This window comes from Carassius gibelio, chromosome B21, assembly GCF_023724105.1.
Source record: "Carassius gibelio isolate Cgi1373 ecotype wild population from Czech Republic chromosome B21, carGib1.2-hapl.c, whole genome shotgun sequence".
Taxonomy (NCBI): domain Eukaryota; kingdom Metazoa; phylum Chordata; class Actinopteri; order Cypriniformes; family Cyprinidae; genus Carassius; species Carassius gibelio.
Window position 1 is genome coordinate 26,479,206 of NC_068416.1, and position 144,179 is coordinate 26,623,384.

The window sequence follows — 144,179 nt, forward strand, 5'->3', positions numbered from 1 at the left end:
ACACCCCTGCTTTGGATCCTGATGTGTGTCAGATAAATGGATTTATTTCACTTCAGAAGATGAATACAGATGCTGACATTGTTTCAGCTTGGATTTATTGATAGTTTTTAAAAACAAAACTTTTTTTTGGTTCACAGCACAGTTAAGCAGGTAAGCAGAATGATTCATTTCTTTGTGAAGTTGAATATGTTGTGCTTGATGTTATGGTTGGATAATTGAATGTTCTGCCAGTCAAGGCCTTTTTTCTGACCTCCCTTATGAAACAAAAATATATTGCAATATATTGGAATATATTACATAAAATATGTAATATATTAGGCATATATTCTTATATATATTTATATTTTTGCAATATATTGCAATATATTAAAAGCGGCAATCATTTGTATATTTTGCAAAATATTATATAATATTTGTATCATCAATATATTATTAAATGTATTCAAATATATTAAATATTAGAAAATTAAAAGGGAAAATAATATATTACCATATATCACAATATATTTTAAGAAATATATTGGTAAATATATTTTCCTTTCGTAAGGGCTGTGCACACATCTGACGCATGCTCACAAAAAGCTGCCTCTCATACACAGAATTATGCCAAAATACTTTGTCTTAAATGAATAATAACATTTGAGATAGAGATGTGTTTTAGCCTTAAGGTAACAGCAGCCTAATAATCCTGCTGCTGTCTGTGTCAGTAATATTAGGCAAAGGAACTAAAGGGAAATATTATTTTGGAATTTTAACATTTGATTAGAACTTTGTTCAGTTTATTTGAGTTATTGGTTGAATGTTTATTTGTTAACTTAATGACTGACTGTTTACTTGTCTCATAAAATAAAATGTTTCAAATGTATATTAGGTTGCTTGTATTTTTATTAAAACCACGTTACACAAAAGTTCCTTGTTTAGGTATAGGCTGCTGATTTATGTTCACTGTATTCAGCTTCAAAGAAATATTTAGCAAAATGTCACCGACTAAATACATTTGACATTTTATAAACCTTAATGCAATCAAAATGTTAGAAATTTGAATGAAGAAGTAGAATTGGAAATGGAATTGCTATTTACTATTCAACCGTACAACCATATCGTTTATATATTTATAACACAACTGATAATCTTCAAAAGCCCTGGTTTCCTCTGTTGTTCTTCTTGTTCTTCTAGTAATATGATATTACCAGTTATGTGAAAACAATGGAAAAGAGGGTTTCACAAAACAATGAAGGACTTATATTAAGATTCTCGAAAGTTCACACGTACATGCTTTCTTCACATGCGTTTTTCAGCTACCCTTCAGTGTTGTGCATTTACAGATTGAGCCAAAAAACGTCCAGAAGAAAATGGGGGCAGGAAGTGTAAGTCATATATATCTTTTTATACGTAAACATTTGGAACAGCTAATGCAGCTTACAAAAGTAAAAAGTAATTCGCATTCATTCAGTTTTTGTTTAAATATTAATTTACATTTGTTCATACATAAACTGATACAATCATAGTGCATAAAGGTTCAACTTTTTTTTTTGTTGAGTGTTTAGGAATCTTAAGCATCTGATGAATGAGATGCCAAAATCTGAATTTGAAGATAAAAAAAGTGAAGATATGGAAAAGAAAAAAAACACCCTGATGACTTTTTGTTAGTCGTAGCTGCCTGTTGGTGTGTGATCATAGGTTTTAAACATTATAGCCATAAGAAAATAAAGTCTTTTTATATTTTAGTTATCCTTGAGTGCAAATGAAGATGTATGATTCAAAAGCTAGAGAGATGAGATAAAAAGATCCACATCCAGTGGATAGAAGCATGATTTTCTTAATCAATTAATTAATGCAAATGTAATAGATTCCATGAGAAACAAAGTTTAATGTAATCTCTCATCATACAGTCCAGACAGAGAGAAATTGAGCTGCAAAGAAGAGCAAAGGAACTGGATGAAAGAGCGAGGGAACTGGATAGAAGAGCGACGGAAGGGAAGACAAAAGCTCCTAAGTGTAAGAATTATGTTACTGATTCACATTTTGATTGATGGATATTGTGGCAGAGGGTCATAAAATAATTATACTTTCATAAGATACACTAGCAAGTTCAAGCAAATAATGTATTGCATGTATATGTATATGCATAAATAATGCACGTATTTCCATATAAAACACTTTATTATCAATTATTTCTCTTAAAAATGAAGAAAAGTAAAGGACAAAACAAATCGCAAAATGTTAAATATATAGCATGTACAGCACACAACACAGAGTTGTACAAAAATAGTACAAAACCTAATATTTGCAGAGAGAGAAAAAACATTCATTTATAGCAAAATGTGAATTAAAATAATCAAATTAATTACATTAAAATAAATTACATATCTCAAAATAAAAAGGAAAAATTATAAGCAGAAATAGCTTTGCCTAAAAAATTTGGAAATTGTAAAATTAGGCAATTACTGAAATTAAGCACTGTAATTGCCCAGTGGTAAAATGTGAAAAATATACTTAAATGAAAATATATATAGAACACATGTCTTGAACACAAACATTGAAAATAAAATAGTTTTTAACTGTAAAATAAAGTTTCTCTTTTAGAAGAAATGCATTCTACCTATACCTCTGCTTAAAATTAATAAATATCCATGAACACACTATAGGAGTGTGTGAGGTTATCATGGAGTTCAAACTGTGTTGTTTTAATGCTCTTTAATGTTTGTGTGACAGGTTGTGGTTGCTGCTTCATTCAAATATCATCACAGAAGACAGATCAATCAACTAACATGATCAATTCACAAGTCAGTAATGATAAAAATTCACATATTGAAGGTAGGTTAGGTTTTAGTCTCAGTCCAAGAGTTGTGTAACTCATCAGACCCTCACACTCACCAGACTACTGATCACAGAATACATTTCCCATCATCTATTTTGTATTATCTTACTTAAAATATTATGCATGACTATGAAATTAATTAATATACTGATCAATATGCTGAATTATCCCTAAATAATGACTGGATGTATAAAGGCCCTCCCATTGGGCAACACTGCTTTTTCCATTGAACTGCATCTGTTAACTGAAGCGTTCCTATGAACTTTGGATGATTTCCAGAAGTTGACAGATTCAATGAATGTCTACTGGGATCACCGCCAACCAATACTAGGCAGAAAGTTGATATGGCCAAGTTTCATCATTAAGAAATACCAGATGGGCAAGTAATAAATTGTGGAAAACCAGACAAGGATAGCCAATAAAAATAATCCGGAACTACCAATTATGATAAGAAAGAAGGGTATGAATAAGTGTGTAGTGCCTAAGAGGAGCCTAAAATCCATGTTTTCCCTATTTAAAGACAGTTACATGAGTAGTTATATGAGTAACTATAATGACACAAAATAAAACGTGGCGATTTTATAAGCGGATAAAAAAAGATTACTATAATGTATGGCGGAAGAGCACTTTGCAGCACTTCGACCTCGGCGTAGTAATATCAACTCCTCACGTTGGTTGTATTGAAGGAAGTTAGAGGGAGACGGAAAGTTTTCAGGAGAAAATAAAAGGCCAAATGACATAGAAGGAAATGTGGTACTTGTAGTGAATGTTACAGACATAATTCACCATTGTTAAGTGTAGTTCTGTACACTGTGTTCTGCATAACTGTTCAGGGATCGTGGTCCCTTTAATTGATCGGAATGCGTGATGACGTAACACGCCGGTCAGCGCCATTATTCTTTTATTCTGTTTTTGCTTAGAAATAAACGACACACGCATTCGTGTGCTCAAAGTGAGAAGTTGTCTCTTGCAAATTACTGCAATTTCCACATACTATTGATTCAAAGAACAAAATAATAGGGCCACAGGGTGATGCAAAGAGAAGTTGAGAAGGGTAGTTTAATTGAAAAACGTTGTATACAAAGGAAGCTGGTCATAGGCTTACGATCAATGATGAAACAAGCAGGAAATTCATAAGCCATTTACAGAGTCCTCTCATTTCCCAATAAAACAAATTGTGTGTGCTGCCATTATGACAGGCATCCAGTGGATGGTGATGTTTTTTAAATAATGGATTCAAAGACAGTTTAATTACTAAAAGAAATAAAAGAACAGATGATAATTAGAATGTGGTTTCAACACGATACTCGTATAAGGTTTAGTGAAATGTATTATTCTAGTTAGAATGGAAATTATAAAAGGAGCGTAGTAACCAAGAAAACAACATCTGTTAAGACAAGAGACTGTGTATATTATATAGATATGAATCTAGATATATATAGGGGGATGAAATATATAGAGAGACACGCCAGATGACTATGACTATTATACAGTGACCTGTTATTTGATCCTTTGCAGAGTTTCTGATATTTCTGGAAATCACTATATTTCCACCAAAATGTGGATGATAAAGCTATGCTGGTCACTCCTTCTTGGTTAGTCGTTCATTTTAAAGCTAGAAATCAAGAAATAAATAAAAAATTCTGAACCCAAGCTATTGCAAATGCTGTCATTACCAAGGATTGCGTGATGCTAATAATGTTGGCCATGGATCAAAGACTATGCAGAGATCTCCAATCATTTCATACAGTATATATACGAGTTTGGAAAAATGTTTTATGACTGCAGTGATTAATACAACCCCATGACATTTACATTTAGTCATTTTTAGCATACGCTTTTATCCAGCTGTAAACATTCTGGGCCTGTCGCACAGTGAATGTCACATTGCCTATGTCCAGTAGCTTTGGATCAGAGTTATGTCATTAATTTAGAAGTGGTGGTATTCCCACCTTGAAATTTAGGAAGGATAACTAAACATAAAACTAAGAGCAGAGTAAATTAGAAGGCATAAGCAAAGTCCATCAATTGCACACTGTTGGATTTTTGATTTAGCAACATTTCTTGTTAATTCAGTTTCCAATGTGCATGGTTTTGACCATTGCACAAGGAGGGAAGTGATTAAAAAAAAAAAACTTAGGCTGAAATTTTTATCCAAAACAATGTCAGAAAAGTTATGTGCTATTAATATTGTATGTATGTAATATTTGGATTATGGATGAATGGCTTACTGAAGTGGGAATAATTACATTAGGTTGTTATTTTGGTGCTTGTTTTGTTCTATTGTGTTGTGCCTTTCCTCAGATGAATGATGGCCAATGCAGTAGCTAAACAATTTGTGTAAAACTTTCCTGAAAGAAAATGGATTGGTAGGGAAGGGGTGCCTTTTATTTTCCTTTCTTTATTTTGTATCTTTTTTGTAACTTTTGATAGAGAGGGAGTTAGTTTCTTCATTGTACTTTATTTTCCATATTATGTAGTAGTATTAGAATACTTGGATAGAGTAGGCAGGAAGTTAGAGGGTTTTATGTATTTTATTTTGGCACATGCCCCTTCCTGAAGTCATTTACTCCTTAAGTCATTTATTTTTCAAGTAATTTATCTTTGAATCATTTTTTTTTAAATTGTTATGTAAAATGTGATTATTTTTTAAAAGAAAGGGGACATTGAAGGTCTTAAGCAGTTGTGAGGGATGAACCAGTGTATCATCTATTGCATTACATTAACTTTTTTTATTTTTTTACTAATTTTAATCATTTGAATAATCGTTTGTATCCTCTACATAACCATGACAGCAATTGGCAATGCTGCCATCTCATGCACATGCTTTAATAATCATTGCTGATTTCTTTTGACTCATTGTTTATTGACCCCCAAGAATGTATAGATAGGGGAGCAGATTCTTTTACTCTTCTCTAGCCAACTGTGGGGAGAGATGTTTGGATCCGACTTCCTCTGGAGTGCAGCATCATAAAGAAACCTTTTGTTAAGAGGTGATGGAGGACCATTATTGGCTCATAGACAGATACCCAGCCAGCAATGACATGTGGGGCCCAGATGGGTTAAGTACGGGTTTCATGGTTACTGTGTGGGCATGGGCTTTGGCTGGGTGAAATCAGCGTGTCCCATGTAGGTTTTGGAGTCCCACATAGGAAGCCCATATGAGCTGATTACATGGGCCCATAAGGGACAGGCATAGGCCAATTGGGCATTGGTTTGAACTGGGAACACATATATGGGTCCTACATGGTGCATTTATGGTCCAATTGGGCATTGGTTTGAACTGGGAACACATATATGGGTCCTGCATGGTGCATTTATGGTCCAATTGGTCATGGGTTTGATATGGGAACACATATATGGGTCCTGCATGGCATATTTATGTGCTAAGTTGGGTTTGAACTGGGAACACCTGGGTCCTGCATGGCAGAGGGGCAAAGCGTAGGCCTATTGAGTTATGTAATTACTTACTGTACAATTTTTAGTAACTTGTACTCTCCATGTAGGCTAATCAAGCATGTTGAGATTGAGTGATTGTAACTCAATACATTTGAAGTCACGCTAGTCACCAAAGAACCAACATTGCATACATGTAGATCTTTTGCCAAAACAATCCATCAGTCATTTTTGTTAGTCGTGCAGAAAATGAAATATATAACTTCCCAAAAATGTAAATGGGGCCTACATTTACCGCCCATGAAGCCCTCATCTGGGCCCCACATGTCATTGCTGGCTGGATAGAGGATAGGTGGATTTATGGTGTTGCACTCTAGGCAAAGGGCTTACTGGTGAGACTAAGTCTAAGAGGGTCCCATATTATGTTATTTATTCAATATGGTCTTATCTTACTTAAAATATTATGTATGACTGTAATCAGTATGCTGAATTATTCGCAAATACTGATTGGATGAATAAAAGCCCACCCATTGGGAAGTACTGCAAGTTTTCCATTGAGCTGCACCTGTTAATTAACCCTATATGAACCTATGAAGTCTTAGTTTTTGCATCTGGAACTCCATTTCTTGAGTTTTATTTCATGACTTTGAGAAGACCATTGGCACTAACAACGCTCACCTGAAGCTGATCAACCTTCATCGCCAGCACTAAAGTCATTGCCTGATTTAATACGACAGACCTCTTACATTGTGTTGACCACAATTGCTACTCCAGTTACCTCGTTCAAAGTTTCTCTCAGTTATCTTAAAGCCTCCAAGCTGTCTTCCAAGAGTCCTCTGTCTCAACTTGTTTCTCTTGTTTGTGTGCTCAACCAGATCTAGAAGACAAAGACTCAAATTGAATCATAAATGTTTCATCACCATCTATCTCAACATGTGTCATTTACCTGTTTGTCAATTGTGTTCCTGCTAAAACATCTAATAAACCAGTCTGTTTAAGTTGACCTTATTTCTAGTCATTTCGGTCTGTGTCTGTACGTGACAGTATGCAATGTTTTTCTTAAACACTTTTTGTTACAGTCCGCTGGTTTAAACATTCTTTATCTGATTAGATAAACTAAGAGTGAAAAAGTATTTAGTTCAGCATCAAAGTTCTGGAAATAAAATGTTTTGACTGCCAACTTGCCAACGGTTCAGACTTGTTTGGGTAGCAGAGAATTAAGATAAGTGTAAGGCTGAGATACTGGTTCAAACAAGTGTTTGATTAGATCATTTATGTATTAATATAGCTTTAAAAAAGTTGCTGTTTGTAGCTTGCATGCAATGACTGGGCTGAACATTTTGTGACATCTTAATTAAACTTGTGAACTGATTACATGAACTGACCCGGTGATGTCAGGCTGCATCTGCATTTGTCACTAACATGAACTAACATCTGCATTAAAGAATTGTCACTAACATGAAACCACAAACTGCTAGTGAAAACGTGAATTCTGTTAATCTGTCAAAGTTATGATATTTATTTTTATGCATGACATTGTTCTTTAGATTAAAGGGTTAGTTCACCCAAATAGCAAAATTATGTCATTAATAACTTACCCTCATATTGTTCCAAACCCGTAAAACCTCCGTTTATATTCGGAACACAGTTTAAGATATTTTAGATTTAGTCTGAGAGCTCTCAGTCCCTCCATTGAAACTGTTAATATTGACCAAAATGTATTTTCGATGCTTCAAAATATTCTAACTGACCCTCTGATGTCACATGGACTACTTTGATGATGTTTTTCTTACCTTTCTGGACATGTATACCGTACACACAGCTTCAATGGAGGGACTGAGAGCTCTCGGACTAAATCTAAAATATCTTAAACTGTGTTCCGAAGATGAACGGAGGTCTTACGGGTTTGGAATGACATGAGGGTAAGTTATTAATGACATTATTTACATTTTTGGGTGAACCAACCCTTTAAAGTTTAAGCATATTGTTTGCAAACTGCAATTGATTAATTAAAAACAAAGTAGTTGATATGCTGTGTTGTTTTTGTTTTCTAGTAGCAGTAATATGCAGTTATTAGCCGTGTCCACTGTATTTTTGTTGGTTTTCATGAGACCCCCATTGAATGACCAGGACCCTCCACTGCCCCCCCAATCAAAATTGTCTGGAGCTGCCACTGACTGTAGATGATGATAACTTTAAACTTTTTGCAATTTTTCTCTGAGAAACTCCTTTCTGATATTGCTCCACTATTTTTCGCCGCAGCATTGGGGAAATTGGTGATCCTCTGCCCATCTTGACTTCTGATAGACACTGCCACTCTGAGAGGCTCTTTTTATATCCAATCATGTTGCCAATTGACCTAATAAGTTGCAAATTGGTCCTCCAGCTGTTCCTTATATGTACATTTAACTTTTCCGGCCTCTTATTGCTACCTGTCCCAACTTTTTTGGAATGTGTAGATCTCATGAAATCCAAAATGAGCCAATATTTGGCACGACATTTCAAAATGTCTCACTTTTAACATTTTATGTTATCTATATTCTATTGTGAATGAAATATGAGATTTGTAAATTATTCCATTCATTTTTTACTCACAATTTTTACAGTGTCTCAACTTTTTTGGAATCAGGTTTGTAAATTTCTAAATGCAATAGGTCACTTTCAAACAGAGCTAATAGAACCATCAATGGGTTTAAAATTCTCAAGAAGATCTGCTGTTCAAAGAATGTAGTGACACATGTTTTTATCCATCACTTTGAAAAAACAGCTGGCGGCTTGTAAAAACACGGAGAGTACCTTGAAGGACACGTATTCCACCACGGTTGATGATTATATTAACCAATCTGAATGTGGAACACCTCACTGACATCAAAAACATGGAACGACAACATAACAGTTTAAAGTTATTCTGGTTTCTGGGCAGCTGAACGGGAAGTGAAGCATGCTTTAAAAATAACAATGTCAACTGAATTGAATTGTTGAAAAGTTTTTAAAAGGAGGAGTATTTGAATATAAAACCGAGATCAATAGATTCCATCAAAATTTGGCAATAGTGCTTATTAGACATAAGGATGCTTTTATGAATCATGCATTTAGCATTGCTACAAACAGTCATGCTTGTTATGAATTCTTTTATAGGACTGGTAAATATTTGAACAAGCATCAACCTGCCCACAGTTCTTTCAACTGAATGCTTCCATGAGATTTTGTCCATCTGAAACAAGTTTTGTTTTTGCCTGAAACATGGCACAAAGACCCCCAAGGAAAAGTAGGACAGACTTTCTGATTTAAATATATGGTGTAAAATACATATTGTTGAAAATGTATGAATAAAGTCCACTGATTAGGGGCCTTTGAAATCCATAAAATTCCAATTTATTTATTTATTTTTATTTAATTAAAAAAAATAATTCAACCTATTATGGGTACTGCCATACAATTATTATGGATAGTCCTATTATAGAAGTATCTTATATAAAACTGTCGAGTAGCCACGCATATTAAAAAACTCGGGTGGGGGGGGGCACACATATGTGACTTACTGTACTCATAGGATGTTCTCCTCCCACGTTGATCAGTCTGTAGAAATTATTTCGGCGAGATGTAAATCATTTAAAAGGTGACAGCCGCTGTACTCTTCTGAAACCGTTACGTTACCTACTTTTTTTTTTTTTTTTTTTGTCTCACACTTTTCAACAGTACAAACAATCACAAATGCAGAGTATCAACACAGTGTTGAATTAGATACAGATACTGTAACCACAAATCACAAATTATGACACAAGGCCAGGTATGTAATAAATCCACTCGACTACATAGTCTTCTCAATGCGTCATACATACACTATCAGTGAATAAGCATGAAATAAACTCATAACAGAAGGAATAAGGAATAACATAAACATACATAATGAATAAAGCATAACATGAAACGCATACAACAGTACATACGCTTTACTTCATGTCCGAATAACCAGCGTGCGAGCTAATCACGGCACATTTATGCTAATCATGTGCTCGGAATTGATGGATAACATTAAACAGAGTTTATGGACATATCAATCATATGCATCTCGAAAAACAATTAATATAGAGAACAGTCTTTCTTATAAAGCGATTACAGCAACGATGGTGTCCCTTGTGTACATTTTATACCTGTAAAGGATGATAATGATATTAAATGAATGAGCGTTCAAGCGATGTTTCTTCACCTATGCTTTAACATGAATAGTGATGTGTCGTTCTTGAACGATTCGTTCATTTTGAACGAATCTTTAATGTGACTCGGGAAGAACGAGTCGTCTCGGGGAGTGATTCGTTCAGTCGCGCATGCGCATTATTCTATGGGTTCTGTTCTAGTAGTAGTAATTCACCTGTCATTCAATGCAGTCTTGAGCCGGAAAGAGAATTGATTAGTTCATAGTTCGAGTCTATCGGGTTTTTGACTCGTTCCTCAATCACGTGACAGCCCAATACGTTAAACCCAATGCAGCATGAGCCGGAAAGAGAATTGATTAGTTCATAGTTCGAGTCTATCGGGTTTTTGACTCGTTCCTCAATCACGTGACAGCCCAATACGTTAAACCCAATGCAGCATGAGCCGGAAAGAGAATTGATTAGTTCATAGTTCGAGTCTATCGGGTTTTTGACTCGTTCCTCAATCACGTGACAGCCCAATACGTTAAACCCAATGCAATATGAGCCGGAAAGAGAATTGATTAGTTCATCTCATGAGTCTTCAGGTCGAGTCGTTCCTTAATCACGTGACAGACCCATACGCTAAAACCATAGACACTGACAGTAAAAGAATGCAGATAATTGAATAGTTCATCTTTCGGTTCTTCGGGTTTTTCGTTCTTTTGTACTGTGTGACGACATTGGCTAGAGTAATTAGTTCATTTACAACTTTCCTTACAAAATGGGTGCGTAGTACTTATTTATTATTAGTATTATTTACTCTTACAGTAACATGATGCATTTCTGGTTTCAAATTGTTGTTTTTAATTTCTGTCATGGTGGTACTTTTCCATAACACTGAATGTGGAAATAAAGAGTTGGTTATGTTTAAAATGTTGATCTTTTTTTCTGTCTGTTTGTTTGTTTTGGTTTAGTTGTGCAGTTATTAAATCAGATTGTCTGTGTAAACCATACTTTTGTGACATATGACACATTATAAACATTAAAAACACTGTACATACTTTTGAATAGTTGTTTATTGTTTATTACAGAAAAGCTTTGTAACAAAGAGGACAACTATTCCAAAATAAATTAAAATAATAAAAATGTAAATAATTAAAAATGAAATTAAAATTAAAAGATAATAAAGCCACAGGGTCTAATAAGCTTAACAAATGAACTTTAAAAGTACAATATAAAAAAAAGAAAAACTAAATATTGCACAACAAGCTATTCCCAAAATAATTTTAAACCATTTGAATAAAAAATAAATGAAAATTAAGAGATACTAAAGCTATGGAGCCTTATAACAATAACAAATTACCTTTTAAAATCACAACAACAAAAATATTGCACAACAAGCTAGTCTTTTTCTAAATAAATAAAAATAAATAAGCTTTAAAATAAATAACACACTGTGGCTATATTTTTAGGACTTGCTTTAAGGCATGTTTACATTATTAAAAAAACAACAAGCTCCCTGACCTTGGATGGGCTGAGTCTGTGAGTTCTTCTATCTGAGATTATCTGCCCAGTTTTAGAAAAAAAAAAATTCAGATGGCACGGATGTGGCCACAATGCAAAGTCTTGTCTTTGTGACTTCAGAAAGGCTTTTGTATACTGGTGAACATCTCCTCCACCAGGCAGAGTGGCTCTGCAAGGTTGGCCCGCATCTCCATCATAGCATCTGAGGTCTTAGAAGAGGTAGCAGAAGGTCTCAAACTTGCTAACCTCTCGTCTTCCCAAAACATGGCCCCTGCATTGGCAGTCGCACCAGGATCTGAAACTCCTCACTCTGAGCTGGGTTAAAACTGTTAAAGCTGAAGTTATCATAACCTTAATGTCTTTAACATTTGTCTTTAACATTAATAATTCAAATTCAAAATGTTATTTGCTTTTAATGTATGTCATTATGTCCTTTTTTGAGCAATCTTCTTATACATATATTACACCAATATGTCAAGTCTGCCTAGGAAAAGCAATTATTATACCAGCAAACTCAAAATTGGAGTAAAAATGAACAAACTAGTCTATAAATACTTTTTATTGTAAGCTTGGATTATTATATTATTATATAGCCTAGTGTTTATTTACCGATAGACAGTCAAGAAGACAAATTAATCAAAATTTTATTTATAACAGGGTTTTATTTATTTATAAAATAATAACAAACCACAGATCCTCAACAAACAGTAACAAAAACACAGTGACAGAAATGTCAGAAATAGCGCATGGGGCTGTCACGTTATTAAGGAACGAGTCAAACTCGACCCGAAAGACTCATGAGATGAACTAATCAATTCTCTTTCCGGCTCGAGACTGCGTTAGTTTTGCGTATGGGGCTGTCACGTGATTAAGGAACGATTCAAACTCAACCCGAGACCCGAAAGACTCATGAGATGAACTAATCAATTCTCTTTCCGGCTCAAGACCGCGTTAGTTTCGCGTATGGGGCTGTCACGTGATTAAGGAACGAGTCAAACTCGACCCGAAAGACTCATGAGATGAACTAATCAATTCTCTTTCCGGCTCAAGACCGCGTTAGTTTCGCGTATGGGTCTGTCACATGATTAAGGAACGAGTCAAACTCGACCCGAAAGACTCATGAGATGAACTAATCAATTCTCTTTCCGGCTCAAGACCGCGTTAGTTTCGCGTATGGGTCTGTCACATGATTAAGGAACGAGTCAAACTCGACCCGAAAGACTCATGAGATGAACTAATCAATTCTCTTTCCGGCTCAAGACCGCGTTAGTTTTGCGTATGGGGCTGTCACGTGATTAAGGAATGACTTAAACCCGAAGACTTCTTGTCAGATAAGAGGTGAGATGAGCTAATCACAGACTGAAGACCCAGGTAAAGAATGAATATTTTTTTCTGTATCTTATAGCATTTTATTTTTGTATTGTTTGTAGTGTGATCAACGTTTGCGTAAGTACTAGATGTGTTGGGGAGGTAGCACTTAATATTTTAATAACATTTTGCTAAAATGAACGAAATGAACGAAATGACTCGAAAAATGATTCGTTCATTTTGCTGAACGAGACTCAAAAGTCCGAGTCGGTAAAATGATCCGAACTTCCCATCACTAAACATGAATGAAGCATAATATCGCGAGAATTCCCTCAACAAATGCACGCAGTGGCGCGCACCTTTTCATTCAACCAATCACACACATCCATCTCCAGCTATGATAATATACATATTAAATCGAAACTTTAACTCTTATGAAAAAAAACCCAAAATAGTTTTAACATGTATTTTGATTAACACAGCATTTATAATATGATAGAAATGATAGACATAAAATATAAATCAAATCAAGGAAAATGGATATTGATAATTGTAGCTGGAGGACGTTCAGTCTCAGTCTTTTTACCTATATCCAGGGGCGGATCTAGAAAAATATTGATGGGGTGGCGACTGGCGAGAAGGGGGCAGGAATTTTTGAGGGGTGGCAACATATGGCAGACGTATATATACTGAATTTAGTCACAGTTATCACAGTTTGATGATAAATATGTGTGCACACTACAAAAGGACAAAGGCTATCATTTACAATCTTAATCTCATGGAATTTATGTCTTGCATTTGAAACAGTTATAACAAACATTAGAAACATATAAGCAATAAGTGACAATACCCCATAAGCACCACCACACTCACTGCAGTATGCATCAACATGTAATTAAGAGCATTATAAAAGGTTCAGTGTTATCAATATGTCAATTTATTATAAGAAACACAAGATTTTAACAGCCAATGACATTTCCATCTTGGGAGACTCAATCTAACTCAACCAGTCAAGAGCTACATTTAGCTTTAGTTGTTATATGAATATGGTCCCTGAAGCATAGGTTTTATTAGCTAACAATAATAATAAATAAATAAACATTATAGGCACAAATACAAATGTACTTTTAGAAATAGTTTTTGAAAAATATGGTGTTTTGGCAAGTTTAAATTAAAACTTCTATGAAAACTCCTTTAAAATAATGTTTTAGTATATATTTTTTAAGTATATTTTACTAAGCAATTTCTTACCATATTTTTGAGTTAGACCAAACTTTTATTTTGGTGGGTTGTAACCAGAGTTTCTGTGTTTTTTATTAACTATTATTATTAGCTAATAGGCCTACTTGAAGTATAGCATACTCTACTGTGTAATAGTACTATATTGAATTTCTTCAAGTTACATCTAAATTTTATTTTGACAGGTTGTCGTAAAGACATTGCCGTTTCTGTCAGTCTGTGTATACGATACGAATGAATGACGATAGTTTTATCAAATGAAATGGTGAAATCCTCTCATAGCGCTCTTGCGTGCACATGTGTAGCATACATCATGTGTCAATATAGTGAAGAGCTGAAAACACCACGCATGCTTCTCTCTGTGTGTGTGTGTGTGTGTGTGTAGTAGAGCACACATTCCCAGAGACGTGTATAACAACACCTTCAGGGCTGCTGCTGGCCAAAATTGTGCCCATAAGCAGGATTGTATTGTTGTGCCCCCCTTCCTCAAATATGATGATGGAAAAAAACCTACTATAGAAATAGAAACTTTAATCAAATAAAAAACTAAATGAATAAATTGTATTATTTACAAATCACAGTTGTAGCTCTCGACATTTACCTGTGGCTATAACTTTATTATTACTCTAATTTATTTTATAGTCTCAAGCATTCAGAAATCATGCAAAAGGAAATTAAGCAGTTGTACTATGATAAAACTATGGTTTATTTTTGTAAGGGTTGTGATATGCACGTTTTATGTTGAAGAAATTATAAAGCCTTGGTCATCTATAGCAAAAAGGTGGTCAAAAATGAAAGATTAAGTGAATATTTGAATGAAATGTTTAGTCAGTAGCCTAAACAAGGATTTGATTGTCCTTTAAGTGTAACACCACCAGCATCTGTTTTTATAGCAACAACAACAAAATATTACAGTATATTAATACTTTGTAAATTATTAGAGTTTGGGGATCACAAATCATTTGAATCAGTTCGGGAGTTCGGAGCGGGTTCGCGAATCACTTGAGTCAGTTCGGGAGTTCAAAGCGGATTCGCGAATCATTTGATTCAGTTTGGGCATTGCGAATCATTTGAATCAGTTCGGGAGTTCGTAGCGGGATCGCGAATCATTTGAGTCAGTTTGGGAGTTCAAAGCGGGTTCGCGAATCATTTGAGTCAGTTTGGGCATCGCAAACCATTTGAATCAGTTCGGGAGTTTGGAGCGGGTTCGCGAATCATTTGAATCAGTTCGGGAGTTCGTAGCAGGATCGTGAATCATTTGAGTCAGTTATGGGGATCGCGAATCATTTGAGTCAGTTTGGGAGTTTGGAGCGGGATCGCGAATCATTTGAGTCAGTTTGGGAGTTTGGAGCAGGTTCGCGTATCATTTGAATCAGTTCGAGAGTTCTGAGCGGCTTCGCGGATCATTTGAATCAATTCGAGAGTTCGGAGCGGGTTCGCGAATCATTTGAATCAGTTCGAGAGTTCGGAGCGGCTTCGCGGATCATTTGAATCAATTCGAGAGTTCGGAGCGGGTTCGCGAATCATTTGAGTCAGTTTGGGGATCGCAAATAATTTGAATCAGTTCGGGAGTTCGGAGCGGGATCACGAATCACGAAAGATTCGCGCTTGTAAATTTTCTAATTGGCCATAACCTTTAATTCATTGCTGCCAACTGGGGCTTTCTTTTAGGGTGGCATTTGCCCCGGTAGATCCGCCCCTGCAGCAATATATCCAAGGTAGTAGCCTAATGCTCATATTTTGCTTTTATGTTATACAAATAAAAACCATTAGTTAATTTATTGTTAATTTAATTCAGTATATGACACAGTCTTTATAGAGATCAGTATTATACTGCATTATTAGAAAAAGCTTTTGTCTGCATTAAGAACAAGCTTTTCATTCAAAATGCTCTCATAAATGATGGTCCTGGACTGTGTAATGTAGTGTCGCCATCTAGTGAACAAGACGCCATATTAGATCAACACAACTTAAAACAAAACTATACAACAAAAATAATAATAAGAAGAAGAATTAAGTAATGTCTAACAACACCATCTAGTTAAAAAATAGTTTTACATGAACACACTGCATATTTAAAGGGTTACTTCACTAAAAAATTAAAGTTCTTTCATGTTACAAACTTTGAGTTGCTTTTCTTCTGCAGATCACAAAAATATATTTTGAGAAATATTATTTGGACCTCAGTATTGTTTACAACATATATTTAGTTTCACAGAAGAAATGTTTGTAATGGCATAAAGGTGTGTGACAATTTATTTATTTTTATTTTTGAAGCTTGTTAATGTAATTAAAAATTTCACTAGATGGTGAAAATGAGTTGTATTACACAAAATACAGTATTTTTTTTTTTTTACAACATATATACTTAAAAAGCATACACTTTCTAATTTTTTTCATCTATTCTGCAAGTTTCACTTCTCTTTTCTGGCTTATTCTTCAAATTCTAGCACTGTTAATATTGTTAAAATACTTCTGTTTTTCCTCATTTGAAAGACTGGTACTTTTGGTAAACTGTTAAATGTCAAATGTAATGTTCTTGTTTTTGGTTTTCCACTTGCTCTGTATCATTCATTGCCTGCTGAATTGTACTTATGAAATGACTTGATTCTTTCTCAGAATCTGCCAAGAAAGATCTTTTACATTCACAACGCTCCATCTAGTGGACAACACTGTGTAAAGACTCTGGTGAAAACTGATGAAAGAATGAGCCAAATAAAGTCTGAGTTGACTGAAAACACAGAAAGAGAAATGATTATCAGTTAGGCTCCCATGAAAACTAAAGCGCTTCATCAACAGGATCAAATGACCGAGTCAAACAAACATCTCCACCTTGACTAAGATAACACACGCAGCAGTCATTCAGTTCATGGATGCACTGTGTGTCTTTTTAAGAGGGAGAAACTCTTCATTCTTAACAGTAAATCTTAGTCACCACCGCATCAGTGTAATATATAGAACTTCCTTTTTATTCTCATCACATCTCTAAGAATCAAACACCAAAACCTCTCGATTACTTTCTCAAACCGACTGGCTTTACTGGACGTGTACAACATATCCGTAGATCTGGAAATTACTTCATGCAATTAAATTTTTTTTTTAAAACAATTCAGGTCAATTGTGTGATATATACTTATATATATATTAACAAATATATAACAAAGTATATAACAAAAAATTTAATAACTTCTAAATGCCCATTGCTTGTATTTCTTGTGTTTTGTTCAAATGTGTGTTAAAATCCCATGGGTTTTTCTCATATCCCTCAACCTGTAATCTACAGGTAAGATACATGGTCCCACCAAACAGTCTTACCTAAAAAAACAACAACAACAAAAATTCATCATATCAGGTGTCTTTCCATGAAGAAAAAGAGAAAATCCAAAAAAAATTAAAGCTTCATATCAGGTGTCTTTCCGTGAAGAAAAAAAAAAACCCCTTAAAAATAACATCTCAAATGGTGCTCCAGTTCCAGTCCCCCGGATAAAGAAGGGAAACCCAGACATCTCATTCATACTGCAGTGATGCCATTTAATTGCTCTGATACCAGCAGGAAGATGTTCACAACCAAAATTTTCCAACAAAACAAGATCCAGAATGTCCTGGGGGTTACATGAGCACCATTCAGTGCTATTGAAATCACATGCTTTGTTAGTTTTTTTTTTACCTTGAGTCTTATGAACTAATCCCCAGATATTATTTACTGTCATAAGATGCTTTATCCAAGTCAAAAAAGCATTGCACTATAGATCATGAGTGGCTATTGAACTTTAAATGAATTCAAATGCAATAATAACTAACAGATCTGTCTGTTCCTCACACAAAGGAAATCTTGCAATCTTGAGCACGAGTCTCATAGACTGTTATGACATTCTATAGACATTGTTTGGTCATTCTAAAGGAATGAAGTTCACTTTCATTACATGCAAAGAAAGGAAGGAAAAGATGTGAGTAAACACGTGATGACACGTTTTCATTGCAATCCAAGAGCATGAAGTGTTTTCAGATGTTTTATCTGGAGAGAACTGTTGGAAACTGATACTAAATTCCTATAACTCCCTCTCGGATCTTCTCTTCTCAAAATGAAACTGTTAAACGTCTTCTGAAACACCCAAAAGAAGTCAAATTGGGACAGAAGACTCGTATAGTGTTCAGGAGAAGCAGACCAGACTGAGAACTCTGGACAAAGTAAGAATATTGCTATCTATCTATCTATCTGTCTGTCTGTCTGTCTGTCTGTCTATCTGTCTGTATATCTATCTATCTGTCTGTCTGTCTGTCTGTCTGTATATATATCTATCTGTCTGTATATCTATCTATCTATCTATCTGTCTGTATATCTATCTATCTATCTATCTATCTATCTGTCTGTCTGTCTATCTGTCTGTATATCTATCTATCTGTCTGTCTGTCTGCCTGTCTGTCTGTCTGTATATATATCTATCTGTCTGTATATCTATCTATCTATCTGTCTGTATATCTATCTATCTATCTATCTATCTATCTGTCTGTCTGTCTGTCTGTCTGTCTGTCTGTCTGTCTGTCTGTATATCTATCTATCTATCTATCTATCTATCTATCTATCTATCTATCTATCTATCTATCTATCTATCTATCTATCTATCTATCTATCTATCTATCTATCTATCATTTAACTTTTATATCATCTCCTACGCTGTCGCGTCGCTAAAAGCGCTTCTTTCTCGCCTCGGTTCAGTTTATAGATAAATTCGCCGGTTTATTATTAAATTCCGTTCATTAGATTTGATTCACACCGGAAACGAGACTTTCGGGTGTCATCTGATTGTCGATTCCAGTGGTGGTTTACCGGACGGAGTGATGATTTAACGGTGCTGTCATTCAATTCTCGGTATTCGTGGCTGCGAAGGGAAGCTGAACTAGAAGCTTTTTCTCGCGTGAGACTTTTCTCGAGCGCTTCTCGGATTCGTCTTTAGGAGGCAGCCAATCAGCAGCGAGCTCTGAAGCGCACGCACGCTCTTGAAAAGCGTTTACAGCTGATCCACTCCCGCAGAATCAAAACAAACCTCCACCGCTCACAGACGCCTGCTCATGTGCGACTCTCAGCGTTAAGTAAGTTCATATTACTATTGATATAGAGCTAATTAATCAGTCATGATTTGGGAAATAGAGTTTCACTATTTGTTTTTGTAATTTTAAAGTTGTAGCTATATTTTCAGCCTTGCTGCTGTTGACTATGTGTGATAACACCCAGGTTTAACATCCTGTGTTTCCTGCACTTTGATGTATTTTTGCAATATGGTGCACTTAAAAAAAATGTAGTGTTTGTGCATAGATACTGTATGTTGGTCTCTGATGTGTGAAAGTGTGAACGTTAAGTGTGAAATGTCATAGATGTCAACAGCAATAGAAACATTCTAGTGAAGAATTTATTTTATTGAGTTATGCTGTATCTGGAGGTTCAGTCATATTTTCTGTCCTTTTATACATATGTGCTGATTTCTTTGTTGTCAGATAGCGAGATTCCACTACATTGTTAGATGTGTCATGGCATTAGATGTTGTACCACAATTACAATTTATTTAGCTAGTGAGATAATATTTCAGATTTAATCAATTAATTCATTCGTTATTTCAATATTATTTTAAAATTTCAATGGACCATGGTAAAACCATGTCTTTGCCTTGGAGTACCAAAAATATTTTGTAATGGACAGTGCCATATTCTATTCATATTTCACTATGTAGACCCTTAATAATGCTGTTCAGCTATACTGACATACTGTACAGTAATCTACAGAGTATTAGTTGGGTGTTTTATACTTCTAGTTCAGATCTACACTCTCAGAAAAAAAGTTACAAAACTGTTACTGGGGCAGTACCTTTTCAAAAGGTAATATGATGTACTTTTAAAGTATGTACCTTTAAGGAAACATTATAAAGGGTTAATAATGCACCTTAAGGGTAATGCCTCAGTGACAGCTTTGTAAGTGTATGAGTATGAATTTCTTCATTTAGGCTAAAGTTGATCATCTTTAGAAAACCCATCTGTGTAACTGTAGTGTTCTTAACTGGATATTACATATTTGTGGTAGATTAGGGCTGATATCGAAGAGGTTGTTGACTGAAACCAAAAAAAGAAAAAAAATGAAAGGGCAGTGAGTGAGGTTTGCTTTCCAGCCACTTAACCCCGGGTTGCCCAAAGCTGTGCCATTTTCTGTAAGTGGGTTAAGGTGAGAATGTGATGGGTTTTTTTTATCACACCAATAACTCCCTCGATATTTTTCCTGTCATTTGAACCATAGTAACCTGGGGAAATCAGCTTCAGAGTCCCTAGTTTCCTGCTTCTTTGTGTTGAAATTCAAGTGAAGCGTTTCTGATTATATCATCCCTCCCAGTCTCAAAGTGTTCACTCAGTCACTGGTCAAGTAATAAGAGGAAAAGTCATTACATTATTGTGTGTGTGTGTGTTAATGTATTGTGACAAGTTTGTATGTACTTGTAAGGCACTTATACATGTGTTGTATACACACAATTAATTTCCTCTCTGAAGACTAAATAAATGATCTATCTAATTAGTCCGTTTATGTTTCTCTACTAAAATCATGCATTTCATACAGAAGCATTTAAATGAATAAAGTTAAAGATGGAAACTTCTGACTGACAGTTACTATTGGACAACATTTATGAATTGTGTGTGAGTTATCACTCATTATGATACACATTACATTATGAACATTTCCTGTACTGAACATATACGTCAGAGCTTTAATGTCGTAATATGTAAATCTCTGAAAGAGATGGACCTTCCTGAGGAAGAACCGTTGCTTTATTTCTCTGCCTGTGTGAGATTTTTTTTTACCTGGGGCTCTTTAGGTTTTCTCCCACGTGTGAATCAGTTCATGAATCATCTACAACAATGCCTCAGATCTGACTCGTATACAGTTATTAAAAGCAGCATATTCGTGACTTATTGTTGTTATTTCTGGTCTAGCGGCATTCGTTAATCAAGAAGTTCTTCACTGCTGAATCATTGTGGTCATGAGTGACCAGACACACATGCAAACACTTCACAACCGGCTCAGTTTGGGCTTGAGTTCAGCAGTTTTTCTGTGATATCAGGTTGATGTGTTGTGTTTACCTGCAGGGGTCAATGAGGGGGACGCTGGTCGTCGTATTTCAGGCTCTGCTGTGGCCTGTCGTCTCAGCATCAGGTGGGACTGATATATACATCACACTTACCTGTTTTCTGTTTTAGATGATGGACGATCAATCTGGAAACAGCCAAACAATGGTTTATCCTAGATATGAATTAGATTAAACAAAACAAATGATCTTTCAACTGCTTCATAATTTCATAGTGTCGTCTCAGACTGTGCTCATATTTGAAGAGATCTCAGAATGAGCTTGAACATTTCCCATCAAATGCTCTGACCTGCTCTCTAAAATCATTTTATAACTTTAGATTATTACTAATTAATGACTAGTGACTCATTTGAGACAAATTTTGATACATAAATCATAACTGAGAATTCCTCTCAAGTCTCGTCCTCAAATGAAAAAGCAACATTTGAGCAATAAAAAAATTCCTTTGATCATTTCACTTCCAGTTTTGAATAAATAATTCAAACAGTGACCTTTAGAAAGTGTACCATGGCTATCATGGTTTCAGCCAAAATGTAGTACACTTTTAAGTATAATAATATTAAATAATGAATTTCCAATACTGTTTTAGTACAATTATTTGTTAGGTTTTACAATAAAATGCTATTTTAGTCTTTCTACTGCCATTTTCACCTTTAATTAATTATTTAATTCTCTGTAAAAAAATCCATGTTTCAAGGAAGATCCTAGACCAGACTTTTTTTTTCAGTGTAAAACCCAGACTAAATTATTGTTCAATTATTAAATATGAAGTTTTGTTAGAAGCCATATTTTTAAGTTAATAGAACTACTTTAGTAAATGTACCTAACTTGGAGGTTATAGTAAATGGTAAACTTTAAGTCCAGCTATTTTCGAAGTGATCATTGTAGTTTTTGAATGATAACACCAAAGTTTGATCAAAATAAAGTGTATGTCTCTAAAATGATGATGATGATTGTCATCTGTCTTCCTCCAGCCCTGTTTACAGTCAGTTTAGAGAAGAGCGATTACGAGGCAGAGCTTCATGGAGATGTCAAACTAGTGTGCTTGTTCTCCAAGGTTAAACGTTTGTCTGACCTCACTGTCATATGGAGCCGAGTCGAGCCGAAGCCGGCCGTGGATGTGTATCGGCTGGAGAGAGGCACAGAAAACCACAATTACACTAGTGCTGCGTTCATAAAACGTGCACAGCTCATCCACGAGCAGCTGGATCTAAACAGAGCGGTGCTGCACTTGAAGAAGCTCCAGATAAAAGATTCAGGCATGTACCGGTGCATCGTGAAAGAGGGAGATGATGGAGACTACAAGCAAGTCACGCTCAAAGTTACAGGTGCGTTTGCCTTTCAAAACACTCAGCGTCACAAACAAACTCATAAAGGGAACAGGATCGCTGGAAACATTTTTAACATGTCATTTGGTTGGTTTGCATAGTTTAATTTAGGGGCCTTAATGAGAGTCATTATGCAGAATGTATAAATAAATATTATGTATTATAAATAGTGCTGTCAAACGATTAATCGCAATTAATCGCATTGCAAATACATTTTTTTGTTTACATAATATGTGTGTGTGTACTGTGTATATTTATTATTTATATATAAACACACACACATTCATGCACGTGTATATATTTCAGAAAAATATTTAGTTTGTATTTAATATTTATGTATTTAAATATATTTATGTATAATAAAAACTATATGAATATGAATATATACATGCACATTTTTCAAACTATATACTGTTTGTATGTGTATTCATATGTACATTATAAATAATCAGCATACGCACATATATTATGTAAACAAAGACTTATTTTGGTTGCGATTAATCGCGATTAATCGTTTGTTAGCACTAATTATACGCTAGTATAATATAATATAGTAATATGCACAATAGTACACAATACAGTGTAATGCATTGAGTTGCAACTTACAAATATAAACACCATTGTGCATTTTAATCACATTTTGTGTAGAAATGTCTAAACTATTATTAATCAAATAATTTGCCAAGAAGCAAAAGATAAAAAATCATGGATACAGTGGTATGTCATTGTAGGTCATCCAGGTTGGGTTTGAGTTCAATGCATAAAGGAAATTTGCATATTGCATACTACAAAAATAATACTGAAAATGCTATTCCAAATATATCTACTTTTTCACCAGATTGTTTTGGGTGTGAGTTCATCTATATATCTTGTTTATGGTCTCCAGCTCCTTATACTCCCGTAAAGAAAAGCACCATGAAGACGGATCAGGATGAGGTCGAGCTCTCCTGTGAGTCTCAGGGGTTCCCGTCCGCTCAGGTTATCTGGAGCGATGGCCAGAACACAAACCTCACAGAGAGGTCCGACAGCACCACACGCTCAACAGATGAAGATCTCTTCCACATCATCAGCAAGCTGACGGTGAAACGAGACCTCGTCAATAACTACACCTGCTCTTTCCTCGTGAAGGGCGAGATCCGGGAGACGGTCACCTTCAGCATCCCAGGTGAGATTTGTTGACTAGCATCCGAACAGACTTGGAGAAATATAGCTTTCCATCATTTGCAAACCAAAGGATGCTTTGCAGTGAATGGGTGCCGTCAGAATGAGAGTCCAAACAGCACTCCAGTTCGTCACTTAACATCTTGAAAAGACAAAAGCTTTGTGTTTGTAAGAAACAAATCCATCATGAAAATGTTTTTATCTTCAAACCATTGCTTCTGGGTAAAATTCAAGTTCTCTATCCATAAAATTGATTTTCCAGTGATTTTTTTTCCCAGTGTCTCATCTGAATCAGTAGTGAAAACTGCATAGATCAAGCACCGTTTATAAGCCAAAACAGCTCTAAACAAATATGTGTGTAGATTTTTATGTAAGAGACAACAGAAGATCACTAGAGGAAGTTTTATTATGTATTATAGACTCGTATGTTAAGATGCAACTGTTTGGAATTAAAACATCTTAAAGAATTTACAAACGCACAGCTTTTCTGTTCTCCGGATGTTAACTGACGAATTGGCTTGATGTGGATTTATTGTGATGTTTTTATCAGCTGTTTGGACTCTCTTTCTGACGGCACCCATTCACTGCAGAGGATTGTAGTCTCAAACCTAGGCCTAAATGTGTGTTTGTTTCTGAATGTATGTAGCACTTCTAAAGTCTGTCAGTTCATCTCTGTAGGAGCGAGTATCAGCCTACAGATTTGAAAGTTGCCCTTGTTTCCATTGCTTATAGTTTCTGTGAGACAGATTTTTCTTGATGTGGGAGTATGTGATATGAAATGCGTTGGCAAAGACGTGCACAAAAGGAAAACATCAGTTTCAAATAAATGCGGAGGAGTGCTTTTGTTGCAGTTTTTCCAGCAGCCATTAGTCTCATAATGATGCAGATTTTATTCATATGTTTAAACCCTAAATCAAGTTAGCATCTTTCAGTGTTTAAGGAAATGTTTGCACAATATGTTGCACAATATATATATATTATAATAACTTTCTTTTGACAACTTCTGAAAAGACATTATGTGCATGTTGTTAAGCTTTTTATTTAAGGGCAGCATTTGTCTCTCTTCACAGACGACCTCCTTCCTCACTCTTCTGCTCAGCACGTGTGGATTGTCGCCGTGGTCCTTGTGCTGTTAGCCATTGTCTTCATCTGTGTAATTCTGCATTGGAGAAAAAATGGTAATTTACATTGCACATTTGTGACTCTGGAGCACAGTCTGAAGTCTCTGGGGTATATTTGTAGCAATAGCCAAAAAAACATTGTATGGGTCAAAATTATAGATTTTGCTTTTATGCCAAAAATCATTAAGATATTGATTAGAGATCATGTTCAATTAAAATATTTTGTAAATTTCCTACCATAAATATATAAAAGTTTTTGATGTAATATTTTTAATTTTTGATTAGTAATATGCATTGCTAAGAACTTCATTTGTACAACTTTAAAGGTGATTTTCTCAGTGTTTTAATTTTTTTGCACGCTCAGATTCCAGACTTTCAAATAATTGCATCTCGTCCAAAAAAATGTCTGATCCTTACAAAACTAATATTATTTATTTAACTTTCAAATTATGTAGAAATCTCAATTATAAAAAATTGACCCTTATGACTGGTTTTGTGGTCCAGGGTCACAAATATTTCCCTTTCTTCAATGTACCATTATACATTTAGTTTGTTTTTTTATATATATATATATACTATGGTAATACCATTTTTTTAAAGCATTGTATTATTTGAAGTACCTTGGAGTACCCTGCACATGTGTCAATCCCCTGGTTTTTAACACAGTAGCATGACATCACATCTGTAATATTCCAGATGATTCTGTGACTTGTTTACTGTTTTCATGTCGATTCGTACCGCGTCTCAATCAGATATGGTCAGCTGATTTGAGGAGTACCCAGTGTAGATGTGCTTGATTGATCTGTTGTTTATTTTCGAGAGTAGTCATGTGAGTCAGCACCGTATGATATCGAACAGCGTGTAAAGAAGGAATCCCCAGTTTATTCAGCATCTGCAAGAGCACAGATCTGAACTTCTGTCTCTGTGGCATTATGAAACTAGAACGTGCAGAAACAGGAATGACCCAGAGAAATACCCTTATTACCCTGACACTGACCTACCCGAATATAGTGACTGTCGCTGTATGCCATACTAACAGACAGGATTTCGGGCTATGTTCATATATAACACACTAACACGCTACTCTAGCTATTTCTATATGTGGTCATGTGACAACAGTGTAGCATAGCACTATTTTAAAACCTTTCATCAAATATATAATGCCTACTCTTTCACGTATAACAAGATTTTTTACTCGTTTCAGAAGTTTAATAGTGAGAAATCTGAATTGTGAGATATGAAATCACAATTGTGAGAAAAGTAGAGAACCGCAAAACATATAAACAGTGAGAACTATCAGAAAGATTGTCAGGAAAAAGTCTGAACGGCAAAATAAGCGTACAATCACGAGATATAAACTCATACTTCTGAGAGAAAACGTCAGAATTGCAAGATATAAATTGGCTATAGTAAGAGTAAAGTCAAATTGAGTTGTGAAATATAAACTCGCAAAAGTGAGAAAAAGGTGCAAGAATTGCAAGGTGTAAAATTATAATTGTGAGTAAAAAATCCACATCGGAAAAATCTGAAAAAAAATGTCCGATTTGTGAGATGTAACGTTGGAATTTTCAGAAATAAATCCAAATTGTGAGTTTATAATTTGCAGTTGTGAGACATAAACTTTCAATAGTGAGGAAAAAATGTTTGAATTAAGATTTAAACTTAGACAAATGTATGAGTTACGCGAAATAAACTCGCAATGGTGAGGAAAAAAAATCCAAATTGTGAGAAGTAATCTCGCAATTGTACAGGAAAAGTAAGAATTGCAAATGTAAAGACATAAACTCATAATCCTGAGAGAAAAAGTCAGAATTGCAAATATAAATTAGCAATAGTTAGAGTAAAGTCAGAATTTTGATTATATAAACTCGCAAAAGTGAGAAAAAGTGCTGAGTTTCTGCCAATGTGAGACATAACCTCGCAATAGTGAGGAGAACGGCCTTACGAATGTGAGAATAAAGTCTGAATTGTGAGATTCAAACTCACAATAGTGAGGAAGAACTGTCTGAATTAAGATTTAAACTTGTACTTGTGACAGAAATGTATGAATTATGTGAAATAAATACCAAATGGTGAGGAAAATCCAAACTGTGAGACTTCAACTCACAATTGTCAGGAAAAAGTATGAATTGCGAAACTCCTAATTCTGATAAATAAGCTTCCAGATCAGGCCATGATTGATTAGACAGGTTTAGTGGTTCAGCAGCGGCACGTGACGATACAAAGCGCATGCAAACACTGATTCCCGTTTGTTAATCTTCAGTATCTGCAAAAAAAAAAAGCACCAGGTTTTGTCACGGGTAAATACTGCAAACATTCATTGAAAAGGCTTTAGGTTTTAAAATCTGCTCAGACACTGGCATCATGTGAAGGGAAACGTGCTGGTTTAATAATACGATTTATACCTTATCTGACCTTCAAGATGAAGCACTTTTTTAGGTTTCCTGACTAAACATTTTACTGAAATACTCCTGGCAATGGAAAAATCATTTGTCTATTACACGAATCCTTGCGCTGAATGCTTAGAAGAAGCTTTTTAGTGTCTGTCAACAGCTGATGATACGATCATAAAACCATTACTATGCAAAAACGCTGTTTCATGTCCTCTTTTTATGTGCAACCATGGGTGAATTCTAATAAATTATGATAACAAATGTGTACGTGACCTCTATCTTGATCTATTCCCAGGTCAGAAAAACAGACGTAATGAATCATCTCAATGTGCTTTCCTGTTTCCACACTCATCCTCTGCCACCACTGACTGTGAGTTTCTTTACAAACTGACATCATTTCCAGAACGGGAACTGTTTATGCTTTTTATACGATATGACAACAAAACGTTACTGTAAAGGCACTGTAAATATAGACTGTGTGTATATATATATATATACATGTAGTGTTATAATCAGATTACTTTTTTCAAGTAACTATAAGTTAACACATTACTTTTTAATTTACAAGAAAAAGTCTGAGTTACTTTTTCAAAACAGTGACACCAGATTAAATTTGCATATGCATTAATTCATCCTAATCACAAAAAACATCAAAATGAATTAAAACAATGAAATGCAAACTCCGAATAAGACACCAAACTGCAATAATTAAACATGTTGAATAACGCAAATTTATCTAATCCCATTTTATTAACTAATGTCTTTGCTGCTGTAGTTCAACTGTACTAAGAATCTAAAATGGCTTTAGATAAACTAATAATCGTGTTTTATTGTTGTTTTATTGCTAAAGAGTGTTGTATCTTCTTCTCTTGTGTTCTACTGTACAGACGTGAATTTACTTTTCCTTCAGACTGAGGTTTATTCATTACACTTTTGGTGTCGAAGGGCTTTTATATTTGCTATAAATAGAACTTCTTGTTCTTATATTTAAAAAAATCAAGCCCTGCTCATATTTAAAAAGTTACGCGAAAGTAACGCAAAAGTAATGTAACACATTACTTTCCATAAAAAGTAACTAAGTAGCGTAATTAGTTATTTTTTAGGAAGTAACACAATATTGTAATGCATCACTTTTAAAAGTAACTTTCCCCAACACTGTATATATATATATATATATATATATATATATATATATATATATATATATATATATATATATATATATATATATATATATATATATATATATATATGTGTGTGTGTTTGTGTGTGTGTGTGTGTGTGTGTGTGTGTGTGTTGAAAGCATGCACCGAGAATATGACATTGACTTAAATATTTTCGCATAAATATATCAATGATAGGATTTAGAGACTTATTTTGATATATACTGTATATATGTTTTTATTTATATGTATTTATTAATTGGTTCAAACAGTTAACAACATATATTTAGCATGATATACACATTTATTTATTTATTTATTTTTTTTACTTCAACAAGTGTTATTTTACTATTACAGCTACATTTTTTGAATATATTTTTATTTTATGTTTTCTGTTTTCATTTCAATCTGAAAGCTTAAGTAATTTTTTTTTTTTTTTTTTTGCTTTTTTGTCACTTTTATGAGTTATTTATTTATTTGGTCTTAGTTTTTATTCATTTTTATTTCAGTTTTAGATAGTTCTGCACAGCAAGTTATACTAAATAAAAAGTTTATGTTTTTATATATGTTGTTGTTAAGGTTTATTCTAATCCAAGTAATTAAAACATTTGTTTTTATGGTTATGCTTTAGTTTTATTTAACGATAACCCTGCCCTTAACACAATAAACTTATATCCATTACTATCCATTTATTGATAATTTTTCTTTTTCATTCAGCTTTACTGACCGTGAACGAGAACAGGTCGCAAGCATGTGACATAAGCTCAGAAGGTAAAGCATTTCCTGTAATAATAATAATAATAATAATAATGCAGAGTTAATGATTAAATGACTTCTGTTGAGTTCAGTAGAATCTGTAAGTACTGTATGACCATTTCCCTTGAGGCCTTTATCCCAGAATGCAACAACACTGTAATGTACTGTAATCTATCTCGTTTCCTGAACAGCAAATAATAAAAGTGTCTACTGCACATTCTGAAGCACATCTGGAGGTTTCATGTGATTGTGAATCACTGAAGCCTGTTATAAATGTGTTAACGTGAGCATTAGTCAAATGGAAAAAGTCCTGCATGTTGCTGCTCTTGTGACTCTGATTGTCTTTCATTTGTGCAGAAACAGCAGAAAAATCTTTGAGGAGCGCGCTTATTCAACAGTATTCAGAGCTGGACACAAGCGCTGAGATGAACAGCAGACTTGCTTCATATGCTCTCCTCAGCAAGTAAGTGAGTGATTGATATGAGGGAATGATGAATTCGGCATAAATAATGAGAAGAGTCACTCATGTGTTCAATCACACACTAACACATGACAGGAAACCTCCTAAAAATATAAAAAACAAACTGATTACTGTCTGTAAGAACAAAGTTCACACACTCGCCCTGACTGATGAGCTTGCAGTGAACCTTAAATGAACCTTAGGAATAAGTATTTTTGTCATTTTCCAGTGCAATTATCTTTTGGTCAAATCAAGATTTGAGACTTGAGCCTTGCTTTCTGATCAGAATTAAACAAGAAAAATATCTCTCGGTTGGGAAAGAAGAATGAATTCAAGGGGAAAACAATGATTATTTTTCTCACCCCTTAAGTCACGTTCTTTCTTAAGTAAATTTATATTCATTTAATGTTTTTTCTTAATTAATAGACATTTAATGGAATGATAATATTATAACAAAAAAAGACAAAATAAATATTATTATTATTTTTATTTTTTTGCATTGTGAACTATCAGTTTTAGTGTTATCATGAGATGTCCATTAAGAAAAAAAAGGACATTTCTAAATAAGAATAAAAAAAATAATTCTGAACTGTTAATTGGATGCCAAACCAGTGTATTCTGTATTTTCTTTTCTTTATTCATTTACTTATTTTATTATTTTATCGGTATTTTACAATGTAGTGTTATTTAATTTTATGTAATTAATTATTAGTTTGTTTAATCTTTTTATTTATAATTTTTTTATATTATTTTATATATTTAAAACAGTTAGTATTTCTATTTATTTGTTTTAAGTATTTAACACTTTTTTATTTTTAAATTTTAAAGTATTTAAATGTGTACATTTATTTATTTATTTATTTATTTTTATTTTTAATGCATATATTTATACATTTTAATTGTTTTAATATATGTGCAATAAAGCGAGGGAGAGAGAGAGAGAGAGAGAGAGAGAGAGAGAGCATATTTCCTTTATGTGTGTGTGTGTGTTGGCCCCCTTCCTGATTTATTATTTTTTTGCATGTTTGTCACACTTTAATGTTTCACAAATTTAAATATTAGTCAAAGATAACACAAGTAAACACAACATGCAGTTTGTAAATGAAGGTTTTTACTATTAAGGGAAAACAAAATCCCAAACTACAAGGACCTCTGTGAAGTAGTGTTAAAACTGTGGTTTATCACACCTGAGTTCAGTTTCTCTAGCCCCACCAGGCCTGATTACTGCCACACATGTTCCCAATCAACAAATCTCTTAAATAGGACTTGCCTGACAAAGTGAAGTAGACTTTTTTTATTTTATTTTAATATAGTATATATATTAGGCACTCTGGTCCACACTCCAGTATAGTAGGTAGCGGTAATGCACCTTAACGTTGGATGCCAGCTGCCATAAAACAATAAAACACTTGTACCTGAGTTGAATCCTATTGAGCAAAGGCGGTTCATGCTCGAAAACCCTCCAATGTGACTCAAGTTATCTATTGCAATATCTATTTTATATTGCAAGTTATCGCTTGATTGCAGTTGTTGCTTTATGGGGCAAACACTTTCCCTTAATAATAAAAACCTTCATTTAAAAACTGCATCTCGAGTTCTCTTTTACTAATATTTAAATTTGTTTGATCTGAAACATTCAAGTGTGACAAACATGCAAAAAAATTTAAAAAACACTTTTTCACACCACTTTGAAATATATATACATAGGAGTTTGAGTAAGTCATAAGTGTTTCCAGTGAACTGTTGAAAAACACAGCTCTGGCTGATTAACAGACCACAATAACACGCATTGCTCATTGATTTCCTTGTTAAACCACATGATCTCTCCCTCTCGATTCCAGAGAAGGCCGATCTCTAAACATCAGCTCAATCCTGCCCGATAAGAAAGAAATGATCCTTCTGCTTGGAGAACCAGGCTGCGGGAAAACCAGCGTAGCCCAAATCCTGTCGTCCTGCTGGGCAGAGAGGACCGCGACAGACCCCTTCAACATCCGCCGGCTCCAGCTGGTTTTCCAGGTGGACTGTAGCCGAGCGAAAGGAGACTTTTTCCAGGCGATAAAATCCAGCGTTTCTTATGAAAAACCACTAGACGTGTCAGAGCTCAGAGAGACTCTTCTGGGCTCGAGAGACTGTTTGCTCATACTGGACGGATATGAAGAGGGAAACAAGGACCTGGATGAAACACTCGAATGCTTTCTAACAGAGCGGCAGACGTGCCGGGTGTTAATCACATCACATCCTGGAAAATGTCCAGCTCTGGAGAAAAACGTCAGGACAGTATTACAGCTCATTCAGAAACCGGAAAATTCTGGATCATGAAATCCTATACATTTTATATTCGCACAGACTGTGGTTTTGCTCTTTTGTGTTGCAAATTCAACAAAGCCGGATGATGGAGCTGCCTTTCGTTTCTTGGGAATTTGTTATAATCAGACTTTTGGTAAAGCAGACTCATCTGGCAGGAGATCAAACCATTTCACAATACTTGAATTCAGTTGTATATTTCAAAGACCAAGTACAGGAAAAGAGAAATGAGATCACGGTTACTTAGCCTTATCACTGTAGACACAAACAAATCATATAGAAACTATTTGCACTTATGATAATAACGAAGAAACTGCAAGCAACACATCGTCTTAAACGTGAAAGCTTGGAGTAGAAAATCTGAAATGACTTTTTCTTGTGAAATGTTTTATTTACACAATCTTGTGCACTTCTTATCAGTCAATAATGCATATGGTTTAACTGTTACAGGAATAAGCACAGATCTGATTTGCATGCTTTCAGCGAAATATAGTTACAAACTAACCATAACTACCCTTTCTTCTGTCCGATCATTAACTCTGATCGTGCAAAACGCAACTTCTCGTTTAGATTTACTTCAAACTTTCTGTAACAACAACACACTTTCTTTTTGTTTATCGATGTAAAATGTGCTGCTTTTGTTTGAAGAACAAAAAACTGAAAGTGAAAACGTTAGTTGTGGTCATTATTGACTCTTTTAGAATCGTTTGGGTTTTTTGTTTTGTTGCATTTAAGCAGCTCGGATTGACATGTTTGATGAATGCACAAGCATTGCACAAGTCTTTTCATGAAGAGAGCGAGCTCTTTGTTTCACTTTTATTTTGCTTCGAGTCTGAACAGGATTAACTCGCATTTCTGAGAAAACACTCTGCTTTAACTGGCAGTGAGTAAAAAAAAAAAGGGAAGTACATGTTTCCCGAAAAGGGAGGCCAAAATAAAATGTCTGAGTGTTATTTGGATGAACTTTTTCAGCTATTGCACTTGCGCAGGATGCCTTTTTAACTTAAGCATTAAAGAAGAAACTAATTCTGGAGCTCAAACGGATGAAATAATTTCAAGCTTTGACAGATAACGGTCTTTGAGAGGAAATTACACATTACAAAAATTAAACATTAAACATATTGAAAGTGAAAGTCACTGACATACAGTGCATGCATTACTTTAATCCTTTGGTGCATGTAATGTTATATTACAAAGTAATACCATTTTTTGCATGAATATTATGTTTTCTTCCTAAATTATGAGTTAATCTCTGTGCAATGAAATAGCAGATTAAAAAACAAAACAAATGTTGTTAAATTGATTATAATAAAGGGTCAAAGGTCACTGCCCATGATGTTACATCATATCCAAAATAATTCAAATATTTTTTAAAGATAGATGACACCTGCATCAGAGTTAAAGTGTAATTTCTGCCTGATTTGACTCTTAAAAATAACTTTTTTTGTGTGTTTTCCAACCCAATGCAACACCAATAAACGTCATTTTTACATGTATTATTTAACATTTCCATATGATTTTTGTGTTCCTGTAGTGGTGCTCATCCAGATCAGAGTCAATTTCCTTATTATGAGCTGATCGCTCAAGGTAATTAGATTTATTTAGTCAAATAAAATAATATTTTGTCTCTAATGAAACTCTTGAAAGACATTTCAGATTACTCGACACACAGCCAAACTTGTTTTAGCAGGACAGAAGTGTGTGGGCACGGAGGGATTCCCCATGTCTCCGAACCACTGATATTTCCTAATTCCTAGTTCAACAAGACTTAAAAAAACAAAGCAACCAAAAAAGGAACAATGGCACTTTTGTTGTTCTTTCTGGTTTAAACTATGGTACCGAAACCGCATGTATGCAAAGTTTGGGAGGGATAAACCCCCTCAAACTCCCGGTATTATTTTGTAAACTGAATAAAAATTTCAGGAGTACATTTGTCAATTGCATAAAAAATCACCCACAGGGTGACACACCCACCCAAGATGTAGTTGAGTTTGTTTCTTCATCAAATTTGGAGAAATGTAGCAGTCACCAAAAGATCCTCTGCAGTGAATGGGTGCCGTCAGAATGAGAGTCGATAAAAACATCACAATAATCCACAAGTAATCCACACCCCTCCAGTCCATCAGTTCACATCTTGTGAAACCAAAAGCTGCACATTTATAAACAAATGCATCATTACCATGATTTTATCTTTAAACCATCCAATCATTCTTCCTCCAGTGAAAAAGTCCACCTCCGATTGTCTCTCCCATTAAAACCCAGCCATTTGTTTACCTTGTATTTGCAGCTTTTATTTATTTAAAACTGTTTAAGCTTGTAAACGGTGCTTGATCGGTGCAGATTTCTCTCCTGATTCAGATGAGACGACTTAAAAGCAATATTATGGACAGAAAACTTGTATTTTGGCTAGAAGCATTTAAAAATGTCTTGATGATGGATTTGTTTCTCACAAACACAGCTGTTTGCCTTATGAGATGTTACTTACTGGATTGGTGTGGATTATTGTGATGTTTTCATCAGCTGTTTGGACTCTCGTTCTGACGGCACCCATTCACTGCAGAGCATCCATTGATGAGTAAGTTCCAAATCTGCTCTTATGAAGAAATATACTTATGTACTTCTTAGATAGCCTGAGGTTGAGGACATATTAAGCCAGTTTTATTTTCCAGTGAATAATCTTTTTTTGGTTGAAACTTTTGCTTTCCTATTCAATGTTACTTTGTAAAATGATTCATTGTTGTTTATATATTTGCTGATAAGAATGTGCAATGATGCTATTTTTTGCAGAATTTCCTTCTTATCGCTTCACATCCACCAGCGTGTTACTAAAATCAGATTTATCTAGAAGTTTGTTCCTCCTTTTAAGTGCTTGTCTTAGTCACAACATATTAAATATTAGTCATTTTGTAGTTCAGTGTTGTTCATAAATAAAATGAGATTGAATTCCCCATTTGAAATAATGCATCAGATTCAGCCAGCTGATTGTGTTGGCTAACTTCCGGGTTTGTGTGTAAAAAGTGTACAACACATGTGACCTCGGGCCTGTTTACGGTCAGATGGGACTCAACGGTGTTTTCCACCTGATTCCTTTCTGACCTCTCTTAACCTCTGGTGGACATGATAAAGGCAGGCACTTTCAGCAGGGGGAATATAAACATATATTTATAATTGCACATTTTTTAAATAAGAGCACTTTTTGGGCTTGCAATTTCACACTGAATCTCCAAATTAACGTAGAAACAACAAAAAGATGGTATATTTTACAGGGGTCATATGACATTGCTAAAAAATAACATTATTTGGTTTAATGCAATGAGTTTATGCAGTTTAAGTGTAAAAAAACATTATTTTCAACATACTGTACATTATTGTTTCTCCTCTATGCCCCGCCTTTCTGAAACATGTCGATTTTTACAAAGCTCAGTGTTCTGAAAAGTGAGGTGTGCTCTGATTGGCCTGCTTTATGGTGCGTTGTGATTGGCTGAATACCTCAAGCGTGTAACAGAAAGGTTACGCCCCTTGTCATACTGTGATGCTATGTCCAAGTCAACACTTGCGCGACAAGACAAAAACAATAAAACCCATTACAAATGAGGCATTTGTTCCATCCAGTGGGGACATAATTACTGATTATAATGAATTATACTGTCTTTTTACGTCTAAACATAAAACCATGTCTGCCTTTTTGATCGGAGAAACGATAAACAACATGTGCTACTCTACACTGCTCAAAACTTTATTTATGGCGCTGAGAGGAGAACAATCACATGAGCTCTACAGTCTTCTTTCCTATTGGCTGTCGCTCCCAAAGTTTGCTCTTCATTTGCATGAAGTTGAAGGATTCTGAACTTTGTCATGTTTCTGGACACACCCCATCCGGTCGTCAACAGGATTGTGTCACTTTGCTGTTGCGTGTCACTTGAAGTGTGAACGGTGTTTTAGAATGAGCCATTTTAGCTAGGCGTGGTTAAATCCGAACTTTTATAAAGAATATCTCTTTGGATTTGAGACTTTAGTCCTTGCAACTTTACCAATCTTCTTTATGCACCAAGAGCTTGTAACACTTGACTCTAAAGAAAAAATAAATATTTTAATCGCATCTTATGAACCCTTTAAAGCTGCAGTCTGTAAGCTTTGCCTCTTTGTCGCCATCTGTGTTTAAAAACCTGCAATTGCAGCTGTTTGCAGAATGAACTTCCTTGCGTGGATTGGTTGTACTCTGGCATGGCTAGAAATTTTGAACCAGTGGGTTGTGTACAGCAAAGTGTACATTGCTGATGTTTTTTGAGGACGTGGTACATGTATATGTGGCTTACGTTTGGATTTATGCTAAGAGTTAAAGACTTTAGAAGAACGCTTTATTGGTGAGGACACCACATCATGGTCCAGTTTGAATACAGATTTAAAGTTATTTTCGACATGAGACCATAGTCTGGATTATTTTTGATTTTTGAGTTTTGTGAATGTTGTGAATGCTTTAATGACAAATATTTATCGGGAGCGTTAAGGCTGGGATTTCATGTAAATTTAATGGATGTAGTCAGATTAAAAGTAATGTAGCAAGTAATGTAACTAATTACTTTTGAAATAAAGTATTCAGAACATTAACGTGAATGCTTTTTTGAAAGATGTTATAAGTAATCAGTAATTTACAGTATTTTTCAGATTATAAGTCGCACCTAAGTCGCATCAGTCCAAAAATACGTCAGATGAGGAAAAAACATATATAAATCGCACTGGACTATAAGTCCCATTTATTTAGAACCAAGAACCAAGAGAAAACATTACCGTCTACAGCCGCGAGAGGGCACTCTTCAGTGCAGGAGCATTGAGCAGCATAGAGCGCCCTCTGGCGGCTGGAGACAGTAATGCTTTAACTTCTCATTTCTCAGTTCATTTCTCTGGGTTCATGTGAAATTCATTTTGATAAATAAGTAGCACCTGACTACAAGTCGCAGGACCAGCCAAACTATGAAAAAAAGTGCGACTTATAGTCCGGAAAATACGGTAATTATATTTATATCTTGTCCAACACTGTTTAACATTTAATAGGCTTTGATAACAATCTTGCTTTAAAAAAGCACACATGCAAAATCACAAATAATAATAAAATAAAAAAAGTCCAAAATAAGCTAACTGTACATGCATCAACTATAAATAAAAAAAATAGATTTTTATTCACATCAGCGAAGAGCAGCGAGTAATTTCTATCTTGCTTTTGTTTTTTAATTCACAGCAGTGACAGACTGAAGCAGGTTTCACTGTTTTCTTTTTAAAAGCTGATGCACACGATGCGGATCTGATACACACTTACTCCCAACTCTTATTTAGGACTTTTAACTCAGACTGTGACTGTGTTTATGAGGTCACTTGCTAAAAATGGGCATTTGACATAACTGTGTGTTAAAAAAAAACAATAATAAACACATTACTGTGTGTTTTTGTCCTGCTAAAGAGAACTACTATGTTACTGAGCGGCTTTCTGTGCGCATGCACGTGTCAGATGCTGCTTCAGACTGATTTAACTTCTCTCTTGCATCTTATCGTGCTTGATCGTGTGTTCATATAGCCTTTCGGTAAGGTCAGCCAAAGGATTACAGGAAAAAAGGATGCTGCGTTCACTGCGTTAACTCTTTTTAAAGGGTAAACTGAAAAAGACGCAAAATCACAAATATATATAAATAGGACAAGCAAAAATAAAAAAAAGGCTAAAAGTATATTTAGCTTTCAATAGTGCACATTTTAACAAGATTTGAAATAAAAATAACTTAGCAACTTGTAAAGTAAGTTAGTATGGATTAGTCTTTGCTTTGTCTTCTTTAAAAGTTTAAACCGTGGATGTTTGCTTCAAGGCAGCTTTTTACAGGAAGAAAAGTCATTGTTGTTCCACTAAGAGTTAATGGTTTCAAACAGCTCATGGGTAGGAAAATGTCTCCCAGATGCAGTTTAATGTGAGACCAAATATTCTTTTATAGGGTTCAAATCTGGACTCTGACCAGACCAAAACATCTGAGCCTGATGGACCTGTTCTAAATACATTTCTTAGATTGAAAAATGAGATATGATCTTTCTTTCTTTAGATATATTTTTAGTTGAGGGAAGCAAGCCAATTTATATTTACACATACTTACAAATACAAAGCTGTCTAGTCATGCTTTGGTAATGAGAGAAAATGTTTCACAGCAGAGTCTTTATGAGGAAGATTAATGTACTGTTCATGAGAAGGGCATCCAACCCAACCCTTCTCATTTAGTCAAATATGGCCTTAAGAGTAAAACAGCTGCTGAAGGGCTTCTGAATCAATAAATAAGGAACAAGGAAACTGAAAACAAATGTAACATGAAGGTGATTTCTCGTAAAGTGCTGGAAACCTCTTCCTGATGGTTTTCACTGGTGTCTCCCTCCTGCTTGCTTTTAGCTTCCTGGTGACCTTTGAGTCATGCAACTGTGTTTATTGTACTTTAGTTCTATTCTGTTATTTTGGGTCCTAAAGTGCTAAGTTTTCTTTTGCATGCCGTCTCAAGTGCTGCAAAGGGTTAAAAGATGACATGCAAAACTATCAAGATTTTTTCACCCCACTATATGTCGTTTCAATTAAAATGATTGATACCATGATGCTGGACTGGTTCCTCCTCATACTCTATAATCATTAACAGGTTTGCAAAGCAGGAGAGTCAGAGAAGGAAGTGAGATGCACAAAAACAATGCAAAGAATATATGTCAATTCATAAATGCAATTCATACACACAGTCATTTTCAATATAAGCGTTAAACAAAAATACAGCATACATGTCGCTGTAATAAAATAATGAGGCTCGCTGGCTCCATCTCGTGGTTAAAAGTGGCACTTGCATCAGATAAAGATCACGTGCTCTTTTAGCAGGCACAACACAACGTGTCAGTTCAAATTATTCGAGCATTTAAAATTATATGCATTTCTAAAGATTTTTTTTTTTATCAGTCTTTGTCTTATTAAACGTCCCTGTATTTTCCATGTTTACCACACGATGGCGCCTACATTCAGGTACTGTGACAATATATTTATACACAAATCTACGTCTATTTTGAACATGCATGGCTCAGTCACGTGATTTATTTTATAAAATAAACCTAAAATAAAAACGTGTGCACTTCTTCCCTAATGAGCTTGAGTTTCCAGTAGTGAAATAGGCCTAATAAAAACGATTCCCAAACGTTATTAACTATTCAGCATGTTACATGTCAAACCTAACTAAATATCAGGGGTGGTTCTAGGGTGAGTGGAGATCTGGGGCTTAATTGAGTTCCAATGGGGTCGCTGTGTCCATTTCTTTTACTGTCTCGCAGCTCACTGATCCAGGTCCTGTCATGATGAGCAGACACTTTCGAGTGGATCGTTTATTTTTATTCAGTGGCATTAAAACATTCATGTTTTCGTTTTATTTACTTTATTAACAAAAGTATATGTATTAGCAGCGTTTGCTCAAGTTAAAGAAGTTGTTAACATGAACATCTACTGTTTATTTCTCTGGATGTGCACACTTTTATAGCATGTGTATTGGGATCGCAAATCATTTGAGTCAGTTCGGGAGTTCGTAGCGGGTTCGCGAATCATTTGAGTCAGTTCGGGAGTTCGGAGCGGGATCGCGAATCATTTGAGTCAGTTCGGGAGTTCGTAGCGGGTTCGCGAATCATTTGAGTCAGTTCGGGAGTTCGGAGCGGGATCGCGAATCATTTGAGTCAATTTGGGGATCGCAAATAATTTGAATCAGTTCGGGAGTTCGTAGCGGTATCGCGAATCATTTGAGTCAGTTCGGGAGTTAGTAGCGGGATCGCGAATCATTTGAGTAATCTGATTCCAGTTTGGGAGTTGGAGCGGGATCGCGAATCACTTGAGTCAGTTTGGGGAACGCAAAACATTTGAAGCAGTTCGGGAGTTCGTAGCTGGATCGCGAATCATTTGAGTCATCTGATTCCATTTTGGGAGTTGGAGCGGGATCGCGAATCATTTGAGTCAGTTTGGGGATCGTAAATCATTTGAATCAGTTTGAGGATCATGAATCATTTGAAGCAGTTCGGGAGTTCGTATCGGGTTCGTGAATCATTTGAGTAATCTGATTCCAGTTTGGGAGTTGGAGCGGGATCGCGAATCATTTGAGTCAGTTTGGGGATCGTAAATCATTTGAATCAGTTTGAGGATCGTGAATCATTTGAAGCAGTTCGGGAGTTCTGAGCGGTGTGTGTGTGTGTGTGTGTGTGTGTGTGTCCTAAAGACTGTGCTGCACAACCGTTAACTGTTAGATGTTCAAAATGAAACGTTAAATGAGACACAATTTAAAACCGAAAAAGAAATATAATACTAAGATTAAAAGTTACAGATACATGAAGTTGTTGTATCTTGGCTTATAAGTGTTTTGGCTGGGGGGTTTTACTTCCTTTTTTGAAGAAGAAGAAGATGATTTTTTTTTAAATATACATTTTAATTTTCAAATAAATTGATCTAGTAAAATACTACACGCCAACAAACCGCCTGCCTCAAAAAGATCTCATTTCATTGGCTGGATCGTACAGACGCTCATCGATGGTTGGCCAGTTTACATGTCAGTCATAAGCACTAGAATCAGTGGGCGGTTTTCGTTGGGTGTGAATGACAACGCATAACTTACTTGGGTAAATTTACAGACACTTTGGACGTGAGAGTCGACAGATATTTATTTATGTATTTAAATTCTAATATAAATTACTTTATTGGGCATGAAAACTCATTGATGGCATGGTGGTAATAAAAACAGTCGGGGCTTTACTGAAAACATTCGGGGCTCCAGCCCCCTTAGCCCACCCCTAACGCCGCCCCTGCTAAATATAGACTAGTTGAAGAGAAATAACTGCAACTAAAGATAAATACAGAGATTTGCAATTTCAAAGGCCTTATTAGAATTAATGCTTTGCATGCAATATTGTCATATTGTCAGTAGGCAGTCAAAAATTATGTATTAAAATGGGCGAACTGCAATAAAACAAATATGAGGTGCCACTGCCAGAAATGTGAGTAATGTTAAAACTACCTTGAAAGCCTACTTCACATTCCAGCCCATTAGATGGCAGAAATGCACTGTTATTACAGTAGAAATCAAAGCAGAAGAAGAGCAACACTGAACAACAGCTGTAGTGCTGGAGAAAGAGAAGAAACAAGAGGATTCAGTGCAGGAGAAACTGCATGACATGCTAGAGGACATGAGTGATCCAGACACCTGCAGAGGGACTGAAGATGGTCCTGAGCATCAGACAGGTGATGAAGAACATACACCTTCAGCATTATCTGACACATTTCAACAGAGCCTCTAACACTAGCATTCACTGTTCTTTTTTCTATGCTATTTACTTTTAATTTATTATGAAAAAGCCCTTGCTACATGTACTGTGTTAGGCTAACCGAGACTTGTCACAGTACTATCATACAGTACCTTTGGATAAAATAGTCTGCTAAATGACTAAATGTAAAACAAAACCAATAATAAAAGGCAAGAGCTAAATATAAACTGATATAATGCATCTAAATAATAATAATGCTTGATGGTTAACAGATAAAAAAAATAACACAAACTAGAAAAGACAAACCAAATCCTTTTTTTTTTTTTTTTAAGAACTTGAATTTTTATTTTATTTTTTAAATTCTGGTTATACATAGATAGATATTAGCTTGATTTCTGTGTATTTCTGCTAAGAAATTGTTATAATAAAACATTTCTCCTTGAATAGTATTGTGATTTTTATCTTTCATATGTTGTAATATGTCATTTCAGATCTGTTGGAAGTCATTGAATTGGAAGGTATGCCTAATCATTTCATAACCAGAGAAAAATCTTCTCATGAAAGTGATTTTTCTCAGAAAAGGCGTTTTCTCCCCTGCCCTCACTGTGAAAAGAGCTTTGTCCGTAAAGGAGATCTGGACAGACACGTGCGGATCCACACGGGAGAAAAGCCGTTCACGTGCGTGGAGTGCGGGAAGAGCTTCACACTGGCAGACGGTCTCAGAAAACACCTGCGCTCTCACTCCGGAGTCAGATCCTTCCACTGCCATCAGTGTGGAAAGACTTTTATTTTGCCGTCGCACCTGAAAAGACACATGCTCATTCATGCAGATTTCAAACCATACTTGTGTTCTCTGTGCGGAAAGAGCTTTTCTCAGCTGGACTGTTTGAAAAAGCATCAGAAGACGCACAGCGGAGCGAGACCTCACGGATGCTTCGAGTGCGGCAACGCTTTTAATTCAGCCGACGCTTTGAAACGGCACCGCAGGATTCACACCGGAGAGAAACCGTACACCTGCTGCGAGTGTGGCAAGAGTTTCACTCAGTCCGGACACCTGAGACAACACGAGAGGGTTCATACGGGACAGAAGCCATACATCTGCTCACTTTGTGGAAGGAGTTTTAGCACAGCGAGGAATCTGCCTGCTCATATGAAAAAACATTCACCTGGCACCTATCAGATAAACCAAGATGATGAAAACTGATATAGTGAGATCTGCAGAAATCACTGAAATCACACAGGATGGTTTTATATGTGCTGTATGTCTGTAATCGAAGAGCGTTAGAAACTAAGGCAACTGTTACACCATGCATGAAAATAAAATATATCACATTAATAGGTCAGCTTGGTTACTTTAGAGAGAGAAACATATTTCATTTAGCTTTATTTTCACGAAAGGGGAAAACCAACTTTTCATTTTTTAGACCCATTATATGGTAGTATTTCTCTATTTTAAATGTATAAATTAATTTATTTCAATTTATAGGCCTGATACTTTATCATTATAACAGAAGTGAAGCTTTCTTAAAGTTTTAGCAATGTTTATTCATGGTTAAATGTATAGGAAGTCAGTAATTATTTTAATGTTTTTTTATTTTATTTTTTTGTGTGTGCATAAAGTACAAAAATAGTAACAGTGAATAATTTGTAGTGGTGTGATGATAATTGCTGGTCAAGCTCATTATTAGAAATGAGTTTTTTTTTATTGTCAGACCTGTAATATTTAACTCCATACTGTTTGTTTCTTCTGAGAATTTCTCAAACTGTTTGTAAATAAACTGTTTAAAAAAAAAATGATTTCAACAAGTATTTTTTTATATCATGGAACATATAATCATGTTTATTATTATTTATACAATATATTATTTTCTAAATATTATTTATACAAAAAATACATTTCATTTACATTCGGCATGTGCATTTATCCAAAGCAATATTACTGTATCATCACTGAGATATTAAAGTTATAGTTGTTTTAATATTTGAAATATGTTTCATATTTCATATTATTAATTTTCATATTAACCATTCTTCATCTTTATTCATTTTTGGATTTTGGTAATTCTGTGGTTTTGTAATTTTTTTTTTTAATATGTGTATAATAAATGTGTATATTTTCTTCTGTTTCAGTTTCAGTTATTTTAGTACATCAATGCAAACTTAATAAAATGAGACATTTTGCTTTGGCAACAAGCTGAAATAAAATAAGGTGAAGCTTTTTTTATATTTCAGTAAATGTTTATTTTATGTCCATATTTGCATTAATTTATCAGTTGTTTCTGTACCAGGGCAGTCACGTGGTTTTCAGCTGACTGAGACGCCGAACGTCAGAGATCACGTGTTCATGGCTTCGAATCTTCGGTATCGAATGTAAACATCTTTTCAAAACGCGTTCGATTTCCGATAAGCGCGCTCCAGCTGCTCAGCGCAGCGGACTCTCCTCCCGCGTCTCAAACCGGAAGAACTACTTCAGCTGAGCTCCTGATGACATCCTGCTGTAAAGATGGAGTTTATTAAAGAGGAGAATGAGAACACGAATGATCCAGAGCTCTGCAGAATTAAACAAGAAGATACTGAGGAACAAATAGGTTCGAGTTTATTATTGCTTCTTTATTAATGACTGCTGATGAACACTGACTACCGACTTCAACATTTTTGCAGCTGTCAAATTATTTAAATAGTAATAATTGTTGTTGTTATTATTATTGATAACTGTTGTCACATATATAATGTTATAATTATTGTATTATTATCATATAACTTGTCTTTTGACGACAATTTTATTAGTAGTTGTTGTTAATACATTTTTAAATTAAATTGTTATAAGATTGCTAAAAGAATTGACAGATTCCGGCATGTAAATATACACTTTTATGTATTTTAATACCAAAAATGTTACATAAAAAAAGTGATTTATCTGTCAATACATTTTATTTGTTATTATTATGTAGTTTATACATTGTACATGACATTAGTATTATTATATAATAATTAATATTAGTATTATTACATAATGACATAGGCTTAATGCTTAAAAAATGTCATTATTTTATTTTATTTTAATCAAATTATTTTTATTATTATATAATTTGACTGTCATGTTATTCTAAAATATATAACATAAGGATTAGTCTTTTAAAGGCCTTCCAGTCATTAAATGTTATTATTTAATTCATCATTTGATAGCTAATATTAATAATTAATAATAATAAGAAGAAGAATATAACATATGTATAATTATTATAGAACTTTCCTGGTGTTTTTGCACATTATAGAATTGTATAATGTTAAAAAGAAATATTCAAATTGTCTTCCTACCTTTGAATTCACGTTTAATTGATCCGTCTTTATTTGATCATTTACATTTCACAACTGTTCCTCCTAAATTGTATTGAACAATTTAATGTCTTTATTTCAGACCTGATGGAAGTGAATGAAGTGGAGGAGAATCAGCATCAGCATCACTTCTTCACAACTGGAGACAAATCAGGAGGCAAAAATTATTTCATCTGCCCGCAGTGCGGAAAGAGTTTCCCACATAAAGGAGACCTTAATAAACACATACGGATCCACACCGGAGAGAGACCCTTCATGTGCATTCAGTGTGGAAAGAGCTTTACGCAGAAAGCAAACCTTAACAGACACCAGCGTGTTCACTCTGGAGAAAAGCCCTTCACATGCCCTCAGTGTGGACGGAGCTTCACATCCACCAGCATCCTCAAACACCACCTGCGCTCTCACTCCGGAGTGAAGATGTTCAGCTGCAATCGGTGCGATAAGAACTTTATTTTAGCCAGACTGTTGAAAAGACATCTGAAGATGCATGCAAACCAGAAGCCGCACTTGTGCTCCTTCTGCGGGAAGAGTTTTTCACAACTGGACTTTTTTATCGAGCACCAGAAAATGCATATCGGCGGGAGACCTCACAAATGCTCAGAGTGTGGAAATGCCTTTAATACGGCCGATTCCTTGAGACGACATCAGAGGATTCACACCGGAGAGAAACCCTACATTTGCTCGCGTTGTGGAAAGGGATTCATTCAGTCTGGACATTTGAGAGCGCATGAGAGATTGCACACGGGAGAGAAGTCATATCAGTGCTGTTCATGTGAGAGGAGCTTCACACATTCAAGAGAACTAGTGACTCATGTTAGAAAGCGTTGCCCAGAGTAGTTGTTCATCACTTTAAAGGAATAGTTCACCCAAAAAATAAAAATCTGATGAAAATATACTCATTCTCAGGGCATTCAAGATGTAGTTGAGATTGTTTCTTCATCAGATTTGGAGAAATGTAGCAGTCATCATTTGCTCAGCATTGGATGCTCTTGCAGTGAATGGGTGCCGTCAGAATGAGAGTCCAAACAGTTGATAAACACATCACAATAATCCACAGCACTCCAGTCCATCAGTTAATGTCTCATGAAAAGAAAAGCTGCTTGTTTGTAAGAAACAAAACCAGCAAGGTGTTTTAACCAATCGCTTTTTAGCCAAAAATACAAGTCCATAATGGATAGTAACGCTTTTACCAGTCCACTTCCTGTTGTCTTTTACATCAAAACCCAGCCATGTATTTGTTTAGAGCTCTTTTAGACTGGTTTGGCTTTAAAACAAGTACAAGCTTGTACCTTTTTACTGGAAAAAACAATATGTGACTCAGGACAACAAAAACCAGCATTAAGCTAAAAATATTTTTTTAATTGAAATGTAGACATCAAATCGAAGCTGAATAAATTAGCTTTGCATTGATGTATGGTTTATTAGGATGTGTGACAATATTTGACTTAAATACAACTTTGAAAATCTAAGGGGTGCAAAAAGAATTTTAAAAAATCACCTTTAAAGTTTTCCAAATTAAGTTCTTAAAATTTAAGTTTTGATAAATTAACAGTATGGAATTTACTAAATATCTTCAAGGAACATGATCTTTACTTTAACTTTACTTTAATATCCTAATGTTTTTTGGCATAAAAGAAAATCTATAATTTTGACCCATACAATGTATTTTTGGCTATTGCTACAAATATACCCCAGAGACTTAAGACTGCTTTTGTGCTCCAGGGTCATATGTTATTAACAAAGGGCTCTTATTTTACCAAGAAGTGATTTTGTAAAGTTAAAAACACCTTAATGATAGACTTTCTTCACAATTGATGAAATTGTGGATTGTTGTGATGTTTTTATCAGCTTTTTGGACTCTCATCCTGACGGCACCCATTCACTTCAGAGCATCCATTGGTGAGTAAGTGATGCAATGCTTTTTGAAGGGTTTGTGGGGAAGCTTTTCATTCAATTTGTCAATCAAAGCAACCTTAGGCTTTTAAATCTCAATTTTAACAGCTTAGTTAGTCTACAGTGGTTGCAGAAAGCTGATGCACTGAGAATGAGACTGTTTTCTCTTGCACTGAAACCCATTCATTTCGTCTCATAACATGTGGAAATAAAAGCCAGATGTTCTGTTGTTTCTTTAAATGTAAATATGGAAATAATGCTTTTCCAAATTTGTTAATTTAAACCTAGAGTTCATATTTTTATGTAGACATTTATATTTACAATGCATCCAAATTAAATTCTTTTTGGTTTAAATCAAAGTATATTTACATTCATGCATTTGGCAGATTCTTGTTCCATGAACGATGTATAAATAATGTTTTTGTGAATATTATTAAAGAAGTTACAACATATCTTTGAACAAATGTTCCATTAATATTTTTGGAAGAATGCTTTTTAATTAGTTTTCTAGAACAGCTGGATACATAGCAAATAATTAATGTTGTTGATGATTATGGTGTTTTAATTTAAATTATTTATGTTTTTATTTATTTATGTATAAATCATCTAAAAATTTCGACTTTCAAAAACCTAAACACATATAATCAGATAATTTTTTTTTCTGTGGAAGTGCAGTTTTACAGCTGCCATCTAGTGGTTAAAATAAATAAATAAAATATGAACATGTTCAACAATATGATAAAATAAATAAATACTATTACACTAAATAACGCTCATAAGTACAAAGCTTATATTCAGAAGTCAGATTTTTTTTTAGATCAGCTATGAATTTAAATTTTTATATATAATACATGTGCAAAGGCCTAGCTAAAGTTAAATTAACTATTTGTATTTTTATATAATTTGAGTATACATTATAAATAATAATTACTGTGATTATATTATTTTAGAACATTTTATTGTATTTGTTATATTAATCTATATTCATTTATTGTCGTGTTTTTATTTATTAAATTGTTCGGAAGCTAGGTTTGCGACATTCATTTTTGAAAATTAAAGGTAGGCTGGTTGCTACTTTTTAATCTCACAGTTTTTTTCCCCGCTAAATTTTATAAGGAAGTTCATATCACTTTTCTGTGGGGGAAAAGTCTGAATGGTGAGATAAAAAGTGGCAATTAGGCTTGTTTATTTTTAATTCAGTGGCAGAAAATAAAGTACAGTTGTTACTTTTGTCCCGCTACAGTCACAAAAAGTATTTATATTGTTCCAGTGCAAGCTATTTTGTGAGTTTCTGTGTCTTGCATCATTTCTTACAATTGTTTATGTCTTATTATACCAACAGAATATGTCTGAGTGAGGGTCAGAAAGACAGACAGAGGTCTGGTTTTATCCAGATGTTTTTGAGAGGGTGTTTGTGGACATAGAGGAACATCTCTCTCTGGGCAGCTGCTACATCACATTTATATTTAGGTTTTAGCCATATCTTAGCCTTTACACCTCCACCTATGAATATGCAGTGTTTCCAGATATTTTAATGCACATTTTCAATTTATGCATAAAAACAGCTGGATGGAAACATAAATAGGCCTACTGTTACATTATGTTTAGTTTTGTATTATGCTAATGTGATTAAATGTTTATATTGTGCATTCTGTACAAATACATTGAAATTGACAATAAAAAAAATACAGTCAGATTTTAAGATATCTGATGAAACTTAAATTTAAAATGAAAATATGAAAATGTAATTTAATAATTTTTTTGCAAAGATAAAGGACCAAATATGTTTGCAGTTACATATTCACAAGGTCACAATCAGGTATACTTAAGAAAAATAAGAGTAACATCAAAAATTCTAGCTTATATTGTTGTTGTTACTTTCATCCCAAACGATGGGGTCGAAAGTAACAATGTGCAACTTATGTTCAAAGTGAAATTATACTGAAGTCTTTCTAAATTTCTACAAAATACCACCTGGTATTGTTAGACCACACTTCTGAGTTACTGGCCACAGCAGAAATATATCTCTGTATACAACATTATCTTTTAAAATGATGTTTTTTTGAAAAATGGTAATTTCGCCCCTGCTCTCCCCTTCATTTATATCTGAATATATGTCATAGTTCGGAGCGGGATCGCAAATCATTTGAGTCAGTTCGGGAGTTCGGAGCGGGATCGCGAATCATTTGAGTCAGTTCGGGTGTTCAAATCGGGTTCGCGAATCATTTGAGTGATCAGTTCGGGAATTCGGAGCAGGTTGGCGAATCATTTGAGTCAGTTTGGGGATCACAAATCATTTGAGTCAGTTCGGGAGTTCTGAGCGGGATCGCAAATCATTTGAATCAGTTCGGGAGTTCGGAGCGAGATCGCGAATCATTTGAATCAGTTCGGCAGTTCGAAGCGGGTTCGCGAATCATTTGAGTCAGTTTGGAGATCGCGAATCATTTGAATCAGTTCGGGAGTTCGTAGCGGGATCGCGAATCATTTGAGTCAGTTATTGGGATCGCGAATCATTTGAGTCAGTTTGGGAGTTCGGAGCGGGATCGCGAATCATTTGAGTCAGTTATTGGGATAGCGAATCATTTGAGTCAGTTTGGGAGTTCGGAGCGGGATCGCGAATCATTTGAGTCAGTTATTGGGATCGCGAATCATTTGAGTCAGTTTGGGAGTTCGGAGCGGGATCGCGAATCATTTGAGTCAGTTATTCGGATCGCGAATCATTTGAGTCAGTGAGGGAGTTCGGAGCGGGATCGCGAATCATTTGAGTCAGTTATTGGGATCGCGAATCATTTGAGTCAGTTTGGGAGTTCGGAGCGGGATCGCGAATCATTTGAGTCAGTTATTCGGATCGCGAATCATTTGAGTCAGTGAGGGAGTTCGGAGCGGGATCGCGAATCATTTGAGTGAGTTTGGGGATCACAAATCATTTGAATCCGTTTCGGGAGTCCATAGCGGGTTCGCGAATCATTTGAATCAGTTCGGGAGTTCGTAGCGGGTTCGCGAATCATTTGAGTCAGTTTGGGAATTCGGAGCGGGATCACGAATCACAAAAGATTCGCGCTCGTAAATTTTTAAATTGGCCATAACCTTTAATTCGCCAGGTGGCAAGGCTTTTTTTTTTAGGTAGATCCCCGGTAGATCCGCCCCTGCAAGACATGAATCTCTTAGTTCCTCACAAAAAAGAACCAAAAAGACTTGCACCTGCCCTCATTGCCCTCATTGTGTGTGTGTGTGTGTGTGTGTGTGTAACACATTTCATTTACCTGTGTCAGCTTTCTGGCATGCAATGTGTTAAAATAATGAACTTTTCCTAATTAATTTAGAAACTAATCAAATCACCAAACCTGTATTGTATATGCATCACATGAGATTTAATATTGTATATAAATGTGTACTTTAGCAAGCTGTTCCTAAAAACTGATGTTTTCTCCCACAACATATTTGTTTTACATTTCATTACTGACTATAAAAACATACATTATGTGATTATATGCCATCATATCTGTCTGCACCATTAAAGTTCCAGTTAAGAAATTACTCATATTAAATATCTTCTGGCATTGTAGTCATGTAAAAAAAGTTATGCTACGATGTCTTTATGTTCTCCTTTATCTGCAGAACCACGTGACACCCAGCTCCCCTTCTCTGGATGAAACTGGAGCTGATGGGTGGAGTTATGTTTAGTGATAAAGTTAGGTTGTGTTTGTTTCGTCTAGTTCCACCCATTGACTCTGTGAGCAGAACCTCTTTTTGAATCCATCTTGGATCCTAACTGATTTAAAATTGCTGTTTATCAGACTGTGAGTATCCTTCATTTATTTGATCATATATCGGAAGAAATGTAAATCTGACAGTGTATGTGTGTAGGCTATAAATGCATTGACATCAAGTTCGAACACTGTACGATTCCCGACAGAATGAGTCTTAAGAGTCGGTTCATTTTAGTGAATCAAAAACAATCACTGTGTCTGCGGTTACTGCTACAACTCTCATATTGAATCCTAATAAATTACTTCCCTCGTGTCCGATTAAGAAGTAACTAGTTTTCGACTAGTATTTCACAAACTTGTAAAGAGGAAATTGTTTCTGTTTGAGCCAAATAGGCAACATAATAGACCTAACTTAGCTTGTTTGTTTAGTATTGGAAATTTGATTATAGGATGCTTTTCTCCATCCATATTTTGAACAAATTAATTTTCTAAGTCTGACTCTTCTGAGGTGATACTCTAGACTATTTTTGTAATTATTAACAATTTATTGTATCTACAGCCACTTGCATCATGTGTAGAGAAAAGTCATAAAAATGTACTTGAGTTTACAATTAATCATAAGGTTTCATGACCAATTAGCCATTTGAAAAAAAAACACCCCAAAACATAATAAATTCATATAACGTGTTTTAAATATCTAATATTTATTTTATATGATATATTTGTAAATATTCATTTATTTTTATATGTTCAATATTCCTAAATTTTAAATATCCCTTTCCAAAATATTTTTATAGCAAGGATTTTTTTGATACTACAGAGGTATGAACTGTGTATTAAATAAGAACCTGATATGATTCCAGCCCAGATGCCAGATTCATTTAGATTTTATCCAGCTGGTAATCATTAATGGAGATGGAGTTTTGGTTTATTTGGTTTCTTAACAATTTAACATCCGGATCATCTCATTTATGATCTCATCAGAGCTCAGAGACTCACAAACACTGTGTCGGGGTTTTCTGGTCACATGACCAATGCCACTTCACTTTACATATCGAGACTAGAATAAAGTCTTTGGTCAGGATCCGTGAGGGTCGAGAGTTAAATCTGGAAGAAAAATTGAAATTACACGCCAGTCCACAGCAGAACAGAATTCTTCCAATTCTTTCAGTCTTTCTCATGTTATAGTGACTGCTGTGAAATTTAAATAATTTTACCCAACATTATGCCAAACATAAAGGGAAAAAACTAGATTTAAGATTCTTAATGAACCTTCAGTAAAACTAGCTGGGGCCGTTTGCATGAATTGCTTAGTCTTAAATATTTATGGTGTAACAGCAATGAGCGGATGGTATTCAACCATCTGTTCCATATGAATGAATCCTGACTCCCTAACACATTCTGCACTCAAAGACCAGATCGTGAGTTAAAGATAAAACAAGGACCTTCATTTTACAACATCTTCCAACATAAATCACCACCCGGGCGCCACCATGGCGGCAACATCCTGGCGTGGATGAGAATTATAACACCTTGGAGACTATCCAGAAGATACAAGAGCGAACTTCAAAGGAAAGACAAACACCCGCCCTTTTCACTCACGGCGTTATCACACATTCCACAGAACAGACACACACACATTCACAAACAGGCACGAGCATTTTTGGCTAGCCCATGGACTGTTTTCCATAAAACTACTTCTAGATGTATTTTAATGTCTCCCTTTATGTGCTCAAATGTATGTATGCGGCATAGTGGAATATATAAATGTTATTGTGTGTTTAATCAAACTTTATATTCATGTAGTTAGGAACAACCCTTGTATCTCTGTATACTTGATTTGCAAAATCATAGTTTTTGGTGTCTGTATAATCGTAAACACAAGACTGTAACGAATCTTGATAGCAAATTACAAAAAGATGCATTGTTTTCCGAGGAACAATCTTGCTTAGGAAAAATTTTCAAAATCAGGGCGGAAATCAGCAAACAAAGAAGATTTTTCCCGCCTCAGTTTCTTACACTTCATTGGTTCATACGGAAAGACTTCGTTCAATTGTCTTCACGAGCCAAACGAACTGAAGTCTAATCATCTTTTGGCAAAGTTTACATTCACGTTAACCATCGAGGTCGCGTTTTTATTAAATCCCATAATTAGCTTGAATTGAATTGTTTTATTGCTCATTGAGATCGAAGTCCCTGAATCGTGTGATCTAAGCTACGAGCTTTGTTTTATATGAATTATTTCAGTAATCTTATTAGTACAGACACAGAAAATATTGTTTTTCCTGATCAGAAGATTAATATTTCATGGAGTTTTTAAGAAGGGTATTTTTATTGAATTTGATAAGGAAGTCTAGCTTCCTTTGATTACCAACCTAATCCTAGATTAACTTAAATTAAATCCAGTAAAGGTTACCTTTAAATGATTAAATATTCCCTCTTTGGGTAATTTAATATTTGGAAGCAATAAGCATGTTATATTCATAGACTTATGAATATTCACTTCATTTGAGTTAATTATTCCCCAGAAAGTGATTGTTGCTACATGGCTTTTTAAAGTCAATTACAAAACGGTTGATTGGACCAATGTGAATTGTAAAAGTAAAGTTAATTACCTCATGGCTAAGTGCTAGTTGGTCAAACTGGTACATAAACCACAGTCTTACCATAGTGTTTCTGCAGTTGGCCCCTGGTGGGAGAGAAGTGAGATTTTGCACGAGGTACTCAAAATTTATTTCTTTCATTTCAGGTGAACTTTTTGTCAATCGTGGTTCATGAAATGACTCCAAATCTAAAGTTTGCCAGCTGTGCATGCATTCATTTTATTTGTTGGGATGCATTTACATCTGACTGTCTGTTATTTACATTTACATTTAATCATTTAGCAGACGCTTTTATCCAAATGAGAACAGTAGAATTAAAATCAGATCAACAAGAGAACAACAACAGTGCCTTGACAAGTCTCAGTTACTCTAGTACAGAATCTATATCCAGTTTTTTTTTTTTTTTTTTTATGAAAGACAATAAAAGAAAGAAGAGTGCTATTTGTGCATTTAGCTTGACCATTGTCCAAATCCTGAAAAAAAAAGACTCTTAAAAGTCAGAAACAAATCAGCCTTAGCGATTACAGAATCAGATTTGCTTTCATGGTCTCTTATTTTCACACATTGAACTGATCTCTGATTGCAGCAATCATCCCTCAGTTATAGTTAATTTAAATGACTATTTGAGTGAAACACTTAAAGCTGGATGATTGAGAGTGATTGTGAGTGTTTGAGCATCTGCTAAATGAGCTCCACTGACTCCACAGCCGTTCATGAGAGTTTAAATCCTGGGGAATATTCCCATCTTCCCACAGCTGAAGAAGCAGCACGCAGGAGGAACTACTCCAGGAGAAACTACTGAAATACTATTGGAAAGATGGAGTTTGAGGAAGAACCCTGCAGAATGAGAGATGAAGATTCAGAGGAACAAACAGGTTGGTGTTTCCCTTCATTCTCTTTAATGATTTACTTCTTTAAATAAATATTGTGAGTTTAATTTGTTGGTTTTAGACTTGATGGAAACAAATAAAGACAAATGGCACCAATTTAAAAAATTTAATCTTTTCACAGATGAAGATGGAAAGGATGTCGGGCAAAAACAAGCTAGAAAAAATGGAGCCAAAAAACCCTTCACCTGCTCTGATTGTGGAAAGAGTTATTCGCGTAAACCAGACCTTAACAGACACATGAGATTTCACACTGGAGAACGGCTGTTCACATGCACTCCGTGTGGGAAAGTTTTCACAGAGAAAGGAAAGCTGGATGTACATATGAGAGTTCACACTGGAGAAAGACCGTTCACATGCACTCAGTGTGGACAGAGTTACATACATAAACCAGACCTTAAGAGACACATGAGAGTTCACACTGGAGAGAAGCCTTACACATGCACTCAGTGTGGGAAGAGTTTCATTGACACACAAAGCTTAAAATCGCACATGAAAGCTCACACTGGAGAAAAACCGTTCACCTGCACTCAGTGTGGAAAGAGTTTCGTATCCCAAAGCTTTCTTAAAGATCATCTTCTCTCTCACACCGGAGTGAAGTCGTTCAGATGTGATCAGTGTGATAAAACATTTGCTACGGCAACAAACTGCAGAAGACATCTTAAAGTTCATGCCGGTGTGAAGCCTCACTTTTGTTCTTTTTGTGAGAAGACTTTTGCACATCTGCAAAAGTTAAAAGAGCATGAGCGTATTCATACTGGCCTGAAACCTTATGCATGCTTGGACTGTGGAAAGAGCTACACTACATCGAGTGGATTAAAAACACACCAGATGATTCACACTGGAGAGAAACCTTACATGTGCTCACACTGTGAAAAGTGTTTTGCTGTTTTATCATCTCTGAAAAGCCATGAGAGAGTTCATACTGGAGAGAAGCCGTTCCAGTGCTCTTCATGCGGGAAGTATTTTGCTTACCATCCAGGTCTGCACGCTCATATTAAAAAAAAGCGTTGCCCAAAGTTGCCCAAGTGAGAAATGTTTGAGATTCATCATTTTTGGTAAACAACTCTTGAAAAATGAAAAGATTTAAAATCAGTCAAGTTTGGCTATGGGGTTTGATGTCTTTTATTGTGTATATGCCCTCTTGAATGTATACTGATTGCATGTTTTGAAATAAATGAGAATTAAAAGGAACAAAAATACATGACTCATTTAAGTCAAGTCACTTTTATTGTCACATCACCGCACAGCACATGTGTCTGGGTGAGTGAAATTCTTTTGAGCTTGCTCCAGAAATCGCAGAAACAAGTAACATATAACCATACAGATGTCAACAGGTGAAAATGCAATATGCACATACATATAGTCAGTACACACAGTGTACTATTAGACATACTTACAGTGAACACTACACATTATACACAATATGTACAAATATACAGTTAGCACTACACATTATACACTATACAAAGAATGTACACATTCTACATCATGCAAACATATATATATATGCATAAAAATAAGGTGCAATGTGAACTGGATACTGGATACGTAAACTGGATACAGAAATGTTATGAATGTGCATCGGATGGTGTACAGTGGTAATGGGTAGGTTATTGTATTAATGCAGTGTGTATGTATAGTCCAGTGTTGAGCTGTAAATGTTAAAGTGCAGTGTGTGGCATGCCATATTGTGGGAGTATGCTGTAGGGTGTATTAGTTCAGACTGTTCATTAGTCTGATAGCCTGAGGGAAAAAAAGCTATCCCTCATTCAGCTAGTGCGGGATCAGATTCTGCGGAGACGTCTTCCTGACCTATCACCATTGTGTCATCAGCGAATTTGACGATGATGTTGGAGCTGTGTGTGGCTGTACAGTCATGTGTGTACAGGGAGTACAGGAGCGGGCTGAGGACACAGCCCTGAGGAGCACCAGTGTTGAGGGTCAGCGAGGATGCAGTGTTGTTTCCCATTCTGACCACCTGACTTCTTCCTGTCAGGAAGTCCAGGATCCAGCTGTACAGAGATCTGTTTAGTCCCAGAGTCTGGAGCTTTGCAACAAATGTGGCAGGCACTATGGTGTTAATTGCTGAGCTGTAATCCACAAACAGCATTCTCACACAGGTGTTCTTAATTTCCAGGTGGGAGAGAGCAGTGTGTAGGGTGAAAGCAATAACATCATCTGTATAGGATCCAATGAGGCAATGTCCTTTAATGACATATAAAACGTTTTAACATTATATTCATTTTATATTATATTTAAACATAATTAAAGACGATTAAATTGGTTATAACGATTGAATGAAATCCATGTTTTATTCAGCAGTGAAATATTAATCGATCTAGTATTAAAAAGAGTAAATTAAATTTAAGGTCATCTGCGCTTTTATCTTATATGGTTATTTCTTATAGAAATTATCTTGAATGAAAAAATAGCGTCAATCCTCAGAATAATTTCATTTGAATTTGAAGTTATGACAACAATTTGACAGTGCCACACATTTGACCCTAGATTGAGAAACTGGTTTGCTATTATATGCCATTATGAGTTTTTGTTGCATTTACACAGTTTTGACCAGAAGGCGTCACCAGCGCGTGGTGTTTCCAGCGCCTTGAAACACTGAATCATTTTTGCGAATCAATTGGTTAAATTGATTCGAAGCTTCGAAAAGGTAAGTTTATTGTATTCACTCACTATCGACTGGCGGCTTCTGTGTTCTCTCGCGCGAAACAAGACGTTCTAAAAACGCGAAATCTTACGTTTTTTCCCCCTGTTTTCCTCTGCTTATTTAAAGCTGGATGATTGAGTGTAATCATCTGCTCCACAGTCGTTTATGAGATTAAATCCTGGGGAATATTCCCATTTTGCCACAGCTGAAGAAGAAGCAATCAGGAGGAATTACTCCAGGAGAAACTACTGACATACTATTGGAAAGATGGAGTTTGAGGAAGAACCCTGCAGAATGAGAAATGAAGATCCAGAGGAACAAACAGGTTGGTGTTTCCCTTCAGGGACATCAAGATGAAAACTGACATAAAATATAGAAATACTAGCCTAGTAGACAACATTAGCCTAGACTTGTGCTTAATTAAGTGCTTAATTGTGTTAATTTTAGACTCAATGGAAGACAAACAACATCAGTTTCAAAAAACCCATAATTTCACAAATGAAGACGGAAACATTGTTTCACAGACTGAAATGAACTTCACATCAAAAAGGGCTCGCAAGGCAGCTGGAAAAGGTTCTCTCGCCTGCACCGAGTGTGGAAGAAGTTTCAATAATAGATCCAATCTTATGAGACACATGCGATTTCATGCTGGAGAAAAGCCATTCGCATGCACCCAGTGTGGAAAGAGTTTCGTTCTGAAAGGAGGATTGAATCGACACCTGCAAGTTCACACTGGAGAAAAACCATTCACATGCACTCAATGCGGAAAAGGTTTCACATCCAAAAGCAATCTGAGGGATCATCTGCGTGCTCACGCTGGAGTGAGATCGTTCAGCTGTGATCAGTGTGAAAAAACCTATGTTTTTGAAACCAACTTAAAAGAGCATCTTAAAATACACACTGGTGTGAAGCCTTACACTTGCAGTTTTTGTGGAAAGAGGTTTTCCGTAGTGAAAAGCTTACAGTATCACCAGAGTATTCATACTGGAGTGAGACCGTATCTGTGCTTTGACTGCGGGAAGACCTTCAGTTCGCCAGGCAACTTAAAAACACACCAGAGGATTCACACTGGAGAGAAACCATACAAGTGCTCACACTGTGGAAAGAGTTTCTCTCATTCACCAACCTTGAGAGATCATGAGAGAATTCACACTGGAGAAAAGCCGTATCAGTGCTCCTCGTGCGGACAGAGTTTCGCTCGCTCCTCTAATCTACTGATTCATAAGAAAAAGCGTTGTCTGAGTGAGCAAAAGATTTTGTGAAACAGTTGCAAGATCAGTCCATTAAAGCTCTGTTAATGTTCATGTGTTGTTCAATGGTGTTAGAAACTCGTGCACTGAGGGTGAAAATGTTAAAATCATTCAGTTTTGGCTTGGGGTAGTTATGGTTAAATAGGTTTATTCATAGTGAAACCATTTATTATTTATAATGTTGTGTGATGTACTGATTTGAGAAATAAAAAGGAAGAAAACTCAAGTGTCCTATTAAATGAATACATTTACTTCTGATTACACTTGATCAAATAGTTTTACACACAAATCTGCAGTGGATCTTTCTCAATTTAGGCGAGACACTGCAGGTGAATAGGGTAAAAAAAAAATTACTAATCTTTGTCACCTTACTAAGCTGATTGATATGTTTAAATATGCAAATGAGGCTTTGTTTGATGAAATATGTGCTAATTTATGAACATTTCTGGTATAAAAAGTCAGATTCAAAATTCTTGTTATATATTTTTGACATATTAGAGGCAGATGTTTTTACAGAGGGAGTTCTGTGTCTGTTTTTGTCACTCCATAATTCAGAAAATACTTTTGAACAGCTAGAAAACAATATATTTTCACAATTTTTACGGGAATAAATTGTTGTATATAATCAAGAAAATCGTATATGAAGAAATCCCTCTGTAAAAACCGTCAGAATATACACAGGAATAAATATGTAATGTTTGGTGTGTGTAAGTGCCACTGAAGTGGAGATTTATGGCTCCGTGTTGGAGAAAAAACAGCATTATTTATTACCCCGTGAGTACGTTTATGGAAATTGTGAGGAGGCACAGTTTAGGAAATGAGGAGCACCTGAAAAAAAAATTCCTCATATTAAATTAATTTCTTCGTGTTTTTGAATACAGCAGTAACTGATGCTGTTATACATGTATATACAATGATGTGAGAATTGAAGAAATTACAGTTTAACAGTGCTGGAAATCTACAGCTCTTTTCTGATAATAACGACACTTTTCAGAAGACATAGACTAAAAAAACTTTTAGAAAATAACAGTTATGTACAGTAGATGAACACTACACTCATTTGATGCTTGAGACTATAGTCAGTCTGGTTACATTTTACACCATTTTTGCTCCCTTAACACTACTGTATAAAACTATAGGTTATACTATAAGTGCAAACTAGTTTTGATTAAATCTCAACACTGAAATTCTATCCACTGACATTTAACATTGATTTTGCCATACAATATAGTCACAGTCTAACTGAGATTATTTCAGTCTGTTAAGTAGCAGTGATACAGGTGAAATGTGTATTCATGTCAATGTCTGTGGATGCCCTTTTCAAAAAAAAAAAAAAATTGTTTTGACCTTAATCAAATATGTGTGGTCTGTGTTTATGGCAACTCTTCAGTGAAATACCTGTTATACCAACTAATGTTTATGATTGTAGAACAATTCGATAGACACTGGACAAGGAAGTCAGGGGTGGCGAAAAAGGCTCTTTATTAACTCAAAATAAAACGGGATAAAAAAAAAAAAAAGTAAACTGCACGCACGCACGCACGCACGCACGCAAAAAAACTTGGCTCAGCTCTGGCTCTTCCTACGATCCAGTTATCTCCACCTTTCCCCGGTCTGCTGGGCGCTTATTACTCCTCTCTTCACAATCACTGGAATTACAAACAGGTGTTAATCATAAATCATTTGCCCTCCTTATTCCCGTTCGTCCCCACATTCTTTCTCCCCCTGCAGCTTTCCGCCTTCCCACGCCCACCTCGCCACAATGATCATTTAAGATCTGAACTTATATGTTTATAGTATGTCTCATACCAGTTTTTTGGTCTCGCTTCTCAGAATAACTTCCATTAGTTTCTTTAAGAAGCTGTTATATAGTTTGCAGTTGAACATATTTTCCTCTTGATGGCGCCATTTGTTTTGAATTTTAACCTTGTGATCTTTAGGTCTTTTTGTCTGACCCCGCATGAGCTCGCCGCGGTGCGCGTGCCCGTGTAATTTTGGGCCAGCACCCCCCACACCCATTATCCCTTACCGCCCCATAAAATAAAATAACAATATGTTGGTGATCATCAGTGCAACAGGTTTGGAGATGTTTATTAGGTTTTGACGCCGACCCTGCGCTTTAGCATACAGGAAAATACATGAAGCAGTTCCTTCAAATTGTAGATTTAATGTTTTCCCTTTATTTTTGACCAGATACATGCAGCCTTAAGGCGGGCGTACACGGTGCGATTTTTGCTGTCGTACGAGTTCGCATGCGATTTTTTTCAATCGTGTGGAAATCGTGTATTCTCGTATGGTCGCGGCTCGTATCATTTGCGATGAATTACGAGCCGAGCAGAGTGGCTTACGAGCACTTCCCGACCTCCCGATCATTTTTAAAAATGTCTAAAAAGTTCGTGAGCTATCGGTTTGAATTCGTGCCATTTGTGCTGTTGAACGAGCCGATTTGTTGATTTATCTGAAGTTGACCAATCACGAACTACGAAAACCACAGAAGAAGAAAGACAAAGACGGCAGCTGAAGTCTGTCAGCAACAGCGAGCGCTGTATGATGTTCCTAGCAACGTATTCCAATGCATCCTCTCTCTCTCACACACGCATATGTAGTTTACAGGGACTCTCCATAAACGTAACGGTATTCTATACTGTATATCCCCATACACTACCTCTATCCATCACGGAAAATGCATGTTTAAATTTTCTATTAAACACCGTATAGTATTTTTTAAAGCCATTTGGTTTACGAGGGCACAGTAATTGTCCTCATAAACCATGTTTACATTTTAATACCCATTTCAGATATTTATAAACCATATACAAGAACACACACACAGGGTAACCAAACGTCCCGGTTTCCTATTGCTGAAAAATAACCTGTACGTGTAGGAAACAGTCACGGCTCGTATCAATATTTTATATGCAGTTATAAGAGAGGGAGAGCAGTTATATTAGGCTCGTTCCACTTGAACCGCTGCACGCACAGAATGATCACCTGTATGGCATCAAAGTACCGCGAGAGCGATTCGAATGCATTGGATATGTGTGCTCTCATATCGCTCTCGCGGTAATGTCATACAGTGATCCTTCTGTGCGTGCAGCGCTGCTTCAAGTCGAGCGCGTCTATCAACTTCGTGCGATTGCTTCTGGAATTCGCAGGTTGTAAAATCGTGTCGTATATCATCTCGTCCGTACGATTTTCAGATAAACTCACTCGTGCCGTGTGCGTGGACATACGATCTTCCGACCATCCGAATTCGCACCGTGTACGCCCGCCCTTACTGAGCAGAAGAGATTTGTTTCAAAATCCATAAATAAAAATAAAAAAAAATCACTGGCTCCTTTTGAATAGTGGTGTATATTTTAGCCTATATTTTATTTATAATATATTTTAAAAGCCTGTATATAGCCTACGTACTGTTAAACTACATTTTATTTTTATATATTATACGTATATTATAAAATTACATTGCATGAGCCAGGTACTGTTAAACTTCATTGTAGGCTACATTAGGCCACCTTTGTTTTATAAATGTCACTTGACATTACTGACATTTGATTGGACTGGACTTCAAGTATCATTATTATTAGTTTTCCAAGGCGCAAACAAATAAAATAATAATAATAACGTGCTAATTGTGTCTATTGTTTTAAACGGAAGCCGCGTTCTATTTCTGACGCACTGCACGCGCTACAAATAGACGCGGAAAGTTCGCTTTGATGCATCTACTGTAGTTAGAACATTGCAGATCATTTTATTTTGCAAGTCTCCGCTCATACAGCTTTGCTGTAAACTTGCCTTGACCCAAACATCCCCAAAACACCTCCTTTTTTTGTTGCTTTTTTTTTTACGTCACGAGAGTGTGGACTCAGAGGAAGACCACGAGGATTTTTGGGCTGAGATTTGGGACAGAGCCGATATCTGCTGTACATCAGACTGTAAGTAGCTTACATTAATTGTAATATTTGCTGGAGAAATCTAAATTTGAATATTTATTAATTTGATATAGCTTGAACAGTGTCTGATTTATGAACGACACTTATGACTCTGTTCATTTTAGTGAATCAATCAGTCGTGGCAGGCAGAACCTGATTTTACCAAGTGAGACATGTTCCTGGGACAACATCTTTGTTGTCCCTGGAACAACATTGTGATTAACCAATCAAATTTGAAGAACCATTTTATAGATTTTGTGAAGTTTACGCTTAAAATCACTGTTTGTTGCCTGTACATCAGTGTCATTCATCTATCATTTCCTCTGATTTTAGGGATTACTCATGGTTAGGGTTAGGTTTAGGTGTAGGGAAATGGAAATCTGTCAATACTGACATTTATATTGTCTGGTTGTTTGTATACACAGCAACTTGTGAAGATTGTAATTTGTGCAAAACAATATAAGGAATGCATGAATTGTTGTAAATGTGCTGGCAATTTGTGCAAAAAACTTAAAGCTGGATGATTGATGATTGAGAGTTATTGTGAGTGTTTGAGTAATCCTAATAAATTACTTCCCTCGTGTCCGATTAGAAGTAACCAATGTTTTCCGACAAGTATTTCACAAAACGTGTAAATAGGCTACTTAATAATTTAGCTTGTTTGTTTAACATTGGACATTTGAGTAAAAATGCTTTTCTCCGTCCATATGCTGAACAAATGAATTTTCTTAGTCTGATTGTTAGGAGGTGACACACTAGACTAGACTATTATTATAATTATTAATAATAATTGTATTTATTGTATCTACAGCCACTTGCATCATGTGTAGAGAAAAGTCATAAAAAATTAATTAGGTTTATAATTAATCATAAGGTTTCATGACTGAAAATATGTGAAAAAACACCCCAAAATATATTAAATGATATTCATATAATGTGTGTTAAATATCTAATATTTATCGTATATTATATATTTTTAAATATTCATATATTTCTATATGTTCAGTATTCCTAGATTTTAAAGATCCCTTTCCAAAATATTTTTATAGCAAGGATTTTTTGATACTACATCCAGATCATCTCATTTATAATACAGAGCTCAGAGACTCAGATTGTGTCGGGGTTTTCTGGTCACATGACCAATGCCACTTCGCTTACATATCCAGACTAGAACAAATAAATCTTTGGTCAGGATCCGTGGGGGTCAAGAGTTACATCTGAAAGAAATATTTAACCGCCACTCGACAGCAGAACAGAATTCTTCAAATTCTTTCAGTCTTTCTGATAAATCATATACTGTAGATTTTCTTAACGAAAATTCAGTAAAACTTAGGGGCCGGTTGAATGAATTACTTAGTCTTAAATATTTATGGCTTTTTAAATTCAGTTACAAAACAGTAGATTGGACCAATTTGAATTGTAAAAGTAAAGCTAATCACCTCTTGGGTCAAACTGGTAACTAAGCCACAGTCTTACCATAGTGTTCATGCTCTTAAATGTCAGAAACAAATCAGCCATAGCAATTACAGATTTGCTCTATTTGTCTCTTATTTTCACACATTGACACATTGAATATATCTCTGATTGCAGCAATCATCCCTCAGTTATAGTGTATTTAAATGACTATTTGAGTGAAACACTTAAAGCTGGATGATAGAGAGTGATTGTGAGTGTTTGAGCATCTGCTAAATGAGCTCCACTGACTCCACAGCCGTTCATGAGAGTTTAAATCCTGGGGAATATTCCCATCTTCCCACAGCTGAAGAAGAAGCACGCAGGAGGAATTACTCCAGGAGAAACTACTGAAATACTATTGGAAAGATGGAGTTTGAGGAAGAACCCTGCAGAATGAGAGATGAAGATCCAGAGGAACAAACAGGTTGGTGTTTCCCTTCATGGACATCAAGATGAAAACTGACATAAAACAATACGTCTAAAACTATACATTAGATTGCTAAATAGAGGTTTACTTGCATTAACTTTTGTCCCTTTCAATTAATATTATATTGAGGAATACATTTTCTATTTAGAATTGATGGAAATGAATAAAAACTTATATACATTTTTTTTCACAGATAAAGCTGGAAACAATATTTCTCAGACCAAAAAGAATTTCACGCAAAAACGAGCTGAAAAAACTGGAGTCAAAGATTCAATCACCTGCTCCGAGTGTGGAAAAAGCTACTCGCGAAAATACGAACTTAAACAACACATGAAAATTCACACCCGAGAGAATCTGTTCACATGCTCTCAGTGTGGAAAGGATTTTGTTGACAAAAAAAGCTTGACCAGACATCTAATGGTTCACACTAGAGAAAAACCGTTCAAATGCACTCAGTGTGTGAAGTGTTTCAGAGACAGAAGCGCTCTCAAAGATCATCTGGATGCTCACGCTGCAGTGAGATCATTCAGCTGTGATCGCTGTGATAAAACATTTGTCTTGGCATCACACCTTAAAACACACTTTAGAGTAGTTCATGCTGGTCTGAAGCCTCACATTTGCTCTCTGTGTGGAAAGAGTTTTGCTCGACCGTACTCATTAAAAGAGCACCAGAATATTCACACTGGTATGAAACCTTACATATGTGACTGTGGGAAGAGCTTTACTGCACAAAGTAATTTATTAGAACACCAGAAGATTCACACTGGGGAGAAACCTCACAAATGCTCACACTGTGGAAAGAGTTTCTTTTTCTCAAAGGCCTTGAAAGATCATGAGAGAGTTCACACTGGAGAAAAGCCGTACCAGTGCTCTTTATGTGGGAAGACTTTCGCTCACTACCCCAATCTGTTTGTTCACAAGAAAAAGCCTTGCCCACCGGTGTTTAAGTGAGAGAAACATTTGTGTAACTGGCAAAATCAGTCCATCATATATTCACACATAAATATATATATATATAGAAGTGATGCATATTTAAAAGATGGTATTATATTGAAATGTTAATGTGCTGTTATTATCTCTCACAGTCTGCATGAACATATGTTAAAAATCAGTAGTAGTTTATGGTTGCTTTATTATGATGATATTGTTTATTTTATCTATTTTCTTTTCATCTTTGTGTAATTTGAAATTAAAAGCAACAAAAGTATTTACACAACTTTTAACAGATAAATGTACTTTAGTTTTCATTAAATGTTTAACATCGTATTCATCATTGCTTTTTTACTATTCTGTTTGTGTGTGTGTGTGTGTGTTTGTGTGTGTTTGTGTGTGTGTGTATGTGTGTGTGTGAGTTTACTGCATTTATTTTCATCAAGCAATTCAGGAGGAAATTCTGCCATCTAGAGGATAAAATACGAACTAACTTTTAAATCAGTTTATTTCAATATAACAATCAACCTCTAAAAAGACATTTATTGTAGGAAAAAATAAATTTTATACTTATACTTATAAACTTTATACTTATTTACAATTGTGTTTAAAGTTTTTCTACAAGTTATATAATTATGAAAGACAGTTTAACAAGTTAATTTAATTTGTCTTTTAATTTATGAAATTTAAACACATTTTATTTTTGGTAAATAAAAGGGATTTGCTATTAAAATTAAAACATGGAAGAAATATTGTGATTTATTTCTTTAAAAAATAAAGTTTTATATTTTTTTTCAACAGTAGTAGCAGTAGTAGTAGCAGTATCACATACATTTTACTAAACAATAGTAATATTTCTAATATTTTAACTGAACTTAATACTGGTGGTGATGCTTAAGATATTTTTGGTCATTAAGGGATTATGTAAAAAAAATAGTAATAGATCATATTAATTATTATTAAAAGATAATATTCTACTAATTCTACTATCATACTAATGTATATACAATGCACTATGAATTGATGAGCTGCTGGGTTCATGAATATTAATCACGTTGTCTGCGTTCGGTCAAACTGATTTGCTGAAATCAAAACAGGGACGGTACTATTCAGCGCCAGCCAATGAAATCACCATTTGCGCATTAGCTCCGCCCACTACCGGAGAAACCGGTCCGGTACAGGTTCGCTGTGCGTCCATTGAGATTAACTGATCAATTCAGATCGCTTAATGGAGAGAGAACTCTGAAGCTCAGATGCTGAAATTAATTCAAGCCTCATGCGCTTCAGTCTTTGTAGTAAACAAACCCGCACGTCTCTGCCATTCATTAATTCCCACAGAGACGCGCAGAACACGGATTCATATTTCAAACAACTTTTGCGTCTTAACATTTACAGATACTGGTCCATACGGAGATTTGATTTGATTAATTTATGCTAACTAAATTTTTTAATAAAGAAGCAGCTGTGGCTTTGTTGTAGGTTATTTTATTTATTTATTTATTGTAGAAAAGTATTTTCCTTTAGTTTTCAGTTACATCTTTTACCACTAGAGGGTGCGTATGTTCCATTTTACTGATACCTATACACTGATATCTTCCCTTTGAGACACTGAGCATATACATCACAAGTACTGGGTCACGGTGAGCAACCGAACTTTAAAGTTGTGTGCGTTCATGCAGAAAAGTACGTTTATTTTGCATTCTCTAGCGGAAACATGAATGTTAATAATGTTGATGATACACTAATCTTGTAAATTAAGCGTATATTTGCACAATATTCGGTTATTTGTTAATCTGTGCTGGGAAGCTAACATGCTAGCATCACAGACACGCTGCAATTTGTTGTTGTTATTTTTACATATAAATCTTGATCTGTTAGCTATTTTGAAATCGTTTTGATATGCTGTGCTATCATGGTTGTGAATTTGTCAGTAAATTTAAGACCATTGATGATTGTTTAACCTGCATCTGTTCAGATTGGAAGTGTTTAGCAATTTAAGAAAGTTAATAATTACTAATTTTTTTATTTCAGACCATAAATACACGCACAAACAGACTCCAATGCATTTTGCCTGTATACCTTAATGCTCACCAGTGTGGATTGTAAAAACCCAACTTTTTAAAGCTTTCTTGGATGTTACTCTCTGAGCCCTTTACTCTCTAGCTGGAGTCACCAGTTTTCCAATGTCTATCAGAACAATCCAGAGGTTCCACCTCTACATTTATTTTTGATTGCTGTGGCATGTCAACTGAATTTAAGACTGCTAAGTAATTGCTCAAGTTTCTTTTGATGATGCAAGCTTTTTTCTGAAATGCATCAGAAATGAAGTACACACTAATGGTGAAGTTGCATGACTGTGTATTAGCACTCCGCTTTAAAACTATTTGATTGATGAATAGAGTTTTGAGAAATGGCATGAAGGTTCTGTTATTAGTGCAAAAATGATTGTAAATTTAATAACGTGTAGATAACAACAATCATATCATTGTAATTGAATTTATAGATCAAATGTAAGAATTTTAAATGAAAGATGAAGTAATGAGTCTACCTAATTCCAGTTTATTCTTTATTTTTAGATTTTTTTTAATACTTTAGTACTTTTTCTAAACTCTTAACACAGCAACACCTTCATCACACACTTAGCCAAATAGTTAATGTTCTATGGAAGCATATGGGTAGCAATATTCAATTTGGAATGTAATATGCAAAATTACAATGTATTATGTAACATGGCAATGCATTTGTGTAATTTACACTTTCCAATACATTTGTGCAACAATTTTGTCACAGTTTTTGCTTGAACATGTTACACATCTAATCATTTCTTTAATACATTTTAATTTAAATTTTGCAACTTATAAAGCGTTAAAAGTAGTATTCATTTTACATAGTTAAAACTAGTGTATGAAATGGCAAATGGAAATTATGTATGTTTATTTTCATTTTGCACCAAACGTTGCACAAATGTATTGGAAAATGTAAATGTCAATACACAAATGCATTGCCATTTTACATATTGCATTGTCATTTTGCATATTACATTCCAAATTGAATATTGCTACCCATATGCTTCCATAGCATTTAGCGTCTTCAGCTGAAAATGTATTGATTTACGACATGCGGTCTACGCCGCTAGTGGATAAATGTGTGATATGTGAAAAGATATGTGTGCTCCACCTGTGCTAATTATCTGACATGCTTCTCCCAAATCTTGTTAATGAAACCACATTTAAATCCTGGGGAATATTCCCATCTTCCCACAGCTGAAGAAGCAGCAAGCAGGAGGAATTACTCCAGGAGAAACTACTGACAAACTATTGGAAAGATGGAGTTTGAGGAAGAACCCTGCAGAATGAGAGATGAAGATCCAGAGGAACAAACAGGTTGGTGTTTCCCTTCATTCTCTTTAATGACTGACGAAGAACATTGAGATGTAAACTGACGTAGAGCACAAAAGCAGTCTCAAGTCACTGAGTTATATTTGTAGCAATAGCCAACAATACAATGCATGGGTCAAAATGACCTTTTTTCCTTTAATGCCAAAAATCATTAGAATATTAAGTAAAGATCATGCTCCATGAAGATATTTTGTAACTTTCCTACCATAAAAACTTATTTTTTTTGATTAGTAATATGCATTGCTAAGAACTTCATTTGGACAACTCTAAAGATGAATTATGACCAGTTTTGTGGTTCAGGGCCACACATAACAATACATCTATACTAGTGGACTCAGCAGTGAAGTATATTTTTGCTCCGTTGTGTTTTTATTTTGTTTCACACTTTTTGATCATTTAATGTTTTGCCTTTAGACTCCGAGAAAGTGAATAAGGACAAGCAGCTTCAGTTTCAAAAACCTTATGTCGCAAATAAAGATGGAAACGCTACCATTTCACAGACTGAACAGAATTTCACACCGGAAAAAAAAAACAGTAAAAACTGAAGTCAAAGGATCTTTCACCTGCACCGAGTGTGGAAAGAATTTCACTACTAAAGGAAACCTTAAAGTGCACATAAAAACTCACACTGGAGGAAAAAAGTTCTCATGCACTCTATGCGGAAAGACTTTTGTACACCAATCCAAACTCAAAATACACATGAGAATTCACACTGGAGAGAGGCCGTATACATGCATTCAGTGTGGAAACAGTTTCGTTGTTAAAGGTCACCTTAATGATCACATGAGAATTCACACTGGAGAAAAACCTTTTGCATGTTCTCAATGTGGGAAGAGTTTCCGGTGCAAATACTTCCTCAAAAATCATCTTCTCTCTCACGCTGGAGTGAAATCATTCAGATGTGATCAGTGTGATAAAACATTTGTTGTGGAATCATGTTTAAGAAGACATCTTAAAGTTCATGCTGGTGTGAAACCTCACATTTGCTCTTTTTGTGAAAAGGCTTTTTCACGACCATGTGCTTTAAAAGAACATGAATGTATTCATACTTGTGTGAAACCTTATATGTGCATTGACTGTGGAAAGACCTTTGCTACACTGAGCATCTTAAAAACGCATGAGATAATTCATACTGGAGAAAGACCTTACGAGTGCTCACTGTGTGGAAAGAGTTTCACTCGCTCCGTATACTTGAAAAATCACGAGCAAGTTCATACTGGAGAAAAGCCATACCAGTGCTCTTCATGTGGGAAGAGCTTCACCAAGGTGTGTAATCTACAGCGGCATCAGAAAAAACATTGCACAAAAGGTATCAATGGATAATCTTTCCTCAAGTTTACATGAAGTTAAGTGTTGTATTCAACATTGCTTATTAGCTAAAAGCTCGTTCTTCTACCTAAAAACAGAAAAACATCTGGTGCTGTTTTTATTTAAAGTGATTCTTCTCATAATATGGAGATCCACAAATACACACTGAGAAAAGATTACATTGCTCAGGAAAAGTGAATGTGATCTGTGCGATTCAGCAGTCAACTAGGCTTACATCTTATAGTTAAAATATGTAAAAGATTTCAGATCACACATTGTATGGTTGGTTATACCTTATATTTTGAAGCACAGTTTGGTAAAAATGTAATAAACAATTGAATTGTTGTTGTGTCTGTGTGACTAATTGGAGGTTCATTAGCATTGCTTTGACAAAAATGTTTAAGTGACATTAATTCTGTCAATGTATGTACAAAATCCAAACAATGGGGAATATGACTAATTGTGAAGGCTACTGCAATGTAAAAATGAAGTATAACCACTGCATTGAATTACAAACCGAGATTAGCTTTTATTTTATTAGGCGTTTCACAAAAGAAAACATTGTTTAATTCTACCTGTCGTTTCAAGGTCATGGTTTAATGTGGTGTTGGAGGACAACAATCTTTGCTAGTGTTACGAAGAAAATATGTATGACGTGTTTTAGTGAAATTAACTGCTGTATTGAAGAGGTGAACTAAATATTAAGATTGGGATTTGTACCGGTAGAGGCATACATTATTTTACAACCCTTTGCAAATGTTTTATTGACCATATCAAATGCAATTAAAACAATAAATGCAATTAAATAAGAAGTGTCCGTATGTGTTTTTGAATTGTTTATTAATTTGCAGTTTTGTTTGTTTTATGGAGAGCTTGTCTAAACAAGCCAATAACGACTACTCGTCTTTTTAATTGGGCTACACAAATGTCTTATTGTCTACAAAATACTACAACTGATTCTAGATCAGGTTAAACATTTTAAGCTGGTGCAATGGTTCGCCGTTGTAGTGATGTGGCGTTCATGAGTCGTTCAGATTGAACAAATCTTCTGTATCACTCAGGATTCGTTCATTTCGTGTTGACCGCGCATGCGCAGATCTTGATAATATAATCGCGTGGCTCCGATAGACTTATCGATTCACTATTCAATGAGAAACCGTTTCCTAACGAAAGCTGTTTTTTTCAGCGTAGTTTAGCCTCCCATCTATTCACAAACAAACTATTCAAAGAGTAAGCTGCAGCTGCAACATTGTTGCTTTTTTTATTTTTTTTATTTTTTTGGTTAAAAGTTGCCAAAAAGTGTTTCATCAGAACTTGTTCAATAAGGGAGGCCTTATAAATTCATGGAGTGTGGAAAAGGTTTCATTTAGAAATCAAACAGTAACAGACACATGAAAGTTCACACTAGTAGCAGCCAGTGTGAAAAATGTTTCTTTGACAGAAGAACTAAATGAGAATTCACACTGCAGAACATCTGTTCACATGCACTCAGTGTGGGAAGAGTTTCTTTGTCAAACAAGAACTTGATGTGCACATGAGAATTCACACTGGAGAAAGATTATTATATTTTAAATCTAAACCCGTCCTGAAAAAACATCAGCTCTCTCACTCTGGAGTGAGATCATTCAGCTGTGATCAGTGTGATAAAACTTTTGTGTTTGCATCATACTTAAAGGAACATATTAAACTTCATGCAGGTGTAAAGCGTCACTTTTGCACTTTTTGTGAAAAGAGCTTTACACAACCGTACAGTTTACAAGTTCATCAGAGCATTCACACTGGTGTGAGACCTCATGTGTGCTTGGACTGTGGAAAGACCTTTCTTACATCTAGTGACTTAAAAAAACACCAGAGGATTCACACTGGAGAGAAACCATACAAGTGTTCACACTGTGACAAGAGATTCACTGATTCATCAACCCTGAAAACCCATGAGAGATTTTTTTTTCTTTCTTTTACCTAAAAATTGCACCAGATGTATTTCAGTTTATAATTCTAAAGAGATTATTCTCATAAAATGTGGACTTTAAATACACACGAAGAGAAGATCAGATTGCTCAGGGAAAGTGAATCTGTTTTGTGTCTCTGGCAATGCAGCACAATTTTTTCATGCATTGTATGTTACGTGCATTGTAGCCATTCAATGGCTTCTTTGAAACTACATAAATTATTTTCTCTCTCAGACACAATAACGATTAAACATTACAGATCAATTTGAATGTGTACTATTTTCTTTTTAAACTGGTAAACATCATAATACAGCAATTTGCTACATTTCTACATGGAAATATATTCCAAATATAAAAAATACTATCAAAAAGATGGAATTTGTTTCAATAGAATGATTTAATCTAAGAGTGTAATTTGTTCAAATTAATAGTGAAGTTTAATTAATTTACAAAAGACATTTAGAGATGTTTTGCTGTTGTTTCTTTGAGGAGTTCATTTGTTTTCATTTGTTCTGCACACTAGCACAAAAAGAAAGTATGCATTGAAAGGACTTTGAATCACATTTTGAACATAGAATATTACTATTTTATTTTTTTTGCATTTAAAGAAATCGTCTGTACACTTTTAGACTAAAATAAATAAAAAGGAATAAAATGTATGTGACATAATTTAAATTTAGCCTTCTTTTTTATTACATGAATGCAAGGGGTTACTCATACAGAAGAAACACATGCAATACATGTTTAATCACATGCATCGTGCTCTACTGTTTGAAATACAATGCTAATAAAACCAAAAATACACTAGATGATTTCCAGTTCATATTTGTTAACAATATGAGAGAAGATGAAAGCTGATAGAAATTAACATGCAGCTAAAGAGATTACTTTTTTTTTTTATGAGACAGTCTGGTCCACACTCCAGACCAGGTGGTGGCTGTAATGCACCAATAAGTTGTTTGCAAACCGCCAGTAAACCCTAAAAGATGAAGAAACTCGATATGAGCAATTTCGGGGGTTTTGTAGTGAAAACCTGGCAACCCTGCGCGACGTGCATCTCTCTGCGATCAGTTCTGCGCAGCTTTGGTTTATCTTGTACGAGCCTATTGTTGTTATTGGCAAAAAAGTTTAAAATTAGCCGATAGCCTGTCGATTCATTAAATGATAAGCTGTTTTCTAACAAAATCTGTTTGTTCAGCGTAGTGAAACTACATGCATACAAAAAACGGCGTTGGTCTCCTTCCCTGCGTCCAGCCCATAGTGTTAGCCGTTGTGTTTTTTGGTTAAATGTGTATCTTCCAGTGTTTGGTGCAGAGAGCCACGCTTAATCACAACTTTAATGTGCATTTTATACTGTTGTATTCAGCTCTTGTGGTGAAGAACCCTGCAGAATGAAAGATGAGGAACAAACAGATTGATGTTTTCCTTCATTAACTAGCTATAATTATTACTGATGAGGAACATTTAGATGAAAACTGAAGTGTGCATTATATATTTATATATATGGGACATATAAGACATCTGTAAGTGAAATGAATAGGCTTATGTTGTTTTTAGAGTCCATGGAACTGAAAGAAGACGAGCATCATCAGTTTGAAAAACCTCATCATTTTAAAAATGACGATGGAAGTGCACAGAATTTCACACAAAAACAAGCTGGAAAAACTGGATCCGAAGGATCTTTCACATGCATTCTGTTTATGTATATATGATGTTAACACTGGGAGAACAAGAGATTTGATTATGACAGCATTTCGTTGAAGAATTGGCTCAAAATCTGCTTTGATTCTGTAAAATCTGACTTCTATTGCTGTGATCAGATGCCAACTTTTGTTTTGTGGAGTTGTTGATCTTCTTCCATCTGTTGTCGACTTTGACTGGACAAGTTGAGAGTCTATATCATTTCTTAAAGACCCATTAGAATGAATGGCTGTGCAGACTGGTCTCTTAGCAAATGATAAAGTCATGTTAAAATATGAGTATCAGATTTGATCATCAGGCTTTTAAGGAACGTTTATTTTCTCATCTCTCAATCGTCATTGTATTGCGACGCTTTATGTTCTGCAGAGCTAAGATTATAAAACCAAGCATTTAAGTGAACATGAATGAACATCAGAATATGTGTTGACAGAAATGGCAAAAAACTTTACTGCACGTGCACAGTTAACAAGACAGAAAACAAGTAAACTGGCTAGAAAACACACACTCACCTATGTGCACACATTTATAAATTACATTAGTTTATCATAGTATAAATTTTTGTTGCAACACAATGTGTTAGTCTATTTATTTATTAAAATAAGGACTTATACATTGTATTAGGCTTATTGACAATAAAACTATGAACAAATCACTGACTAATTCGTTTATCCCCCTCCCCCCACCATTTAATTCATTTCACATATTTTTTTTAATAGAATAAGTACTTTGCCTAATTCCATTGAATGGCCCCCAAACTTACCTGACCCAAAGCCAATAGAAAAATCCTCTGGGTCATTATGTTTCGGTCCATCTAATGGCGCACAGGTTTCTGTCCAGGAGCCGATTCTTAATGAAACATTGAAATGACAGAAATGCCGTCATCTACAGTCAAATCTCTAATACTGCAAATGTTCACTTCATATTAAGTATAAAGAATTATTCTGATGAGACACAGAAAAACATCAAAAAGAAAAGAAAAACATTTTTTTTTTTACTTAATCACTGAGCAGTAAAAGTTAGTTCCACAGACACTGCATGTGCAGGTTTCATCTTCTCTCATATTGTATACAAATTTGAACTGAAAAAGTGTCTAGTGCAGTTCTAGTTTTATTAATATTGTATTTCAAACAGTAGAACATGATGCATGTGATTAAATATGTAATTGCATGTGGTTCTTCTGTAAGAGTAACCCCTTGATTTCCTTTTTGATTTCCCCTTGAAGTTTTAAGTCATGTTTTGTTCCTTTTTATGTCTCTTACTATTAAAATGTGCAGTCTATTTTATTAAATGCAAAAAAATAAAAATATTTGTTTAAAATGTGATTCTGCATGCTTTCGATGCATAATTTGTTTGTGCACAAAATAATGACAATAAATAAACTCCTAAAACAACAACAACAACAAGACATTATTTTACAGCAACACACTAGTTTAAAAAAAACTCATACTATGGCCTTGCCAAAATGTCTTTTGTTAAATATTGAAACTTAACTAATTTTATCAATGACCCTCTAGAATAAATAACTTTATTAAAACAAATTTCCAGCTATTTTAATGTTTGTAATATAATTCATGCTGTTATTTCTGAACTTATGTTTAGAAAATAGTAGCATATGCAAACGTGAAAATTGATCTGTAATGACTAATTTCATGAATCACGAATCAGCAGGTTGAAATTAAAACAGTGACATCGAGGAACATCTGTGGCACTGACAAATTATTGTTATAACTTCAATATGGAAAATCAAATTAAAAACACAACAGTTTTAACTTTTATTACAATTCCACCAAACCGCTTGTCAACATATAATGTATGACCATGTGTAATCTTAAAGCTTATATTTGAACTGCTACTAGACAGTATCTGTCAAACAATGCTGAATTGCCAGAGACGACTCACTGCAATTTGATCTACTCAGTCCATATAAGAAGAATCACTTTTGAAATATAAATAGAAAAACATCTGGTACCATTTTTTGGTAAAAAATTTTTTTTTATTGGTTTGTATTTCTCAAATCTTCAAACTTGGATTACATTTTTTCACAGTGATGGATCTGAATGTGACTTAGACAACTGTGGGCAATGCTTTATCTTATGTTTAATTAGAGTAAATGAGCGAGTGAAATCCTTCCCACATGAAGAGCACTGGTACGGCTTTTCTCCAGTGTGTATTCTCTCATGGGTTTTCTGGGTTGATGAATCAGTGAATCTCTTGTCACAGTGTGAACACTTGTATGGTTTCTCTCCAGTGTGAATCCTCTGGTGTTTTTTTAAGTCACTAGATGTAAGAAAGGTCTTTCCACAGTCCAAGCACACATGAGGTCTCACACCAGTGTGAATGCTCTGATGAACTTGTAAACTGTACGGTTGTGTAAAGCTCTTCTCACAAAAAGTGCAAAAGTGACGCTTTACACCTGCATGAAGTTTAATATGTTCCTTTAAGTAAGATGCAAACACAAATGTTTTATCACACTGATCACAGCTGAATGATCTCACTCCAGAGTGAGAGAGCTGATGTTTTTTCAGGACGTGTTTAGATTTAAAACTGAGTGCACACAGATTGCATGTGAACGGTCTTTCTCCAGTGTGAATTCTCATGTGCACATCAAGTTCTTGTTTGACAAAGAAACTCTTCCCACACTGAGTGCATGTAAAAGGCCTCTCTCCAGTGTGAAATCTCACGTGTCTCTTAAGGTTGGATGTACGACTGAAAGTCTTCCCACACAGAGTGCATGTGAACGGTCTTTCTCCAGTGTGAATTCTCATGTGCACATTTAGTTCTCCTTTGGCAAAGAAACTCTTTCCACACTGAGTGCATGTGTAATGCCTCTCTCCAGTGTGATATCTTATGTGTCTCTTAAACTTTGATTTCTGACCGAAACTCTTTCCACACTGAGTGCATGTGAACAGACGTTCTCCAGTGTGAATTCTCATGTGCACATTTAGTTCTTCTTTGTCAAAGAAAACCTTTTCACACTGAGAGCAAGTATAAGGCTTCAGTCCAGTGTGAACTTTCATGTGTCTGTTACGGTTTGATTTCTGAATGAAACCTTTTCCACACTCTGTGCATTTATAAGGCCTCTCTCCAGTGTGAGATCTCATGTGTCCATTAAACTCTGATTTGTCATCAAAACTCTTCCCACACTGAGTGCATGTGAAAGGTCTCTCTCCAGTGTGAACTGTCATGTGTCTCTTAAGATTTGATGGACGGCTGAAACTCTTCCCACACTGAGTGCATGTGAAAGATCCTTTGGCTCCAGTTTTTCCAGCTTGTTTTTGTTTAAAATTCGGTTCAGTCTGTGAAATAAATGCATTTCCATCTTCATTTTTTAAATGATTAGGTTTTTCAAACTGATGTTGCTTGTCTTCGTTCAGTCCCACTGAATCTAAAAATCAATTAATTTCCAATACTTAAATTATGCAAGGACAGATTAGAAACATAAAATCTCTCTCTCTCTCTCTCTTTATTTATATTTGTGTATATGTGTCAGTTTTCATCTTAAAGGGTTAGTTCACCCAAAAATCAAAATTAGTCTGTTTTACTCACCCTCAAAGCATCCTTGATGTATGTAACTTTCTTCTTTCAGATGAATCCAATTGGAGTTATATTAAAAAATTCCCTGGCCCCTCCAAGCCTTTCAATGGGGTAAGCAGGTGTTATTTGTCAACAGTTTCAGAAGATGTGAAAAAAAGTATGTACTTACCATTGAAAGGCTTGGAGGGCCCAGCACCATTTTTAATATAACTTAGATTGGATTCATCTGAAAGAAGAAAGTCACATACACATAGGCTCCTTCGAGGGTGAGTAAAACACAGGCTAATTTTCATTTTTGGGTGAACTTACCCTTTAATGTTCTTTAGCAGTCTTTATAGAGAATGAAGGAAAACACCAACCTGTCTGTTGAATTCTCATGTGAACATTTGGTTCTTCTTTGACAAAGGAACCCTTTCCAGACTGAGTGCATGTATATGGCTTCTCTCCAGTGTGATATCTCATGTGTCTGTTATGGTTTGATTTCTGACGGAAACTTTTTCCACACTGAGTGCATGTAAACGGCTTCTCTTCAGTGTGAACTGTCATGTGTCTATTCAACTTTGATTTCTCACCGAAACGTTTCCAACACTGAGTGCATGTAAACGGCTTCTCTCCAGTGTGAACTGTCATGTGTCTGTTCAACTTTGATTTCCGACCGAAATTCTTCCCACACAGGGTGCATGTGAATGATCCTTTGGCTCCAGTCTTTTCAGATTGTTTTTGTGTGAAATTCTGTTCAGTCTGTGAAATGACTGCATTTCCATCTTCCTTTTTAAAATGATGAGGTTTTTCAAACTGATGCTTCTTGTCTTCCTCCAGTCCCATCAAATCTAAAAATCAGCATATTATTAATCCATACTGTAAACAAGGATAGATTAGAAACATAAAATATAAATAAATTATCCTTTAGTACAAAACTTTACAAATCTTTAGTACTATCTATCTATCTATCTATCTATCTATCTATCTATCTATCTATCTATCTATCTATCTATCTATCTATCTATCTATCTATCTATCAGAGATGGGGACTCGAGTTTGAGACTCGGACTCGAGTGCGACTTAAGTCGCACAAACAGTGACTTCAGACTCGACTTGAGACTCGTCCTCGAAAGACTTCAGACTCGACTCGGACTCGAGCTCCGGGACTCGTGAACAATGTTAATTTTTAGTAAACGTCAGATGAGCTCGCTGTTAGAGTTGTGACGTTCGCGAACGAACCGATTCTTTTGAACGGCTCATAAACATGAACGATGGGAGCCGAGTCACGGCTGGAGGGGAGCCGTTCTTTCTGTCTCTTTTTTTTCTATGCGTGTTTCAGAGCGCGTGTTTCACACAGATGCACACAAATGAGCTCCTCCGCGAGACAGAACAGTTATAGGGGGAGGGGCGCACCCAGCGCAGGCCAACCCTTTATAGCGTGATGATATTAGTTATTAGTTGTGCACGCATCCTTCACGTGAGTACTCCAGTGGAAAAAAACCTGCGTGCCTCTGTCATTGGGTAGGAGCCGAGCCATGACGTTTTGCACAGATATTCATTGCAGCCCACTTTGTTATTGTTCATTGACTTGAAGGGGCTGATGTCCTATTTGCAAAGTTTACAGTAGTAATAGTATGTAGACATTTCCATTTTATTTATTCTAATTTTATCTACTTTAAATATTTTTGGTTCTCTATCAAAATGTTCTTGTGTGATAACAATGTTCTTGTGTTGAAGTGTTTGTTGTAAAAGCTGTTTTGCACAGATATTCATAGCAGCCGGCTTTGTTTTTGATGTATATTTGTGAGTAGGTATTGTATGAATAACATAAGTCAGCGTAGCTTTGTTCATTCTTAAGCCAGACAAGAGGTGTGCAGCTATACAGCCAGGACAGACAGAAGGCCATTACTGAATCCATAAATGCAAAATACAGATATTAACTTAAAAGTAAAGCATTCTTGGTGTTTTTGTCATGTTGCAATAGCCTGTTTACACTGATTATATACCAAAATCAAAGTTGATATTGTATGCTAATAAATAGAGTTGTCATAATTACATATTACATGCTTTGAATTCCTTATATATAGCTATGCAGTGTTCTAAGCAGCTTGGATGGGTCGCTGTACGTGATGCAACATTTATTATAACCAGAGACTTAATATAATAAAGAGACTTGAGACTTGACTTGGACTCTAGCTCAGAGACTTGAGACTTGACTTGGACTCTAGCTCAGAGACTTGAGACTTGACTTGGACTCTAGCTCAGAGACTTGAGACTTGACTTGGACTCTAGCTCAGAGACTTGTGAGCATCTCTGCTATCTATCTATCTATCTATCTATCTATCTACACACAGTCAAACCAAAAATGATTCAGACACCAGATAGATCTCTGGAATTGCAAGTCTGCTGTAAACGGAGCCGATTTCATTACTTCTATCATTAGTCATTCAAAGCTAAATCTCATGACCCTGACAGAGACCTGGATCAAATCAGAGGACACTGCTACACCTGCAGCACTCTCTAAAAATTTCTCATTTTCCCACTTCCCCAGTTTGACTGGAAAATGAGGAGGTATCCTATTCCATCTCATCTCCTTCAAGCCATTACTCCTGCAGTTGTACCCGCACTTACTCACATCATTAACATATTCCTCTACACTCGTGTTTTTCCCTCAACATTTAGACAGGCTTGTATAACCCCGCTTCTTAAGAAACCCACCCTAAACCCATCTCTTTTAGAGAACTACAGACCCGTTTCCCTTCTTGCTTTCATTGCAAAAACACTTGAACAAGCGGTGTTCAAACAAGTCTCTGCCTTTTTCACACAGAACAACCTGCTTAACAGCAACTCGTCTGGCTTCAGAAGCAGACATTCAACCAAGACTGCCTTGCTTTCAGTTGTTGAAGCCCTAAGACTAGCAAGAGCAGAAAACACTTATCTTGCTTGCGAAGGTCATCTCAGGAACCAGACTCCAGTGGTTTGAGTCTTACCTATCAAATAGGTCCTTCAAAGTATCTTGCAGAGGTGAGGTTTCTAAGTTGCAACATCTAACTACTGGGGTGCCTCAGGGCTCAGTTCTTGGACCACTTCTCTTCTCTGTCTACATGGCATCATTCGGTTCTGTCACTCAGAAACATGGCTTTTCATACCACTGCTATGCTGATGACACTCAACTCTACCTCTCATTCCATCCTGATGATCCGACGGTAGCTATTCGCATCTCAGCTCGTCTAACAGACATTTCTTGCTGGATGAAGGACCACCACATTCAACTCAACCTTGCCAAGACAGAACTGCTTGTGGTTCCAGCAAACCTATCATTTCATCACAATTTCACCATCCAGTTAGGCACAACAACCATAACTCAACCATAACCTAAACCTTGGAGTTATGATAGATGATCAACTGATTTTCTCAGATCACACTGCTAAAAATGCCCGGTCCAGCAGATTTGCTTTATACAAGATCAAGTATATCAGGCTCTTTCTTTCTGAACATGCTGTACAACTCCATGTTCAAACTCTTTTTCTGTCCAGGCTGGACTATTGCAATGATCTATTGGCAGATCTTCCAGCCATTTCTATTAAACCTTTACAATTTATCCAGAATGCGGCAGCAAGTTTCATTTTTTTAAATGAGCTGGAAAGAATACACGTCACACCTCTGTTTATCAATTTGCACTGGCTTCCAATAGCTGCTCGCATAAAATTCAAGGCATTGATGTTTGTCTACAAAACCACTACTAGCTCTGCACCCCTTTACCTAAATTCATTACTTGACAATTATGTGCCCTCTAGAAGCTTGTGTTCTGCAAGTGAACGTCGCTTGATTGTGCCATCCCAAAGAAGCACAAAGTCACTTTTACAGACTTTTGCATTAAATGGTGAAATGACCTTCCCAACTCAATCTGAGCATCTTCAAGAATTGACTAAAAACACATCTCTTCCATCTTTATTTGACCCTTTGACTCTAGCACTCTCTATTCTAATTCTATTCTTAAAAACAAAACAAAGAAACAACAACTTTTAGACTTGCACTCTATTAACTTGCTGCTTGTTTTCCAAAAAAAAAACTAACTAGCTTTCTAATCTTTTTGTATTCTATGTTTTCTTTTCATTTATTATATTATTTAAAGAGCCATTGCTATGTGTACTGCGTTAAGCTAACTGAGACTTGTTATATCACTTATATATCATTGCTCTTTTGTTTATTTTTATTGCTTCTATTGTCATAATTTGGGAGTCGCTTTGGATAAATATTATACTCTAAATTAGAATCTAAATATTATACCCAAAAATTCTTTATACAGTGGACTCCCAGTAAAATGTATAAAAAATGGACCAGAATTTTTATTTGACACTTTGAGCTGACCATGTTTTGTTACATACCTTTCTATCAAAGTTATCTGACATTAATCAAGATTCATTCTGATTTCTTATCATATTTAATTACCATTTTCTAAAGTATTACAAATAAACTGTGATAACGTGAGAAACGTTGAAGGTGTCTGAATAAATTTTGGTTTGACTATATAGTATATATATATATATATATATATATATATATAGAAAAATCCTTTTATGTGACTTTTTTATTTTAATAAATCAGAAAGATTTACCTTGTTCAAAATATACAAAAACTATATATATAAAAAAACTAAAACATTTTATTTAAAGTATTGAGGAAAATACATTTGCTTTATGCAAACAAACATGCAAAACAAATGAAACAGCGCGAAAGCAATGATTTTGCAATACATATTTTCCATGGTCATATCTATTAATTTATTTGCAACACTGCTTTTATTTTGCGTGTCAGTCTAGTTTGAGCTTGCGATGCCATTTTTCCTTTGCGCTTCACTTTTCTGCACGTCTCTCTTTGTGGCACTGTTTTGACGCGGGGGCGGAGTCAATGGACGGGGGCGTGTACAACATGCCTCCATGGAAGTGACGTCATCGGCCGTAGAGACGCAGCTCACTGATCCAGGTCCTGTCATGATGAGCAGACACTTTCGAGTGGATCGTTTATTTTTATTCAGTGGCATTAAAACATTCATGTTTTCGTTTTATTTACTTTATTAACAAATGTATATGTATTAGCAGCGTTTGCTCAAGTTAAAGAAGTTGTTAACATGAACATCTGCTGTTTATTTCTCTGGATGTGCACACTTTTATAGCATGTGTATTGGGATCGCAAATCATTTGAGTCAGTTCGGGAGTTCGTAGCGGGTTCGCGAATCATTTGAGTCAGTTCGGGAGTTCGAAGCGGGATCGCGAATCATTTGAGTCAATTTGGGGATCGCAAATCATTTGAAGCAGTTCGGGAGTTCGTAGCGGTATCGCGAATCATTTGAGTCAATTTGGGGATCGCGAATCATTTGACTCAGTTCGGGAGTTCGTAGCGGGATCGCGAATCATTTGAGTCAATTTGGGGATCGCGAATCATTTGAGTCAGTTCGGGAGTTAGTAGCGGGATCTCGAATCATTTGAGTCAGTTCGGGAGTTCGTAGCGGAATCGCGAATCACTTGAGTCAGTTTTGGGATCGCAAATCATTTGAAGCAGTTCGGGAGTTCGTAGCGGGATCGCGAATCATTTGAGTCAGTTTGGGGATCGCAAATCATTTGAATCAGTTTGAGGATCGTGAATCATTTTAAACAGTTCGGGAGTTAGTATCGGGTTCGCGTATCATTTGAGTCAGAGTCAGAGCAGTGTGTGTGTGTGTGTGTGTGTGTGTGTGTGTGTGTGTGTGTGTGTCCTAAAGACTGTGCTGCACAACCGTTAACTGTTAGATGTTCAAAATGTAACTTTAAATGAGACACAATTTAAAACGGACAAAGAAATATATTAAAAGTTACAGATACCTGAAGCTGTTGTATCTTGGCTTATAAGTGTTTTGGCTGGGGGGTTTTACTTCCTTTTTTGAAGAAGAAGAAGATGATTTTTTTTTAAATATACATTTTAATTCAAATAAATTGATCTAATAAAATACTACACGCCGTCAAACCGCCTGCCTCAAAAAGATCTCATTTCATTGGCTGGATCTTACAGACGCTCATCGATGGTTGGCCAGTTTACATGTCAGTCATAAGCACTAGACTCAGTGGGCGGTTTTCGTTGGGTGTGAATGACAACGCATAACTTACTTGGGTAAATTTACAGACACTGTGGAGTGAGAGTCGAGAGATATTTATTTATTTATTTAAATTCTAATATAAATTACTTTATTGGGCACGAAAACTCATTGATGGCATGGTGGTAATAAAAACATTCGGGGCTTTACTGAAAACATTCGGGGCTCCGGCCCCCTTAGCCCACCCCTAACGTCGCCCCTGTATATATATATATATATATATATATATATATATATATATATATATATATATATCAATTTTCATCTTAATGTTCTTCAGCAGTCATTATAGAGACTGAAGAAAAAAACCAACCTGTTTGTTGAATGCTCATGTGCACATTTGGTTCTTCTTTGATAAATGAACCCTTTCCAAACTGAGTGCATGCGAAAGATCCTTTGGCTCCAGTTTTTCCAGCTTGTTCTTGTGTGAAATTCTGTTCAGTCTGTGAAATGACTGCATATTCATCTTCATTTTTAAAATGATGATGATTTTCAAACTGATGCTCCTTGTAGTCCTTCAATCCCATCAAATCTAAAATCAACATATCAATTTTCCATACTTCAAATAAAGAATGACAAATCAGAAACAAAACAAAATACAAGTTAACTCTTAACTTAGTACGAAAAATTTGTCTACTAAACCAACATTTATTCAGACACCTTCAACATTTCTCACATTATCAAAGTTTATTTGCTATAGTTTAGAAAAAGTGTAATATGGCAGAAACTCAAGTGTTAAACTGTGTTAAAACAAATTAATCTTGATAATGTCAAATAATTTGGAAAGATATGTAACAAAACATGGTCAGCTCAAAGTGTCAAATCTAATTTTTGGTCCAAACATGTTATACGTTTTTCTGGTAGTCCACAGTATGAAGAATTTTTGCTATAATATGTCACAGTTTACTTTCTTCTGTTATCCTCACTTACATAAATGAACTATAGAGTCCTGCACCTACTATAAAAGAAAAAAAAATATCAAAGAATATCCGCATGGTGTCTGAATAATTTTCGGTTTGACTGTATATGTGTCAGTTTAATCTTAATGTTCCTCATCAGTCATTAAGGAAAAGGAAGGAACACACAAACCTGTTTGTTTCTCTGCATCTTCTTCCTTCATTCTGCAGGGTTCTCCACCATAACAACTGAATGAAATTTCCATTACAATATACCATTGCACATACTCAGCGAATTTCATAAAATATTTTTCATAACGAACAGTAGACACACATACAATGCCTTTTCGGGGGTGTTGAATACGCTTACAAAACCGTCTTTGAACGAGTTCTGGTCAGCTGTGATGAAGCGTGACTCTCTGGAACATTTAGCCAAAAAAGCGAAACAATGTTGCCTCTGCTGCTTTGGATGTATACAGTTTTATAGCCTACAGTCTATGGGCTGGACGCATGGAAGAAGACCAAAGCCGTTTTCTGAATTAATGTCAATGGAGGAAAGGCTTCCCTACGCCGAATAAACAGGTTTTCTTAGGAAACAGTTTATCAATTAATTATTTTGACATTTAAAAATAGGCTGGTTAGAGATAAACCACAGCTGCGCAGAACTGGTCACCGAAAGATACATGTCGCGCAGGGTTGCCAGATCTTCACGACAAAACCCTCCAAAAATCACTTTAGCGTTTGGATGGGGGCACCCTCAACCCCCATAAATCTGACAATTTAGAAATGCATTGAGCTCGATCAGTGTCCGATTCACGAACTAATGAGTTATAAGAGTCGGTTCATTTCAGTGAATCAAAAATGGTTACATAATCAATTCGACTCAGAGTTTGAATTGTGAATTATTACCCTACTTTCGTCAAGTGTGAAGATAATGAAGCTCGTAGTAATTTACATGACGAAGTGTAAATGTATCTATCTATTTAATGTGACCCTAGGCTAAATAGTTAAATAGGATTGTTCAACAGAATAGGCTAGTATCATTTTTTTTTATTTTTACATTTTTATTCCCAATCAATGCTTCACACAGTCCAGTTAGTGGCACTAAATGCACAATTTACGCTTGTTCATGTCCATGAATGTGCATATGTGTTATTTACAGATGAAGGATGAGTTATTTACAGATGTGCAGCGCTGAGGTGTGTTATGAGTTGTTAAAAAATGTTCTGGTGCTCAGTGCTCTGAAGAAACAGTTCAAAGAGAGAGTGGGCTAACAGAGTGATTTTCTTAGCCCTGAGATGTTAAGATCTTGGAGGTAGGTTGGGCAGAGGTGCACCGATAATCCTCTAAGCAGTCCTCACTGTCCGTTGTAGTCTCTTGATGTCTGATTTGATAGCTGAAACAAACCAAACAGTTCTAGATGAACACAGGACAAACTCAATGACGGCGGAGTAGAACTGTTTCAGCAGTTCCTGTGGCAGGCTGAACTTTCTCAGCTGGTGGAGAAATACAGCCTTTGCTGGGTCTTTTTTCACAATAGAGTCTATGTGAGTGTCCCACTTCAGGTCCTGAGAGATGGTGGTGCCCAGGACCCTGGATGACTCCACTATCCATGATCATCCTCACTGTTTTGAGTGTATTGAGCTCCAGGTTTTCTTGAGGTGTTGTAGGATGTAATGCAGTCCCATGTTGACTGCATCCACAGACAGGTTTGCTCTGTAGGTAAACTGAAGAGGATCCAGTAAGGGTCCAGTGATGTTGGGTGTGAGTCTGGCCTTTTCAAATCTAGATGGCGCCATTGTCTTTTTCAACCTTTTTAACTCGCTCCTGAAAAACTGATCTAAATCTGTCTGAAAACATTAAATACATTATTTGTTAGAAGAAATCTAAATATGAGACATACACATGATTAATGGGCCTCTAGGAGTACTGATGATAAAAAATGATGATTTAATAAAGAAATTATCAATTGTAGAATTATCAGTGTTTTCATTCTTTAACACTGTCATCAGTGATAAAGACAAAACACATTTTCATAAAAAGTAAGCTATTTATTTGTCAGAATGTTTTGATAGCAAAGACTCTCTGTGACACATACTTCTCTAAAACATTTAAAATCTTTGAGATGTAAGGTAAGCCAATGAACATTAGATTTTAGAAAAATAAATAAAGTTAAAAAGACAAATAAACACTCAGTAATAAAACCAGATCAAATGAACAAATTACATGCAAAAGCACAAATAAATACAATTCAGGTATGAAACAGCCTACTGTAATGTATAAACATTAAGTCAATGAAGTTAAGTTTCATTTTTTTAAATTGTCATCTGTTCTTTATTTCACATTAATGACACAAGACAGCAGCAGGTTTATAAAGCCAAGTTATTCTCCCAAATATTTGCATTTTTTAAGACATTTTATTGTCACTCAGTTAAGATTGTCCTGACGAGGGTACTCGCCCCTGGCCAATAATTTCACTTCATTTTGGGTGTACAGTATATATCTGTTTAACCTTCTAAGGATTATTTGAGCAATTGAAAATCAGCTAAACTCTCGGTAACATTTAAGAAACACATCTTAAATCATTTCAGCTTTAATCCTTGAGTCAGAACTGAATCACTCGCCTCGTCTTTGATTCTGATACATCTGATTGACTCTACTTTTTATGATCCTCATATAGTTTTTAAGTGCTGGATAAATTGTTGCATATTAGAAGAGGTGATAATCTAAAAAGAGTGTTATAAAAAATGAGCTGCTCTCTGTTTATCACTATAACTGAACTTCAAGTTACTCCAATGAAAAAAGAAAATGCAAGCAACTTGTATTCCCTGTGGTTTCTTTTCAGGTTTCAATATTTATCAAAGATTAATCGGAGCTATTAAATACTCACACTGTGGTTTCAGATCACATACTACTCTGTTTAACAAGATTGTAATCACCAGATGTGGGATGTTATCACTCTGAAAAGGTGTTATCAGTGACTACATCCGAATCGGTGGGTTTTGATCCTCTGGATTGTGAATTTTCCTCCATCCTCCTCCTCTTTATCTCTCTCCTCTTCTTCTGTCTTTTCTGTGTTTTCCTGAACAAATCACAGTAAATAAACTGTGGGGCATTGTTTTTTCTCTCTATCTTGGTGAACATCAGTACATAAAAATACCAGTCTTTCCATTGGTCTTTCAGATATCAATGTTATTATATTTTCAATAAGTATGTCAAAAGGTCCCTGCATACATTTTTAGACCACGGTACACTTTTACAAAGCTTACAGAGTTAAAATACAATATAACTTAAAAACAACTCATATAGCTAAGCCTTGTGATCCACATCGATGAAATAAAGCTATGTCCATAGAAATACACTTTCGTCTACAGTAAATCCAGATTTGCAGCAAGCATGTCAACAGTTCACTCAACACAAACAAAAAGTGTGTTTAAACGCTCCTAGTTAACATGGGACATTATCCCAGAACTTGATCAAGAACTGTATCTCTATCTGTTTAGTTACGTGCTTTCTCTACGTGTTCTCCAGCGCGTAGCAAGAAAGAGTTGGCAATTCTTATGAGAGCAGACTCAGAGGCTGCCAAAAAACTAAAAAAAGCATCATGTAGGCTAGTTGTAAACAGTGAGGGTATGTTGTGCCCCGTGTGTTACATTTGGATTGTTTTGTGGACGATGCAGTTAACATTGGACTGCATTATGTTCTGCAACACCAAGATAGACCGGTGACTTATATGAGGATCCTGTTTGTGGACTTCAGCTCGGCTTTTAACACTGTCATCCCAAACCTCCTCCTGCCCAAACTAACTCAGCTCTCCGTACCCACCTCCGTCTGTCAGTGGATCAAAGCTTCCTGACGGACAGACAGCAGCTAGTGAGGCTGGGAAAATACACATCCAGCACCCGTACAATCAGCACCGGAGCTCCCCAGGGCTGTGTCCTCTCCCCACTGCTCTTCTCCCTGTACACTAACGATTGCACATCTAAGGACCCCTCTGTCAAGCTCCTGAAGTTTGCAGACAACATCACACTCATCGGCCTCATTCAGGACAGAGACGAGTCTGCTTAAAATCAATTTTCCATGTCTAAAAAAAAACTTTTCCTTTTTCAACGTAAAATAACGGACGAATGCAACGGAAACGCACAAGTCAGCAATATTTCTTATTTATTGGCATGAAGTTTCGTGCAGAAAAGCAACAGGAGTGCAACATTCTCGACAAAATATATATGCAGAGGGGACGGCTGTCATAACAAAAGAAAAACATCACTGCAGGCTTCAACCCGGCTGCATTTATGATTTAGGCAATTCAAAAATCTCCAAGATTATTTTAAATAATGATTCAATCCATTTCAAACAACTGTTCAAAAAATTTTAACTTTAAATGGACTTGAGAACAGGCCCTGTGTGTTTTTTTTTATTGAACGTAACCGACACTTAGGCTAGGCGGGACTAGGCAAGCATAAGGAAATGCATCAAAAGGCTAGGGCCATTACAGATTTATTGGACATGAAAACAAGTCGATAAACATTTCGGAGTCCAGAACAGAGCGTTTTTTTATTCACTGTATGTCCAGCTGTTGAGAAGACATGCTCCGACTGCACTGATGTCCCAGGGACACACGGGTACAGCTGCGCAAGGTCTGTCAGCTTGCAGTGGTCCTTTTCATAACTCAGAATCTCCTGTAGATGAGTGAATGAGGCGAATTCGCGTCTACATCACAGCGAGACCTCCAGACGCGCGTAAATGCATCTTTACATTGACTTAACATTGAAATCATTCCCGCCAGGCGCTCTATTCGCGTTTGGTGTGAACGCAGCATACGAGGTCGCTTTCGACGTCACTGGGTCTTATAGGCGCGTAAAATTGCTGGTATTTTCATACTGCACTTTTGGAATTCTTTATTTTCTTTTTCTGCTTGTTTGTGAGTTTTGTTACATATATATTTTTTAATTGTTTAATTCTTTTAAAATTAATAGTGTACATATTTGGTTAAAATCGATTCCCTATTTTCATTTTCGAAACTTTTTTTGGTTGGTCCGATCGATTGTGCAATCGATTTACGAACTAAAAGTGACAGGCCTAGTACTTATCCAGAGTGAGCAAAAGGGCTGGCAAAATCACTCTGGACCCCTCACATCCAGCACACTTCCTCTTTGAACTGTTGCCATCTGGTCGACACTACAGAGCTCTGAACACCAGAACGACCAGACACAGGAACAGTTTCTTCCCTCAGGCAATCCATCTAATGAACAATTGATAATAACTGTGGAACACACTACACTTTATATTTATATACACATACACTTATTTATATAACACACATATTTGGTGTACACTTAATTTTTGCACATAATATACCTGTACATACATAACTGCTTCTTGTAATATACCTGCCTACAATTGTCAATTTGTACATTGTCATTCCTTACCTACTTATTTGTATTTTTTTATTCTTTTATTATGTGTTTTATGTTCTGTCGCTGTCATTCTGTTGTACTGTGGAGCTTCTGTCTCGAGAACAAATTCCTCGTATGTGTGAACATACCTGGCAATAAAGCTCATTCTGATTCTGATTCTGATTTCCAATATCTGTGTAGCTTGCTTATTTTAGACTTACTCCACCTCTGATGCTGGACTGAGTCTAAAATGATAATGAAAGTGTACATCTGAAACCTTTCAAAATCCCCCACACATATTTAAATGCCTGTTTATACCTATGAAGAATAAATATGACAGGTGAAATGAGTTTCTTATGTGTGAATCAAACATTGCAGTAAAAAATTGAAAATTTTGAATAAGTATGTAAAATTGTGAAATGAATAATTCATTTGCAAACCAAATGTAATTGCCCCTCACACTGTACGTGCACCCCCCCCCCATCTCTCCTGATAGACAGATTCACAGCGTCTGGGCTCCGCTGCTGTGACTCATCAGGACTGTGGAGCATCCTCAGTGGTTTGCTGGCATGCATGTGATACGCACGAGATAGCTTAGAGATAAGTCAGTGAAGCGCTTAGAGAAGTGTACTCAGAGAACTGCAAGACCTCGACTGCTGTGAATCACACTGTGTTTATTGCAAAACTAACTCAACTAAATAAAAAAATAAAAAAAATAATAATCCTGCTTTCTCACGCAAAGCACATTTTTGAAATTCCACTCACAAACGCATCTTAGATTTTTGTTCATTGACAATGTTGCAGGCAACAATCTCAAATAAACAAATAAACTGATTTAAAAAATGTTGATGCAAAATGCATATATAAAATTAAAATATTAACAAATTGAAGATTTTAGGCTATTGTTCCCTTTGTTTTCTTTATGCTTCAAGTTAAGTTCTTCTCTGAATGTATTGTTGTTTGCAATGTTGCAATGTAATTAACATATAAATAATATTATTTTGGTATTTTGCATGTGTGTGTGGATACTGGGTTTGATTCACATTCCTAAATATTTTCACACATGAACATTTGTCTCTTTAGTCTTCTTGTCTTCTCCCAGGAAGGAACATGTTGAAGCAGGTGATATGGACTTCACTCAGTGTTAGACAGTCTACTGTATCCAGAAGTATTTGCTTCAGAGGAATTTGTCTCATTTTTTTTACTGGATGTGGCTGTTCTGGCTCTTTTTTTTTTTTTTGCAGGTCTCTTTGATAAATGTTCTTGATCTACACATAGCATATATACAACTTTACACTGCAAATAAAAATGAAACAAAATTAATCCCTTGGTCCAAAATACAAATAATTTTCTACCCTTCTAAAATCTAAATATGAGATCATATGAACATTGAGGCATTTAGTTTTGTGTAGCAAAGCAATACTGAAACAATGATGACATGAGGGTGAGCAAATGATGATGATAGTTTATTTTTGGCAGAATCATATTAAAAAAACATACAGTACATACAGTATACACAATCTTTACATATACACAATATATTTGAATATTTGTAAGGTAGGACCAATGAACATTCCCTGGGCATTAAAATAAAATAATTTATAACCAAATTATGAGCGATAGTGCAAATACAAATGAACAAGGATACAAATGAAAGATACTGTGCAGCATTCAGGTATGAAATACTACAACGATAAATTAAATATAGCTTAATCCTTATTAAAGGTGTAAAGAAGTTAAGTCAAGATTGATGAAAAAGCGTTTTTTTTTTTTCACTAAACATTAATGACACAAGACAGCAACAGGTTTATAAAGCTGTTGTCTCTGGTTTTTCTCCCAACTAGTTACATTCAAGACATTTTATTGTAACTCAGTTAAGATCAGTTCAGTAATGTCTGATATGTGCTCACTGTGTGTGCACAGAAAACACTGTTAAACAACAAAAACAACAACGGAAAATAAAACACCTGTAAAAAAAATCTATATGGAAAACTCCTTTACAGTTAAGAGTAAACTGGCAAGACTTACATACTTTCTACTTTCTACATAAAGGTGGATTTCTGAACCCAAGCTGCTGAAGAAGCTCCTGATTGGATAAAGCAAGGACTGGAAACAATTAACTATTTCAGCTCCATCTGAAGAAACGTGAGCGATTCACAGAGTTTTGTCTGGTTGGTGTTCAGATGATCTGCTGGAGATATGAGCAACTGAAGATCAGCTAAACTCTCAGTAAGAATAAAGAAAAACATCTTCAATCGTTTCAATCTTAGTCTTGAGTCTGTCTCTGTATATGAACTGCATCACTCACCTCGTCTTTGATTCTGATACATCGAGATAACTCTCTGGTCTGTCTGCATCATGAGAGACTGAAAACACAATATAATATTGCTTTTAATTAGTCTATTTAGATATTTAAAGCTGGATGAATTATTGCATGTTAGAAGAGACGAATGAAGACGATGACAACAAAAAAGTTAGTTGTTCTCGTTTTATCACAAACTGAACAAGTTTCTCCAATGACAGACAAAACACCACACTAAAAACTAAAAAGTGACTTAATATATGACTCTTTGTGATTTCTGTGCAAGTCCTAAATCTATTCATCAAGGATTCATCAGGACTATTAAATACTCACATTTCAGATCCAGAGGAGGTTGACTCATACTCCTCCTTTTAACAAGATTCTCCACATTTGCTGGTTTTGATCCGCTGGCTTGTGAATGTTCATCCCTCCTCCTCTCCATTTGTCTCTTCTAGTGTTCCCTTCTTTTCTGTGTTTTCCCAAACAAACTGCAGTAAATAAACTGCAGGGCATTTATTCTTCTTAACATTACATTAAAATACCAGTCTTTCTTGGTCTTTCAGATATCAACATTTAAACAATAAGTATGTCGAACGGTCTCTGCATCCGTTTAAGAAGATGCTACAGCTTTACAAATCCTAAAAATAAAACTACAAAGCAATTATTAAACACAGTGAAACTTACGAATAAGCACCGTATTATTAGCTTTAAGATCCAAGATTAAAGCAATGTCCACAGAAACACACTTTTCGTCTAAATCCAGCAGAGCACTTCAACATTTAATCTGTGGGGAAAGAAGTGTACTCCCTCCTTTAATAGTAGACCTAGCCTACTCAATTTGGGACGTCCCATAACGTGATCTAGAACTATTTCTTAAAAATCTTTATCTGTTCAGAAAGCGGCATAACAATCCTGTTTTGTTTTGTTTAGGGTCTACGTGTTTTCCGGCGCGTAGTAAGCAGGTGCTGGCAGATCTTGTGAGCAGAGAGGAGAGAAGTGTGCCAGAAAAAAAGTTGAGAAGCGTGAAACTGTAGTCGTAAACATTCAGGGTCTTCAAATATATGTGTAGCTTTCTCATTACACTCAACATCTGACTGATTCTAAAATGATAATGAAAACCTAAGTGTGTAAACGTGAAACCTTTCATAATCCCCCACACATGTAATCTATATGTTTATGAATGAATAAATATGGAAGGGAAAATGAGTTCTGTCCATTGTCAGAATCAAACATCGCAATTTGCACTTTCACACCCAAATAGATGAATTTAAAAACCTGAACTGGATTGCATTACATCAATAATTGTTTAATGTGAATTTTATTATCTGAATTCATGATATAGATGTTTGAATGTGAATCTTTCAAATCCCAAACTGCACATAAAACTAAAGTCCGCAAATTAAATTTTAAGTTACTCTGTAAATACTCAAACACACACACACACACACACATCATTCAATATAGGCTCCTGAAGCAGAGAAAGTAGCAAGGCTTGATTTTGCACTGCATTGTTTTTTCCAAGTTGCATCATCTCAGGTTTCAGGCTACCTTCAATAAAACACACATGAGTTTGCTCTGAAATGAACTTCTGCTATCTAGTGGTTAAATGTGAAAATAACAGTTGGTTTAAGTCTTGATTTCATGTTTTTATCTTTGCTTATTTCAGTACAACACTTGTCCATAACTCAGAAAACTAACTCTTAAAGTATGCCACCTGTATTTATTATTGGTTTAATTCTGTAGACCAGCAGGAACATTCTGATAATAAAATGTAAAGCTCATGAAAGTATAGCAAAAGATCAATTATATTTTTACATTCATGAGCTTGTCAAATTTTGGAGCATTCTGCTGGAGGTGTAAATCTACTGACACATTTTTATAATTATATAATATTTATTGTGCACTGATGCCATGCAAAAACACCATCAACAATATACAAAACAAAAAATAAACACAGAAACTGACAAATTATACCTTGGCCAAGCCGTGGCGTGCCACAAAAGCTAAAAAAAGCATCATGTAGGCCAGTTGTAAACAGTGAGGGTATGTTGTGCCCCTTGTGTTACATTTGGAAGGTTTCCAATATCTGTGTAGCTTGCTTATTATAGACTTACTCCACCTCTGATGCTGGACTGAGTCTAAAATGATAATGAAAGTGTACATCTGAAACCTTTCAAAATCCCCCACACATATTTAAATGCCTGTTTATACCTATGAAGAATAAATATGACAGGTGAAATGAGCTTCTTATGTGTGAATCAAACATTACTAATGAAAATATTAATGAGAAAACCTGAATTGTAATCTATAATTGTATGAAGCTATGTGAAGTTATTTGATGTGAATTTGATTTTCTGAACTCTTGCAATGAGACTGCACATAAAACTTGATTCCCTCAAATAAAATATTTGTATTAGACAAGTGTAAAATTAATGTGGATAAAAAATGATATTTTGAACCCCATGTGGTTTTACACAACTTGATGAAGCCAAAAAGTGTTACCTTGTAATTGTCCCTCATACGTGAAACCCTCCGACCCGCCGTCTCTGTGCCAGTGTTGATTCTCCTGATAAACAGATTCACAGCGTCTGGGCTCCGTTACTGTGACTCATCAGGACGGTGGAGCATCCTCAGTGGTTTGGTTAACGAGATAATTTGTCAGCGAAGTGCTCGGAAAAGTGTGATGTTTTGCCAGACATCGTTTGCCGTAAATCCCTGTGTTTAGTGCAAAACTAACTCGACTAAACAAAAGAAAAACAAAACACAAAACAAAACAAAACAAATACACTGTGCTTTCTCACGCAATGCTAATTCTGAAATTCCACTTAAACACATCTTAGATTTTTGGTCATTGACAAGGTTGCAGGCAATGAGCTCACATAAGTGAATAAAATTTTCATGCAATATTCATTTAAAATTTTAAATATCAACAAATTAAAAAATTTAATTAAATTATTAAATTTAAATATAAAGATTTTAGGCTATTGTTCCCTTTATTTTCTTTATTCTTGTGTTTCTTACAAACAGTATTTCTCTGATTTTATTGTTGTTTGCAATGTTGCAATGTTAGACAATATATACAAATATTATTTTGGTATTTTACATCACAGATGTAGTGTGTGTGTGTGTGTGTGTGTGTGTGTGTACACAGGCATTTCTGCTTAAAATCATGCTAATACTGAATATAATTATACATACTGTATGTATAATTATATTCAGTATTAGCATTATTTTCTAACATGGTCATCTGGAAGTTGAATAAATAATGGAAATAAATCTTTCCATTCAGACAATATTTGGCCGAGTTACAACTATTTGAAAAACTGGAATCTGAGGGTGCAAAAAAATCTAAATATTGAGAAAATAATCTTTAAAGTTGCCCAAGTGAAGTTCTTAGCAATGCATATTACTAATCAAAAATTAAAGTTTGATATATTTACAGTAGGAAATTTACAAAATATCATAATGGAACGTGATCTTTAATATACCAATGATTTTTGGCATAAATGAAAAATCAATAATTTTGACCCATACAACGTTATTGCTGGCTATTTCTACAAATATACCTGTGCTACTTATGACTGCTTTTGTGCTCCGGGATCACAAATGTCTAACTTCATAATATTGTTATTGTATGAGCTGCGCTTTACTTTAGAAATTTTTTTTTTTTCTAATTTAAAGCAGTTTTAAAGGGAAGGTGATTTTCTGTTTCATGAAGTAAAGCGATTATTTCCGAATCCACCATTTGGTAATTAAATCTCTAATAAATCATGAATACTGTGTAAAGGACATCATTATCTATTGTAATGTTACAAGAATAATTTAGCAGAAAAATAATAATCTTTTATAAAAAGTTTAGGGAGAGCTAGAGCAGATAACAACACAACCCTTACAGAAAAGATAATTCTACTATAAATCCAAAAACAATGCTTACTATTGTTAAACCATGGTAATAACAACTTAAAAATTAATTAAAATATTAATTAATGTAAAAATAAATACAAATGGCAATCCATTTTCCAAAAAACAAAACATGGACACTGTAGTTCCACTATAATAAAAGCATGGTTAATTTTTGTAAAGGAAAAACATGACTCATGTTCAGTATTAGGATTTTTTTGTTAAAGATATTGTAGTGATGTACTACTTTTGACATGTAGGCAATTTAGAAAGTATAGCTTTGTTAAATCTCATGAATTTTAAAGTCATTAGAAAATGGAAGTGAAGAGAGAACTTTTAATTGTTTTGCATGAATCCAACCTAAAGATTTAAACCTTTTTTTATGTCAGGTCTATAAAAAAATTGTGTTGTCCATGAATTTGTGCGAGATTTCCCGGTCTGAATTTGTTTCCCAGTCCACCCCTCGTGGAAATTAATGATGCATACATGCGGTTTCATTTACTACACATAGGTCTACTGAAGCTAGCAGTGTTTTCAGCCTCTGCCGCCTCAATATATGATGAACACATAAACAGCATCTCTAGAACTGCTCTGAAAACTATCTTCATATCATATACAGAGAGACACCAATGTTCCAAAAAGACACCAATGTTTCAGGAGTTTAGTGCACATAATAGGACACATGCTTATACTGTAAGATAACTGTATTTGAGTTGATGCATATGCTTTTATTTATTATTTTAACTATTTTCCCCAAACCATTGTTAGATGCAGTGATTCCTGTAGTTATGCAAAGATTTGGTTTTCAAAAACAGTATCAGGAAACAATTTCTTATGATTTTAAATCTGCATTGAACTTCAGATCAATCTCAAAGTAAAAGGCAGTAAAAAGTCTGACTGTGTGTTGGATTTGTTCAAATGTGATCGTCTAAGTTCAAGTGATGAAGGATTGTGAAAGTCTGACAGTGTTGAGCACAGGGTTGAACCTGTAAGGTTAACCCTGCATTTTGTAAATGGTTGAAAATGATTAAAAGTTGAAAATAAACATTCATTAGATTAATTCATTCATTCATCATTTAATCCACAGTAATCAGTTACATTACTTTAATAAAGTAATTGAAAAAGTTACACTAGTATTACATTTTAAACATTGTAACTTGTAATCTGTAACTATTACATTTCCAAAGTTACCTTCCCAACACTGTGAATAACTACCGTATTTTCCGGACTATAAGTCGGACTTTTTTTCATAGTTTGGCTGGTCCTGTGACTTATAGTCAGGTGCGACTTATTTATCAAAATTAATTTAACATGAACCAAGAGAAATGAACCAATAGAAAACACTACCGTCTCCAGCCGCCAGAGGGCGCTCTATGCTGCTCAGTTCTCCTGTAGTCTACCCCTAATAAACATAGAGCGCCCAGCCATTTTTGTATAAATTCTCTCATTCTGTCTCTCTCTCTCTCTCTCTCTCTCTCTCTAGACAGTGTGTGTGTGTTTATGGATACTGGGTGTGATTCACATTCCTAAATATATTCCAATATAACACTGTAAAATTTTGTCTTCTTCTCCCAGGAAGGATCATGAGTTCAAGCAGGTGATATGGACTTCAATCAATGTTAGATCAGGCCTGTCCCAATACAGTATCCAGATTTGCTTGCTTCAGGGGCATTTTTCTAATTTTTACAGCATTATGGCTGTTCTCTCTGTGAGAATTACAGAACCTCAGACACTTTGATCTTCTGAGACACACAAAATACACACAGTGCATTAACATACAGACATCTGTTTCAACATCTCACTCAGAGAAAGTGCGGGAATGCCTCTTTCACATATGCAACAGTTCGTTGATCTCTTGATAAACAGACAAAACAAACATAGACAGGCCTCTTCAAGACAGAGTGCAGGTGCAGGACACGCCTCTCTCAAATATGCACAGAATGGTCAATAATAGAATATAATGCTCTACATTAATGCAAGTGGTGATATTTAAAGTATTAAAGTATAAGCCATGTTGGAATTAATGACCTGTCAGTAGTAAGTATATTTTGTAAAGCACAGAATGGGTCAAGGGTTTATAACATTTTAATGTATTAAAAAGGATTTTTCAACAGAACATAGGTTAGTATCATTTTTTATTTATTTATTTATTTATTTTTATTCCCAGTCAATGCTTCACACTCCTGTCCAGTTATTGGCAGTTAATGTACCATTTACACTGGTTCATGTCCATGAATGTGCATATGAGTTATTTACAGATGAAGGATGAGTTATTTGCAGCTGTGCAGTACTGAGATATTTTATGTGTTGTTCAGGGATGTATCCGAGCATTGTGAATTTTCCTTCATCCTCCTCTTCATCTCTCTCCTCTTCTTCCATCTTTTCTGTGTTTTCACAGTAAATAAACTGTGGGGCATTGTTTTTTCTCTCTATCTCTGTGAACGTTACTACATAAAACATTTTTTGTATGTATGTGTATTTATGTTTTCAATAAGTATGTCGAAAGGTTCCTGCATAAATTTACTTGATCAAGAACTGTATCTCTATCTGTTTAGTTACGTGCTTGCTCTACGTGTTCTCCAGCGCGTAGCAAGAAAGAGTTTGCAGTTCTTATGAGAGCAGACTCTGAGGCTGCCAAAAAACTAAAAAAAAGCATCATGTAGGCTAGTTGTAAACAGTGAGGGTATGTTGTGCCCCGTGTGTTACATTTGGATCATTTCCAATATCTGTGTAGCTTGCTTACTATAGACTTACTCCACCTCTGATGCTGGACTGAGTCTAAAATGATAATGAAAGTGTACATCTGAAACCTTTTAAAAAACATACATATTTAAAGGCCTGTTTATACATATGAAGAATAAATATGACAGGTGAAATGAGCTTCTTATGTGTGAAACGAACATTGCAGTTTGCCCTTTCAGGTCCAAATAATGAAAAAACCTGAATTGTATTCCATAATTGTATTAAGATACGTAAAGTTAATGTGAATTTGATTTTCTGAACTCTTGCAATGCACATTTGAATGTGAAATCTGTCATTCAAATCCCAAACTGCACATAAAACTAAATGTTTTTGAGCCCCATATGCTTTAACATAACTTGATAAAGTCTAAAAGTCTTATGTTGGGCCCCACTCTCCTACAGAATATAATGAGTAACTGATAATAAACTGATCCATTGTCATTAGAGAATGTAGGAAAATGTTTGAACAAATATGTATTAATTGCAAATTATTTATTTGCAAACCAAATGTAATTGCCCCTCATACTGTACGTGCACATACTATTCGAGTAAACGAATCAACTGATTAAAAAATTTTGATGCAAATTCATACACAATTTTAAATATTAACCTATTGAAGATTTTAGGCTATTGTTCCCTTTGTTTTCTTTATGAACTTAAATTCTTGCAGTTAAGTTCTTCTCTTATTTTATTGTTGTTTGCAATGTTGCAATGTAATTAACATATAAATAATATTATTTTGGTATTTTGCATCACAGATGTGTGTGTGTGTGTGTGTATGTGTGTGTGTGTATGTATACCAAATATCCCCACAAGGATAGTAAAACCTGACATTTTTTACATTTAGAGGACAATGAGGGTAAAAAATATAACAAGTAGAAAGTACTATTAACTATTAAATTTTTATCTGAAAATTTAACAACGCAAAAATGTTTAGGGTTAGGGGATAGAAAATATCATTTGGTCAGTAGAAAAGTAATTGAAGTCTATGGAAAGTCCCCTCAGTTCACAGAAACAAACACACGTGTGAGGGTGTGTGTGTGTGTGTGTGTGTGTGTGTGTGGGTGTGTGCTGGAGTGTGTGTGTGTGTGTGTGTGTGTGTGTGTGTGCGGGTGTGTGCTGGAGTGTGCGTGTGTGTGTGTGTGTGTGTGGATACTGGGTTTGATTCACATTCCTAAATATTTTCACACATAAACATTTGTCTCTTTAGTCTTCTTGTCTTCTCCCAGGAAGGAACATGTTGAAGCAGGTGAAATGGACTTCACTCAGTGTTAGACAGTCTACTGTATCCAGAATTTTTCTCATTTTACTGGATGTGGCTGTTCTTTCTTTGCTGGTCTCTTGATAAATGTTATTGATCTACACATAGGGTTATGCTACAAATAAAAACATACTTTCAGAACTCAAAACTAATCCCCAGGTTCAAAAAAAAAATTTTTCTACCCTTCTAAAATCTAAATATGAGATCATATGAACATTGAGGCATTTAGTTTTGTGTAGCAAAGCAATACTGAAACAATGAGGACATGAGGGTGAGCAAATGATGATGAGAGTTTATTTTTGGCAGAATCATATTAAAAAAACATACAGTACATACAGTATACACAATCTTTACATATACACAATATATTTGAATATATGTAAGGTAGGACCAATGAACATTCCCTGGGCATTAAAATAAAATAATTTATAACCAAATTATGAGCGATAGTGCAAATACAAATGAACAAGGAGACAAATGAAAGATACTGTGCAGCATTCAGGTATGAAATACTACAACGATAAATTAAATATAGCTTAATCCTTATTAAAGGTATAAAGAAGTTAAGTCAAGATTGATGAAAAAGCGTTTTTTTTTTTTTCACTAAACATTAAAGGTGCCATCTGTAATGTTTGGCAAAAAAAATCAGGTCATACTCCACATTCCATACCAGATGGGGGCAGTATGCCTCAATAAAGTGAACTGGTCTACTCTAGAGTAACAAACGAGAAACGGCATAGTCTCTATGCTCCGCCCCTACTTTCACAACAACACTACAGCCATAGCCGAAGCCTAACTGTGCGTTCACACCGCCGGCGTCTAGAGCATCAAAAATCGTTCTTGCCGCTCTGCTCACGACGCTACAGAAAGATTTATGAGCGCTCAGACGCTCTGACGTAGATCGAATGCTTATTTTGTATTTAAAGCTGCCGCAAAACAAACAAGCTTGTTGATCTCGTGCAGACTAACCACAAGGAGTTATAACCTCATTAAATATTGTTGTGGACGAAATATTAGGATCCTTTACTTAAAATGAACAATCTCAGACACCTTGGTCCACGTATCACTTTTAATTTATTTTTTATGTCCCTGTACGCAAACAGGGACACATCATAGATTAATACAAACGCTAAACAGCAATAATCAACCTGTCCTTTATTCTGCTTGAGAACTAATGTGCCAACTCTCAAGCATTCACCGTGAGACACACACAATTGACTCTTTTCACATGCTTTCACGCCACACATCAATTTTTTCGCGCACAGAAAAACCACAAAGCAAAGAGGATACGGACACCAACAGACTAGACAGAGCAGGTTAGTTATGATACATAGGGCTGTGCAAAAAATCGAATGAGATTTTCATGCACCTCTCATCAGTAAAGACGCTCCTGTAATTAGAAGTATATCTCCAGCATGTGCATTCAGATCAGGGTTGCCAGGTTTTCACAACAAATCCTGCCCAGTTGCTTCTTAAAACTAGTCCAAAACTAGCCCAATCGCGTTTCCGGGAGGTTCCCCGATAAAAATTGCTTCCCGGGGTTAAAATATAAATTTTTGGGAAGGGTTTCCCTGGTAAAATTAGCATTTTTGGGGTCTAAATATCACGTTATTGGTATTGGGATTGCTTCAAACCGCGGACATGAAAAACAACCGCAGACTTGGCAACACTGGTTCAGGTGGAGCGGCAGTAACTGCACAGAGCCTTAGTCTACCGACAACTAACACAAAATCGCTTTCAAAATCGACAAAGAATCGCCTGCGATTTTAACATCGATGTTGTGTAGATTGTCAGTGAATTATGGCTCTGTGTAGTAAATGCCAACCAGTGTTGCCAAGTCTGTGGGGGTTGTTTTTCATGTCCGCTGGTCACAGCGACCCCAATACAAATAACGTGATATTTAGCCCCTAAAATGTGAATTATACCAAGGCAACCCTGCTAAAAAAACCTATGTTTTAACCCCGGGAAGCAATGTTTTATCGGGGAACCTTCTGGAAGCGAGATTGGGCTAATTTTGAGAAGCAACTGGGCAGGATTTGTTGTGAAAACCTGGCAATCCTTATCTGAACACACGTGCTGGAGATATACTCCTAATTACAGGAGCGTCTTTACTGATGAGATGTACATGAGTAAAGACATGCACAGCCCTATATAATAAAATGGGTAACGTTAAGTTATAGCTAGCTAATTATCAAACGCGGCTACGGTTAGCCAACGCTAACATTAGCACGTTTATCGAACAGCCTTCGATACATTTCTATGTTATAACTTCCCGAAAACAAATACACAAACTTCTAGCGAAATACTAACAGCATCTTACTTGCAAATTCGGAGTCGAACCTCATTTCTTTAAGGTCCATCAGTTGTCTCCAGCGATTAAAAGCAGTGCCGATGTTTACTCTGGTATTCTTATCGGATTTGATTTGTGATTCCGAGCGCAGTTGTTTCCCTGTAGCGGGTGTTGGTCTTTTGCCAAGGGCTTCAGCTATCCTTCCGCTCTCTTCTTTGAACTGAAAGTAGTGGGCTGTACTTTCCACACGATTGACTCAGGTTCAGGTACGCCCTGCGAGTTATTCGTGTATTGCAGGTTGGCTGTTGGATATGTTGCCCGCATACCGCCTCCCATGGCCGAAACTGGTATTATAACACCTGTCGGGCCGGGGCTAGTAATGCTAATGCTAATTAAGGTTGATATCTCTGCAGCACTATAACTTGACATCCCTTCGCCCTTATTTCTTCTCATTCTTTTGATGCGTGTAGGTCATGTTATGGATATTTTTACCTCAATTTCTGCATATGGCACCTTTAATGACACAAGACAGCAGCAGGTTTATAAAGCTGTTGTCTCTGGTTTTTCTCCCAACTAGTTACATTCAAGACATTTTATTGTAACTCAGTTAAGATCAGTTCAGTAATGTCTGATTTGTGCTCACTGTGTGTGCACAGAAAACACTGTTAAATAACAAAAACAACAACGGAAAATAAAACACCTGTAAAAAAAATCAATATGGAAAACTCCTTTACAGTTAAGAGTAAACTGGCAAGACTTACATACTTTCTACTTTCTACATAAAGGTGGATTTCTGAACCCAAGCTGCTGAAGAAGCTCCTGATTGGATAAAGCCAGGACTGGAAACAATTAACTATTTCAGCTCCATCTGAAGAAATGTAAGAGATTCACAGAGTTTTGTCTGGTTGGTGTTCAGATGATCTGCTGGAGATATGAGCAACTGAAGATCAGCTAAACTCTCAGTAAGAAAAACATCTTCAATCATTTCAATCTTAGTCTTGAGTCTGTCTCTGTATATGAACTGCATCACTCACCTCGTCTTTGATTCTGATACATCGAGATAACTCTCTGGTCTGTCTGCATCATGAGAGACTGAAAACACAAAATAATACTGCTTTTAATTAGTCTATTTAGATTTTTAAAGCTGGATGAATTATTGCATGTTAGAAGAGACGAATGAAGACGATGACAACAAAAAAGTTAGTTGTTCTCGGTTTATCACAAACTGAACAAGTTTCTCCAATGACAGACAAAACACCACACTAAAAACTAAAAAGTGACTTAATATATGACTCTTTGTGATTTCTGTGCAAGTCCTAAATCTATTCATCAAGGATTCATCAGGACTATTAAATACTCACATTTCAGATACCAAGGTTGACTCATACTCCTCCTTTTAACAAGATTCTCCACATTTGCTGGTTTTGATCCTGTGGCTTGTGAATGTTCATCCCTCCTCCTCTCCATTTGTCTCTTCTAGTGTTCCCTTCTTTTCTGTGTTTTCCCAAACAAACTGCAGTAAATAAACTGCGGGGCATTGTTTTTTTTATTCTTCTTAACATTACATTAAAATACCAGTCTTTCTTGGTCTTTCAGATATCAACATCTAAACAATAAGTTTGTCGAACGGTCTCTGCATCCGTTTAAGAAGATGCTACAGCTTTACAAATCCTAAAAATAAAACTACAAAGCAATTATTAAACAGTGAAACTTACGAATAAGCACCGTATTATTAGCTTTAAGATCCAAGATTAAAGCAATGTCCACAGAAACACACTTTTTAACTAAATCCAGCAGAGCACTTCAACATTTAATCTGTGGGGAAAGAAGTGTACTCCCTCCTTTAACAGTAGACCTAGCCTACTCAATTTGGGACGTCCCATAACGTGATCTAGAACTATTTCCTAAAAATCTTTATCTGTTCAAGCGGGCGCATAACAATCCTGTTTTGTTTTGTTTAGGGTCTACGTGTTTTCCGGCGCGTAGTAAGCAGGTGTTGGCAGATCTTGTGAACAGAGAGGAGTGAAGTGTGCCAGAAAAAAAGTTGAGAAGCGTGAAACTGTAGTCGTAAACATTCAGGGTCTTATGCTGTGCTGTAACATTTGGAAAGTTTTAAATATATGTGTAGCTTTCTCATTACACTCAACATCTGAAAACCTAAGTGTGTAAATGTGAAACCTTTCATAATCCCCCACACATGTAATCTATATGTTTATGAATAAATAAATATGGCAGGGAAAATGATTTCCTATAACTGTCAGAATCAAACATCGAAATTTGCACTTTCACACCCAAATAGTTTAATTTGAAAAACCTGAACTGGATTGCATTACATCAATAAGTTGTTTAATGTTAATTTTATTATCCGAATACTTGATGTATAGATGTTTGAATGTGAATCTGTCAAATCCCAAACTGCACATAAAACTAAAGTCCTAAAAATAATTTTTAAGTTACTCAGTACTCAAACACACACACACACACACACACACACACACACACAAATCATTAAATATAGGCTCCTGAAGAAGAGAAAGTAGCAAGCCTTGATTTTGCACTGCATTGTTTTTTCCAAACTGCATCATCTCAGGTTTCAGGCTACCTTCAATAAAACAGACATGAGTTTGCTCTGAAATGAACTTCTGCTATCTAGTGGTTGAATGTGAAAATAACAGTTTGTTTAAGTCTAGATTTCATGTTCTTATCTTTGCTTATTTCAGGGCTTGTAAATAACTTAGCTTGCGGCCTCAATGCCTTGTTTAGTAAAATTATCTGCTGAAATCTATTGCAGAAACAGATATTCATTCAAGTCCCTAAAGTCTTCAGTTTGTTTGCAGACAAACTTGCTCTCAGGTGTTCACAGACATGCCCTTTGACCTTTCCAATATGGCGGACGGCTTACAGCGGCCCATAGAAACAACTGCTATAATAATAAAGTATCTAACCATATATTATATATTAATCTGTGTTCTTCTAGATGTTGCCATTTGATTTAATTTCAACCATGAGAGTTTATGAGTCCATCGTGGTTCACGAAACAACTCTCAACCTGCTGTTTATCAGACTGTGAGTAAATGTATTATTTATATAGCCTAAAACTAAATCTGACTACTTTTGTTGTCATAAATTTGACTTCTGACTATGAAAAATGACTTTATGATCCGGTTTGTTTTAGTGAACCTAAAACGCCTCTTAGCAGTCATAAATAAATCTTAAAATTATTCTATAGTTGTGAATTATATTTTTTGCTTTCATTTGTCCTTTTTTATTTGAATATTGAGAATGTTATATGTCGATTTTAGACCCAATGGAAGTGCAAGAGGACATACAACACCGGTTTCAAAACCACATCATTTCACAAATGAAGAAGGAAATGAAGTCATTTCACAGACTCAAATGAATTTCACACAAAAACAAACTGGAGTCGACGGGTCTTTCACCTGTTCTGAGTTTGGAAAGAGTTACAGAGATGAGATAAACCTTATGAAACACATGAGAGTTCACACTGGAGAAAAGCTGTAACAGTGCTCTTCACGTCTCATCATCTACAGGCCGCTCATATGAAAAAGCATGGTCCGAAGGCGTTTAACTAAACAAAGTTCACATTTAGATGCATGACTTACAAGTTATTTGACATTCAGATTAATAAAAAAAAAAAGATGGAATTTGTTTGAATAAAGTAATCTAAGAGGGTGATTTGCTATGATTAGTGGTGAAGTTTGAATCTGTTGGAGATTGCTCAAGCTCTGTCACAACCACAGTAACATGATCTACACGATTCAGCTTTACTGATCATCAAACATTGGTTTTTACATTAAACAATGTTTTTCTTTTTATTCTGTTTTTGCTTAAAGGGATAGTTCACTCAAAAATGACAATTGTGTCATCATTAACTCACCCTCATTTTTTGGGTGAACTATCCCTTTAATGCATACTCCTGGTTCATCTAAGTCATTATTGCAAAATGTATGTGCTCTTTACATCTTTTTATATTTAAGAAAAAAATGCATGTATTTTTGAAAAAAAAAAAAAATACATTGTACCTGCAAGCACTCAATTCTTATCAATTTTTCAAATGTAATTAAACAAATCCACACAAGCACAAAGGGAAGACAGATGTTTACTATTAGATGTAAAGCACATCTCACTGAGGTTTCTTTTTTATATAAAAAGTTATAAACAAATATAAAAAATAAAAGAAGTACAATTGAGCGATATTACAATGAACAGTCAAAAATGTTTTAAGTTTCTTCAGGTTCTGAAACAAGTCAAATGAGAACAACAAACAATGTGCAAAATGCTGGTGAAATGTTTTCTGAGTCTTTCAGATCAAACAGAGAAAAGCAAAAGGACAGAGATGCTTTAAAATACTGCAGATGATCTAGAGAGTTTAACACTCACATCAGGCCGAATTTCTGCTGCTGTCATTCACTTAAAACAACCTTACAGGGCTTAATAAATGTTAAAGGGATAGTCAGCCAAAAATAAAATCTGTCATGATTTACACACAGGTTCCAAACCTGAACACAAAAGAAATATTCAGAAGAATGTTAGTAACCAAACAGTTGCCGGCAGCCATTGACTTCCATGGTATTTTTGTCTATGGAAATCAATGGCTGTTTGGTTACCTGCATTCTTCAGAATATCTTCTTTTGTGTTTATGAGAAGAAAGAAACTCACACAGGTTTGGAACAACATGAGGATGAGTAAATGATGTCAGAAATGTTGTGCAACTCAAATGTGTCCAGCAGAGAGAGACGTGATCTAACATTATTGACAGATAACGGATGACTGATAAAGATGAAGATGAAGGAGCTGAAGAGCTCAAAACAAGCTGGATGAACTGAAGTGACCTAAAGAGAAAAAGAGAGCAATTATAATACACAAACTAGATTTGCAAAACAAACTTTATGTTTCTTTAGCGGTTGCTAGATTGTTCTTGGGTTGTTTACAATGCTTAAAAAACATTTCATTCTTATTTCAGTTCCACGCATCAGTTTTTTTCTCCTCTTCTAGACTATCTATCAGTCTCTCACCTCATCTGTGTCTGTCTCTAATTCACCAGAACGAAGCTCTTCAGATCCGTCTGCATCCAGACACACTGGAATACATAAAAGAGTTGTCACACATTTTAAATGCAAAAAATATCATTTATAAATGTGTGCTATACCTTGTGCTAAAAAGACCATAATAAAAGAGCCTGTAAAAAAAACCTGTTTAATGAGGCTTTGTTGTGACGGCTTACCTCATACAAACACCAACATGTTAAATGAACAGGAAATCGAAGATGACTGCCAAGATGGCGCTCTGACCATACACGCTTTAAAGAGCTCCGCAAACTCAAACGAATAGCTTGATTTGTAGTGCGGTAAGAAAAAATATTAATCTTTCTTTTGAAGCATAAAAGGCTTCCATTACGACTATAATGATTGAAAATGGGAAAATCTGAAAAAAGAAAAAACAAGAACGTGTGTCAAGCCAATGCCAATTCTGCTAAAGCTGCGTCGACAAAACAGCAAGTTTCGAACAAACTTTTGAGTGACAATCTGCATGATTACCTCGAGTCAGAAATGGATTGTGCAGATATTATGCCTCCTGAGGTAGTTATCCCTCCTCTCCCCGAAACGCCATGTAAGTCTCCTGTTATTAAACAGCGAAAGATAGAGAGCATCGATGCTGCTAATATCCTTTCACAACTCAAAGATCTCTCGATTCTAATTAACAATCGATCTGATGGCCTGGAACGTATGGTGGCGGAGAATGTTCGACCGATCGCGAGTATGAAAGAGACTGTTAACGAAAACACCAAACAGATAGCCGACGTAAAGACAGCTGTTGAGTTTGTATGTGCCGAAGTTAATGATGTCAAAAGCCAGCTCGGTCTGATGGAGACAAAGGTGAAGAAAGTCGAGGCGAAATCATCTGAGCATGAACAACGTTTATCCCATCTCGAAGGATACACACGGCGTTGGAATCTGAGAATCTACGGGATCCCTGAAAAGGAGAGGGAGGATGTTCGGGAGAGGGTTATCCAGGTCTGTCAGCAGCTCTTACCAGAAGCAAAGGATAAACTTCCTTATACCGTTGACACTGTACATCGACTTGGGCGTAAGCAAACGAGCAGCGACAAACCTAGAGGGATCATCTTTCAGTTTACCTCGCGCTTTTACCGTGATGCCATTTGGCGGGCAGCGAAAGACTCTCCTTTTCTCAGGAATAACAACTTAAAGTTGTCTGAGGATCTTTCCCCAACAGATAGAGAAAAGAGGAACAAACTGTGGCCTCTTGTGGACAAAGCACGTCGGGACAACAAGCGGGCATACTTTGTTGGAGGAAGAGCATTTGTGGATGGCACTGAAATTTTTCCACCAACCTGAGTGTCCCCTCTGATTGCTTATTTGCGTCACTCTTTCGAGATGCACTTTTGCCGATTCTGGAGTTCTAGGTTAATAAGCTGGAGTGCATTTCCACGTGAATGTTCTCAAGTCAAATACTTGATAATAATGTTTAACGTTGCACTTTATTAAAGTGGCACTGAGTTTAGCTTAATAGAAAACCAGGCGCTTGAATGCTATTTGTTTATTTGATACACGTTTGTTATGGGTTCTTACCGTCTTAAAGATAATACTCTTTACACGTATTTTGCAGGCTACTGCACTACATCAGTATATAGTTTTTACTGTTGTTTGCTGTGCTCGTTTTTATGCACATTTCTTTAGTCCGATCTCAACGAGTTATTTGTATTAGCTTATTATTTTAATTTTTTTATTTCCTTTTTTCCTTTATGGTTCTTTCTATTCACTCACTTAATGTTAGAGGGCTAAGAGATTCTACTAAACGTAAAGCTATATTTCTATACCTTAAACAGTTTAATTCAGATTTTTAATTTTTACAAGAATGTCATTCAGTCAAAGATGACTTTAAATTTTGGAGATCACAATGGGGATTGGACCTGTGGATGTCCCATGGAACATCAAGTTCAGCTGGGGTCTGTATCTTACTCCATCGCTATAAGGGGAAAATTCTGTTTTCTGACTGTGATCCAGGTGGTCGGTATATTTGCCTCCTACTTGAAGTCTCAGACATAATGTTTATTATTACCAATCTTTATGGACCTAATCAACAAAAAGAAAATGAAGATTTCCTTTATAGAATGGAAGAACGTATACTTTCATTGTTAAATAATTACCCCAACTCTTATTTGGTTTTTGGAGGAGACTTTAATGTGGTTCTGGATAATAATATTGATAGATGGCCCCCAAAATCTAATAATTCTAATTCCTACTTAAAGATGTTCATGCAAAGATTTTCTTTGGTTGATAGCTGGAGGGAAACTCATCCATCTTTAAAAGTATTCACATGGAATAATAAATCTTTTTCGTGCCAATCTCGCATTGATCTATGGCTTGCTTCTAAAGAGCTGAATAATATTTCAACTGATATTATTCCTTCACCTTTATCTGACCATAAAAGCATTTCTATTCGCATCCCCATTTCATCTAATGTTAATTCATATAGTACTCCCTCTTATTGGAAGCTCAATAACTCAATTCTTACCTATAATGAAGTTAGAATTAAAATTGATGACATTATTACAAATTTTTGGAACAAAGCAAATTTAGAAGATAACTACTGCAGTAATTGGGAGTTAGCTAAATATGAAATTGGTAAATATTTTCGAAAATTCAGTAGTGACTTGGCTAAAAAGAGAAAGTCTAATGAGAGTAGTGTTATCTGTAAAATTGCTAGTCTTTTGGCCAAAAATGTGGAAGATATGACTGATTTTGATAAAGCTGAACTTGCCGAACAGCAACAACAATTAGATAAAATATACAAATATAAAGCTGAAGGAGCTTACGTCCGATCACGCAGAAAGTGGCTAGAGGAAGGCGAGCAAAGCTCTGCTTATTTTTTTCGTTTAGAAAAACAACAAGCTAAAACAAATACAATAAGGAAACTCATGATTGATGGAGTTTTAAATGAAGATCAAAAAGTAATTGGAAAATTCTGTTCTAAATTTTACACGGATTTATATACATCTAAATTTTGCCGCCAAGATGCAACTGATTTCTTCGAGTCTCTTCAGAATATACAACAATTAAATATGGTAGATAAAGATTTTTGTGATGCTCCTATTACCACAAATGAGATTGCAGAAGCAATTAATTCATTAAAAAATGGAAAATCTCCTGGCACTGATGGGCTCACCTCAGAATTCTATAAATTATTTAGTAAAAAAATAACACCATTTCTATTACAGGTTTTTAGAGAAAGCATAGAGAAAACATTTCTTCCCCCAACCCTATGTCAAGGAATAATAACTCTAATTCCAAAGCCAAATAAAGATCCCCTTTTTATTGATAATTGGCGCCCAATTACTTTATTAAATAACGACTACAAAATAATAGCTTTAGTTCTGGCCAAAAGATTAAAATGTGTCCTAAATTCTATTATTGATGAAACACAGTCAGGATTTCTGCCAAACAGACATATTTCAAACAACATACGCTTAATTTTAGATCTACTGGACTATTCATATTTAGTCCCAAAAGAAAGTTTTATTTTATTTTTAGACTACTACAAAGCATTTGACACATTAGAGCATGGATTTTTGTTTCAAGCACTAAATAGAATTGGTTTCGGTGACTCCTTCTGTAATATGGTCAAAATGCTGTATATGAACAGTAGCAGCTCCATTAAGTTAAGTAACAGTACCTCTCCCAGGTTCTTCTTGAACCGTGGAGTTAGACAAGGATGTCCAGTATCTCCTTATCTTTTTTTAATTGCTACACAATTTCTTAGTTCGCACATCAAAGCAAGCCATCTAAAAGGCATCAGTATTGGCAATACAGAGTTAATTATTAATCAATTAGCGGATGATACTGTTCTGTTCTTAGAAGACTCTACGCAAATACCTGCAGCCTTATGTACTCTTCATCTCTTCTCCAAAGCCTCTGGCCTACGTCTCAATATTAATAAATGTGAATTACTTCCGTTAAAAGACAGTATGATCTCTTCAATTGATGGTATTGCAATTAAAAACTGTGTTACATACTTGGGTATAAAAATAACCAAAGATCATTCTAGATGTTCTGCTAATTTGGACCCAATTGTTATAAATACAATGAAACGGTTTAACTGCTGGCTGCAGAGAGACCTTTCTTTGAAAGGCAGAGGATTGCTTGTCAAAGCGGAGGGTCTGTCTCGCCTTTCTTATGCTGCTCAGTCACTGTTCATTGATAAGAACACTTGTAAACTTATCGATGGAATCTTAGTTAAATTTTTATGGAAAAATAAACCACACTATTTGAAAAAGTCAGTGATACTAAATACTCAACAAAAGGGTGGCTTAAACTTCATTGATTTTAGTTCACTAAATAACATAATAAAAATAAATTGGCTTAATCGATTCCTTAAAAATCCCACCTCCATTTGGAATGTTTTCCCTCAGCATGCTTTCTCGCAACTTGGTGGTGCAAAATTTGCTTTAATGTGTAATTATGATATTCATAAACTCCCTGTCAAGCTATCTAACTTTCACCAACAAGTCCTTCTGGCGTGGAATCTCATCTACAAACATAACTTTTCTCCTCACCGATGTTATATATGGAACAATAGGTATATTTTGTTTAAGAATAAATCTTTGTTCTATAATAACTGGTTCAATAATGGAATATATCATATTAGACAGCTCTTTAATAACGAAGGTCTGCTTTTTAGGTATGCAGAGTTTCTTTCAAAATATAATATACCGGTAACTCCCAAAGAATTTGCCACAGTAATGGATGCTATTCCTTCTGGGTTACTCATGCTTTTTAAAAACAATACTCTCTCTTTGGGTTCATTGTCTTATCCTGAGCTTGTAAATACACCGATTGGCAAAATGTGTTTCACTGAAAAAAAAGGAAGAAATTATAAAGTAAGAGTTTTATTCCTTGAAAACATTATTTCTGCCCCTCCCGCAATCTCATATTGGAATAGGCTTTTTGATAATTTAAACTGGAAAAATATATGGTCCATACAGCATAAATTTTTCCTGACAAATAAAGTAAAAGAAATATCTTTTAAATTAGTTCATAATATTTACCCAGTCAAAAATTTCCTTCAGAAAAAATTCAGATCTGATTTTGAAACTAATTGCTCTTTCTGTCAGAATGACACTGAAACTCTTCTTCACTTGTTTTGGTCGTGCAGTTACACTCAGAAACTTTGGAAAGATGTTAGTTGGTTTATCTCAAGAAATATCTTACAAAATTTTTGTATGAATCCCCAAATTGTTATATTTGGATTTTTTGAAACGGATTCTAATGCCTGCTTTATAATAAATCTAATTATTTTCCTGTGCAGATTTTATATTCATAAATGTAAATTCTCAAACTGTAAACCAATTCATTTGGTATTTTTGCATGAGATAAAACATTATTTAAATACAATCTCATCATCTCTTAACCCAAAAGCGATCAGAACTTGTAAAATATGCACGACTTATGGACTCTTTGCCTTGTTAAATGTTTAGATTTTCTTTCATGTGAGTAATGCCCTCTTTCTGTATCCTTCTTTGTTTTTGGTAATGTTATTTATTTATTTATTTTAAACACTTTTTTTGTATTATGTTGTTGTAATGTTCTCTGTCTCTATTTTTGTTATTTGAAAATTATTGTTTTGTTCTAACTGTTTTAATAAAAAAAAAAAAAAAAAAAAAAAAAAAGAACAGGAAATCGAAATGTAAGTTTGGGAGGAGTTTATTCTTACTTATAGATAGAAGAAACTATCAGCTGTTTATCTTCCGCCTCCACAAGCCCCACCTTACTAGTAGTACTTTCTACTTGTCACCTTAACCACTGCTATATATTATATTAAGGCTTTTAGGTCTTTTTAAAATAATTTAGCTCTTGAGGAATATTTACTGAAATAAAAACTGTGACAACTAGCCAAGGCATTCATTTTCTGTAGCTAATAATAATGCAAAGTGGAAACAAACTACTCACAGTTTGGTTTTTGCTGCATGCTTTCTCTGCGAATATACTTCAGTTGACTTTTCTCTCGTGTTTCTTTGGACTCTGGGTGTTTTTCTCTGCTGTGCATCTTTTATTTAATGCACTTTTCTCTTTTCTCTGATACTGTGATCTGTCATATATCACTTTCCCTTCGCAATGTCCTCTAGAAATCAAATGCAATGATTTCCATGTGACTTAACTTTAACATCAACGATTTTTATTTAAGCGTGTAAACGTGGTATGTTAACAAACACATTAAGATGAAAGTATTTTATTTACCGTCTGATGACTGTAAAAAGTGATTTGATGAAGAGCAGAAACCTCCACGTCAGCTCTGTGTGAATAAAAATCCTGTAATATCACCCTGGTGAATGATAAGATCAGAACAAGAGCTCCGAGAGAAGAAACACTGGGATAATGAAACAGTGAGATCTGCGGTGTCACTGTGATTTACACTCGTTCAGACTCCGCCCACGGACGCTTGCGTCAACAATGAAACTGACAGAGGAAAAAATTAAATTGTAACTTCTCACTGACGATATGTCTTTAAAACATTGATCTGCAAGTAAAAAAAAAAAGGTAAGCTATACATTTTCCGCCAGAATATGAAAATTTCATTTTACTCACAAACTCTAAGCCACAACGCAATGCAGTGCAAAATATAAAATACAGGTGAAAAACTTAAAAAAAAAAAAAGACAATATTATAAATGCATAAACCACATCAGAAGTGAGACCCAGGTAAAATAAATACGTTCTAAGAACTCTATGCAAACGTTATTTCTGAATGTTTCTGAATCTAGTTTCTAGAATATTTTGAAAAGCCTAAGATTTTTCGATTGAACGTTCCATTTTATCATTTTGAAAACATTAGGCTATAGCCTGCGAACGTCAATTTGGAATATTCTGTTTGATGAACAGCTGACTTTCCACTACTTAATTAATTGTATTATTTTAATTGAATGTATTTTATCTTTAACCAGGGGCGTCGCTAGGCCCTTTTTAGGGGGGCTTCAGCCCCCCTAAACTTATGCCCAGCCCCCCTAAAAATTATTTGATTAATTAATTAGTGATCGCTTCAGTCCCCTTTAAAATCTCATTTGAGACGGTGGCAAGCTGCATCAAGTTCCGGCTCCTCCCCTGATCTGAGTCTGCATGGATTCAGCGCGTTTTTCAATCCACAGGGGCGCCGAGCAGAGCGAACATCAGAGAGTACAAGGTGTGTGTGTGTGTGTGTGTGTGCGTGTGCGCGTGTGTGTGTGCGTGCGTGTGTGCGTGTGGTGTGTGTGTTCTCGCATCCAATACCAGTACGTCTTCGCTGCGTTCACTTTCAGCCTTTATCACAGTGTGACAGATTTTTTTTTTTTCCAACAAAAAATGAAGCGATTAACACCCATGAAAACATACTTTAGAAAACGATCATGATTTATTTTAATTTACTTTTTGAAATTGAAAACATATTATTGTGTATTTCGGCATTACATTATGCAGCCATGCAAAATAAATTATTAATGACACATCATTGTCTGAAAGTACTAAATGGCACAGAGAGAGAAACATCATGTGGAGTTATTTTGTTTTCTATTATTAAACATAATTTTGTATTAAGTAATAATTAATCATTAGTGTACCATGATACATATATTAGAGTAAGAGTAGGCTAAAGGGATCTGTGATTTTTTTTTTTTTTTAAGTAATTGATTTATAGAAGTGGCAAATTGATAATGATGTTATTTTTAATAAATATAAATAAATATAGAACAGATTAAACATATTGCCAATAGACAATTACATTAATACATGTTTTGTCTATATTCTTAATGAATATTAGCTGGTTAGTTAAATGATTTGAAATGAAATAAATGTTCAGGGGCTGACTTGATGTATAACCAACCGTATTGTTGATTATAAAGGCTAAAAAGCTAAAAATTAATAATAATAATAATAAAAATAAAATATAATAATTTATATTTCATTGTAGATGGATATACAACATTTTTTTTGTCGTGCGGGAGTAGGTCTGCAAATGAGCAACAGTCAGGTGAGAATAGAACAGACAGCCTCACACACACAATACCACTGTGTTCCCAAGATTCATTGCAGTCATTGAACCCTTATGTTGTTTTAATTTTCTGCCAATTTCCACGTACATTTCATAAGAAAAAGCAGTGGTATCATCAAAGGATAAACATGAATGTCCTAATACTGAATCAGGAAGTCTTTATTGTAAAAAAAAAAAAAAAAAAAAAATCTACATTCCCAATTCAAAATTTTCCAGTGACTGGTCACATGTAAAAAACTGTATTAGTTTTTTTTTTTTACAGTGTTATATATGGCTCAGTCAGTACTCCTACTCCCATATATGAAATACAGGGAATACAATGGAATAGTGGATTGCAATAAGGTTAGTAGTATACAACCCTACCCTAATAGTAAAATAATATTTTTTAATCATACCCTTATTGGGGGCTGAGCCCCCCTAAAATCAAAATCTTAGAATCGCCCCTGTCTTTAACTATAGTTAACTATAGTTTTCCATGTTGTTTGGTCAGAACAACATGGGAACAACATTTGCATGGAAGTTTATTTCATTTTCAGACCGTGTAAAATCAAAACATTCCTGCAATGCAGAATGATTGACAAACCATGACGTATATGTGGTTATCTGGTACATGTGCTTCAGAGAGGGTGCGGCTTAAATGTTGTAGGCCAACTGTTCAAGATTAGATTAATTGACGTGAAAAATACCAAGTCAAAGCTCTGATGTGGCAATGATATAGTGAGCAAACATGAATGACATGCTTGAGCTTCTTTGTCACCTTCTGCAGTAAAACTAAAATGATAAGACGATCATTTCTAAAATGATAAGACGATCATTTATGTCACTTTCTGCAGTAAAACTAGATCTCAGTTCTGCATTTGATCCCACTTGTCACACTAACTACTGGAGAGATTACATAAGTGGATTGGTCTTTCTGGTATAGCTTTAAAAGGGTTTGAATCATATATTTCAGAATGCACACAATTTGTTTATTCTGGTACAAACAGATTTCAAACTGTCCCATTGTGGCAGGGCGTCCCTCAAGGGTCGGTATTGGGTCCTTTTTTTTTCTTTTTTTTTTTTAGCTTTTATATGTTGCCTCTTGGGCAAAATATTCAAAAGTATGATCTGTGTTATCATTGCTATGCAGATGATACCCAGATTTACATTAATACTCAACCTGATGTAACATCAACACTTTCAACTTTATACGCTTTTTTACTGGAAATACAGGTCGGGATGAAACAGAACTTCTTACAGTGGAACTGTTCAAAAATGTAAGTTCTTCTGATTGGCACTTAAACTGGTGCTTACAGTGGATCAGTGCCAGATTCTCTCTTCTGTACAGGTGCAGAATTTGGGTGTGATTTTTGATGCACAGCTGACTTTTAACACTCATTTTAAAAATGTTACTAAAGTAGTATTTTATCATCTTTGGAATGTTATATACGAATGTTTCTCTCTATGCCTGATGCAGAAAGGCTTATTCACACCTTTATAACATCCAGGCTTGATTACTGTAGTTCTCTTTGTGCAGGGTTACCTGCAAATACGATTAAGAGGCTGGAATATGTGAACAATTCAGCTGCTCATTTTTTAACCTACGTACACACACCATCCCGCAGTCATATCACTCCTGTGCTTTCTCAACTACACTGGCTTCCAGTTCAATCACGACTTGATTTCTCAAAACATATCTCTTTAGTGAAGCTTTTAATTTATAATCTTACAGTGCTTGGTTGACACAATCAACTTAAGGTTCAAATGCAAATGTCAGGGAAGTGACCTTGTGTTGAGGTTGAGCTGTAAAACCAGTACTAAAATACTCCATTGTGTTTGCTAAGTCACTGTTCAGTAGAGGAGTGCATGTAAACATGCATGAGCTCATGCATTAAATAAGTATTTAGCATACAGTAACTAATTAAAGGTCATATATTTTACCAGTTTTATTTTATTAGTGAGAAAGCATTATGAAAACATTTTTTTTTTCTTAATTCATGTTCCTGATCTAGTCATAAAGGGGATTTATCAGTGAATGTTATTCAATGGAAAAAATGTAGGCTATATAATATTTAACTTATATAGTGTATACATAACGTGTTACGTAAAAATGTGTTCCTTCATATTCCATTATATTTAGTTGTATTTTAATAATTCTTTTAAATGTCATTTATTTAAAATCTCATCTGACAGAAAAGGCAGTTTTCAACAGACTGGTTAAAATATTGAAATAATTTTCACTCAGAAATGACTACATTTAACAATTAATGACAATATAAATGTATTAAATGTGCATTTTTGAAGTAAAAATAATTAAATAGTATTTCTTGGAAAATGTACTCCAATCTTTGTTTTAACTTTGAAAATAATTTAATAAAATGCACTTACAAAGCAGCTATATTTTTCATTGATCACTTTAGATTTTCTATATCTTTCTATGTGATAAGTCAAGATAGAGAAGGTCATATTTGTTGACTGAAGTTTAATATTTATAGCAAAATTATTTATAAGCAACAGACACTTGGACAGATTTGGATAGTCATCATAATGACTGAAAACAAAGAGCTGTTCAGGAATAAGGACACTTTCATAACCATTAACAAAGTGAAAAGAACCAAAATAATACAGAAACTCATTCAGCCATGAAACTGCAAGAACGTAGATCATTGTGCACCTGAATGAGACACTTGACACCGGTTACTAGATGCTTCAGATAAAAAAAACCTTCTAAACAGAAAGTATGAGTACGCTAAAGACACGTTTAAAGAAGAAGAATCATCTTCTGCACACCAGAATAAAGTGCCTGAAGTCACAGGAGTTAAAATCTAGACAATGTGTCTACAAACCAAACCATGAAGCTTTAGGAAATCTCCAGTCTCACTGTGATCACATGGAAAAGAGTGACCTGGCATATCTGGAACAACTATCGCTTTACAGTCATTGTTCTCAATGCGCTTTATACTAGAAATGAGCTACAGTTCAAATAGTACAAAACAGTTCAAACATTTGATTTCGGTGTAACTGCTTTAGCGCTAACAGATCATAGTACTATCATATGACACATATATGAGCCTGTGAACACAGTACAGTTATACAGTTTTGAACTCAAAAATATTGGTGTTTTGTATTCCAGTCTCATTTTGAATCATTGACTGAAAGTGATGTTGAAGAACACTCTAGGTGAGAAGACGGCTTCATTCTGAAGAGAAAAACAGTGTTAGAAATCAAAACAGATCAATTCTCTAAACATGAGCGGTGAATCTCTCACCTCGTCTTTGAATATCTCTCACATAAAATGATTTTCTGCAAGTCAGTCTGGACGAAGAGAGACTGAAAACAAATAAACCAAGATTCAGGCTACTGTCTGAGTGAATCACATCAACCTTCCTGATCATATTCCACCCCAAAATCAAAACTGTCATTGTATTAAATTTTCTTCATGCTTTAAACGAAACAGTTCACCCAAAAATAAAATTAGCTAAAGATGGCCTCATCCTCTGGACATTGAAGATGTAGATGAATTTGTTTCTTCATCAGATTTGAAGAAATGTAGCATTGCATCACCTGCTCTCCAGTGGATGTTCTGCAGTGAATGGGTGCCGTCTGAATGAGAGTCCAAACAGCTGATAAAAACATCACAATAATGCACAAGCAATCCATACCACCATTCCGACGGCACCCATTCACTGCAAAGGATTCATTTGGTTAGCAAGTGATGCAATGCTACATTTCTCCAAATCTGATGAAGAAACAAACTAATCCTAATCTCGGATGACTTGAGGGTGAGATAAATTCCACAAATTAAAATTGTTGGGTAAACATATCATTAACTTTCTTGTTTAGTGCATAAATGTTCTAGTGTTTAGTGAAAACCTATTTCTGCTAAACGTCCACATGAGGAGATATTCATATATTTGAGTTCAAATCTGAAACTCATCTCAAGTGTTCTTACAGCGCGGTCGATATCCGTCAAGACTGTTCATCTGGTCAGGGCCGTGCACAGACCTTTTGAGGGGCATGTGCTGAAACTGAAAAAGGGCACCCCCCTCCCTTTTTTATATCAAGATTATTTAATAAGCCTGCATAAAAGGAAGACATGGTCACATCTTCATGACAAATTCAATTAACAAAAAATAATAGTCTCAAAAGCTTTAGATTTATTCATGATTAATAACCATAATAATAATATTAGATAATATAAATAAACAGGGTTTTAAGGGCTTCTTTAAACCTAATTACAACAGCTCTTGTGTACTCCCTCTTTTTTTAAATTGCATTTAAATGAGAAAAAAAAATACTTGAATCATACATAAACATGTTAACCAAATAATTAGCTTATAAAACCAAACAGAAACCAAAATCTTTTTTTATTGAACTTTATGCATTTTTTTATGAACTTTGCAAAAAAAAAAAAAATTATATATATTCTCATTTTTAGCTATTCTGTTTGGTTTTATAAGCTAATTTGTATTATTTGGTTAACATGATTATGACATTGAGAAGAGGGGAAGGTGAGCAATGAGTCAAGTATTTTTGACAAACTTTTTTGAAATATAATTGTATAAATGTCCAACTCAGTTCCAGATTATAAGAAACTATAGCCATACCGTTACTATAACATATCCAACATGTATCCGCCTACCTGGCAAAAATTTGATACTGTGGTGGACCAGTGATGTTGGTCTCTTGAAGGTCTCTTATTCACTACACTTTCCCTAAAATAAGCCAGCAATGAAAAAAAAAAAAAAATAGTGTGAAAAGTACAGTTGCAGTGAAAAGCATTTCTGAAGGATCACGTGACACTGAAGAGTACTGAACTGGAGTAATGATGCTGAAAATTCAGCTGTGATCACAAAAATAAATTGAAGCCTTGGAATGAATCATTAATTACATTCTGCATGATAAAATATAAAGATTTCACAGTGATCTTCTGTAAAAAAAAAATTTAGTTACTACTACATTACTGTAGTAAAACCATGTTTTACTACATTTTATACATGTGAGGAAGAGCGGAGAGTATACCATAACATGATTAGCCTTAATGTTAATAAATTAAGTGTATCAGCAATCATAAATCAAAACAGAAATTTCTTAGAAAAATATGTTATCTAGGTGACGAGGATCACTCGTCGCTTTGTGTAAGTTCCAGTACGAAACACCGGGGGGCGCCCCTGTTATGATTTTCCGATGGTAAAAACATTATATGTTGTTGTATTACTTATCAATATATCGTTTTTGACCAGCGAATGTGTGGAAATTTTCTTTTTTGGCCGTCATTAAAACGGCGACGGCGCCTGCAGCTGCCGGCATCACATTACATTTTCATCTAACGTTACAGGTTACAAACTAGATTTGTAGCTATATAGACGGAGCGCTCAGTTTTTCCTGTGGTAAAATGCATTTGGGAAAAATCGCATTTTATAAAAGATGAAATGCTACTGTATGCACAGGCTATTTAAGTGTTGGCTATGTAGGCTATTGGATGGCAAATGCTAGCCCTCTCTCTCAGGCGACGTCCCACATGTCTCAGTCAGTCAGTCAGTCAGACATCAAATAAATAAAATATGAGCCTTTATAGACATAGTGTTTAGTAGTACTTACGCAAACAACAAGATATTTATTTACCCTTCGCAAAACTTTGTTCAGCTCAGCTGTTGTCTACTGTACTGTGTGTTGATTCAATGAATATAGAGGGGGCGGAGTTATCAGTTTACTGACAGCTTGAGGATCGAATAAGATTTACACAAGCTCGTTTTAAGAACTTTCATTTGCTAAATATTTGTAAAAAGGACAGACAGACGTAAAGGGATGACCAATAACATTGATTAAAAAAAAAAAAACACCACCAAAAAAAGGGCACTTCGGAGTGTAAGGGCAAAAAGGGCATGTGCTCGGCACAGGTTGAGCCCTACCTGTGCACGTGCCTGCATCTGGTGCACTTTCAGGTGTTCTCTGAATCCACAGGCATGTTCTTTTCCTCTCTTTAATGTTGTTTTCTTCTGTGCAGGTTTGGCTCTGTCTCTCATAGCATTTCCCTTTCTCTGCTTTTCTTTTTCCTCCGGTGTATTTTGTTCTTTTACTGGCGTTTCTTTTAGTTTTCCTGTCATCCTACTGCCACAAATATTCACAGAAAACATGCATCCCTGTTAAAGAGAAATCATATTCTGACTGAACAAATATTAGAATAACAGACTAATATAAAGAGTGCAGGACAAAAGTTTGGAAATCTGAGATTGTCATTCACCTGAAAAAATATACTTCATGTTGTAAAATGAAGAAATTGCATTCAATGAAGAAGAAATTTTTTACATTCTTCACTAGATAGAATGAATAAGATGCACACAAATGAATGATTACTGATTATGTGTACTCCTAAAGAGTGCAGCATTTGCACAGAAGAATGTAAGATGACCTTTGAAACATTTTCAAAACTAAGCTAAAAAGCGATATATTAAGACATTCTCAAATTAATGCACATCTTTCTATTTCTCAAAAGTCAAATTCTGCAATAGAAATGTTTGAAATCAAAACTATGCAATCTGAATGCGATCTAGAAATGCAAATCATTCCATACCACACTCACCTAAATCCAGATCTGGAAATATTTATTCCACTTTTTTCAGATTTATGTTTAATTTAAATCCTTGAAGCATGCAGCTACTGAAGCGTCAAACCTCCAGTAATCACAGCAAAGAACGAACACCAGAATCGAGCAGGAAATGTGCGAGTACATATACCAGCTTCTATGACGCGTGAAACGACTGGAGAAAATGCCTGCACTGAACTGGTTTTGCCTCTTTTCTTTCTTTTAAAATAGATCTTGTCTTCGTTGTTTTCATTACAATAACTGATGATGCAAATCTCTGATGATGACATATCATTACAGTGTTTGGCCATAGCAAGAATAAAGACATTTTACACATTACACTTCTTACACAAATATAACGAAAGCAAATTTTTTTTATAGTATTTGCATTCAGTTTGTTCCATTACAGGATGATTTACTGTTATACTGCATGTGTGTCACGTCTTTACTGAATAATCCAGACCTCAAGAGCTCAGTGGAGAATTCAGTGTCAGTGTCAACAGATCTTGATGGCTGGAATCCATCAACATAACAAATCACAAACCTGCACTAAAATGAGCAAAATCAAAATAAAACTAACAAACAAAAACTTTCGTATGCTAAAACTAACTCAGCAGCATTAGTGACGTCCATATGCAAAACCAATTTCAAATTTTAAGTCCTGAGATTTATACGTCATATAAAAGCTTTCCATTGATGCATGGTTGGTTATGATAGGACAATATTTGGCCGTGATCTGAGGGTGCAAAAAAATACTTAATATTGAGAAAAGTTGTCTAAATGAAGTTAGTAGTAATGCATGTTACTAATAAAAAAAATCAAGTTTTGATATATTTGCTCAATGATCATGCAACATGATCTTTAATTAATATCCTAATGATTTATTACAAAAAAGATCATTTTGACCCATACAATGTATTGTTGGCTATTGCTACAAATATACCTGTGCTACTTATGTCAGCTTTTGTGCTCCAGAATCACATATAAGCATCTCAGAACTGAAATGTACAACTTAAAAATGACTAATGACAACAAAGGGAATTTAATAGCTTGCTGAAAACATTAAAATGTAAAGTGGCGACCTCATGTGGTGAACTTGAGAATTGACAAAACGGGCAAATTTATCTCATTATTTTAATTATTACATAACTATATATGTATGTATTAGAATATAAAGAATATGCAGGTTTAATCAATTCGAATTGAAAAGTTTATGATTTTAAATATACTAATATACTTATAAACAAATATACTCCACCCACCATTCTCTCAAAACAACAGATTACATTCGCTGTTTTTAAGGGCACGTACAAGCCCCGCCCATCACTGCTGTGGACGCCTCACATCAAAGGCTCTGTTTCACGAAGTGGGCGGGAGTTTGAGTGACGCGGACCAATCAGAAGCCTCTTCGCCTCAGCGACTCCAGAGCGCCGCGCCCCAGAGACGCGTACCGACAGAAACAAACGGTTGCAGAAAGACAGTGACCAAAATCCCTCTAACGTAGAAAAACTTCTAGTTCCCCGCCTGTCCCAGAGTATCTGTCCACTCCAACCGCACAACTAGACCCACATAAGCGTAAGTTTCTGTTTCTAATTTATGTTCTCTCTGGAATATTCTCCTCAGTGTTGTAGTAGCGCGGCCTCGACGCTACGCCAGTGCCGTTAGCGTACGCTTTCTGCACAACAAACGCGTTTGTCGTGTATCTTTTCACACTTATTGTGATTTTAAAGTCATTTTGGAGGTTTTCTGACACGATCGTGGACCTTTGTAACGATTTTTAGGTGTAACCTTAACGTGGACACAGTCGCGCGAGGGCTACTGCTAACGTTACTCTAAATAAAATAAAAGTCTTTTCATTTGCATCTTATAAACTTGGAAATATTTTGTAATCTGTAAAATCATCTTTGTTGCATTTGTGTGGTTTTATAGAGAATGTCGGCATCTTTGTTTATTTTCAGGATGTTTTCGTTTGTTTTAAGTGTTAACGTTATTTGTTATTGATATGATTTGATTAAAGATAAACTCGGGTTGTTTCTTAGTTGCACAAAGTGAGATTGATATACATTTTACTATATATGTGTGCGTGTAAATATATTTATTTGAATTAAATTTAATGATCTTTTTAATGCTAAGCAAAAAGAAAAAAATAACTTAAAAAAAAATTTCCACTGTAATTATTTCAACTTGTACACCCTTCGTTGCTGTATTTCATGGCAGTAAGTTAATTTTTCTTTTGTCATGAATATGCACACTGTACACTCAGAATAGACACTAAATGGCCATTCATGCTTCATGATGTAACTAATCTGTTTATCACTAGTATCATTAGGCCTGTTGTGTTGTGGGATGTGTGTGTTTTTATCACAGATTGGGCTCATGTGTGTGTCACTGGTGTCTCGTCAGTCTGTCAGTCAGAGAAAGAGAAAAACTGAAGCGTCTGTCTGATGGTTTTACCATACGGCCATCACAGATCTGTTTGCAAAACCCGCTTCTGATTGAATATCGATCTATTTTCCTCACTGGTTATCCTCTGTAGAGTTGCATGGGGTTTCTATCAGCTTGTTGCTTTAATAAAACCATGGCAACATCATCAATATGATAGAAGAAGCCAATAATTAATAACAGTTGATATAATAATCAATTCTTCTGTCAAGTAGTAGTTCTGTAATATTTTCAAAGTTGTTAAAGCTTATGCATGTTAATGCATTTTGGACATATTACAATTATTTAAATGCGGCTTGTTAATTAGGAGTTGAAATGATCACTTTTATCAACAACTTTTGTTCAGTTTCAGAGGTTTTTCAGTTAAGGTGTGATGGTTAAGCCCTTGGTTTGAGTGTAATTCTCTCTCTCTCTCTCTCCGACCCACGCCCACGACCCTCTAGAGGGATCGAAAATGTGTTTCTCATTTTCATCTCTCTTTCCCTTCTTCCTCTCTCCTCCCTTTCTGCTGACAGATTTTCATACGTGCAGTGCCGAGTTGCTTTAAACAGGAAATAATCGTATGTCGCTTGAGCAGCTGTTTGCAACACAGTCTTGAGTGTGTTCTTGTGTGTTTAGCACAGTATAAATTGTCTGAAACGGTTCTGTTTCAATGCTTGAACCTCCACAGGCAGCATTTCGAAGCGGCGTTGGCAAGATCCAGGCACAAAAGCTATTAGAAATGTGATTTATGCTGCTTTAAAATTCCTTCGTTTTGCCAAATGCAAAGGCAGAATTGCATGTGCATTTGGAAAAATTAAATTTTTTAAGCTTAGTAATCATGGTAATATTTTATTTACAACTTCAAAAAATCTTTTTTTTTTTTTTTTTGTAGATAAAGAAGAAATAAATGTTAAACATACTAAAAAGCATTTTTCCAATAATAATTGTGTTCCGTGAGAGATTTGCTGTCAAATAATATATATAATATTTAGTTTTAATAATAATTCATATAATATCTTTTTTTTTTTTTTTGCAAAGAAATATCACCGAGAAATTAAACCCTGTAATGCTTTGTGGCAGACTCACTAACATCCATCCATGGTGGTTTTAGAAAGAGAAATGATGATTATAAATATACTTAAAATTCATGCAGTACCAAAAAAGCAATGCTTATTATGATAGCGTAAATAAATGTTTATATTTGATAATATATGAGCCGTGTATGAGGGGAACAGCATAAATGAATGAGATTTTCAGTGTTTTGTATTTCTAAATTGATTCGGGATTTGTGTAATATGCTATCAAATGTTTATATTATTTATTTTAGCAGGCCAGAAGTGATATTTTAAATATTTGTCCGGCGTAAGGAGGGTCCATCTCCCTGCATTCGGTGAATGTGAGTTATGTGGTTTATGTGGAGTATTCTGATCTACTGGACCACATTTAGACCCGCAGTGTGCCAGGAATAAAGCAGACATGACATTCCTCAGATACACAGCGTTTAAGATGTTACACAGCTGCTGTGTGGCGTGGCCACAGTCTTCATTTGACCAAACTTTATTAATGTACACACAGAAACATTTAAAAGCAAGTTTGAGTAATTCACAGCTATTTAAATGATGGAATTTGATTTATCAGTCAATACATTTTGCAGTCACACTGCAAGATTCACCACTTTACAGAAAATTATATAATGTTTTTACATATTTTGTAAAATAAAATCTGTTATTTTTGTTAAATATGTCAGAAGTTGTTTATATTTTTTTCATTTCAGTTTTAGTTATTTTAAGGTAAACTAAAATGCTAAATGTTGCTTTGGCTGTTTTATTTATTTATTTATTTAATCATCCCAGGTATCAATAATTTTATAGTCCGTTATTATCAATAATTTTTTTTAAAGTTTATTTAGCATTTAATAGTGTGTAAAATCATAATATTTTAGAAGGCTTGAATTTTATATATTTTAATTGATTTATTATATAGATATTCATTTTAATACACTTGAATTTCCACCTTGGGGGATAAATAAAGTTGACCTAATCTAATAGCACATTTGCCCCCTGTCTAGAGGAGTTTGGGCTGGTGGGTATAGTTTATATTTCTTATTGTAGACCATGAAGTGTGTATTATATCAATTTTTGATTATTTGTTTGTGGAAGTCTTTGCATTTTTAATCTTTGCATTTTAAAACATAACATCACTCTCCAAGCATTTCACTTATGATCACACCCCCATAAACATTCAGCAAGCAACTCAACCCCACACACACACACACACACACACACACTCCCTCACATCTGTGTGGTGTTACAGCTGAGATAATTCACACACTTCTCTTCTGGAAAGTAGGTCAATGAGGGAAGCTCCTCATGAGTTAGTGATAAGACGCAAATTCATGCAGTTTACATTAAGATCCAACACTTTACCAGACCCTAGTATTAATCCTTTGAGTGACCTCTGATTAAAATTTTTAAGTTGTCCTTTAGCATCATTGATACTATTATAGCTTTATCGATATTTTGAATTAGTTTTTATTTTTATGTATTTTAGTAACTAGTAATTATTTAACCGGAATCTTCTTTTTCTGTGAAATTACTCAGTTGTGATTTTAATAATTTCAGGGAATTTTTGTAAGCTTGTTTTATAAATAATGGATGCATTTTTAGTGCTTATCAACAAATCCATACAAGTATCCAAAGAAACTCTTAAGATGTGAATCAGACAGGCACTAAATGATAATCGATTTAACCTGCCGACTTAAACATTGCTGCCATTAAGAGATTTGGCTCTGAGATTGTGTAATCTCAAGCTTTCTATCTTTTCTCTCTTTCTCTGTTTATGAACGGTCACACACTTCCTCCAGCTCTGCAGGTGTCCCAGTCTTGTATGCATTTATAAGCCGATCACTGGGTTCGTTTGGCTGCTTTCAGTCACGACAGACTCTCTCTGATTGCCTGCTGTCCGCTTTAACGACTGCCAGTGAGTACTGGAACGGGTTTTGGCCCGGACTAATGGGCTTTGGCCTTCATCTGAGCTGAAATGGATTTGACTGCCATTCAGAAACTGTCAAGAAGCCATTATTGATGCAGGAAATTCATGCAGCGAGATCTGGCTGCTTTACAAAGGCTTTACAGTACTTCTGAGTAAACAGCATGCTCAGTGTCTCATGCTCTCAATGGATTTTGCAGGAAAATACACATTTGTCTTAACGTTTAGCTTGTTGTAATTGATATTGTTGAGCATTTGCATGCTTGATAATGAAACTTTCCAGATGTTTCTCTCAGCGAGACAGCGATCTTAAAACGAGGCTAGAGGGAAAACTGAAGATATAGTGAACATAAAAGCTGAGATACTGTAAATAGCCTGAGATAATAAAAACCGTAGATGTTGATGAAGCGATTCATCCAGTTGAGCTGCATGCAAGAATTCAGGAGTAAGTGGGCAGGAAACAGGACACAAGTGACCGAATACTGTTACATAATCCTACAGGTTTCCATAGAAATCGGTTTTGTTTCCATAGCGAATACAGTCATGCCTACACATCTCTGTGCTCTTAAAACATGTGCAGAGATTATACAACACTGCATAAATATCTGAGCTATAAACATCATTTCTGTCTGTCATGGTAATCATTTTACTGTTTAATGAACTCTGCAAAATGCTTTGAGGTTATTGCTTTCCTTAAGTTAAGATTTATAGGCATCATTTATTTAAGGATGCACTAAAAGTCTTTTGCATGAAAATGGCATCTTTGTCCACAGTTTTAGGCGTGCCATTTTCAGATCAAAGAGACCATTGCTTTAACTGATCTGTTAACTTTTAAAAAACATTTTTATGAGGTTCAAACTAGTAAATGAAGTTGCACTACAATACAAATTTGAGTGCATGCACAAAATGTAATCTACACTTAAAAGTATCACAGATTTTCTTTTTTTTCTTTTTTGTCAAGACAAGAGTAATATTGTTCTATACTGTAAAATAAATTATTATTAGGCTGTTATTATTATTTAAATACCATTTTATTTAAATACAAAATTTTGCAGAAAAATATTACAATTAGTGTTTCTTATTTAATATTATTTATTAATATTACTATTATGAATTACTACTAATGGAGATGATATTTATTAATATAATTCCTGTAATTGTTAGTAAAAAAAAAAATGCACATTTGTTACGGTGCATGCCATATATTTTAAATATTCTCAAAAATATAATACATAATTGCAAGTCCATAGCTTTTTTTATTTCTTGCAGAAAAACAAATGTCCATTTAATCCTGTATTTATTATAATAGCATTTGTAATGCTTATCTTTTTAAACCAATTGTTTAAAAAATGTTTAAGAATTGTTCATTTAAATCACATTCTAACATTAATAAAGATCATTATTTCCTCTAAAAAGTCAATAGAAATTAATTAAATATGATGTTTCCTTATGGAAGTGTCATATGTGTGTGTGTTTCTACTATAGAAAGTTACATTTGACCAGATGATGAAGTACAGTAATATTTGTCCAGGGTGAGGTCGTGTTCGAGCAGCCAAAAATCTGATCTAAATGGAGTTCAGAATCCAGCTAAATGTGATTGCAATTTAACTTGTGCTTCACTGTTTTTAGTTTCCTCGCTGATGGTCTGATTTTATGGATGAAGACCGTTATTGTGACTGATTCTGATTGTACTCTTGGTCATTTAGGGATAAAAGCTTTGTTCGGTCCTAAAGGGTCACTGTGTTTGTCTAAATCTAATGCTAAAATCAATTAAAAACACAATGGAAAACCCAATAGCTGCACTAAATGTTCCAGCTGGCAGGAAAAAACTGGACCAAAGTGATTGGATTTTCATGGGACGTTTGGTGTTGATAGTCACAGCAGGTTATCAGAAGATTATTTTGGTTTGAGCTGAGACAGGAGGGGTTTCCAATCATTGTCTGTTCTCTGGGAGGGGTATCATCGTATTTCCTGTCTCAACAGGAAGTGACAGGCGAATGCAAACAGAATTTATTCTCTGAGGACTTTTATTTGTATCTTCAGAATGATGCATGAAGAGGCTTCTGTGCCTGAACTCGTCCGAGGCCTTTATAAGATCGCAGTGGAAACCGAAGTATCTTTCAGTGTCTCAGTTACCAAGGAGATGAAGACAGAAGGGCCGCGCTGTAATTCACGTCCTGAAAGAGAGTGGGAGGAAACTCTGGAGCTCACGAGAGAGAGAGAGAGAGAGAGAGAGAGAGAGAGAAAGACGGACGGACGGACGGAGACAGAGAGAGAGAGAGAGAGAGAGAGACGGAGAGATAATAGTTTAATAGTTAGTAGTTATAAAAATAAGCCATAAATATTACAGCTCTCATTTTACTGTAACTGTACTGTAAAATAAAATGTATAATTATTTTTGATAACATTGTTACTGTTACTATTATTTTAATAGCATTTAAGTTGTACTGTATTATTATTATTATTATTATTATTATTATATTATATACTTAAATATCCATTTCTAGACTTACTATTTGTTTAATAATATTACATAAAAAAATAGTTATTATTATTATTATTATTATTATTATTATTATTATAAATAATAATAGTGATCATACATATAAAAAATAAATGTTTTCTTTTGTAATATTTATCTTAAAAGTGTGTATTTAATGAAAATAATATAAATAATAATGTTGTTGTTGTTAAAGTTATATTGCCATAATAGCCAAAATCACTTTTTTTTTTTTTTTGGCCAAACAATTTTTCTTTTCTTTTTTTCTTCTTTTTTTTACCCCTTCAAACCTGGTTTCTTTTTTTTTTTTAGTTAAAATCATAAGTCATAGTTTTTCAGTTTTTAATTTTGCCCCCTTTCACAAGTTGAGCAGTCTTAGTGCTGCATTTTCCTTTTTTTTTTTTTGTTTCCAGATTGTGCTAAAACCTGCAGTTTTAATGAAAGAAACAAGAACATTTTGACTTATCAGAAAGTCATTTTCCCCCCAAATCTATCAGCCCTAGCCACACCCTTTCTTCCTGATTTTAAACTAGCTCTATTTGTAATAAAGGATAGAAGCCCAATGTGTTTAACTCTTATTAAAGTCTATAATCAGTGCATTCAGTTGTCTTTGTCAGAAAGCATGTTTTCAGTAGTTTCTAATCAACTGCTGATATTCATTCTGTTCTGATTATTAGTCTCACTCATTTAGAGGCTCTGAGCTGAAGTGATTTGTTTCTAGAGGAAGAATGAATCTCCTCGTTCTGGTGTTGAGAGCTCGTGGTGTGTGTGTGTGTGTGTGTGTGGATTGAGAGCAGAGCAGCTGTCCGGAGCTCCAGGGTTTCATTACTCAATGCTGCAGTTATTTCCTGCTCTGGGTCTGTTCGGGGCTGAAGTGAGCAGTCTGTGTGTGTCAACTTCATGCTCTAATACTCTGGGTTGCTCTGGGTTGATTGTTTTGTAGGTTCTGCTTTGCTTTGAGATAGATGTAAATGTTCTGTAGCAGTGGATCCGTGTTCATATGGCTTTGAAACATCTGCTTACAATCAGCAAAAAACCACTTGGATGCACAAATGACATTAGACGATCGATAATGCTGAGTCAGACAGACTGACTCCCTTCCAGCTCTCTCTTTGCCCGACAGTGTCATTCATTCTGCAAATACTCTAGAGCATAAATACAAACACTAAAGGCACGTTCACTTTTTTGAATGCCTGAGCTCTTTAAAACCATTATTATTATTTTTATGTTTTACAGCTAAATATGTAATATCATTATGTCTTATTGATTATTATTTTTATATATTAAAATTTATATAATAAATAACTGCATAAAGCTTTTCCCAGTGGTCTAGAAGTGCTTGAAAATGTATAAGCTCACCTTAGGAAATGGAGAGTCTCTGTGTGTGCTCACAGGCAAAATAAAAATGTCGATAAATAATATTTATGAAAAATACAATTCTATGAGGTGCATTTTTATTATATTATGCATTTTTAAATAATGGTAATATTTAGTTTATTCTAATCATGAGCTGCAGTTTTGTCATTTACCATTTTAAGTGCTTAAGGTCATAAAATGTTAGCATTATTATAATTTGTGTAAAATACTCTTTATTATTATTTTATAGTGGAATATTCCAATTGCAATTTTTCACTGTTTAATATTTAGAAAAATATTATTTGAATAAATAATATGAATTCAGATTATTTTAAAATGGTTACTAATTTATTTATTAATAAAAGTATTATTTTAGAGTCATTTTGATCTATATTTACTAGGGCTGCACGTTCTCAAGTTTTTCATTAACCGTTAACCGTGGCCCTTAGCGGTTAATACTCGGTTAACCATAGTGTGCCATAGTAACCATAACCATAGTAATTTCCGGACATTGGCCAAAATTTTATCTCTCCGTTCAATGCCGCCCATTAACACAATCTGAATTTGAGAATAAGCCTAAAATGTATAAGGCAAAAGGTAACAAGCAGACTCCGCGGCCGCCTCGCTAAGGCTATGACTACGACTATGTTTGACACGTACAATATTTGAAAATCGATAATTATTTATTTATTTATTTAAATTACATTTATATCTGAATTTATGTCAACCTATAGACTTTCAAATATCAAAATGTCATGAATTAATATGTATTTTTGTACAAAATGACATATAAACATATTTTCCTATTATACTTTGCCTGGAAACGCTTCCAACAAGGCGTCGGTTCTATTTCTAGCATGCACGCGTCGAGCCGCGCCTGAGCCGCGCGTCTCACACAGGCAGTCGGCAAGCTCTAACCTGTTAACATGGGAACCGAATTAAAAATAGACACGCCACGCAGCTGAGATGCTTTCGCCACGCATCCAGTGTGTCCTGACCGGCCTAATGATGCCCGGGTGTTGGCTGTTGAGATTACAACAACGAGGTTTTACTTTAAGTATATCTAAGCACTTTTTTGCAATACTTGCATTTTGCCCCGTCACTCGTATTAGCCCGCTTCATATTAGAAAAATGACTTCTTCTTGTGGACATTACAAATGTCTGGGAGCGGTCTCTGGTGGTGCAAAAATGTATTACAACTAAATTCAATGCATGCCATTGACGTCACTTAACCGAGCAAAATGTTTCACTCGGTTACACAATTTTTAACGGTTAATCGGTTAACCGGTTAACCATGGACACCCCTAATATTTACCAAATCTATGGCCAAACTGTGCTGTTCTACAAATGAACACTTCAAAATCAAATCTGGTGTTTATTTGAGTTTTTATCTCAAAATTAAGATTAGATTATTATTAACTAAAAAAAGGCAAGATTTCAGAAAATTGCAACAAAAATCTCAATAAAAAAGTCAGAATGGTAATATATGAGCTAACTGTTGCAAGGAAAGAAAGTATTTAAAAGTATTAAGAATTGTGAAAAGAAAAGTCAGTTACCTTTTTTTATTACATGGTGGAAACAAAAAAGAAAAACAAAATTGCAAGATTACTAAAACTAAACTAAATTAACAAAGTCAATAGTAGTTACCTACTATTTATTTTTTTTGTGATATTTAACACCATCACAGATGCATTACATCGAGCTCAACTAATCCCATTACTCGCTGCATCTATGTGGCTGGTAATGATGGTGCAGTTGCAATATATACATCTGTTCTCTCCTGAACGTCATGTTTGTCTTGACTCTGCTTAATGGAAAGAGAAAAACACATTATGTCCAGAGCACTCAACAATAAACGGTTCGGTATAACCACTCACACACTCCTGCTGTGCAGCATTTTGTTTCTCATGCCCTTTTAAACAGTTTTAAAATGGCTTTTAGTGGGTGAGTCTTATGTCTGGATCATATTTCAATTCAAAATCAAATGGGAAAAAATATACATTTTGCTCAAAGTCAAACTAAAGCATATTCTGTTGTATTTTAGGGATGCACCGATAACCGATAATTTTGGCCGATAACCGATAATTCTTAGTATATGAAAGCTGAAAGCCAATATGTTGGCTGATAAATCTAATGTCTAATATATTGACCATATCCTATTATCGGTGCAATAATTATAACAGAAAAATTCACATTTATCGGCCGATACCGATATGGAGGCTGATAATATCGTGCATCTCTAATGTATTTCAGTTTGCTATTGAAGTAGGCGAATTCCCCCTGACCTTTGACCTGTGTTGTAGGTGTGTGATGAACGGAGACTCAGGTGCAGGGGTGGTGACGGCCCCCCCGCCCACCAATCCCCCTCATAAGGAGCGTTATTTCGACCGCGTGGACGAGAGCAGCCCGGAGTACCAGAGAGAGAGGAACATGGCGCCGGATCTGAGGCAGGACTTCAACATGATGGAGCAGCGCAAGAGAGTCTCCATGATCCTGCAGAGTCCAGTGAGAGCACAACACACACATCCAGATAAATCTTCTGATTTCACACTAACTCTAGAGTTTTGAATGACGTCTCCTATCCACAGCATTCTGCATTTATTTGAGCAAAAATGAAAGATAGACAGTTGTTATTATTTGATAAAATGTTATAAATACAAAAAATAACATGCACCGATTATTTACAATAATAAAAGCAATATTAAGAAAGCAAATAGTAATTTTTGATTTCATATTGTCTAAAATCCATTTATTTAGTTTATGAACAGTCATTAAAAGACTTTATTTCTTGTAATAATAATGCATGTCTTCTGACTGAAACCGTCTCTGGATTGTAAATCTGATTGTGTTGATGAGCATTCATTCGGTCCTCAGTAATCCCCCTCGTGACTGTCGTCTCAATACGCTTAGTGATCATATGTCTGTCTGCATGTGTGTGTAAGTACAGAAGGGATCCTGTTTATACAAGCGGACAGTCACAGACAGAATAAAGACGTCTTTATCTGGGCAGAAATCGAGGGAGACACAGAAAGGCAGCTGATATTTACCACTTCATGGACTCCGTGCTTGCAGGAATGAGAGAAACCAGCTATTATCATACTTTTCAGGCCAAATACCATCTTCAGATAAATACCATCTTCAGAGTTTCCTCTAATAATTTTCAGAATTGAGAAAATCCTTTTGTGCAGGTTAAAGTACATTTTAGTACATCTCCTGATAAAAAATATTGAAATAAATTAAAAAAGAATATTTAGTTTTTTATTGCTCAAATAAAATATTTAAATAAAAATAGTAAATTTTGAGTAGTAAAAAGTACATATTTTAATATTTATATTTATTATTTATTCAGGTTTATCATGCAGGATGATTTTATATATATATATTAATTTTAATAATTTTCAGTATTTTATTTCTAGATATATACATATATAATTTTTTTGAGAGTTTTTAGATTCCTGATACCACAGTTTGAGACTCAAGAATTAATACAGTATTTAAAGTGGAGTTTTAAATACTGTATGAGCCACTTGATGAGAAAGTCACTGGTATGTGGGTTACGTTCAGACTCCAGATTCATGTTCGTGTTAACATACACTCATAAATTATTACCGGCGCTTGACGGTGCCAGCCTGTGTCATTATCTCTCTCTCTTTCTGCAGTGAGGGGTTTGTTGTGTGTTCAGCAGGTTGCTGTAACATTAGTTGCACTTTAGTATTGACTTAAGAGCCCTTACACAATAGAGAGCTGTATTTGTCCAGCTAGTGGTCTTTATAGTCCTATCTAAAGTAATTAGTCATGCTAACGCAGTAATAAGGATATAAGTAATACCAAGCAGTCTTATTACACTTTACTAAGTGTATGCTACAGACACAAATGTTTCCTCCAATTATGAGTCATGTTTACTCACATCTAGAATGCGTATCTATTGATTTGTTAACAACGCCCTAAAAACTGTGCAGTTCTGGTTGTTATTGTGTGATCTGTGTTTCAGGCGTTCTGCGATGAGCTGGAGTCTCTGATCCAAGATCAGATGAAGAAGGGGAAAACCCCCACCAGTTTACTAGCACTGCAGCAGATCGCGGACTTCATGACCACCAGCGTCCCCACTGTGTACCCCGCCGCCCCACAGGGAGGAATGGCCGCCCTCAACATGAGTGAGTGTGGGACTGTCCCGCATTACTGTGTCTCTCGAGCAGACTTACTTTAGGATCACTAATATACTAAACATTATACTAAGATAAAGATTTTTTAATGTTTTTTTTTTTAAATATTTATATATATATATATGTGGGTGTGTGTTATATTGTAGTTTTAGTCAAATGTTTTAGTAATTTTTTGTGGATTTTTAATATTTTCCATATGCATTTTATTTAGTTGTAATCATTTTTATTAGTTTTGTTGTTGGTGGTGGGGGTGTTCTACCAGATATGTTTTTTAAATATACAGCAGAAAAAATATAACATGTTAAGTATATGGTTTTATTTACTTACTTAGTTTTGTTTATTTTAGTACTTAAGAGGTAAACTAAATACAAATAAGAAATGTTGAACTGGCAACTAAAATAAAAAGTTTTATTTTTTAATCTTTAATTAATGGATAGATGTAATATTTTTAATTAATCTTTTATTTTAGTCTTAAAATTTTTGTAATTTATTTATTTCCAGATATTTCAGTACTTATCCTTTTCATTTTTATTTCCTTTAACGTTTAGGTGTCTAAAATATTTAGGGTTTTAATGGATGATAATAAACCTGTTGTAAAGTGTGTGTGTGTAGAAATATATTTATATACCGGTATAAAAAAATTATGTAGAAAACGCAAAACATCCCTAATGTACGTGTGTGTGTGTGTTCAGGTTTGGGGATGGTGACTCCAGTGAATGATCTGAGAGGTTCAGACTCCATCGCTTATGAGAAAGGAGAGAAGCTCTTGCGCTGTAAACTTGCTGCGTTTTACCGCCTGGCCGACCTCTTTGGCTGGTCTCAGCTCATCTACAACCACCTGACGGTGAGTTAGTCACAACTCAGCTGGACATGGTAAATGTGGGATTTCAGTCAAACCTGTCTTCCTCTCTCTCCTCAGATCCGGCTGAACTCTGAACAGGAGCGTTTTCTGATTGTCCCTTTCGGGCTTCTGTACAGTGAAGTCACTGCCTCCAGTTTGGTAACCCTGCCTTTGTTTTTCCCAGCCATCTGATATTATGATTTGGTGTAATATAATATAGTGTACTACTTCTTGGAGGTAAATATTAGTATTTAGCAGCTGTCTGTGTCTTCAGGTCAAGATTAACCTTCAGGGGGAGATCGTAGACAGAGGCAGCACTAATCTGGGTGTAAATCAGGCTGGATTCACCCTTCACTCTGCCATCTACGCTGCCCGACCGGACGTCAAGTGCATAGTGCACATTCACACGCCCGCCGGCGCCGCGGTACGAGCTGGACACTCATCTCACTTCAAACCTTTACAATTCATTAACATCTAATTAAAACTAATATGGTGCAAATTTAATTTATTTGTGAGCAATTAAAATTAATGTTCACAGATGTGTGTCTCATTTCAGTTTAGTTATATTAAACAATTCATGAATAAAACAGTGCATAAATAGTGCAACATTTTTTCATTTAAGTTTATTAAAATTAGACATGAAGTGCACCTCAATATTTAAAAGTGGAGCAAATTTTATTATAAAGTATTATATGGAATGTTGCAAGAAAGAAATAGAATGAAATGAGAGCATGAATAAATAATGCAAGATATTAACTGATTAAAAATAAGAAATATGGTTATATGTAATATTTCATAATTTATGTTTGTCTGCTGTTGTATTTTGAGGTGCATTTTCTATGTCTTTTCAGATGAATACACATTAATAAATCCATGAATTAAAATGCAATGAAATAAGAGCATAATAAATAGTTAATAGTCTTAATTTATGTTCAGTGAAATGAAACATGACATGCAACTGAAAATATAAACGTGCACAAAATTAAATTATGAAATATTATGTGAAATACAATGAAATTAAATAAGTATAGTATAATTTTAATTTCATTATTTATTTTGCACTATTTGTGCTGCTATTTCATTGTATTTTTAGACATAAATATTTATTAGTAAAAGTTTGTTAAAATGAAATTAGACACAATGCACCTCAGAATATAACAATGGACAAAATTAAAATAAGAACTATATTACAAAATGAAATAAAAACGATCACTATGAAATGGGAGCAGAAATAAATGGTGCAAAATGCATTTATTTCATTAAAAGATTTCATGATAAATGTATGTATATCTGAATTAAGTCTGTTTTATAAATGTTAAGCATTTGAATGATTTGTCTGCAGGTGTCTGCCATGAAGTGTGGTCTGCTGCCCATTTCACCCGAGGCTCTGTCGCTGGGCGAGGTGGCGTACCACGATTACCACGGTATCCTTGTGGACGAGGAGGAGAGCGTCCTCATACAGAAGAACCTGGGTCCCAAGAGCAAGGTACCATACACACACACATTATAGCTTGTGTTGTGTAAATCTGTGCACTGAAGAAGAAAAAAAATGTCATCTGATGTAATAATCACACACACCTTATGCATTTCTAGAAAGTGATGAGTGAAGTCTAGTTATAAATAAAAGTCTAACCATAGTGAAAGTAGAAATACTGTATATACACGATCTTGAATTGGTTGCACAAGACTTGTGTATAAATAATAGTTGAACATCTTTTAAATACTTCTTGAAAATTTATGCATTTCATATCATATATAAAAAAAAAAAAAACCTTTTTCCAAATATTTTTGAATGTAATTATGATTATTTTAAATTGTATAACTCTGAGTTTGCCGTAAATGTAACTTTTGTTCCTGATATGGTTTTAAATAATTAAATGAATAATTGTTTGTGTGTGTGCAGGTGTTGATTTTGAGGAATCACGGTCTGGTGTCTGTTGGAGAAACAGTCGAAGAGGCGTTTTATTACATTCACAACCTGGTCACAGCCTGTGAGATTCAGGTGACCATCTACACCTATAAAACCTTTCATTTGCTTTCTATATGTGAAATGAATGGGTTTAAACCTCCTGTAAGGCCTAAAATATTCAGATTTGAGACTCTAAAACATGATTGATGGAGAATCAAGTGAAGCTGAGCTGCTTCAGTCCAGAAAGAGTTCATCTGGAGATATTACCAACAATATTTGTTTATTATTGTATTTGTTTATAATAAAGCTTTAACAGAGCATTTTATACAATTAAGGTAATAACTTTTCCCCCAATATGACCCTTACTGCCAAAATAATTAAACATACAAACAAACTAAAATAAAACAACGACAATTGGTCTTTACATAAAACCAAACAACATTGGTTATCACAACCACTTAAAACAGTTTCCACAAATCTCTTTATAATAATCAAGGGTGATCAAAGTTATTCTTTCAGAAAATCAGTCTAGACTTGACAGGAAAGAAGGCACATTAATCACATGCAGAAGGGGAATGTCTGTACAATCATATCTACTTGCTAAAAAAGTCAAAACTATCATTTATGCACCAGAAGGCATGGATTAGATTGAATGTGTAACATATGCTCTCCGGTCTGAAATTGCAGGTGCGCACCCTGGCCAGTGCAGGGGGTCCTGACAACCTGGTTATGTTGGACCCAAGCAAGTATAAATCCCGCCCACGCCACCTCGAGCCGGCTGGAGACGGGTCGAGCTCGCACCCGAAGTGGCAGATCGGGGAGCAGGAGTTTGAGGCTCTGATGAGGATGCTGGATAATCTGGTAGGCATGGACCAAACTCTTCTTAACTGCATCTTTTTTGACCCTGCATATGACTGGACGTCTCTTTTGGCAGGGCTACAGGACTGGTTATCCGTACCGTTGCCCGGCGCTGCGCGATAAAGCTAAAAAGTACAGTGATGTTGAGATTCCCCCGTCAGCCACGGGCTACTCATACGCTGAGGACAGTGACTCGGGTGCACGCTCCCCGTTAAAGCACAGCTTTCAGCGGCAGCAGCGGGACAAGACCCGCTGGCTAGCTGCCGGGCGGCCTGACGAATCGGCAGAAGAGGGGCAGGACGGCAGCGGTAGCCCCAAGGCGAAGACTAAGGTGTGGACGAACATAACACACGATCACGTCAAACCCTTGCTGCAGTCTCTCTCGTCCGGTGTCTGCGTGCCAAGCTGTATTACCAACTGCTTGGTCTGTGCCAACCTTATTGTTCATAGTTTAGAAACGTACTGCTACAGAGCTGGAGAGAGCAGCTGGATAGCACCCCGACACCAGGGCAGAAACACCCTCGCCCAAGCGGCTTTGGGTGTGTCTGCGGTTTTATAACTGTAGAGTCATTTCCTCTTGCATATATTGCTCTTTTTTTCCTTCCTCTGATTTCTTAAGGCAAAACACCTCAGGTTAATAGGGTTTAAACAACTAATAGATACCAGCATACAGAATTATTATAGTTGGCTAAAACTAAAAACATAAAAAAATTGCACTGTAATAACAAAATATAAAAAGCCTTGTTAGTTGCATTTTCATAACTTAAAATAAAACTGCATGAAAAAATAAAAAAATAAAATAATAATAATAATAATAATAATATATATATATATATATATATATATAAATAGGCATATATAAAAAAAAATAGACGTGAAAACACAACAAAATTGCTCAAATTTAAACAAATTAAAAGGGAAACAAAAATATAATAATTAAAATTAATTCAATATATTAATACAATTTAATTGTATATATATGATTCTAAAATAGCACTGACACCAATCTATTACAGTTGATTGAATACATTTAAAAATTGCAACAACAAAAAATAAGTTTTCTGAAATGTTATGTTTAAATAGCAATATTTAATACACATCATCTAATGAAAAATGCATACATTTCCAGGTTCATTTCATTTTTTTTGACAGATTTTGGATTTCTCTTTTTATCACTCCATACATAACTCAGAAAATACTGTTAACAGCCAGAAAAAAAAACATTTTCTCCAAGTTTTAGGAATAAAATGTTTGAAATCAGAAAACATACTGGAACATGTACTGAAATTTAAATCTACAGACACAAATTGATAAAGTGCAAATAAATATACACTAAAAGAGTGTTTTGGATTTCTTTCCACTAGTTTGAAACGGCACGATATGAGAAACCAAACCCCCAAAATCTAAAAAATTACCAGTGCCAGTTTTTCCTTCGTGTCTTGTCTTAAGATTCACACTGGTTTTGATTGCTTGGTAGCTGATTTAACCAACTTATTACTCATAACTGTCTTCTCTGATCTGCGGGGAACAAAGTTTCTTCATTGCTTGCTGTCATTCCTCTCTAAACGAGTTGGTATGTCAATCACAGTGACAAGCTCCTCCCCCTATCTTGTGATTGGTCGAAGGGGTGTCAGGGTTCTTTCCGGCTGCTCAGAGCATGCTGTGTTGCATGATTGATCAGATGCATTGTGGATCTTCTCCTGGAGACCAGGAGGGTGTGGCATGTGCGCAAAGTGGGTGTGGCTAATTCTTACTGCTGCTGTGGATTTTCCCCGTTTGTCTTGTTTATTTCAGTTATTGCTTTTTTCGCAAATGTTTCTTTTTTGGAGACTTTACTCCATTTAAACAGTTTCTTTAGAGTAACTATCACAGGAAGCCTTAAAAAGAGGCATTTGTGTAGCTAATGTACTTCCTGTGGACAAAACAGAAACAGAGAAAAAAAAAGAACTTTTTAGCTAAAAGCCCTGTGTCCATGTCTTATTTCAGAAACACCAGAAAACATTATAAATAGTCCCCCCAAAAATGGTCGTATTTCATCCCAAAATCATATTACAGAAAATATGAGATTGTATTTTGCATAGAGAAAATAAAATCTAATTTTAGGGCCATTAAGATGCATCAATTATTTGCCTTGTGACATTATTTTAATGACAGTTAAGCCCCATTTTATTGCATTTTGGTAGCAAATGCTTGCTTAATTGCCATGAAATTAATGTCATAATGAAAAAAAAGTTTTCTGAAAACAAGCGTAATTTTCTTTATGCAACGTATTCTTTCTATTTTGAAAAACATTTTGATCGATGTAGTTTTTAACTTTATATTTTGGTAGATTATGGTTTAACTCCTATAGGACTATTTTTTTTTTAATTTGATCAGCTCATGAGTTTTAATGACCTGATTTAGTTAAATACAATTTTTTCTTTAAAGATAATTGCTATAAACCGCTTGTATTTAATTAAGATTTTTATGTTTTGCTATATTTGAACATCTTTTCTGCCATGAAAATAGCTGGGATTTTTAGATCTTAAATTAATTAGATAAGAATCTTTCAATTTTGGGGTGAAATATGACATGTTTTTGACCGTTTTTGCCTAAATGTAGGGCTACAGATAAAAATGCCACCTAGGAATATCAGAGATATAGCAGCTCTATCTCGGTGAGAGAAATCGCTCGGCTGCTTATATTCATGGAGTCATGGCTTGCCGTTTGATGACTCCATGCTCTTTCCTTAAACTGCTTAAAAACCTTTGTGTTTGCTTTTAAATTTCTCTTTTCTATTTTTATGAGTTTCCTTTTCCTCCTCCTGAATTGGACTTACCTTTCCTGAATTCTTCCTGAGCATGAAGTGTATTTTAACTTACAAATTTCAAAACCATCCAAAAAAAAAAAAGGAATAAAACATTGGTTCATGAGTGTTCGTTAACTCTCCGAACGATTGTCTCTAGTTGGGGGAGAGCGTGTTGTGTTGTGGGGCTCTAATCGTGATCAGTGAGTATTTCATGTTTACGTGTTCATCCCATGTGCCCCGTTTCTCCAGCGCCCATATGAAAACCCTTCCTCATGACTTTGGTTCCGTGCTGAAATCATTATTTTCATTTTGGTAAAAGCAAGTAACTCATTGGCTACTCATGCGTTTCTTACCCAGGTCAAATGCTAACTACATTTGCTTCAAAAATATTTAGTACTTGCTGTTCATCTTTATTTGAAATGTAGTCCATTAATGCCATGTATCAGCTCTTTTGGAGTTAACCTCCTAAACCTTTAGCTTAAACTTCACCAACTGAAGTTTAACATTTACATGTATATTTTAAGAAAAGTTGGGCGTAATTCTGTCCTTCCTTACACAGTCAATGTGTGTGTGTGTGCGCGCGTGTGTGTGTGTGCTTTTCTCTCTCTTACAGTGTGTTTGTGCAGGGTTTGACATTTATGCTTCCCATATATTGCTTATACTTTTGAATACTTTTTTAAGAACAATGTTTAATAGTGTTTTAAATAGGTCATCATTCAGAAAAAAAAGGATGCTTTAATTTATTTGTTGGTAACTTCACAATCAACAGTCCGTTTAGTTTGCAAATTGCATCCCACTTAGTTGTGTAATATAATAAGATAAGTGAAATGTATTAATGTACTGCATTTCACAGTGCACACTGTCTCGAGGCAATTTTACAGAAAATAATTTCTTAAAGACAACATTTATCGATTCATTTAAAGGATGCCTTGTTTTTTTTTTTTTGTAATAATTTGACATTTTCACTTATCCTGGTTTGTTGTGTAGTTGCAGATATCACAGTTAGTTGTGTAATCCCAAAGTGAAGTTAAATGTATTTTGTCTCAAAGCAGTGTCAGACAAAAATATTGTGGTAATGTGTAATACAGGGCAGTATTTAGTGTATTGTTCTAATTTTTTGTTTTTGTGCTTGTCCTGGGCAGCATTAACTGTGTGTGTGTGTGTGGGTGATTTTCTGGCTGTCCGCTCACGCCTCTGTCCACTGCCTAAACACAAGAACAGCTTCTGCCTCTCCACCCCACCTCACACCTGCCTCCCTCGTGGTCTATCATCCTCTTAAATCTTCAGTTTTTCTCTGTCTGTGCTCTTTTTCTTTCTTTTCTTTTTAGCCTTTTCTGTCCTTACTATACGCCCAACAGCAGTATCAATGATGATGAGGGTCGTGGTAATCAGACTTATTCTGGTGAATCTCAATAAATGCAGACTCCATCTGGTAGAATATGATATTTTATTTGGTACGAGTTTAAGTTAGCTAATGAATTACTTTTGAAATTTTGAATTTGAAATATAGAATTTTCAGTATTTGGAATGTTTGTGCGTTACATTGATGCACAAGGAGTTTCAAATTTTCAAATGAACATCATCATTGGTTCGTCGCTCAGTGGACCGTTATAATTAACCAGTTATTTTATAGTTCTGATTTGTGTTTATTTGGTATTGTTTGAGAGGCATGATTTAATCTTTTGTTAAATATATTTTATTTGATTTATTAAACATTTTCTTTAGTTTTGGTTTATTTGAATGGCTTTGCTTTGATAATTTCAGTGGACTAAGGAGGACAGTCTCCGACAGGCAGCGGTGGCCAATCAGTTTGTCCCGATGAACACCAACCCCAAAGAAGTCCAAGAGATGCGCAACAAGGTCTGAATCTTTTTATCATTTAGATTAAACATCATTTAGATGATGACAAGGAAAAAACTGTATTGAAGGAATACTTCAGCCAAAAGTGAAAACTTGCTGACAACTTCCTCACCCTCAGGGGATCCAGGATGTAGATGCTTTTGGTTTTTCATCAGATTTAGAGAAATGTTGCATCACTTGCTCACCAATGGATCCTGGAGAAGAGTGGATTATTGTGATGTTTTTATCAGCTGTTTGGACTCTCATTCTGACGGCACCCATTCACTGCAGAGCATCCATTGGTGAGCAAATGATGCAATGCTACATTTCTCCAAATCTGATGAACAAACTCTTGGATAGCCTGAGGATTTTCAGCACGTTATCATTTCTGGGTGATGTTTTTTAAACTGTATATTAAACATTGCTGTTTTTAATCATATTTCAGTAGTTATCGTTTCATATTAACAGTGATTTTTACCTCCCTCAGATCCGTGAGCAGAATCTGCAGGACAAAAAGACGGCAGGTCCACAGTCTCAGGTGCTCACAGGTGCCATGGTGGACCGTTCATATGTCCAGGTGAGTCTGCACTTCTGTTCCTCCCCGTAGATCCAACATATTCTGTCCCTGGCGTTCTTCCAGTGTGTGTAACCGTTGAATTGTGTCTTTTGACCCCAGAGAGTGACTATATGGCATGTAAGTAAACCACACGACCAGCAAAGCAGAGCTGTGTCCATTTTCTTTCGTTTTGATTGGTTTGCAGTGCCATGTTTGCCCTTTTTCTTTCATTATTTTGTTGGATTCATTGACTGTAATAGAAACTAAACAGGATGATACTGTTGTAAATGTAATTTTTCATAACACATGCAATAATAATTCTGCATGTCTCACATGACATTTGCCGCTCTGAGCTGCTAGTCTGACCAGTTGTGTCTGTATAACTTATGTTTTACTCTTTTCTATTTTATTATTAAAAAAAAGAAGCCTGTTTCTGTCATTGGGGGAAATTATATATCCTGTGGCAGAAACCAGCTTCCATTAAACACATGTCAGATACACTAATATGCTTGAACATACCATTAGTTCTTAAATAGTTCGCTATTGTAATTCGGCTATTAAACATGTTACTCCCACACATGGTTTCAACAGAAGCATAAAACATTGCTTTAAAGCCAGAGTTCATGTTAGATCAGACTAGATCAAATAATTTCGGTATGGAAGTGGCAGTTTTACTTCTATCTAGGGGTGTGCGATATGACTATTTTTGATCCTGGATGATAAAAATGTCTCTAAGATCTGCTTTTGAAAAAATTTTGTAGTATTGTGCTATCAGCTGCCGTTCATGCACATCCGTCTCATTATATACTGTACAATCCCACATACATTCACATCAGAGGTACAGTTACTCTCACAGGACACAGCATTTATTTGCAATCACAAAAGTACATTATTTGCATGTGCTTTAAAGCCTTACTGGTTAAACGTTTC

The 144,179-nt window shown here is 35.3% G+C and overlaps 9 protein-coding genes and 4 long non-coding RNA genes across 42 annotated transcripts in view; 10 read left to right on the top strand and 3 right to left on the bottom strand.

Moving 5' to 3' along the window:
* Window positions 1-1,804: 1,804 nt before the first annotated feature.
* On the top strand, window positions 1,805-7,220 carry LOC127985679 (uncharacterized). Its single transcript, XR_008160683.1, has 2 exons — window positions 1,805-1,998; window positions 2,716-7,220. It is a non-coding gene; the product is annotated as an uncharacterized LOC127985679 (long non-coding RNA).
* An 11,222-nt stretch (window positions 7,221-18,442) lies between these two features.
* On the top strand, window positions 18,443-32,909 carry si:ch211-241b2.5 (programmed cell death 1 ligand 1). Of its 3 annotated transcripts, none has more exons than XM_052588366.1 (9): window positions 18,443-18,612; window positions 21,550-21,616; window positions 22,523-22,876; window positions 23,763-24,041; window positions 25,108-25,215; window positions 27,847-27,921; window positions 29,432-29,485; window positions 29,828-29,933; window positions 31,772-32,909. In XM_052588366.1, the coding sequence occupies exons 2-9, from the start codon at window positions 21,556-21,558 to the stop codon at window positions 32,247-32,249; spliced, it is 1,515 nt and encodes a 504-aa protein (XP_052444326.1). In that variant the 5' UTR covers window positions 18,443-18,612; window positions 21,550-21,555; the 3' UTR covers window positions 32,250-32,909. The 3 variants fall into 3 exon arrangements, with proteins under 3 accessions (XP_052444326.1, XP_052444327.1, XP_052444325.1); XM_052588367.1 differs by lacking the exon at window positions 18,443-18,612 and adding an exon at window positions 18,994-19,515 and having other exon boundaries at window positions 22,606-22,876; XM_052588365.1 differs by lacking the exon at window positions 18,443-18,612 and adding an exon at window positions 18,996-19,515.
* An 8,428-nt stretch (window positions 32,910-41,337) lies between these two features.
* si:ch211-241b2.4 (C2H2-type zinc finger protein) lies at window positions 41,338-43,432 on the top strand. Of its 2 annotated transcripts, XM_052588519.1 has the most exons (3): window positions 41,338-41,502; window positions 42,017-42,043; window positions 42,139-43,432. In XM_052588519.1, exons 1-3 carry the CDS (start codon window positions 41,482-41,484, stop codon window positions 42,727-42,729), a joined length of 639 nt encoding a protein of 212 aa, XP_052444479.1. In that variant the 5' UTR covers window positions 41,338-41,481; the 3' UTR covers window positions 42,730-43,432. The 2 variants fall into 2 exon arrangements, with proteins under 2 accessions (XP_052444479.1, XP_052444478.1); XM_052588518.1 differs by having other exon boundaries at window positions 41,340-41,502; window positions 42,017-43,431.
* A 417-nt stretch (window positions 43,433-43,849) lies between these two features.
* Window positions 43,850-47,188, top strand: LOC127986238 (gastrula zinc finger protein XlCGF7.1-like). Its single transcript, XM_052588504.1, has 2 exons — window positions 43,850-44,113; window positions 44,944-47,188. The coding sequence occupies exons 1-2, from the start codon at window positions 44,029-44,031 to the stop codon at window positions 45,696-45,698; spliced, it is 840 nt and encodes a 279-aa protein (XP_052444464.1). The 5' UTR covers window positions 43,850-44,028; the 3' UTR covers window positions 45,699-47,188.
* Window positions 47,189-50,410: 3,222 nt separating this feature from the next.
* On the top strand, window positions 50,411-55,161 carry LOC127985370 (gastrula zinc finger protein XlCGF7.1). Of its 2 annotated transcripts, none has more exons than XM_052587361.1 (3): window positions 50,411-50,554; window positions 53,823-53,942; window positions 54,079-55,161. In XM_052587361.1, exons 2-3 carry the CDS (start codon window positions 53,885-53,887, stop codon window positions 54,984-54,986), a joined length of 966 nt encoding a protein of 321 aa, XP_052443321.1. In that variant the 5' UTR covers window positions 50,411-50,554; window positions 53,823-53,884; the 3' UTR covers window positions 54,987-55,161. The 2 variants fall into 2 exon arrangements, with proteins under 2 accessions (XP_052443321.1, XP_052443320.1); XM_052587360.1 differs by having other exon boundaries at window positions 50,433-50,554; window positions 53,775-53,942.
* Window positions 50,433-64,893, top strand: LOC127985373 (gastrula zinc finger protein XlCGF7.1-like). Of its 4 annotated transcripts, none has more exons than XM_052587368.1 (3): window positions 50,433-50,554; window positions 63,516-63,683; window positions 63,880-64,893. In XM_052587368.1, the coding sequence occupies exons 2-3, from the start codon at window positions 63,626-63,628 to the stop codon at window positions 64,635-64,637; spliced, it is 816 nt and encodes a 271-aa protein (XP_052443328.1). In that variant the 5' UTR covers window positions 50,433-50,554; window positions 63,516-63,625; the 3' UTR covers window positions 64,638-64,893. The 4 variants fall into 4 exon arrangements, with proteins under 4 accessions (XP_052443328.1, XP_052443330.1, XP_052443329.1 ...); XM_052587370.1 differs by having other exon boundaries at window positions 50,446-50,554; window positions 63,564-63,683; XM_052587369.1 differs by lacking the exon at window positions 50,433-50,554 and adding an exon at window positions 61,203-61,807.
* Window positions 56,800-58,098, top strand: LOC127985371 (gastrula zinc finger protein XlCGF7.1). Its single transcript, XM_052587362.1, has 2 exons — window positions 56,800-56,947; window positions 57,070-58,098. The coding sequence occupies exons 1-2, from the start codon at window positions 56,890-56,892 to the stop codon at window positions 57,882-57,884; spliced, it is 873 nt and encodes a 290-aa protein (XP_052443322.1). The 5' UTR covers window positions 56,800-56,889; the 3' UTR covers window positions 57,885-58,098.
* On the top strand, window positions 56,828-69,666 carry LOC127985372 (gastrula zinc finger protein XlCGF7.1-like). 4 transcript variants are annotated; one of them, XM_052587364.1, is made up of 3 exons: window positions 66,203-66,299; window positions 67,880-67,999; window positions 68,429-69,666. In XM_052587364.1, the coding sequence occupies exon 3, from the start codon at window positions 68,477-68,479 to the stop codon at window positions 69,335-69,337; it is 861 nt and encodes a 286-aa protein (XP_052443324.1). In that variant the 5' UTR covers window positions 66,203-66,299; window positions 67,880-67,999; window positions 68,429-68,476; the 3' UTR covers window positions 69,338-69,666. The 4 variants fall into 4 exon arrangements, with proteins under 4 accessions (XP_052443325.1, XP_052443326.1, XP_052443324.1 ...); XM_052587363.1 differs by having other exon boundaries at window positions 66,233-66,256; XM_052587365.1 differs by lacking the exons at window positions 66,203-66,299; window positions 67,880-67,999 and adding an exon at window positions 56,828-56,947.
* A 5,283-nt stretch (window positions 69,667-74,949) lies between these two features.
* Window positions 74,950-84,176, bottom strand: LOC127985464 (oocyte zinc finger protein XlCOF6). Of its 5 annotated transcripts, none has more exons than XM_052587470.1 (5): window positions 83,885-84,175; window positions 83,708-83,763; window positions 82,932-83,150; window positions 76,866-77,336; window positions 74,950-76,357 (listed from the first exon to the last, which is right to left on the bottom strand). In XM_052587470.1, the coding sequence occupies exons 2-5, from the start codon at window positions 83,736-83,738 to the stop codon at window positions 75,012-75,014; spliced, it is 2,067 nt and encodes a 688-aa protein (XP_052443430.1). In that variant the 5' UTR covers window positions 83,739-83,763; window positions 83,885-84,175; the 3' UTR covers window positions 74,950-75,011. The 5 variants fall into 5 exon arrangements, with proteins under 5 accessions (XP_052443430.1, XP_052443429.1, XP_052443428.1 ...); XM_052587469.1 differs by having other exon boundaries at window positions 83,853-84,175; XM_052587468.1 differs by having other exon boundaries at window positions 83,849-84,175.
* A 6,553-nt stretch (window positions 84,177-90,729) lies between these two features.
* Window positions 90,730-103,501, bottom strand: LOC127986533 (uncharacterized). The gene is made up of 5 exons (XR_008160887.1): window positions 103,120-103,501; window positions 102,766-102,898; window positions 102,439-102,496; window positions 102,105-102,328; window positions 90,730-90,877 (listed from the first exon to the last, which is right to left on the bottom strand). It is a non-coding gene; the product is annotated as an uncharacterized LOC127986533 (long non-coding RNA).
* On the top strand, window positions 90,804-105,298 carry LOC127986531 (uncharacterized). 2 transcript variants are annotated; one of them, XR_008160886.1, is made up of 3 exons: window positions 90,804-91,139; window positions 104,382-104,470; window positions 104,707-105,298. It is a non-coding gene; the product is annotated as an uncharacterized LOC127986531 (long non-coding RNA). The 2 variants fall into 2 exon arrangements; XR_008160885.1 differs by lacking the exon at window positions 90,804-91,139 and adding an exon at window positions 102,231-102,366.
* An 11,640-nt stretch (window positions 105,299-116,938) lies between these two features.
* Window positions 116,939-118,427, bottom strand: LOC127985438 (uncharacterized). Its single transcript, XR_008160651.1, has 3 exons — window positions 118,394-118,427; window positions 117,710-117,771; window positions 116,939-117,617 (listed from the first exon to the last, which is right to left on the bottom strand). It is a non-coding gene; the product is annotated as an uncharacterized LOC127985438 (long non-coding RNA).
* Window positions 118,428-122,437: 4,010 nt separating this feature from the next.
* The window catches only part of add1 (adducin 1 (alpha)), a 33,578-nt gene continuing 11,836 nt past the window's right edge, over window positions 122,438-144,179 (top strand). For 4 of the 15 annotated variants that reach the window (XM_052587564.1, XM_052587557.1, XM_052587565.1 and 1 more), the window contains exons 1-12: window positions 122,440-122,602; window positions 132,599-132,800; window positions 134,287-134,449; window positions 135,151-135,302; window positions 135,378-135,458; window positions 135,574-135,723; window positions 136,642-136,785; window positions 137,203-137,301; window positions 137,896-138,069; window positions 138,143-138,397; window positions 142,619-142,714; window positions 143,181-143,270. In XM_052587564.1, the coding sequence (XP_052443524.1) occupies window positions 132,606-132,800; window positions 134,287-134,449; window positions 135,151-135,302; window positions 135,378-135,458; window positions 135,574-135,723; window positions 136,642-136,785; window positions 137,203-137,301; window positions 137,896-138,069; window positions 138,143-138,397; window positions 142,619-142,714; window positions 143,181-143,270 (1,599 nt within the window). In that variant the 5' untranslated portion in view covers window positions 122,440-122,602; window positions 132,599-132,605. Of the gene's footprint in view, window positions 122,603-132,598; window positions 132,801-134,286; window positions 134,450-135,150; window positions 135,303-135,377; window positions 135,459-135,573; window positions 135,724-136,641; window positions 136,786-137,202; window positions 137,302-137,895; window positions 138,070-138,142; window positions 138,491-142,618; window positions 142,715-143,180; window positions 143,271-143,369; window positions 143,388-144,179 lie in introns of all 15 variants that reach the window. The other 11 variants (XM_052587553.1, XM_052587558.1, XM_052587554.1 and 8 more) reach the window with 6 other exon arrangements.

What these genes read in the sequence shown, in the direction of transcription:
- si:ch211-241b2.5 (XM_052588366.1), top strand. Translation starts at nt 21,556, where the DNA reads ATGAGGGGGACGCTGGTCGTCGTATTTCAGGCTCTGCTGTGGCCTGTC. An exon ending in TCTGCATTGGAGAAAAAATG is followed by an intron (nt 25,216 to 27,846) that starts GTAATTTACATT and finishes ATCTATTCCCAG; the next exon opens with GTCAGAAAAACAGACGTAAT. An exon ending in ATCCTCTGCCACCACTGACT is followed by an intron (nt 27,922 to 29,431) that starts GTGAGTTTCTTT and finishes TTTTTCATTCAG; the next exon opens with CTTTACTGACCGTGAACGAG.
- si:ch211-241b2.4 (XM_052588518.1), top strand. Translation starts at nt 41,436, where the DNA reads ATGCTAGAGGACATGAGTGATCCAGACACCTGCAGAGGGACTGAAGAT. An exon ending in TGGTCCTGAGCATCAGACAG is followed by an intron (nt 41,503 to 42,016) that starts GTGATGAAGAAC and finishes ATGTCATTTCAG; the next exon opens with ATCTGTTGGAAGTCATTGAA.
- LOC127986238 (XM_052588504.1), top strand. Translation starts at nt 44,029, where the DNA reads ATGGAGTTTATTAAAGAGGAGAATGAGAACACGAATGATCCAGAGCTC. An exon ending in AGATACTGAGGAACAAATAG is followed by an intron (nt 44,114 to 44,943) that starts GTTCGAGTTTAT and finishes TCTTTATTTCAG; the next exon opens with ACCTGATGGAAGTGAATGAA.
- LOC127985370 (XM_052587361.1), top strand. Translation starts at nt 53,885, where the DNA reads ATGGAGTTTGAGGAAGAACCCTGCAGAATGAGAGATGAAGATTCAGAG. An exon ending in AGATTCAGAGGAACAAACAG is followed by an intron (nt 53,943 to 54,078) that starts GTTGGTGTTTCC and finishes ATCTTTTCACAG; the next exon opens with ATGAAGATGGAAAGGATGTC.
- LOC127985371 (XM_052587362.1), top strand. Translation starts at nt 56,890, where the DNA reads ATGGAGTTTGAGGAAGAACCCTGCAGAATGAGAAATGAAGATCCAGAG. An exon ending in AGATCCAGAGGAACAAACAG is followed by an intron (nt 56,948 to 57,069) that starts GTTGGTGTTTCC and finishes TGTTAATTTTAG; the next exon opens with ACTCAATGGAAGACAAACAA.
- LOC127985373 (XM_052587368.1), top strand. Translation starts at nt 63,626, where the DNA reads ATGGAGTTTGAGGAAGAACCCTGCAGAATGAGAGATGAAGATCCAGAG. An exon ending in AGATCCAGAGGAACAAACAG is followed by an intron (nt 63,684 to 63,879) that starts GTTGGTGTTTCC and finishes TTTTTTTCACAG; the next exon opens with ATAAAGCTGGAAACAATATT.
- LOC127985372 (XM_052587365.1), top strand. Translation starts at nt 68,477, where the DNA reads ATGTCGCAAATAAAGATGGAAACGCTACCATTTCACAGACTGAACAGA.
- LOC127985464 (XM_052587467.1), bottom strand. Translation starts at nt 83,816, where the DNA reads ATGAAATTCGCTGAGTATGTGCAATGGTATATTGTAATGGAAATTTCA. An exon ending in AGATGCAGAGAAACAAACAG is followed by an intron (nt 83,151 to 83,707) that starts GTTTGTGTGTTC and finishes TGTTGATTTTAG; the next exon opens with ATTTGATGGGATTGAAGGAC. An exon ending in CATGAGAATTCAACAGACAG is followed by an intron (nt 76,358 to 76,865) that starts GTTGGTGTTTTC and finishes ATTGATTTTTAG; the next exon opens with ATTCAGTGGGACTGAACGAA.